This window comes from Schistocerca gregaria, chromosome 5 (genome assembly GCF_023897955.1).
Source record: "Schistocerca gregaria isolate iqSchGreg1 chromosome 5, iqSchGreg1.2, whole genome shotgun sequence".
In the NCBI taxonomy this organism is placed as follows: Eukaryota; Metazoa; Arthropoda; class Insecta; order Orthoptera; family Acrididae; genus Schistocerca; species Schistocerca gregaria.
The window spans coordinates 618,235,288-618,379,466 of record NC_064924.1 but is presented as its reverse complement, the minus strand read 5'-3'; the positions used below and the strand labels follow the sequence as shown (position 1 = coordinate 618,379,466).

Genomic DNA, 144,179 nt, shown 5'->3' with positions numbered 1-144,179 from the left:
CGTGTTATTGTGCCGAAAAACGTTGCGTACAAGACAATTGCCAAAGAAACGAGACTGATGCTCCAGATTTTGTAATTAGCAAATATACTGTGTAATAGACGTTTTGCACCAGCTGCACCTCTCTGTGCTCAGGTTCAAGTACAGCAGTGAATGGAGAAATTAGCCTTATGAAATTGAGAATACACAGTGTTTCCGTAAGAGCGTGCAAAAATGTAACAGGACATACAAAATGCTCCAGTGAACAATTTGAGGTAGGGAACTTAGGGGCGAAGAAGCCAGCTTAAGGATATATGGAAGTAAACTTGTCTACCGCTTTGTCTGGCATCATTGTTTTCCAGCTTATTTACAACTAACATGTGTACAAGTTTACGCGTACTATGCTATTTATTTACGTGTACATCCTCTATTTCCTGCAAGGAAACATGGATGACGAGCTTGATTATTAGGAAATACTTCCTGTTCGTTGGACTTGAAGGGGAGGCCCTATTCCATGGCCTGGAAGGTCTCCTGTCCTGAATCCCCTTGATTATTTCCTATGTCGATAACTGAAGTCCTCGTGTATCAGACAGCAGTGTATACGGAGTTGGAATTAGTTGCCAGAATTGTAGTCGCCTGTGATGTGATTCGATACATGCCAGGGATATTTATAAGGGTGCGTCAGAATCTTGTTCGCTGATGTCATGCTTGCATTGAGGTTGATGGCCATCAGTTTCAGCACATTTTGTAAGATATAGTGCAAATGGTATGTTCACAGTGTCAACGATGCTGTTTGCAGTTTACTAATGTAAATAAAAAAGTACACAGTACTGTGATTTTATTCCTATTATCTCCTTAAGCTGGCTTCTCAGACCACAGTTTCCTTAACTCATATTGTTCAGTGGAGCATCCTGTACGTCCTGTTAAATTTTTCACAGTCTTAAGTTTTTTAATTTAATCGCATGGCTAAGGCCTCCCGTCGGGCAGACCCTTCGCCGGGTGCCGATCTTTCAATTTGACGCCATTTCGGCAGCTGCAGTAGATGAGGATTATAGGATAATGATGAGGACAGCACAACACCATTCCCTGGGCGGAGAAAATTCCCCGACCCCGCCGGGGATCGAACCCGAGCCCAGAGGGTCGAAAATCCGCCACGCTGACCATTCAGCTACTAGGGGCGGAGACGATCTTAAGTAAATATCCAGTATAGAATGGGGCAAATAAAAGTGACCCGGAGAACAGAGTTCCAGGGTACAAAGACACACAGCAGAGGGAAGGAAACACAGTACTAACCTGACTATATGAGATGTTGAAACTGAGCAACATTCATCCCTTGGCATTTTATGCCCTTATCAGAAAGTTGCTGAAGGTAGATCAAAGCTAGATATCTGGATGCTGCAATCTGATCCGAAATGTTCTGCTGCAGTTCTTGAAGACTTTGTAGGTTGTTGCTATGTACCTTAGACTTGAGGGCTCCCCAGACAAGGCAATCTCATACTGATTGAGCAGGGACCTGGGTGGCCAGCTAGGCCAACGACCAGACCGACTTCCGCCAACAACTCTATCAGACATGAAGATTGTGAAAATGTGCTCCACGTTTTGGCCGGCTGTATGGGCAGTTGCTCTATTATATTGGAAGTAACTCTAGGTCTTTTCCTTCTCAGTTAATACTGCCAAAAATGTTTCAAAATGTTGACAATGTAACGCGCGGAACTGCGCATCTGACGAAAGAAGATAGAACAAATAATGCGGCGAGCAGACACTGCTCCAGGGTGTTTTCGTGGTTATGCTGTGGTACCCTTATTGCGCATAAGAAGCTAAGCTAAATGCGGAAGGGAATGGACACATTTTAAGGCACCGTGTAATTCGGACAATAGAGGTAGAGGAACAGTTTGGAAACGATTATTGTTTCCGCATGGCCAGTAAATCCTCAAGATTGGAGATCCTTTACATAAACTCGAAGTTTAGCCCGGATTTCAATGCTCGACGCTCATAACAGTTTCCACAACGAAACTTTGCCTCGAAACCTGGCAGAAAATCCAAAGAGATTCTGGTCGTATGTGAAGTATATTAGCGGCAAGAAACAATCAACGCCTTCTCTGCGCGATAACAATGGAGATTCATCGAAGATAGTGCTGCCAAAGCAGAGTTACCAAACACAGCCATCCGAAATGCCTTCACGAAAGAAGAAGAAGTAAATATTCCAGAATTCGAATCGATAACGGCTGCCAACATGAGTAACGTAGAAGTAAATATCCTCAGAGTAGTGAAGCAACTGAAATCACTTAATAAAAGCAAGTCTTCTGGTCCAGACTGTTTGCCAGTTACGTTCCTTTCTGAGTATGCTGATGCATTAGCTCCATACTTAACAAACATATACAACCGTTCGAAAGACGAAAGATCCGTACCCAAAGACTGTAAAGTTGCACAGGTCACACCAATATTCAAGAAAGATAGTAGGAGTGATCACTAAATTACAGGCCCATATCGATAACGTCGATATGCAGCAGGATTTAGAATATATATTGTGTTCGAACATTATGAATTACCTCGAATGACACACAGTCAACATGGATTTTGAAAACATCGTTCCTGTGAAACACAATTGGCTCTTTATTCACATGAAGTGCTGAGTGCTATTGACAAGGCATTTCAGATCGATGCCGTATTCCTGGATACATCACACAAGTAGCTCGTAGTGAAACTGCATGCTTATGCAACATCGTCTCAGTTATGTGACTGGATTTGTGATTTCCTGTCAGAGAAGTCACAGTTCGTAGTAACTGACGGAAAGTCATCGAGTAAAACAGAAGTGATTTCAGGCGTTCCTGAAGGTAGTGTTATAGGCCCTTTGCTGTTCCTTATCTATATAAACGATTTTGGAGGTAATCTGAGCAGCCGTCTTAGGTTTTTTGTAAATGGGTCAAATGGCTCTGAGCACTATGGGACTTAACATCTGTGGTCATGAGTCCCCTAGAACTTAGAACTACTTAAACCTAACTAACCTAAGGACATCGCACACATCCATGCCCGAGGCAGGATTCGAACCTGCGGCCGTAGCAGTGGTTGGTTTTGGGGAAGGAGACCAGACAACGTGGTCATCGGTCTCATCGGATTAGGGAAGGATGGGGAAGGAAGTCGGCCTTGCCCTTTCAGAGGAACCATCCCGGCATTTGCCTGGAGTGATTTAGGGAAATCACGGAAAACCTAAATCAGGATGGCCGGACGCGGGATTGAACCGTCGTCCTCCCGAATAGCACGGTTCCGGACTGAGCGCCTAGAACCGCTGTCGTTTATTGAGTAATAAAGTCATCTGAAGATCAAAACAAATTGCAAAACGATTTAGAAAAAATATATGAATGGTGCAAGAAGTGGCAGTTGGCCCTAAATAGCGAAAAGTGTGAGGTCATCCACATGAGTGCTAAAAGGATCTCGTTAAACTTCTGTTACACGATAAATTAGTCTAATCTAAAAGCCGTAAATTCAACTAAATACCTAGGTATTACAATAACTTAAATTGGAAAGAACACATAGAAAACGTTGTGGGGAAGGCTAACCAAAGGCTGCGTTTTATTGGCAGGACACTTAGAAAATCTAACAGACCTACTAAGGAGACTGCCTACACTACGTTTGTCCGTCCTCTTTTAGAATACTGCTGCGCGGTGTGGGATCCTTACCAGATAGGAATGACGGAGTATATCGAAAAAGTTCAAAGAAAGGCAGCACGTTTTGTATTATCGCGAAATATGGCAAAGAGTGTCACACAAATGATACAGGATTTGGGCTGGCAATCATTAAAAGAAAGGCGTGTTTCGTTGCGACGGAATCTTGTCACGAAACTCCAATCACCAACATTTCCTCCGAATGCGAAAATATTTTGTTGACACTGACCTACATAGGGAGGAACGATCACCACGATAAAATAAGGGAAATCAGAGCTCGTACGGAAAGATATAGGTGTTCATTCTTTCCGCGCGATATACGAGATTGGAATAATAGAGAATTGTGAAGGTGGTTCGATGAACCCTCTGCCAGGCACTTAAACGTGATTTGCAGAGTATCCATGTCGATGTAGATGTAGAACACGTCATAAAGGTGGAGTGGATACACCCCATATTAATGTCCTCTAATAGCTGTCCGGATACTTTTGATCAGATGGTGTACAATAAACTTTACGTGAAAGAAAAAGAAAACAATAAAGAAAATGAAGGGAGCTTTGCACTGTAAATTACATTTTGTAATAAAACTCATTACCACGATTTGTTTGAACGCTGTCTAGCGATCCGAGAAAATAGGTCTCCTAGACACCCCATTTTCGATGACTAGGCAAGATTTAACAGTGCATATAACGTAGCACTGCAACTTTTAGCTAGTTCCAGACACACTCAATAAGAGTCATGTTAAGAGACACAGCAGGTTGTCCCGTTCTGTTGATTCCCGCATCCTAGATGAAGAGACCTATGAGATAGGCACGGCGTGCTCATACAAAACAAAACTATTGCCAAATGTTTGACTACAGGTGCAATCAGTAGGCTAGGTTGGAGAATTCTGTTTCGATTCTGCACGGCCGTCAAATTACTCCCGAGAGACGTAAAATGCATCCGACAACCGTATATAATACACGTAAGTGAGACCTACGTTGGTACTTGGCTGCCTCTACAATGTAACTCGAGTGTACACTGTGGCAAAACGGACTGTTTCTTGAGAGTGATACCACAACAAACCACATCATATAAGCCAATGAACCTATAAGCAGCATTTCACTGTTTCGTTGCCCACCGCAAGGACCCCAAACCTTACCGCGATCGCAATCTGCACGCAAAATTTAAAAAATTTGTGAAGGGTAAGACACCTACAAATCAGTCCGTATCTCTCTGTAAGTGGGAGATACGGCAGCGGTTGGACGAGGATGTTTTGTAGCTCCATTCCATGTCAAGTCTTCGTGCTGATGCTGACCAAATGTGCAGTAGATGACTTGACTAACAGGATATTTGTCACTAATATGTGAAAATACAGGATAAGGTATGTAATTGGTATCACATAATCTTAATTAAATTTCCTTGGATAGGCCCTGCAGATCTACGAGTACATTACCACAGGGATAAAACTGTCACTTGGTCATCCGAATCCGGTTGAAGGGTGCCTGTCTATTATCTTACAGGGGCAACAGAAGTTTGATTTTCAGTATTTCATATAATTATTTAACAAATTTAAAAATTTATAAGGCTGTCATTATGGACTGTTTAAGAGGTACAATCTCAAGCTTAAGTTTTAACACAGTTAATCAAGTATTACTGTAAAGAAGAGAAGTTATTTGTTATGGTTGGCAGCAAGAGCCCGAATGGCAAGTTCAGTAGCTTTATTGGAACGTTATATGAATACGTGGTGTCTGTGATAAGTTATTTGTAAACTGTTGACGGAGGAGGGGAGAAAAGAAACGAATGACTGATATCAGCTTCATCAGGACACTGCACGGAATCAGCGGTGACGACTGAAACCGTGTACTGGACCGGTATTAGAACCTGGGATCTCCTGCTTACTGCGCTAACCACTGCGCCATCCGGGACACAGCGTTTTCGCAACGCCTCACAGCCAACCCACATTTTCACCGAGCTCCATCTGTCCGCAGTCCCCGTCCATTTCGTCCATGCTCGCTGCTCTGAGATTCACGCAAGAGGTTGGACTTACTTGTGCATCCACTGAAGAAAGTGGATCCATTGCCAACCTAGGCGAATCAGTTACACGAATTCGAGTGGCGTGCCTGGCGGTTACCTATCCAAACACTGGCCACGCACTCATTGCTTAACTTTTGGTGTTCTGACGGGAATATGTGTATTCAACAAGGCAAGTAGTTCACGTGTATATCTCCTGAAGCAGCGGTTTTTTTATTTTTCATTTTTTTATTGCGCTGAATCTGATCAACATCGTTGATTTTTACTTCTACAGGCAATGGAAAGGGTAAAAATTTTCCATTTATTTATTTATTAATGTAGGTTGATTCTAACAAAGAAGAAAACAGCAACCAGCCACTATTAGTACTGCTATTTATTTAAGTAAATAGCGCCGTAACCGGTTTCGAACTGAAAAGTTCATCTTCAGACGGCTGTTCACAATATTTATAAGACGCACTTTACATAATTATCAGTTTTTGATATTTATGCTTCCACTGCAACGAAATATTCTTCTTTCAGCTTTAGTTTGGGCACAGAGGGGTACTTTAACTCGCTGCTTTTGGTGTGTGTTTGAAAACAGTGTCTAGAAGTGTTATAGGACGTTATGTCCGTAAATTATGTATAATTACATAAGGATAACATTTACGGGGACTCAAATACTATCGCCTTCGGTACTTTATATTTGTGGTTGCGTGAGAGTTATACCGTACCTACTGTGGTGAGTTCTGGTGTACTGTCACGTACCATGTCCAGCTTCCGAAATAAGGTTCGTGCCTTCTCCTTGACCTTGTCTGAGAGGTAAGATTCGCTGAAGGCACGATGAATATCATGATTCCGTATCCACCACTGGGCTCCAATGATCCACCGTAGGCATCCTGATGCAGCGTAAATCACAGCGCGTAATTTACACAAATTACGCCTATCCAGTATTTGAGAATCAAAGTAGTTAGCGACTTCCAAAAACTTTACACATAATTTCAAAGCCTTTCGATGCTTTTTCTAACTGACAAAAAATAACAAAAGGAAGAAAGTTTACCGCTTATACAATTTTGCTTTCAGGTAAGAGGGGCAGCCGAAAGAAAACGAGACAGGTGGCAAAAGAAAGTAAACTGTTTACTTCAAACGCAATGGCCAAAAACGCTAATACTTTTATCCCACTACAGGGTGTAACAAAAAGGTACGGCCAAACTTTCAGCAAACATTCCTCACACACAAATAAAGAAAAGATGTTACGTGGACATGTGTCCGGAAACGACGCTTAATTTCCATGTTAGAGCTCATTTTAGTTTCGTTAGTATGTACTGTACTTCCTCGATTCACCGCCAGTTGGCTCAATTGAAGGAAGGTAATGTTGACTTCAGTGCTTGTGTTGACATGCGACTCATTGCTCTACAGTACTAGCATCAAGCACATCAGTACGTAGCATCAACAGGTTAATGTTTATCACGAACGTGGTTTTGCAGTCAGTACAATGTTTACAAATGCGGAGTTGGCAGATGCCCATTTGATGTATGGATTAGCACGAAATAATAGCCGTGGCGCGATACGTTTGTATCGAGACAGATTTCCAGAGCGAAGGTGTCCCGACAGGAAGATGTTCGAAGCAATTGATCGGCGTCTTAGGGAGCACGGAACATTCCAGCCTATGACTCGTGACTGAGAAAGACCGAGAACGACGAGGACACCTGCAATTACTTCACATAAACAATACAGCAGATATTTCATCGGACTGATGAAGGCACATGGGATCACACTGCCAAGTTCTTTGTAAATTTGACTCGAATCTTTAATCACTGAAATAATAACGCATACCCTCTAATCGCCTAAAGTGTCATTTAGTTTCCTCCTCCCATTATAAGTGCCTCACATTTTTGTCAGGCGATGTATGTTTTGTTCTGTGTGTCGCAAATAAGTTCTGAAAGTTTGTCAGTACACTACTGGCCATTAAAACTGCTACACCACGAAGATGACGTGCTACAGACGCGACATTTAACCGACAGGAAGAAGATGCTGTGATATGCAAATGATTAGCTTTTCAGAGCATTCACACAAGGTTGGCGCCGGTGGCGACACCTACAACGTGCTGACATGAGGAAAGTTTCCAACCGGTTTCTCATACACAAGCAGCAGTTGACCGGCGATGCCTGGTGAAACGTTGTTGTGATGCCTCGTGTAAGGAGGAGAAATGCGTACCATCACGTTTCCGACTTTGATAAAGGTCGGATTGTAGCCTATCGCGATGGCGGTTTATGGTATCCGGACACTGCTGCTCACGTTAGTCAAGATCCAATGACTGTTAGCAGAATATGGAATCGGTGATCTCAGGAGGGTAATAGGAACGCCATACTTGACCCCAACGGCCTCGTATCACTAGCATCGAGATGACAGGCACCTTATCCGTATGGCTGTAACGGATCGTGCAGCCACGTCACGATCCCTGAGTAAACAGATGAGGACGTTTGCAAGACAACAACCATCTGCACAAACAGTTCGACGACGTTTGCAGCAGCATGGACTATCAGCTCAGAGATCATAGCTGAGGTTACCCTTGACACTGCATCACAGGTAGGAGCGCCTTCGATGGTGTACCCAACGACGAACCTGGGTGCACGAATGGCAAAACGTCATTTTTTCGGATGAATCCAGGTTCTGGATACAGCATCATGATGGTCACATCCGTGTTTGGCAACATCTCGGTGAACGCACATTGGAAGCGTGTATTCGTCATCGCCATACTAGTGTATCACCCGGCGTGATGGTATGGGGTGCCATTGGTTACACGTCTCGGTCACCTCTTGTTCGAACTGAGGGCACTTTGAACAGTGGACTTTACATTTCAGCTGTGTTACGACCCGTGGCTCTACCCTTCATTCGATCCCTGCGAAACCCTTCATTTCAGCAGGACAATGCACGACCGTATGTTGCAGGTCCTGTACGGGGCTTTCTGGATACAGAAAATGTTTGACTGGTGCCCTGGCCAGCACGTTCTCCAGATCTCTCACCAATTGAAAAAGTCTGGTCAATGGTGTCCGAGCAACTGGCTCGTCACAATACGCCAGTCACTACCCCTGATGAACTGTGGTATCGTGTTGAAGCTGCATGGGCAGCTGTACCTGTACACACCATCCAAGCTCTCTCTGACTCAATGCCCAGACGTATCAAGGCTGTTATTACAGCCAGAGATGGTTGTTCTGGGTACTGATTTCTCAGGATCTATGCACTCAAACTGCGTGAAAATGTAATCACATGTCAGTTCTAGTATAATATATTTGTCCAATGAATACCCGTTTATCATCTGCATTTCTTCTTGGTGTAGCAATTTTAATGGCCAGTAGTGTACTCGTGTGCACTTGCATAATTTCCAGTTAAACCTGAGTTCCCCATGCGGATGCTATTTCATTTGTATGAAATATTGCTTTATCAAGTGCAGTGATTTTTCTACATCGGCGAAATGTTTAACTGTGGCCTACCTGCGCTGGCTGCGGACAGTTTTGTTTAAAATATGTTTTTCCTGGGACAGAAGATGTGTGCAAACTAGTGAAAGGAAATTCTCAGTATAAAACGTCGAAAGAGAAGGATTCAGACCACTATGATGATGAAGAAAACATTCAGATAAAATGAATTAAGTAAAAATGGAAAATAGGGTAGCCAATAGGGTTTCTTCAATCTCGGTTCCTCCCGTAAACCGTCCCTTTGCGAAAGCTGCGCGACACCACTGTGGCCTTGTGAAGGGCGACGTAAATCTACTGGATCACAAATACGTGATGAACGCCACTGGCCGGCCGTTGTGGCAGAACGGTTCTAGGCGCTTCAGTCTGGAACCGCGCGACCGCTACGGTCGCAGGTTCGAATCCTGCCTCGGGCATGGATGTGTGTGATGTCTTTAGGTTAGTTGGGTTTACGTAGTTCTACGTTCTAGGGGACTGATGACCTCAGATGTTAAGTCCCATAGTGGTCAGAGCCATTTGAACCATTTGAACGCCATTGTCAAAAACAACATCTTTGAGCTGCGTAAAAATTATTTGTTACCCCACCGGTGTTTGGAGACAGCCCGTTATCAGGAACTTACACTGGCACTATTCACACCAACTTTGGCATCATGTATACCGCCTATCAGCTGTCTAGGTGTTCTTGTCAGAGGGAAATCTTAAGTGGAGGTTTACTATCTTTGGCCTGAAAAAAGCATGTTATTTGAGAATTTTTCTCTGGATGATGTGTTATAGATATCAATGTCAAATTGGGTCAAAATGTTTATTGGTATTTCCTCTACAAACTAGAATTTTTTTGACCGTAAATGTCGAAGAGCAAAGGCGGTAGAGCCGTCGGAACGAAACAAAATTTCGATGTAGACCTCCAAGCGCGGTATGTCACAGGTTAGCCAGCTCGTCTGAAATCAAAATTCAGTTGACATTAGCGAAGTATATAATATTCTTTAGGAGTTGTACCTCGCTTAAGTTATTTGGACCATAGGAAACAAAATGGCGGCCATTTTTAAAATACTTTAGATTTTTTCATCGATTTTTCGACTTCGTCGGCCAAGTAAAAATATTTATGGTTGATTTATCGGAATAAAAGTGGTACAACTCCTAGACAATTTAGTTACCTTCGTCGGGAACAAAGAATCATGCCAATCGGTTCAGTAGATTTGAAATTACCATACCGCGCGGGAAAAACGCGTTTGAAGTTTTGACTACAAATAAATGCAATATTAAGCAACGTACGTTCAATCTGCTATTCCGGATCCATAAACTAGTCCTTCCTCTCCCTCATAGAGGGCGTTCTGTTCGATCTGGGCCATCCTGCGCTACTCCAGAGCCGCTCGTACGGTCGGTGACAAGCGCTTTTCGGCCGCTTGAATCCGGTGGTCGTCTGAATGCTTGGCGAACTGCGTCGAATAGAGTCCCAGGGTGATGTCCATCGTTGTCATGGTCTTCAGAATTGCTGAATACCCTTCGTTGAAGCTGCTCACTGCCATGAAAGTCGCAATCTCCACAGTCTTCGCACCAGAATGCAAATGCTTGGGGGCTAACTTCCAAACACACGCGTTCTAACTTCCATCTGAATTTCGTGTGTCTGCTCCCAAGCACCGGTACAATAACTATTCCTCCGAATGAAACAAACTGGTGCATGAAAAAGGCCGATTGCAGGCAGGTGCATTTTTATGTTCAACAGCGAATAACAAAAATTTCCGTTCCGTATTCGGAAAAACCTTTTCAGGGGTGGATTCTAAACACTTTTATGGATCCAAAAACGCAATTTTTTAAAAATCGATTTTTTTAACCAAAAGATAGTAAACCTCCCGTTAATAAATAAAACCATATGAATACTGGATGATTCAGCTGCCCTTACCACTGCCGTATTATGCTACGCTCAAGCTACACTGAAGCGCCAAAGAAACTTCTGGGCGCGCGTCCTGAAATACAGAGATACCAACACGTAAACAGGCAGAATACGGTGCTGCGGTCGGCAACGCCTATATAAGACAATGTGTCTGCGGCGCAGTCGTTAGATAGGATACTGCTGCTACGATTGCAGATTATCATGATTTAAGTGAGTTCGAACGTGGTATTATACTCGGTGCACGAACGACTGGACACAGTGTCTCCGAGGTAGCGATGAAGTGGGGATTATCCCGTACCCCCATTTCACGAGTATACCGTGAATATCAGGAATGTGGTAAAACATCAATTCTCCGACATCGCTGCTGCCGGAAAAAGATCGTGCAAGAACGCGACCGATGACGACATAAGAGAATTGTTCAGCGTGACAAAAGTGCAACCGTTCCGCAAATTGCTGCATAGTTCAATGCCGTTCCATCAGCAAGTGTCAGCGTGCGTACCATTCAACGAAACATCATCGATATAGGCTTTCGGAGCCGAAGGCCCACACGTGTATCGTTGACGACTCAACGACACAAAGCTTGACGCCTCGCCAGGGCCCGTCGACACGGTCATTGAACTGTTGATGACTGGAAACATGTTGACTGGTAGAACAAGTCTCGTTTCAAATTGTTTCGAGCGGATGGACGTGTACGGGTACCGCGACAACGTCATGAATCCATGGACGTTGCATGACAGCAGGGGACTGTTCGAGCTGGTGGATGCTCTGTAATGGTGTGGGGCGCGTGTAGTTGGAGTGATATGTGCTGATACGTCTAGATACGACTCTGGCAGGTGACACATGCGTAAGCATCCTGTCTGATCACCTGCATCTATTGATGTCCATTGTGCATTCCGACAGACTTGGGCAATTCCAGCAGGACAGTGCGACACCCCACACGTCCAGAATTTCTACAGAGTGGTTACACGAACGCTCTTCTGAGTTTAAACACTCCTGCTGGCTACGAAAGTCTCCAGACATGAAAATTATGAGCTTATCTGGGATGCCTGGCAACGTGCTGTTCGGAAGATATCTCCATTCCTCGTACTCTTACGGATTTATGGACAGCCCTGCAGCATTCATAGTGTCAGTTCCTTCCAACAACGCTTCAGACATTATTCCAGTGCATGCCACGTCGTGATAAGGCACTTTTGCGTGCTCCCGGGGGCCATACACGATACTAGGCCAGTGTACCAATTTGTTTGGCTCTTCCGTGTATTAGTCTTACAAAAAACACGAGGAGGACCTTTTTGTAGGGAATTTAATGTAGTTGAATTTGGTGGGATACGTTTTCGCTGAAGGCCACGGTTTTTGAGTTAATTAAAAAAAGGGTACAAAAGTGACCTCCAAACGCCCCTCCTCCCTCACACTAATACGTCAGCAGTCGGGATTTCTGGTATGTTGTTCGTGGCACTCCCTACTACCAGTGTAGAAAAATTTCCGACTACTCGAACTATTTCCGATACTGGACCTTGTTTTGGTCTCTATTTTTACGCTATTACGCCACCAGCATAGTCAGCTACTTCGTTAACATTATCAATTTAAAAATGCATGTGAGGCTAATGAAAGAAATACGACTTTTATAAACGTTACGCTAAAACTGATTACGTTGACAGTTCAATGCAAACTTAATCCTTGCAAGCATAGTACTTTCGTAGTCAGAGGGCCACACTTATACAGCGATGTAATTGTTTCTTTTATGCTGTTAAAATTCACGAAACTGTTAGGTGAAATTTACAGACACGCCTATTTTACAATTTGTAAGTGCTCGACAAAGCCAGAGACATAATAAGGCCACTCAGTGAAGACAAGGAAGTGTCGAATGTGGGAAATAGTTCTTCCAGCAGCAAATTTTTGGAAAGTCGTAGGAAGCAGCGTCATGAACAACATACTAGAAATCCTGACCGGTGGGGACTGCATTTGAAGGGACTTTTGTTCGTTTTTTTTTAGTAACTCCGAAACTACGGTCTCTAGCGAAAACAGTCTCACTACAAAATGTAACTACATTAAATTTCCTACAGAAAGGTATTGTTCATTTTTCTTTTGGTAGGATTAATAGATCGCGCGTAGCGAGCGTGAGAATATGAAAATTTTGCACGTGGTCTATGAAGGCCAGGTATAACATTACGGGTTACATAAAACGACGGCGGTAGGAGCAGCTGAATCACCGTCTATAAGTAGCTCGTGCTAGCTTCAGGTGAAGACGATGAATTCTGGTGCTCCACGATGAACGTTGATACAACTCCCGTGAAAAACTTGCTTTCATGCGTTTCGGCCGCACTGTAGGCATACGACGAAGACATGTTGGAACAAGTAATATGTAACCTGACTCTTCTTCGACTTTACGCCCTCTAAATTACAAATCTCCCTGTGATACACAGAGCCTCTCTTGTAGCGTCTGCCACAGGAGTTTGTTGAGCGTATCCGTAACGTACTCGTGCTCGCTATACCAGTCCGTGAAGAAAAGTGCAGCACTTCGTTGTATCTTCTCCATCTCTTCTGTTAATCCTACTTGGTAACGATCCCAGACTGATGTACTGTGCTCAAGAACCGATCGAACAACTTTTATGTCAGCCATTTCTTTCGTCGGTGAATTACATTTTCCAACCATTCTTCAGTGAATCTCAGCATGGTATCTGCTTTTCCTACAACTAAAGTTATGAGATTATTCCAATTTAGATGGCTCCAGACGCTTACTCCTAGGTATTTTATGGCTGACACTGTTTAGAGCGAGTTTTCGTCAACAGCGCAGTAGAACAGTGATGATGATGATGATGATGATGTTTGATTTGTGTGCCGCTCAACTGCGCGGTCATCAGTGCCCAGAAAAGTCACAATTTTTACTCATTCTACTTTCTTTCACAGTCCAGTCTAGCCACTGTCGCGAATGATGATGATGATGATGATGATGAAATGTTGAGGACAACACAAACACCCAGTCCCTGGGCACAGAAAATCCCCAACCCGGCCGGGAATGTAACCCGGGACTCCATGATCCAGAGGCAGCAACGCTAGCCACTAGACCACGAGCTTCAGACAGAGCAGTGATGTATCTCGTCGCCTATTAATGCTCAATATGGCACGTTTAGTGTCAACTGTCAGTCGCCAGACGACTCATGGATTCTCGGTAAGTTTTCTTATATTTCGCCAGAGGCTTCACCTTCTCGTAAACAACAGCATCGTCTGCAAAACGCCTCATGGAGTATCTGACGTTAGCCGCTAGATCTTTTATATATGAATTGCAAACAATAATGGCCCTATAACACTCCCATGGAGTACTCCAGTAATTACTTGTACAACTGAAACTTCATGGCAGATTAAAACAGCATATCGCGTGGGACTTGATCCTGGGACCTTTACTTTTCGCGGCTGAGTGCTTTACTGACCGAGCTATCCGACTACAACTCAAGAGCCGCCCTCACAGCTCTACTTCCGCTAGTGCCTCATTTCCTACCATCAAAACTTTAAAGTTCTACAGAGTACGTTGTGGGACCAGCACTCTTGGAAGAGAGGAACTTCTGTGAAGTTTGGAACGTAGGAGACGTGGTACTGGCGGAAGTAAAGCTGTGAAGGCCGCTCGTGAGGCGTGTTTGGATACCTCAGTCGGTAGAGCACTTGTCCACGAAAGGCAGAAGTCCCAGATTCGAGTCCCAGTCCGGCACACAGTTTCAATCCGCCATGAAGTTTCAAATCAGCGCACACTATGCTGCAGAGTATAAATTCATCCTGAGACATTTACATTTGTCGATTTCATTCCACTAAGAGAAACATATAGATTTCTCTCTCTTAGAAAGTCCTGAATCTAGTCACAAAATCTGGATCGATACTTGGAAAGCTTCTTTTTGTCATTAACCGGCAGTGCGCAATTGTATTGAATGCCTTCCGAAACTCTGAAACACTCCATTAAGCTGGTCGTCCTTGCCAACGACGCTCTTGATCTTGCTGACGAACAGAGAGAACTTTGGTTTGAAAGATTTTTGTCTGCTGAACCTATGTTGACTTTTATAGAAGAGATTTTCTTTCTCAACAAATGAAATAATATTTGTGCATAAAACATGTTACAAAATGCTACAACTGGCTGACGACAGATATATAGATTTATAATTGTATGCATATATCTATATCTGCATCTGCATAGATACTTTGTAAGCCACCGCACGGTACATGGCGCAGGGTACGCTGCACCACCATTAGTCATTTCCTTTCCTGTTCCACATAAGTCTATACGCCTCCGTATGAGCCCTGTTTTCTTGTATCTTATCTTCGCGTTCCTTACACGCAACGTATATTGGCGGCAGTAGAATCGTTCTGCTATCAGCTTCAGATTTCAAATACATGGTTCAAATGGGTCTGAGCACTATGAGACTTAGCATCTGAGGTCATCAGTCCCCTAGAACTTAGAACTACTTAAACCTAACTAACATAAGGACATCACACACGTCAATGGCCGAGGCAGGATTCGAACCTGCGACCGTAGCAGTCGCGCGATTCCGGACTGAAGTGCCTAGATCCGCTCGGTCGCCGCGGCCGGCGTTCAGATTTCGGTTCTCTAAATTTCCTCAACTTCCTGGCAGATTAAAACTGTGTGCCGGACCGAGACTCGAACTCGGGACCTTTGCCTTTCGCGGGCAAGTGCTCTGTGAGGACGGGCCGTGAGTCGTCCTTGGGTAGCTCAGATGTAGAGCACTTGCTCGCGAAAGGCAAAAGTCCCGAGTTCGAGTCTAGGTCCGGCACACAGTTTTAATCTATCAGGAAGTTTCATATCAGCGCACTCTCCGTTGCAGAGTGAAAATCTCATTCCTCAACAGTGTTTCTCGAAAAGAACGTCGCCTTCCCTCCGGGGATTTCCATTTGAGTTCCCAAAGCGTCTTTGTAACATTTACTTATTGTTCGAACCTAGCGGTAACAAATCTAGCAGCCCGCCTCTGAATTGCTTCGATGCCTTCCTTCAATCCGACGTGGTACGGATTCCAAACACTCGAACAGTAATCAAGAATAGGTCGCACCTACATCATATATGTGGTCTCCGTAGCCCACATCTCGTGGTCGTGCGGTAGCGTTCTCGCTTCCCACGCCCGGGTTCCCGGGTTCGATTCCCGGCGGGGTCAGGGATTTTCTCTGCCTCGTGATGGCTGAGTGTTGTGTGATGTCCTTAGGTTAGTTAGGTTTAAGTAGTTCTAAGTTCTAGGGGACTGATGGCCATAGATGTTAAGTCCCATAATGCTCAGAGCCATTTGAACCTTTTTTTTTTTTTTTTTTTTTTTGTGGTCTCCTTTTCACGTGAACCATTCTTTCCTAACATTTTCCCAGTAAACCGAAGTCGACCATTCGACTTCCCTATCACAGTTCTCACGTGCTCGTTCCGTTTCACATCGATCTGCAACGTTATGCCCAGATACTTAAACCATTTGACTATATCAAGCAGAACACTAGTAAAACCGAATCCAACCATTACAGGTTTTTTCTTCCTACTCATACGCATTAACTTAAATTTTTTCCACATTTAGAGCTAGCTGCCATTCATCAGACCAATTAGAAGTTTTGTCTAAGTCGTCCTGTAGCTTCCTAAAATCACTCAGCTTCGTCACCTTACCGAACACCGCAGCATCGTCGGCAATGTTCTTGATAATGGGAATGACCTGCGCTTTCTTCCAGTTGCTAGGTACCCTTCGTTGCTGCAGTAAACTACGAGAAACTGTTGCTAGAAAGAGAGCAAGTTCTCTCGCATAATCGTTGTAGAATCCTGACGCTTTTCCACTACTAAGCGATTGTAGTTATTTTTCTAATACGCGATCGGTTATTTCAATATCTGCCATTTCGATATTCGTACGAAGATTGAAAGGAAAGACGATGTTATGATCCTGGATAGTAAAACAATTGCGAAATCTGAATCCAGTCCTTCGGCATTCTTACTCTCACCTTCCGTTTCGGTACCATTATAGTCACTGAGAGACTGACCAGATGACTGCGGTCCACCTACTGCCCTAACGTCAAACTAATTAGGACTTTTAGTCGGATTGCTAGGCAAAATTTTTGCTGGACGGTTCTAGCGTTTCCTCATTAGCTCTTGTAAGCTTATTTCAGCTTTTGTTTGTCAACTAGGCTTCCACTTTGCTTGAATATGTGATGAAGCTGCCTTTGCTTTCGTAGCAACATTGAGACATGACTCTTGCACCATGTTTGGTCTTTGACGTCTCTCACAACATTGCTCGAACGGTACAGCGCCTCTGAATGTCTCCATTTTTGCCCTATGTCTCCGTCCTCAGAGCTGAATGTTTGATATCGAAGTCATTTTGTTTTCTATGACTCCTGGTAGTCAAAAATATTTATCTTTCTTCCTTAAAATGTCATATAACACATGTTTTGAGTAATGCTTTTGTAGCTTTATGATCACTGATGTCCTGCTATACATTACATGATTCATAAAGTTTGGGTCTATTAGTTACTAGGAGGCCTAAAACATTAACCTCGCCTTTCAGGGTTCTCTTACTACTTGCTCGAAGTAATTTTCAGAGAAGACATTCAGAAGAGTCTCACACGAATACCTGACTCTGTACCAGTTCTAATCGCACGACTCTCTGATTCTATAGCCCGGAAACTGAGAGCCTACCCCTGTTACTGTGACATGATCAGAAAACTTACTTTCGATCTTCTCTAAGTTGTCTCTCTCACTACTGTTTCTCAGAGAGGAAGGAGGCGCTGAACGGGGGGGGAGGGGCTTATAAAAGCAGCCGATTACCAAGTTTGACTCACCTTTGGTGCTTACCTTTACCTAGATTATTTCACATTCGGGTTCTCTCAAAACTTAATTAGATTCTTTATATCAATAAGCACGCCTTCACTACTGACTTGCCGGCCGGAGTGGCCGAGCGGTTCTAGGCGCAGGTTCGAATCCTGCCTCGGGCATGGATGTGTGTGATGTCCTTAAGTTTGTTAGGTTTAAGTAGTTCTACGTTCTAGGGGACTGATGACCTCAGATGTTAAGTCCCATAGCGCTCAGAGCCATTTTGAACTACTGACTTGTAGTATAGTCTTGCGGCAAACATTCCAATCTGAATTTTGAACGTGGGTGTTATTCACTTCTCGTTTCAACAGTTTTCCAGTTTTCTGCCCCTAATACAATGCTGGCTCTATTACCTTTAGTAAGTATTCTAATTTGGAGCCCTTACCATGGATACTCCTTCAGAAAATCATACTACCATTTTCTCTTTCCTACCGTAAAGACGAAAATTGACATCTGTATGTTATGTAGCTGATCTTTCTTCCTTCTCGGTTGGCACTTCATCACCGTCCCTAAGGAGTATACAAATGCTATGTATGGTCACAGGACACTTATTCCATCTTTTACCTGAGCCTCTGTATGTCGATAAAATTGGTTCTCAACTCAGACCGCCCTTAACGCGGAATTTGATCCCTTCATGACAATACAGCTCGGCTACAATTTGCTGTCTGTTCAAAACTGCATATTCCTCAACATCTCCACATATTGTGCGTGAATGGGTTCGAATCCTGGCCCGGCACTGAAGATTTCATTATGTATTATCAAGCTCTAGCATGAGAATATCTATATGCTGGCGGATAATAATTTTGATTTTTAATGTTTTTTCATTCGTTATCAACACTAACGACTGACGTTTTTGACTCTCAGTGAGACACAGAACTATTTGCGAGATCACTGTAAGTTCAAGATGTTATTCCGAGCTGCTCGTGGAGAAAAATTCGGTAGCTGACGTCTTCTTGTGTGTAGTCAACAACGATAAGTGTGGGGCTCGATTCCCAGTGAGCACTGAACTTTTCGTCATATTATTTGTAGTTCAAAATGCTCACATGTCGCTGCTGGTGTAACAAACCCATATTTAACGTTCGTTTTCTCTAGAATATAGCAGCGATAGGTGCCGTGTTGGAGTCCTAGGAAGGAAAAAAATTAATGTTTCGTCTCGTCATTTCAGTTAAAACTCCGACTTAAACACCCCACTGAGCAAATCAAACTAACTGTGCTGCCCGTGTAACCGCTTCCCTTTTGTAGCGCACACGTAAGTTATTGAGTGGGGCCCTACAGTTCACCATCCGATTGTGTAGGTCGAGAAATCTGCACCCGAGATCGATACAGAATCGTCTGAGCCTCTGAATTAGTTCTTCTTCTCGGCAACTAACCGAATGCCAGCTATCGTTTCTCGGTACGATGCTGCAAAGTAATAAGAGAGATCCATGTGTCCACGTCACAGCCGGCCGCGGTGGTCTAGCGGCTCAGGCGCACAGTCCGGAACCGCGGGACTGCTACGGTCGCAGGTTCGAATCCTGCCTCGGGCATGGATGTGTGTGATGTCCTTAGATTAGTTAGGTTTAAGTAGTTCTAAGTTCTAGGGGACTGATGACCACAGATGTTAAGTCCCATAGTGCTCAGGGCCATTTGAATCATCCACGTCACAAGCGAGGTCAGCTGCCCTCACTTGTTCAGCCAACTGTGCAAAGGGACCGAGGATGGCCTCAGAACCCAGGCGCTAAGCGTCATCCGCGCCGATATGAGCACACCCCCTGTGTTCAATAACTGCCGCCAGAGACCTCTCGGCAAGCATACCATGTGCACATTGGCCTTCTCCCTTGATCTGTCTGCTATTTCCTTGAAAGACTTCACTAACCGAATAACTTTCTAGTTCCCAATGACAAACGAACCCAACCCATGTGGTTGCCCGAACTTGGGAGGAAAATCGGTCAATAGCCAAACAGGCGATACACCCCGTGCTGGATATGATGCATTATCTCGACACTGAGTAGCTCCGCATACCTGTCGCCTGGGTGTTAAGAGAGCAGCCGCGCGGCCAGTCCCGACTTTCGCCCTCCACCCAGAGATACGCGAACCCACCACTGTCCGCCACTCACCCTCCGGTGGGGACAAATCGGTCATATGTTGCGCATCTGAAGACGCAGTGTCATCGCTGTAGCCAAAGTGTCGCAGTGTTTGCCAGTGGTGCCGCAAAGCTGCTGCAGCTTACGAGTAGAACACGGCAAGATAAGTGATCGTATCTCCCACAAACTTCTTTCAGTGAAAGAGTGGTCAGAATAAGCAAACACGTGTCTCTGCATAGCCGCGCGACTTCTTAATTTTGCGACCCTTGTCGAACCCCCGATTATTATTTATATTTTTGTTTTTCATTTGTACACTCGTGTTTGCAGAAGATTGCTACACGAATATTTTAACGCTGTCCTTATTCATCTACTAATTGTACGTCAGATGAATGGATTTAAAAAACGAGGAAAGTATTTGACATTGTTTTCTGTGTATCTTGATTCATAATCAGTTGTAAGCCCCAGTTTTCGCAAAAATGATCCGTTAAGCATTGTCTGCTGCGAAGTTATTGCCCACGCCCGAAATCTTTCCTTCCAGAGTAAGATTTATATGAAGAAATGTTCCTTTGGAAAACCTGCTTTCACGTGATGCTCGAGGTGTTCGGAATATCTGTGTTTGGAATGTTTCTATGATCGACATTATCCACTGGAATGCACCAAACCTTCATGAAGAAAAATATATGAATAAAATATTAGCATTAATATGAGAATGAAATACCAGATTTTGAGAATTTAAAAATATTGTAACACCTCAACGCACCAGAAACATGTACACTGATCAGCTGGAGCATTATGACCACCTACCTAACAACCTGTACGTCCACTTCTATCATGGATAATAGCGGGGACAGTTCTTGGCATGGAAGCAGTGAGGTCTTGGTAGGTCGCTGGAGGGAGTTGGCACCACCCCTACACACACAAATCACCTAATTCCCGTAATTTCCGAGAGGGGGGCGATAAGTTCTAATTCCACGTTCAGTCACACTCCAGATGTGTTCGATCGGGCTCAGATACGGTGAGTTGAAGGGCCAGCACAGCAACTGGAACTTGACAGTCTGTTTCTCGAACCACTCCCTCATTCTCCTGGCCTTGTGACACGGCGCATTATCTTGCTGAAAAATGCCACTGCCGTCGGGAAACATGATCGTCATGAAGGGATGTACGCGAGCTGCAACCACTGTACAATACTCCTTGGCCATCATGGTGCCTTGCACGAGCTCCATTGGACCCATGGATGCCCACGTGAATGTTTCCCAGAACGCAATGGAGCCGCCGCCAGCTAGTCTGCGTCCCGCAGTAGAGGTGTCAAGAAGTTGTTTCCCTGGAAGAGGAGGTATCAGTGCCCTCCCGTCGGCATGAAGAAGAAGGTATTGGGATTTATCAGAATGTGCTACGCTCTGCCACTGCGCCAACGTCAACTGCCGATGGTCACGTGCCCATTTCAGTCGTAGTTGCCGATGTCGTGGTTTTAAAGTTGGTACATGCATGGGTGTATTGTATACTGAAACAGGGACCTAGAAACGACGGAGAAGCTTCGTCCCATCGTAGCCCTCAGTAGTCCACAATCCCACAGTAGTCCACCCACTCCACCGCCGCCCCACACCGAACCCACGGTTATTGCGCGGTTCGGCCCCCAGTACACCCACCCCCTCCGGGAACGTCTATTACTAGAGGAGTGTAACCCCAAATGTTTCGGTGGTAGAGTAATTATGGTGTACGCGTTCGTGGAGACAGTATTTGCGCAGCAATGGCCGACAAAGTGTAACTGAGACGGAATATGGGGAACCAGCCTGCATTCGCCGAGGCAGATGGAAAACCGTCTTAAACACCATCCACAGGCTGGCCAGCACACCGGACCTCGACACAAATTCGCCGGGTGGATTGGTGCCGGGGACCGGCACACCTTTCCGCTTGGGAAGCAGCGCATTACATGCATCGGCAGCGTAGGCCCATCTTGGGGCGTGTTCGGTGCACTGTGTGTTCAGACACACTTGTACTCTTGCCAGCATTAAAGTCTGATGTTACTTCCACCACAGTCCGCCTAGCCTACGACGTCTGACGTCTGTAATCAGGAGTAGCTGCCCAACCTCAAGACGTCTGGACGTGGTTTCACCTGGGTTTCGCCATATGTTGATGACACTCACCACAGCGCTCCTCGAACACAGGACAAGTCGTCCAGTTTCCGAAAGGCTCGTGCCGTGCTTCCGGGTCGTCACAATCTTCCCTCGGTCAAACTCAGACAGATCGCGCGACGTCCCCATTCTACACACGGACAGCACCGTCACTGATGATGCATACACAGTGCACGTGTCTCTCAACCGTTCCTTGCCACGCGACCCTTCTTCTATCACCTGGACGGGTTTATGTCGATAGTTGGTCGGTGGTGATAATGTCCTGGTTGATCAGTTTATGTTATTTAATAAATGTGACACTTACTGTAAAATCCAGTTGCAATTTGACAAGTACAAAAACGTTCTTGCATCCCATAATTTGATAATAAACATCTGAGCAGTAACCTTCTACTAACTTGGGTAGATAAATGAAAACGATAAAAATAAAATAAAATAAATGAAAAAATAATCGGGTTTCGAATATGGGGCCAAAATTAAAAAGACGCGAAGCTAACAACAGAGCAGTCATTTAGTCTGATTTCACCGCGCTATAAAAGGCACGTCAGGTACCTCGAAAATTTTCACCGGTGTTTTCTCAGAAACGATTGAGTGTCTGCGGCTAAGCCTAGACCCGTTTCGCTTACTTCCACTTCTCTTTCACCGAGCGAAGTTCCCGGGAAACCGGGCGGTGGCAGTTGCCCTGTCCTCCTCGTTAAAGCGCCAGCCTCAAGCCCGTCGACCGTGAGCCATGCAGCTTATGGCTGTTTCTGGACAAAGGCCAATTCACCTTGTGTCCGCATACAACAGGCTCGGCCCCTAGCCATTTCTGATGGCCGAACAATAAAAATAAATAGTCCCTCCGGTGCCTTTTAGACGGTGCTGAAGGTCATACTACTAAAGAGTGGCGCGAAATGAATGCGCAAGGTGCTGTATGTGCACTAGCACACCGGAACACGACTGGACAGCTCAGTCGTTAAAGGAACGTGTTTTACGTACCGTATTCGGATTTGGATACAATGCTGCACTCGTCCCTGCTGCGAGTTACGAATCTTTTCAGTCACTTCCAAATCATTTCGCAAAGCCTGACAAGACTGAACAATTCGCTGCTCCATTTATTCGAACTTGATCGATGGAAGCGCTGTCTTCTCACTTATGAGACGATTCATGGACCGTATTCTCACGTTGAACTTGGTTCAAATGGCTCTGAGCACTATAGGGATTCTGAGTCATCAGTCCCCTAGAACTCAGAACTGCTTAAACCTAACTAACCTAAGGACATCACACACATCCATGCCCGAGGCAGGACTCGAACCTGCGACCGTAGCGGTCGCGCGGTTCCAGACTGTAGCGCCTAGAACCGCTCGGCCACTCCGGCCGGCAGTTGAACTGCGGCTCCCAAATTTACAATCATGCCAAGTAAAGGAGAATTTCATTTCTCTTTTAGGTAATCCAAACTGGATAGAAATTTATCGAAAAGTGAACATTGCAAATATGAACAGGCGGTAAAAATAGCAACTCAAGAAGGAATTGTGCGACATAAAATAAAGTTGGTAGGTGTGTTTCTACATCCGATTGATGATGCCTCTTCAGATTTCGCACCAGACGCAAAAGAGTGGCGCTAATAGCACCACAATGTGAATACAATTCAGGTTTTATTCAAACACACGTTGTAACGGTCGTGAGCGTTAGTTATCTTCGAGCTTGGACAGGGTGAGTTGATGTTAGTCAAGAATACCTTTAAGTTACAGAGATGCCATTATCAACACCTTTCTGAGTTTGAACAAGGTCGTTAATAGGGATATGAAAACCTGTATGTTCTTCATACGATACTGCAGAAAGACTTGGCAGGAATGTAGCAACTGTACATGATTGCTGACGGCGGTGGTCGCAGGAATGTACGGTAGCAAGAAGACCGGGCTCTGGACGATCAGTTGGCACTACCGAGAGGGAAGACCATCGTGTTCGGCGTAGGGCTCTGGCGCATCGTATTGCATCTGCAGAAGCCATCTGAGCAGCAGTTGGCACCACAGTGAAATCGGTTACTTCAAGGACAGCCCCGAGCCAGACGCCTGTAGCGTGCATTTCACTAAGCCCAAGCGAGAGCTCACTGGAGGGCAGGGTGGAAGTCTTTTGTGTTTTCTGATCATAGTTGGTTCTGTCCGAGTGCCAGATATGGCCGTGTGTTGGTTAGAAGGAGGACAGTTAAGGACCTACAATAAACCTGTCTGCATGATAGACACTCTGGACCTTCACCTGGTTTTGTGGTCTGGGGTGCGATTTCATATGACAGCAGGATTACTTTCGTGGTTATCCCACACACCCTGGCTGCAAATTTGTACGTCAGTCTGGTAATTCTACCTGTCGTGCCGTCATTCATCAACAGTATTCCATGGGGTGTTTTCCAACAAGATAACGGCCCCCCTCCCTACATACCGCTTTTGTAACCCAACATGCTCTACAGAGTGTCGACATGTTGCCTTGGCCTGCTCGATCACCAGGTCTACCTTCCATCAAGCACATATGGGACATCATCGGACGACAACTTCAGTGTCATCCAAAAACAGCATTAACCGTCCCTCTACCGTCCGACCCAATGCAACAGATGTGGAACTCCATCCCACAAACTGATATCTGGCGCCTGCACAACACACTGCATGCCGCGCGGGATTTGCCGAGTGGTCTGTGCGGTTGTTCCCGGCGGAGGTTCGAGTCCTCCCTCGGACATGAGTGTGTGTGTTTGTCCTTACGATGATTTAGGTTAAGTGGTGTGTAAGCTTAGGGGCTGATGACCTTAGCAGTTAAGTCCCATAAGATTTCACACGCATTTGAACATTCGAAACACAATGCACACACACTTGCATGCTTGTAATTAACATTCTGGTGGTTCAAAAGGCTTTGAGCACTATGGGACTTAACTGTTGAGGTCATCAGTCCCATAGAACTTAGAACTACTTAAACCTGACTAACCTAAGGACATCACACACATCCATGCCGCCCGAGGCAGGACTCGAACCTGCGACCGTAGCGGTCGCGCGGTTCCAGACTGTAGCGCCTAGAACCAATCGGCCACTCCGGCCGGCTTCTGGTGCTTACACCGGTTATTAAAGTATCCGTATTTAATACTTCCAGTTGCTTACCTTGCGCTTACATTAAACAGTTACGTTATGTACACAAATGTATTCTCGAAATTTCATTACTGAACATTAATGTTTTTGGTGCTGCGTTTTTTTTCCGTCAGTGTATTTATTGTAACTACGTTAGTATGCCAGACTAAAGGAAGTGGTGATTTGTGACCACAGTAATTTCACACAGGGCTTGTAACCGGATTCAAGTTCACTGTGACAATTTTGCTTCTACAATATCGTAAAGTTTCATCCATCTCAGTTCGCAATGTCAATTATCATACACCCTTCATACAGGGTCACCCAGGAGAAACGGTAAGTGCTCAGGAATTTAACAGGAACGATGATTCAAAGCCGAAAAGTCTAGTAAACGTGGGCTGTAAAATGTGTTCCTTAAGAGCTGTTCATCTTCAGTGCCGTGAAACAAATCTCTTCTACAGCAAGCTCTTTGCTTTTGACAATTTGAGAGGTGGCAGTACGGACAAAAACAAGAACAAAATGTCTAGTAAACATGGGTTCGAAAGTGCATACCTGAAGAGCTATGAACACTTGTTCATCTTCACTACCATGAAACACATTTCCTCTACGTAGCAAGTGCTCATAATGTGCACTTCATGAAGCCCATGTTTACTGGACATTATTCTCTAATTTCGGCACACACTATCTCTTGCCAGAGTAGGGAAAGCAAAGAACTTGCAGTAGATGTGATCTGCGATATTGCAGTGTCCGTGTTGTTAAGATGAGCGATGTAATATTCCTTCAGACGTACATGTATGCATGTCCGAAGGAACAGTAGACGTTTCTTCTTAACAACGCGGGCACTGCACTGTCATATTTATCCGCCGATATCAGGCAGCGACTTTCAATTAAAATGTCCTCCCTTGTACGGGAAATTAGATAATGTGTATGAGAGTGCAGGCTGTGACACAGGAACTAGGGCGTATGGAAGTTTGCGTGTGGCCGTGAGTCGTGCACGGATAGAAAAATGGTTCAAATGGCTCTGAGCACTATCGGACTTAACTTCTGAGGTCATCAGTCCCCTAGAACTTAGAACTACTTAAACCTAATTAATCTAGGGACATCACACATATCCATGCCCGAGGCAGGATTCGAACCCGCGACCATAGCGATCACGCGGCTCCAGACTGTAGCGCCTAGAACCGCTCGGCCACCCCGGCAGGCCGTGCACGGATAGCCGAAGCGGTTAAGGCGGCCACTAGCTTAAAGCGGAAATTTCGGTTTCGAGTCCCGGTCACTTACAAAATTTAATTGCCTTTCTCCCTTGCACAGTTGATGGTTTCATGTAATAGAAGACATTTGTTTCACAGCATCAAAGAAGATGTCCTCATAGCTATTGAAGGTATGGCCGGCCGGGGTGGCTGAGCGGTTCTAGGCGCTACAGCCTGGGACCGCGCGACCGCTGCGTCGGGCATGGATGTGTGTGATGTCCTTAGGTTAGTTAGGTTTAAGTCGTTCTAAGTTATAGGGGACTGATGACCTCAGAAGTTAAGTTCCGTAGTGCTCAGAGCCATTTTTAAAGGCATGACTACCGAGCGAGGTGGCGCAGTGGTTAGACACTGGACTCGCATTCGGGAGGAAGACGTTTCATTCCCGCGTCCGGCCGTCCTGATTTAGGTTTTCCGTGATTTCCTAAATCGCTCCAGGCAAATGCCGGGATGGTTCCTTTCAAAGGGCACGACCGACTTCCTTCCCCATCCTTCCCTAATCCGATGAGAACGATGAACTCGCTGTCTAGTCTCCTTCCTCAAACAACCCAAAGGCAAAGGTATACATTTTAGACCCCTTTTTACTAGACATCTTTGCTTCAAACGATCGTTGCTGTCATATCCCTGTGTTTGACATTCCTCCTGGGACATCCTATATACGTTTCTTATGGATTCATCCCTTAAATGGTTCAAATGGCTCTAAGCACTATGGGACTTAGCATCTGAGGTCATCAGTCCCCTAGACTTAGAAGTAATTAAACCTAGCTAACCTAACGACATCACACACATCCATGCGCGAGGCAGGATTCCAACCTCGTAGCAGCAGATCAGTTCCGGACTTAAGCGCCTAGAACCGCTCGGCCACAGCGGCCGGCGATTCATCTCTCGATTGATCTTGGTCATGCTACGTGTAATAAGACTTTTGATTTTAAAAGTAACTTGAAACATGTACCTACACCAACGATGTTGCTTCTTCACAACCAGTGACTATCCAAAAAACGCATACCAATAAATTCCAGATATACAGAAATTTTATCTCCTGGTAAGATCAGAGGATATCCGCAATTATCTTCGCTAGAACTCCCCTACGTCACCCGACAAGAGCCACAGATACCTGCTTAAAAAGAATTCAGCCGATATCTCTTCAGACGTTTGTACGGAAAGAGCAATTCCTTCGCATCTGTTATCTTCTCACAAACGGGGAATGCAAGCTACTAGTGCAGCAAAAGTGATGCAGCCCTACTGACGTTGGCATTCTGTGGGTGGACAACAGTGCTGTGATCCGTCCCATCGATATGCATGAGCCCCCTCTCGTGGCAAACAACAACAGGAATGAAAAAAAATCCAGGTGCCAGGAGGAGCGGCTGCAGGGAGAAGGAAGAGAGAGAGACTCGGCGACCCTGAGCGCGGCCTGGACTGTGCGCCCGCCGCGCCACGCCGCAGCCACCCACCAGTGCCCCGCCAGCCTTCCAGCATGCCGCTCTGCCGCCGCCACAGCGCCGCCGCCGCCGCCGCCGCCGCCGCCGCCGCCGCTTCCCTCGTCGTCGCCGGTAAGGCTGCCTCCTCGTCGCTAACTCGCTCTCCTCCGAGTACTTGCGCTACCGCTTCACCACCCTACCTCCGCACTGAAGACGATCGAGTGACATGGGCCAACGACAGAACAGAGGTAGTAACTGGTTGACAAGTATTGCACGGAGCGATGTGGGACAGTGGCTAAGACACTACATCTACATCTACATTTATACTCCGCAAGCCAACCGACGGTGTGTGGCGGAGGGCACTTTACGTGCCACTGTCATTACCTCCCTTTTCTGTTCCAGTCGCGTATGGTTCGCGGGAAGAACGACTTCTGAAAGCCTCCGTGCGCGCTCGAATCTCTCTGATTTTACATTCGTGATCTCCTCGGGAGGTATAAGTAGGGGGAAGCAATATATTCGATACCTCATCCAGAAACGCACCCTCTCGAAACCTGGCGAGCAAGCTACACCGCGATGCGGAGCGCCTCTTTTGCAGTCTGCCACTCCATAACGCTATCACGGTTACCAAATAACCCTGTGAGGAAACGCGCCGCTCTTCTTTGGGTCTTCTCTATCTCCTCCGTCAACCCGATCTGGTACGGATCCCACACTGATGAGCAATACTCGTCGAACGAGTGTTTTGTAAGCCACCTCCTTCGTTGATGGACTACAATTTCCAAGGACACTCCCAATTAATCTCAACCTGATACCCGCCTTACCAACAATTAATTTTATATGATCATTCCAGGCCGGCCGGTGTGGCCGAGCGGTCCTAGGCGCTTCAGTCTGGAACCGCGCGACCGCTACGGTCGCAGGTTCGAATCCTGCCTCGGGCATGGATGTGTGTGATGTCCTTAGGTTAGTTGGGTTTAAGTAGTTCTAAGTTCTAGGGGACTGATGACCTCAGATGTTAAGTCCCATAGTGCTCAGAGCCATTTGAAACATTTTTTTGATCATTCCACTTCAAATCGTTCCGCACGCATACTCCCAGATATTTTACAGAAGTAACTGCTACCAGTGTTTGTTCGGCTATTATATAATCATACAATAAAGCATCCTTCTTTTTATGTATTCGCAGCACATTACATTGGCTATGTTAAAGGTCAGTTGCCACTCCCTGCACCAAGTGCCTATCCGCTGCACATCTTCCTGCATTTCGCTACAATTTTCTAATGCTGCAACTTCTCTGTATACTACAGCATCATCCGCGAAAAGCCGCATGGAACTTCCGACACTATCTACTAGGCCATTTACATATATTGTCAAAAGCAATGGTCCCATAACACTCCCCTGTGGCACGCCAGAGGTTACTTTATCGTCTGTAGACGTCTCTCCATTGATAACAACATGCTGTGTTCTGTTTGCTAAAAACTCTTCAATCCAGCTACACAGCTGGTCTGATATTCCGTAGGCTCTTACTTTGTTTATCAGGCGATGGTGCGGAACTGTATCGAACGCCTTCCGGAAGTCAAGGAAAATAGCATCTACCTGGGAGCCTGTACATAATATTTTCTGGGTCTCATGAACAAATAAAGCGAGTTGGGTCTCACACGATCGCTGTTTCCGGAATCCATGTTGATTCCTACAGAGTAGATTCTGGGTTTCCAAAAACGACATGATACTCGAGCAAAAAACATGTTCTAAAATTCTACAACTACAGGGAGGAGAACTCCACCGGCAAATTTTCTAAGTGTGTTCCGTGATACTTCTGAGTATTTTGGTGTGCTGCACCCGTGCTCTCCAATAGCTTGTTACTCGAAATATCAGCAGATGTTGACGGAATGGGCTGCGCTTCTTGTCTGGACACAAACTCGTTCCATCCACTGACGGTATTTGCTGTTGACAGCGATAACACTCCACTCTTCGACTCAAAACCTGCATTCAGTAGTGCTCGCCTGTGTCAGGGTCTGTCTTCTCGGCAGTTTTACCTGTACGCTAACTGAGTTACACAGCAGTATTGATAAGTTTACTTATGAAGAGCTGTGGAAGTTGAAGATGCCATTGCTTCTGCAACAGCTCACCTCAGATGTTACACTTTTGCTGCACTCAGTGAACCCGTACAGAATATTGTAACCCGCCTGGAAGGCGGTGCGTGGGTCTGCTCCTGTAAACTGAAAGGTTGGCCGAATGAAGGAAGTGTGTAGGAGCAGGAAAAGGTAATACACGTCGGTACTGCAAGAAAGTAAAAGTGGTTTACTGGTTCATGAGTATATACAGGGCATAGATAACGTTGTAAGAAGAGCAAAGTATTTGAAGCGAAGCGAAGAGTCCCGGCCTTCTGCTCTTGATCAAAGTGGGGAATCTGGAGCGGAGCTCGTAGATCTGGACAGCGCCTGCTAGAGGGCGCTGTCGTCGGTGTCGGTGTCGTAGTGCCAACCTACTCCGTGGCATCGTAGCTATCGATACCACACAGAAGACGTATATCGGCCAACTCTTCACCATTAAAGCTATCCATACTACCATGTATCACTGTCAACATAGTCCATAACTCGCACTGCCCGAAAAACAAACCTAAGACAGAATCGTGTAGTACTGGAGGCAAGCGTGAGAGTCTAAGTGCAATGGAGGGATTACTGTTGTCAACAGCACGTAGCGTGGGAGAACAGAACGAGTTAATCTGTTTATCTGCAAACAAGACACAAATCGCAAACCGTCCACATTTCGTTTATTGTGCAAATATATTCAATGCAGTACTGGTTCAAAGCTAAACAGAGCTAAGAAATAAAACGAAATGCGCTTACACTGTAACCAGCCACGGGAAACCACGGGTCTGTTACACCAAGATACGCATCAAATATTCCTGAACAACCAACGAAATTTTGTCGGTGAAGTTCCGGTTCATCCTGTAGATTGGTATTTGAAGGAGTGGGGTTCATATCCTCTTTAGACCGTTTTTACTTTCGTGAACGTCCCTTAATCATTCTAGCTGATAGCCTAGGTGACTCCTTAGACGACCGATTTTCCAACTGCATTCTTTGATCAAAGCTAGTGTTCTGCGCCTTGATGTTGACAGGATTCTAACCCGTAGCTACCCTTCTTCGCTCCACTTGTTCACCCCATCTACGTCCGACATTAGCTCAAATCATTTCACGAACAGTTCCTCCTGCGCGATGGATTCCTTTTAGCAGAAGGTGGATTTTTTAAAAATTTTAATAAAATTCGCAAATGCGAAAAAGTGGCGACGGACGCTTCCTACCCCAACAAGATGGTCCTTCCCCGATAGTCCGCCATTTGGCATATTTCTTCGCCTCTGAGGAACTAGATCTCAACGAGACACTGAACGTCAGGCCCTGCGTGGCAAATACTCTTTCACTGCAGCTCCTGGTCTAGTTAGTTGAAAAAGAAAGAAAGTAGTTATCATCGTTGCCTCTAGATTAGATGAGGGGGGGGTTCCTGGGGTCGATTCCTGGCCACTAGATGAGGGATGTCCCGGGGTCGATTCCTAACCATGTTGAAGTTGGTGTTTTTTTTTTTTTTTTTTTTTTTTTGCTTGAGTACTCGGTGTTTGTGTTGTCCTAACACTCCCATCTCATCTTCATAACAAAGATGTGGAAGTCACCGAAGAGGCGTCAAATAGAAAGACTAGAGCAGATGTGGTCTGCTGGCCAATAATGCCATACGATCATTTCGATTTTTTCTCTTACGTAAAGTATGGAATATAAAGTGTGGGGAAATTACCCAAATAGCATTTCCTTAGAAGGCTGTATAATACAGCTAATATGGGGCATGGGGCATTTTCCTGAACACTAACTTCCTGGTAGGATTGAAAGTGTGTAGCAAGTAGCGAGCGGCAACTCATATGGAGAATCTAGCTCCGTTTCCTAATTAGTTAGCAGTTATAGGATCCTGTCTCGTAAGTGTCAACCGCTTTGCTAACGATTTGGCTGGTCTGATTCAATTGTTGTACCCATTACTGATCATAATAATGTGAAACATCCCACTACAGCGATTCAACGCTGGCTGTATCTCACCTGTCGATGGTGAATAAGATGTGAAACAGTGAAACATTATCGTGTGAATCACTATCGTGGGTGCTTGTGTAGTGCAGTGCCATGCCAGTGTGTTGCGGATGATTATGGAACTGAAAGGAATGAACAGGATGAAAATCAGTGGCAGAAGGAAGCCACCTCTTCCCGTACAGCGCCACTGATGTAAATGTCCACATCCGTCACATGGATCACGATTACCGTCATACTCTGCCACTGGGTGAGACATGGCAGAGAGGTGAGATATTAGTCAAGACGCTGTTGTACAGTTTTGTTGTTGTTGTTGTTGTGGTCTTCAGTCCTGAGACTGGTTTGATGCAGCTCTCCATGCTACTCTATCCTGTGCAAGCTTCTTCATCTCCCAGTACCTACTGCAACCTACATCCTTCTGAATCTGCTTAGTGTACTCATCTCTCGGTCTCCCTCTACGATTTTTACCCTCCACACTGCCCTCCAATGCTAAATTTGTGATCCCTTGATGCCTCAAAACATGTCCTACCAACCGATCCCTTCTTCTAGTCAAGTTGTGCCACAAACTTCTCTTCTCCCCAATCCTATTCAATACCTCCTCATTAGTTACGTGATCTATCCACCTTATCTTCAGTATTCTTCTGTAGCACCACATTTCGAAAGCTTCTATTCTCTTCTTGTCCAAACTAGTTATCGTCCATGTTTCACTTCCATACATGGCTACACTCCAAACAAATACTTTCAGAAACGACTTCCTGATACATAAATCTATATTCGATGTTAACAAACTTCTCTTCTTCAGAAACGCTTTCCTTGCCATTGCCAGTCTACATTTTATATCCTCTCTACTTCGACCATCATCAGTTATTTTACTTCCTAAATAGCAAAACTCCTTTACTACTTTAAGCGTCTCATTTCCCAATCTAATTCCCTCAGCATCACCCGATTTAATTGGACTACATTCCATTATCCTCGTTTTGCTTTTGTTGATGTTCATCTTATATCCTCCTTTCAAGACACTGTCCATTCCGTTCAACTGCTCTTCCAAGTCCTTTGCCGTCTGTGACAGAATTACAATGTCATCGGCGAACCTCAAAGTTTTTACTTCGTCTCCATGAATTTTAATACCTACTCCAAATTTTTCTTTTGTTTCCTTTACTGCTTGCTCAATATACAGATTGAATAACATCGGGGAGAGGCTACAACCCTGTCTCACTCCTTTCCCAACCACTGCTTCCCTTTCATGCCCCTCGACTCTTATTACTGCCATCTGGTTTCTGTACAAATTATAAATAGCCTTTCGCTCCCTGTATTTCACCCCTGCCACCTTTAGAATTTGAAAAAGAGTATTCCAGTCAACATTGTCAAAAGCTTTCTCTAAGTCTACAAATGCTAGAAACGTAGGTTTGCCTTTTCTTAATCTTTCTTCTAAGATAAGTCGTAAGGTCAGTATTGCCTCACGTGTTCCAACATTTCGACGGAATCCAAACTGATCCTCCCCGAGGTCCGCATCTATCAGTTTTTCCATTCGTCTGTAAAGAATTCGCGTTAGTATTTTGCAGCTGTGACTTATTAAACTGATAGTTCGGTAATTTTCACATCTGTCAGCACCAGCTTTCTTTGGGATTGGAATTATTATATTCTTCTTGAAGTCTGAGGGTATTTGGCCTGTCTCATACATCTTGCTCACCAGCTGGTAGAGTTTTGTCATGACTGGCTCTCCCAAGGCCGTCAGTAGTTCTAATGGAATGTTGTCTACTCCGGGGGCCTTGTTCCGACTCAGGTCTTTCAGTGCTCTGTCAAACTCTTCACGCAATATCGTATCACCCATTTCGTCTTCATCTACATCCTCTTCCATTTCCATAATATTGTCCTCAAGTACATCACCCTTGTATAAACCTTCTATATACTCCTTCCACCTTTCTGCCTTCCCTTCTTTGCTTAGAACTGGGTTGCCATCTGAGCTCTTGATATTCATACACGTGGTTCTCTTCTCTCCAAAGGTCTCTTTAATTTTCCTGTAGGCAGTATCTATCTTACCCCTAGTGAGATAAGTCTCTACATCCTTACATTTATCCTCTAGCCATCCCTGTTTAGCCATTTTGCACTTCCTCTCGATCTCATTTTTGAGACGTTTGTATTCCTTTTTGCCTGCTTCATTTACTGCATTTTTATATTTTCTCCTTTCATCAATTAAATTCAATATTTCTTCTGTTACCCAAGGATTTCTAGCAGCCCTCGTCTTTGTACCTACTTTATCCTCTGCTGCCTTCACTACTTCATCCCTCAGAGCTACCCATTCTTCTTCTACTGTATTTCTTTCCCCTATTCCTGTCAATTGTTCCCTTATGCTCTCCCTGAAACTCTGTACAACCTCTGGTTCTTTCAGTTTATCCAGGTCCCATCTCCTTAATTTCCCACATTTTTGCAGTTTCTTCAGTTTTAATCTACAGGTCATAACCAATAGATTGTGGTCAGAGTCCACATCTGCCCCTGGAAATGTCTTACAATTTAAAACCTGGTTTCTAAATCTCTGTCTTACCATTATATAATCTATCTGATACCTTTTAGTATCTCCAGGGTTCTTCCACGTATACAACCTTCTTTCATGATTCTTAAACCAAGTGTTACCTATGACTAAGTTGTGCTCTGTACAAAATTCTACTAGGCGGCTTCCTCTTTCATTTCTTAGCCCCAATCCATATTCACCTACTATGTTTCCTTCTCTCCCTTTTCCTACACTCGAATTCCAGTCACCCATTACTATTAAATTTTCGTCTCCCTTCACTATCTGAATAATTTCTTTTATTTCATCGTACATTTCTTCAATTTCTTCGTCATCTGCAGAGCTAGTTGGCATATAAACTTGTACTACTGTAGTAGGTGTGGGCTTCGTATCTATCTTGGCCACAATAATGCGTTCACTATGCTGTTTGTAGTAGCTTACCCGCATTCCTATTTTCCTATTCATTATTAAACCTACTCCTGCATTACCCCTATTTGATTTTGTGTTTATAACCCTGTAATCACCTGACCAGAAGTCTTGTTCCTCCTGCCACCGAACTTCACTAATTCCCACTATATCTAACTTTAACCTATTCATTTCCCTTTTTAAATTTTCTAACCTACCTGCCCGATTAAGGGATCTGACATTCCACGCTCCGATCCGTAGAACGCCAGTTTTCTTTCTCCTGATAACGACATCCTCCTGAGTAGTCCCCGCCCGGAGATCCGAATGGGGGACTATTTTACCTCCGGAATATTTTACCCAAGAGGATGCCATCATCATTTAATCATACAGTAAAGCTGCATGTCCTCGGGAAAAATTACGGCTGTAGTTTCCCCTTGCTTTCAGCCGTTCGCAGTACCAGCACAGCAACGCCGTTTTGGTTAATGTTGCAAGGCCAGATCAGTCAATCATCCAGACTGTTGCCCCTGCAACTACTGAAAAGGCTGCTGCCCCTCTTCAGGAACCACACGTTTGTCTGGCCTCTCAACAGATACCCCTCCGTTGTGGTTGCACCTACGGTACGGCCATCTGTATCGCTGAGGCACGCAAGCCTCCCCACCAACGGCAAGGTCCATGGTTCATGGGGGGGACAGTTTTGTTATCAGAAGCGATAACTTACTTTTTTCCCACTGGAGGGCGAAATACTAGTGCTGAAAACTTCTCCCATCCCCAGAATTCAAACAGCTACATCTGAAACTATCACTAGCATAGTATTATGCAATGTATTAGTTTCGTTTTCTTTCTCATACCCTGTTCTTCATAATATTTTCTCTGCTTCAGTTGTTAATGTTCTATGACATATTACTTTGTATCATGAGTGATATAGTCGTTATCCAGCAAAGTATCAGATACTACTCATGAAGTTGTCTTGCAGTCATGGTGTTTGTCAAATGTTTATAATGAAAATAAAACTCTAGAGAAATAAACTGTTGGGCGTAATTCCTGCGCGGCACAAAGATACTGGAAGTCGCCGAGCGGGATGGAGAAGTGGTTAAGATTGTGGACTTACAATGATGTATCAATGCATCATGACCACTGTCTACTGTGACATTGGATGACGTCAGGTGGAGTTGCAGGCGCGTGCCGCAATAAGAAAAGTGTGCAAACGGAGGAGGAACGAATAAGGAATTATTGCAGCTACGATACGGTCCGCAAGTGGGAAAATCCACATGACATGAGCAACTGTGACAAGGGCAGATTGTTATATCCCGGCGTCCGGGAAAGTGCATCTCGGAACCGATGAAGCTAATCTACGCTTCACAGGCCACTGATTATCTATGGAAAATGTTTGGAGAACGGTGGAGTCAAGAGTAGGCGGCAAAGTGTTGCACGCCACAGGCTCACTACACAATGTTGAGGTGGACGTTCGCCAGCTGTGTGAGTAATTCGAGGTCGGGGCTAGCGCTGCGCTGTTGCCACGTGCCGATCACTGATAGTGACGTTCATTGGCACTCACGATTTGAATGCTGTTCGAGAGTCGAGTAACGCTGTCTAATGACGTGCTAGAACACAACTGTTCTCAACCAGTTCTTTATGCAACGCTGAATAAATTAAATAGACGTTGTAAAAAAAGTTTTAAAGTGATTTTCGCTATTACTCGCCGGTGCTGATATATCTCATTAAGAGATCATCAGACGGAAAATGAAAATTGTAACACCTATCAATTTTATCCTTCCATATTTCTACATCTACATCTACATCCGTACTCCGCAAGCCACCTGACGGTGTGTGGCGGAGGGTGGCTACTTACACTGAGGTTACAGCAGTCGGGATAGGGATATGGACATATACAGATGGCGGTAGTGTTGCATACATAAGGTATAAAAGGGCAGTGCATTGGTGAAGCTGTCATTTGTACTCAGATGAGTCATTTGAAAAGGTTTCTAACGTTATTATGGCCGAACGGCAGGAATTAACAGACTGTGAACGCGGTATAGTTGTTGGACTTAGACACATGAGACATTCCATTTCGAAAATCGTTATGGAATTCGATATTCCAAGACCACAGTGTCAAGAGTGTGGCGAGAACACCAAATATCAGGCATTGCCTCTCTCCATGGACAACGCAGTGGCCGACGGCCTGTACTAAACGATTGAGAGCAGCGGCGTTTACGTTAAGTTGTCAGTGCTAACAGACGGGCAACACTGCGTGAAATAACTGCAGAACTAAGTGGGGCATACGACGAACGTATTAGTTACGACAGTGCGATGAAATCTGGCGTTAATGGGCAGTGGCAGCAGACGAACGACGCGAGTGCCTTTGCTGACAACACAAAATCGCCTGCAGCCTCTCTCCTGGGCTCGTCACCATATTGATTGGACCCTAGACGACTGGAAAACCGTGGCCTGGTCAGATGAGTCCCGATTTCAATGGGTAAGAGCTTATGGTAGGGTTCTAGTGTGGCGCAGACACACGAAGCCATGGACCCGTGTTGTCAATAAGACACTGTGCAAGCGGTGGCGGCTCAGTAATGCTGTGGGCTGTGGTTTCAAGGAATGGACTGGGTGTTCTGGTCCAACTGAACTACCTGGAGGCCATCTGCAGCCGTCCAGGGATTTCATGTTCCGAAACAACGAAGGGATTTTTATGGATGACAATGCGCCATGCCACTGGACCACAGCTGTTCGCGATTGGTTTGAAGAACTTTCTGGGCAATTAGAGCTAATTATTTGGTCACCCACATCGTCCGACATAAATCCCGCCGAACATTTATGGGACATAATCGAGAGGTCAGTTCGTGCACAAAATCCTGCACCGGCAACACTTTCACAGTTATGGACGGCAATATGGGTCAATATTCCTGCAGGGGATTTCCAGCGATTTGTTGAGTCCGTCCCACGTCGAGTTGCTGCTCAACACCAGGCAAAAAGAGGTCCCAGATGATATTAGCAGGTATCAAATGTTCAAATGTGTGTGAAATCTTATGGGACTTAACTGCTAAGGTCATCAGTCCCTAAGCTTACACACTACTTAACCTAAATTAGCCTACGGACAAACACACACACCCATGCCCGAGGGAGTACTCGAACCTCCGCCGGGACTAGCCGCACAGTCCATGGCTGTATCAGGTATCCCTCGACTTTCGTCGTCTCAGCGTAGAGTGAGACCACAAGTGGGAAGTTTAGCAGCAAAGACCACTGTTGAATAATGGAAGATACGAACTTTGCAGTACAGTAGCATTATAGGTTTTTTCGTGAAAGTAGTGAAACTACAACGAAGTTTTCATGCCCACTTTGTGCTTAACTCCCATGGTGCCTTCGATTACCACAGGTCCCCACGAAATCCCAAGCGAATTTCTGCTAACTTCGTACTTCCCCAGAAGTCTTGAGCCCGTGGCGCTGTGCAACTGGATGATGGCGTTTCCGGACAAGGCCACCAACGTGCTGTAAGAAGAGGCGATACTCAACCGACCAGGCGACACGTTTCCACTAATCCACGCTCCAGTCTCACATCCACTGCAATCGTAATTGGCAGTGTCATGACGTCACTATGAGAACACGTAGGTGCTGTTTGCTAAGGATCCCCGCATTCAGAAATGTGACCTGAAGGGTGTACTCCGAAAATAGTTGTACAAGTACTAGCATTTTACTATGCCGTCCGATCTGCTACAGATAGTCACTTATCCTACTTTACGTAGCGGGCAAGTTTCCAACCTCCCATGTTCGATGATGAGTCGTGAGCGTGGAACATCTTGTGACCTAGTCGTGGTTTCTCTATTGATCAACCACTTTCCCTACGTGTTCAGGGCAGCAGCACGTGAACAGTCGACGAACTTCGCTGTTACCGAGGAGCTCGTTCCAAATCGCCGCTTGTCACTGTCGCTGTGTCAGCGGATTTCCCCATTTGCTTCTCATATCTTCTCTATAATGATTCCCCATTAGTCGTTAACTCCGCTTATGTACCTTACTTACCGCGTCACGTAGCCGCAACGCGACGTGGTGACATTCTATCTCGCCGTGGGCAGTGGCCATAATGTTTCGGCTCGTCAGTCTGTATACTTTTTTACCACCAGGCATCACACGAGAAAAGTAAGAAAGGTAACAGTTGCCGAAGAGCTCATTAGACACGGAACTCGGTAACATAGTTTTTGTTTTTTAATGGAATTGTTTATTTCTTCGATAGAACCGCGCCCACGTTCACCTTAATCGTCATAGGAAACGCTGCTGCGAGAGAATCTGTCGGCCAAGTCTGTTAATACAATGAAAGACATTGCTACAGCTTAACAAAAAAATGGTTCAAATGGCTCTGAGCACTATGGGACTCAACTGCTGTGGTTATCAGTCCCCTAGAACTTAGAACTACTTAAATCTAACTAACCTAAGGACATCACACACATCCATGCCCGAGGCAGGATTCGAACCTGCGACCGTAGCATTCGCACGGTTCCGGACTGCGCGCCTAGAACCGCGAGACCACCGCGGCCGGCACAGCTTAACAGGTGTGCTCGATTTTCTGGAGGTGAACATGGTTTTGTATGCAATAGCTGCTAACCAGTTGTTGTTGTCCAGTGTCGAACTGGTGAGAGATTTTCTGTTGCCCATTTATCCGCTGTTATAACACGCTATAATCGACGGTAACCCCTAGAAGCAGCAAATTGTAGCCTTCGGCAGCTAACACTTAAAGTGGCATTTTTCTTCCCCCAGTCTTGGTACTCACAGTACACGCCACGCGTCGAGCATCTACGATCCGAGTCCTCTGCTCGTGGTCTAGCCGCTAGCATTACTGCGTCTCGATCACGGGGTCCCGGATTCGATTACTGGCCGGGTCGGGGATTTTCTCCGCCCGGGGACTGAGTGTTTGTGTTGTCCTCATTATCATTCGGGTAGTGGCGAGACTGGAAATGGAAAGACTGGACTCTGTACGGGCGCTGATAACTAAGTCGTTGAGCGTCCCATAAACCAACATCACCATCATCATCATCCACGATCCGACCATCACCACATGCGTTGATAGCGACTGTCACACCAAGGGCAAGCACAAGATCAGGTGACACTCGGGTCACTTGAGATACTGAACTACTCCGTTCGCTGTGATGTCCAGATCATTTACTCCCCTACAGACACAGCAGCAGTAGCTAATTGCTCATGTGTGTACGACGAAATACTCGCACAGTAAAAGTTATAAACACGGCACTGTCAAGGCTTTCGTGCAGAGTTCTATTCCTCCCTGGACTACTTCCTCCCCCCCCCCCCCCCAATCTCTCTCTCTCTCTCTCTCTCTCTACTTGACCCCCTCCCCCTTGCAGAGAATTTTTGTTAAGAGCCAGAACATCGGAAACCACAGTTACGACCAGGGGTGGGGCGCGCTAGTAACTGCTGTAATCGCCGACTACAGTTACTGATAAGACGCTTTTTTTTACATTTAAACATTCTTGGTAGACACTGATGACCCAAAATATTATGACCACCTACTTAAAAGCGTGGTTTTTCACCTCTGGAATGCAATTCAGCAGTGATTTTGCATGTCATTGATTCGACAAGTACTTGACAGGTTTCCAGAGATTTGTGGCACCAGATGGCTATGCGCAGATCACACTCTTCCCGTAACTCATGGGCGGTTGGTTTGTGGGCGCGCAGCTGGCGCCCCATAGCGTCCCAGTTGAGTTTCAGCGCTTGCAGATGACCCGAATTTGATGGCCAAGGCATTAATGAGAGTTCACTGTCACGCTCTTCAAACCATTGAAGCACGATTCTGGCCTTGTAACACGGACAGTTATCTTGCTGGGAGATGCCATCGGTGCGTGGGAAGACATCAAGCTTAAGGGGTAACCGGTGGTTCCCAATAATGTTCACGCAGTCCAAGCTGTCGTCGTGCCTTCGAGTACCACCACAGGTACCACGGAAGCCCAGTTGAATGTCCCCCATAACCTTCTGCAGCTCCCACTTACCTTCGTCCGAGGCGCACTGCATGTCTCGAGCAGTTGTTCGCCTGGATGACAGCGTATTTGCACAACGACCATCGACCTGGTTTAACAATAATCGGGATTCATCCGAACGGACAACAAGATTCCACTGATACGCGGTCCAACATCGGGGAACACGTTGGCATCCTCTGCTGCGGAACATCACGTTCAACACTGTGCGCTGGACGGTGAGCTCCTAAACACCTGTGCCTGCGCCAGCACTGTACTCTGATGTCATATCTGCCGCAAATCTCCGCCGATCCTGCCTTAGAGAGCGGAGCAGCCTCCGATACTTGAGTTCTTTGATGAGGTGTGGGCCTCCAACTTCTTGTTTCCTACTCTTGATTTCAGCATTTTTCAGCGACTTTCCAAGGATTCTGACGACAGTAGCACGCGAACAGCCGACCAGCTTCGCCGAGATGCTCGCTCCTAGGCAGTGGGCCGCAATGACTTGGCCTTTCTCAAAGTCGCCTAAGTCGGCGGATTTCCACGTTTGCGACACGTGTCGTCCCTAGAAAGATTCCCCATTCGTCTCTTCTCCACTCGTATACTTCTCTCATCGCGTCACGTGCCCCTAGCACCACCAGACAGCATAGAAACTCGAGATGGGCAGTGGTCATGTTTCGGCTCATCATTGTATATTTTATCTATAGTTTCGGTTGCATGCATGCTTCATACTTTCAAAATACATAGTTAACCCAGGGACATTTAAGACATTAACGGTCGTTAGTTTCACATGTGACAGTCTGAAAGGCCATAGAGACTGGTCGGCTACATGCTACGCTCCTATAACTTCCCAGCAACAGCGATTAATGGAACGGGCGCATCCCACTGCAAGGTCCATCTCCTCTCTCGCTTCCGCTCTAGAAAGAGAACGAAGACTGTGTTGGGTTGGCAGAAGAGGAGGTCGAAATGCACGTGTTTAGCTCACGCAGGCTGGCGTGAGGAGGGAAGGACTATACTGACGTGCGGTCTGGAACATGACAAGGCATTAGAATTCTGAAAGCGGACGTAATTAGTTTTATACTTAACTTTAATCTATTAATGATGAACGTCGCTCTTGACGGTACATGATCCACAATATCAATATCAATAGTAACTGAATATGGTGCCTTGCTAGGTCGTATCAAATGACGTAGCTGAAGGCTATGCTAAACTGTCGTCTCTGCAAATGAGAGCGTCTGTAGTCAGTGAACCATCGCTAGCAAAGTCGGCTGTCCAACTGGGACGAGTGCTAGGGAGTCTCTCTAGATCTGCGTGTGGCGGCGCTCGGTCTGCAGTCACTGATAGAGGCGACACACGGGTCCGACGTATACTAACGGACCGCGGCCGATTTAAAGGCTACCACCTAGAAAGTGTGGTGTTCGGCGGTGACACCACAGGCTGCACAGCTGTTGAGGGCAGCTGATAATCATGTAGCATCTACGATTCTCTAGCCGTGCTAAGGACACGCGTTTTATTCTTTCGCTCGCTAAAGCGCTCAAAGTGTTCAGTTATAAATCAAGGTACACGTTTTAATGTTTCATAGTGTTCTAGTACTTATTATTATTTATTCACTTTAGTTTGAGTCAACAGGTACATTTTAAATTAGTTTTTGGGCAAGTGTGATGTTGAGTTGCTGAAGCAATGTGGACGAAGTAGCGGGCACCGCAAAAGATACAGACATATCAGATTGTAAATGTGTGCTAGATAGTCTGTGGACACATTCATTTGGAGGACTTAGTTTGGAAAGGAGAAGTGACTTGATCAAAGGACAGCCTACATAAAATCTTATGCATTCAAATACAGTAACTAAAAATTATGTCAGACAGTTTCAAGAATCATCGCACTCCTCTCACAAATGGCTATGTGGTTGAAAAGAGACAAAAATCGTACTCTTGCCTTCGTATTTCGTATCTAGAGAAAGACAATATCTCACCTCCCATGATCTCAATCTATCAGTACCCGAAGCATCAAAACAAATGAAATTAATTTTAATCGTTCCTGCAGCCAGTGCTTCGACAGAAAGATCATTTTCGCGTTGAATAGAATCAAAATTTATCTTCGCAATACGCATCCGCAAACCAGATTTTCTCACCTTGCTTTGTTGTCCGTTGAAAAACGATTGGCCGGCTGGTGTGGCCGTGCGGTTCTAGGCGCTTCAGTCTGGAGCCGCGTGACCGCTGCGGTCGCAGGTTCGAATCCTGCCTCATGCGTGGATGTGTGTGATGTCCCTGGGTTAGTTAGGTTTAAGTAGTTCTAGGTTCTAGGGGACTTATGACCTCAGATGTTAGGCCCCATAGTGCTCAGAGCCATTTGAACCAAAAACCAAAAACCATTGCTCAAAACCGTGAAACAACAAGCGCCTTTCTACGACTCCGTGACTGGAGTTTTCGACTGACCTTAAATATTAATAAAATTTTGAGTACTAAAACTTTTAATATCATCCTTGTTCAAGTATATACAATAACTGGTATTTTCCGAGTATCCGGTATCGCTCATAAACATTAGGAGGTTTGGCCTTGTGCTTTAATTGACAACACACGGTATTACTTGGTGTAGTACTTGGGCGTGAAGCGACGCAGTAATGAATAACCGTAAACAATAATATAACAATAATTACACAACAATACTGTGACTTGGATAATCGTAAACAAAAACATCATAAAAATAACAATGACAATAATAATTATAATAATTAGAACAACAGTACTGTTATTTTTAACAATTTTTTAAAAGCGATTACAGTTACGAATACCTCACGCCTCGCCACTGCTTTATTACTAAGGACAGATACAACTTCCGGCCGTGATCTCGATTCCAAATTAACATCAGTTGTGGAGGATAATGGTATCACTCACTTTCGGCAGTGAAACGCAAGAAAAACCAGCGAAATACCCAGCCCCGACCGCAGACAGCACATGTGATGTACAGCATTTCATTCTGTTTGGCGCCTGGCCGTGCTACTTTACGGCCAGGTTGCGCAAAGATGAGAAAGAACAGCCACCCAACGAGGACAAGGAGACTGTACTTACGCTGCGGTTGGGTGTCAAGGTTCACAGGCTACACTCTCTCTCTCTCTCTCTCTCTCTCACTCCCACCTCTCTCCATCCCCCCCCCCCCCCCCTCTGTACCCCTTACCCTCACACTCTCTCCATCCCAGTCTCTGTGCTTGCCTTCCTGTTTGTGTTCCTCTTCACAGTGCCTATGTGAACATTTGAAAGCGGCACGATAGACGTGTTTACGAGAGAATTTTAATATTTTGTGCATACAGCGTAACTTAAGTAAATACGTGCCATATATCCTTGGCCTCAATCGCATATTTCACATTCAGAAATTGTTTAAACGTTGTCATAAACATACACAAATAGACTTCATTGCTCACACCAAGTGTCAGCAAAAGCGTCGTTATACTAGGCCTAAATCAAACATCTGTAAGGAAGTGCGACAATGTTTTCATCGGTTAACGGATAGTGATTAACTTTTACAAATGCTTTTACATCTCTTTCACTCCCCATTTGCATCCTTCTGTGCAGGGTCTACGCTCCAGTTTACCCATGCTTCGCAACTAAGACTTCTGTCTGTCGTTTGTTTCCGTATATTGTCAAATCTGTCGAGGCACATTCTACTTACGAGTCGCCATTGAGACTACCGAAATCATGTACTTGCTGTCATTATATTCGCTACAACGTCCGTAGTTCTTATTTCCTATCTTTAATTCAAGTTTAAGTAACTTAACAAAACGTTTAAATAACTGCAGTAGGATGTTTTCGCCCATGTAAAGTCTTTCCCTACAACTTGTCCACTTAATTGCTATTTATTCTTCCACATTGAATATTTACACTGCAGGATCATTTCCATGGAATTGTTACGTAATAACTGTAGTACTAGTGCCAGTCTTTTTTATTTGGTTTCTTGGAATGGTATTTAAAAATTGACCACAATATGTATTACTTTGCTCTTTTCCGCTAATGCTAATGAGATGGAAGATTTTCGTTCTGTTTTTACATTTATCTGTGAAATTTTTCATTTAATGATTAAAATTTTTCGGTGTGTTGCACGGCGTCATTGTATAAAACACTTAGAAATATAAACAGGCGTTTTGGCCGTATTGTAATGCCTTCCTCAGGGCAAGAGCTTGCCCTGAGGATGGTCTTTATAATGCGGCCGAAACGTCTGTTTAATGGTTTATATTTTTAAGTATTTTATACAATGACGCGGTACGACACCCAGAAATATTTTAACCATCTTGACACCTGCCGCGGAAGCCTTTAATGTTTACGTTATGGGAGTTACAATACTAATGACTTAGAGATTTGATTTACAATTTCAGTACATATTTTTACCAAAAATTCCTTTTTTTATCCGAAAATATAATTGATTTAACATTAAATGACTAATTTAAAATGCATTCCATTTTCCACCGAAATTACTTCTTCGTATTTATTTTGAATGTTGTATATGTAGGATGTCCTGCTTATCTTCACTGTCCGAAATAACTTTTTGTGCAGAAGCAAAATAAAAAGCATATGTCACGCAAATAACATTGAGCTACCATGTCTGCCTTTCTTGTAACTTTGTTCGTCACGAAGATATGAATAGTCCAATGGTGCGACCTCCCTCGTTAGGATAATTGCATAAGATCACCAGTACAGATTCGTGTAGTGTGACCAGCTTCCGTAATATAAGCCCCGTATATCTACATAGATCATAAGTTACCTGCGCCAGAAGATATTCAACATTGTAATCAAGTTCTTGGTTCTTCGCAGCTTAATCGGTGGCAATCAATGGTATATGGGTACCACAAAGATAAATTAGTCTTCAGTTTCAGTTTAGTTCGCTGCCGTACTAATATTATTTATCCTTGTTGCGATTGCTACCAGCGATCACTTTTAACTTACGTATCTAATATGACACACATTCACAACAAAAGCTAATACCTTTGCGTATCTTGAGTTAATCTCAAATTGTCTCTGGATGCAACTGAAGAAATAACTCATACCCTTTTTTAATTTGTAGGTACTAACGTGAGTGTGGGTCCTGAGATCTAGCTACAATATTTTAATCTCCGTCTGGAGTAAATTCACGTAGCAAGAATTCACCAGAGGTCTCATAGTTGATCGGTAATTCAGTGTGGTTGCTTCTCTGAGTCGTATTTTTGGTTTTCACACGGTATATTAAACTCTGTTCCAAAAGTCAATTTTTCACCTCGATATATTCAAATAAGTGCACACCTGAAGCTTAGTTGACTAGTTAAAAATTCAGCTCTTCATACTAGTTTAAGTTAATTCACACAAAATCACTCTCCCTTACCGTAGTTTTCTAAAACTTCCGTGAAATATTTTGGAGAACATTTGTAATCAACTGCTTGAAATTACACTTCACTTTTCATTCATATACTGAAGACTGAAGTTACTTATGCTCTTTCAGAAAGTTCAGATCCACACACTTCTACAAAAACATAACTCAGAATCTTCAGATAAATTTTAAAATACTTCACAGTATTTTATTTTTATCTTCTTGTACAGATGATTGTAACTTCAACGTGATAAGATAGCATTGAATGCAGCATACATGTAGTCCGACTGTACAGTTACAGGGGTGATACAGACTCATACAGATTGATCCTATACAAAGGAAATTTATAATTTATTAAGTCATTATTTATTTCTGAAAAATCGGCACAGCGAGAATTTGACGCTCTCGGCAAATTGTTCCGTCCTTATGGTCGTCGACCATGAGGCGAACACGTCCAGTGGCTGCAATGGCTAACTGGGAGGCCGAAGACTCCCACGGTCGCCAGCTCCTTTCTGCATCGCTCATGAAACAGAAAAAAATAATCGTCTATAGTTCACTAGTAAAGATACATTAAATAACAACAGAATTAATTAGCTGGAATATTCACGATCTTTACGAACCAGGCTGGGAGATGATCACCTCGCAAATCCTGTTTGTTCCATTTCGAGCAGCAGTAGACCTACATCTTTTTTATATAGCACCCAATATTTCTATTCTCCAATCCATTTCCACACCTCAAGACCTGTTCAAAACAGAATTCACGTAAACATGGTGTTATTAAAAGGGTAACACGAAACTGACTTTCAATCTCCTGTTCTAGCATACAGTACAAGTATTCGGGGTGATGTGAGTCGTTCACCTGCTGGAATTGCCAGTAAACAAATGTAAAAAAAAGGGAAAACGTACTACTTAGTCAGGGAATGGATCTCTTATTAGTGGCTGATGTTACACACTGGATTGGCTCAAATGGCTCTGAGCACTATGGGACTTAACTGCTGAGGTCATCATTGCCCTAGAACTTAGAACTACTTAAACCTAACTAACCTAATGACATCACACACATCCATGCCCAAGGCAGGATTCGAACCTGCGACAGTAGCGGCCGCGCGGTTCCGGACTGTAGCGCCTAGAACCGCTCGACCACTCCGGCCGGCTACACACTGGAACTCCACGGAGATTTCGACAGACATACTGTGTTAACTGGAAGTTCTTGCAGAACCAAATAAACATCGAAGTTCTGACACTGAAACTTCTGCTAATGTCACTTCGTTCCGAGATTTCTACACTCCACTATCAAGACTCAGCTGCTAGCCATTTCGACCATTGTGCAAACGAACGTACTGAACAGGGAGCCAAACACCGCTGCCTAGAAACTCAGTGGAAGGCCCAGAATACCTCATGCTATACTTGTCACTGTGTGTATTCCGAGCCGCGTACGTCGGCTGCTTTACAAACCCTTGCGAATGCGATATCCGTTCCCAGCCCCGGATCTACGATATTTCGAAATCGCGACAAAACCTTTTAGTGGCGCCCTCCGTCCCACAGGACGTCAAAAATTTAAAGAAAAAGCAATTATTCAAAAATATGTTCGTTTTGTACCGTACATCTCTGAAGAGTTTGATGCATAAAATATATACGTTCCAGGAAATGTAAGACATGTTTTCTGGTCTGAAGTGTGCCAAAGTACAGTGCCACGCCTCTCCACACAGCATTCTTCTACTGCTCGTCACGGTATTTTCGCTCTGTGGAATTCAAACGTGTATATTTTGTAACGGAAGCCATCACACCTATATTCAGAACAGTGGAAATTAAAATATCCTGTGTTGCCTCTCCTGCTCCCAGTCGGCAGGTTTGACATCCTACCTCCCTCAAAAAAGAACTCACAATTAATACTGGGTGGAATTATTTAGGACCGACAGAATAAGAACTCTACAGAAAATGTGCACTCTTTATTGCCTACTAGCTAAAAACTTCTCTTCTGTGTGACATAAAATTAAATACAGGAAACATAAAACCAGTAAATACAAGAGGGAAGCAAAACAGTACACATTTCTTTAATCCTTAGGTCTCAATTTTTTTCTCCCTAATCTTGCTACAGCTGTATGTGGCGTGCTTTCTTTTCTGCGGAAGAATCTATTACCTCATCAAAGTTCGTCATTCGTTGCCTAAGACTGAAAAAGTGTTAAAACGAATAGTACCCTAGACTGGCGTCGTTTCTCGATCTGATTACGTCTATTTTGTCACTGTCTGCTAGATAAAACGAAATGGGCCTTTCTAATATTCCAGCAGTCGTAACACACGCCAAATAAGCGAGACTGTTTTGGTTATTTTTTTATCTACCTCATATACGTAAATAACGCGACGGCATATAATTCACGAATTACCAATATCAAATGCCTATTGAGCCTATTGCAAGTCAAAAGTTTTACGTTAGGAAATAGTTTCACATTTCATTCATATATGAAACATATGAGACCGAAAAGTCATAGTACGAAATTTTTATATAAATTTGGAACCGTCCTATTCTTCCACATAATTTGCGCGATGTCCACGTTTCTTCTCCTTCCTCGTTCTAACAATAAACTTGTCATCACTAATTCTGTAACCAGTCCTGCTATTGTCAAAACTTCGGTTAGGCGTTATTACGTGTTCGTACAACGCGTTTTCCGCACTATTTGGAGACTAGAACTTCAGCGGCTGCTATGCTAACCGGGGATTGTAGAACTGTCCCTTAATAGTGCAGCGATCTGGCAAAAATTTTCTGTCCAAATTTCATTTTTTTTTTGATACACCGAAAAGATAATATGTAATCTTTCTCACCAGTTATTATTGTTAGTCAGTTATTTCCATGCAGGTAGTCTGAATCTATGGATTTCGCTAATAATTATAATAACATTTATCATTCGCATACCCTATCAATCACATAAACAAACAGCGATTGGCATTCACCTGGTCGGGTTTATTTCGGCTCAGATTATGTAGCCCTGCCCCCTTTCCCCTGGCAGGGGCATCACGAACACTAAGCACGCATTGAAAAATCAACTTATGATTCATTCAGAAATCAACTTAATCAACTTAAAATCTGTTCCAAAATGTTCAAAAACCACAAGGATGCGTTTCAAAATCACAATAATAATCGATAGACCGACATGCGCTGGATTCTAGGCGCTTTGTGGAAGAAGGGTTTTTTTTTTTTTCCAAGGATATGAATTTGGCAACTCCTGAAATTGCCGCCTGGGGCAGATGCCCCGGTTTGCCCCCCACCCCCTAGATCCGGGCCTGTCTGCTGCTACAGTCTCCTTTCTTGCAGTAAAAAGTCTCTCAGTGTTACAGTCACCAGAATAGCAATTCATCACTTAAATTTCCGAGGAAGACCTCCATCCCTTCCATCAGGAATAAAAGCACCATATCTGCTATATATGTTTTCTCAAGTAACCTCATAATCTTACAGGTATTGGCTGATGACGTCAGCATGCCATCACTGCCATTCTCAAAGCACACGACGATTCAAGAAAGGAGTGTTAACTTTCCGAAACGACTGCCGCACATTGGTTTAAATCCCTTACAATGAAGTGGGCGTAATTTTTTTCATGTCAGCCGTAATAATGGCCTCACGTGTAGTCGTTCAGGACTGGTGGGAGTACACTATTCGAGGAATAAAGAGGGCAGCAGTGATATCGAACGCACGCGGGCATACTAACGACGAACGAGTGATTGCCATTGTTCCCTTTCCACGAACTTTAAATGAGTTTCACAATACTTTGCGTAGACAATGGATGCAGATAACAATCGAGCACGGTCACTCCTTTATTAAACCTTATGTAGTGTTGTTGTGAGAGTTCTATTTCCGTTCTAAATGAGCATATGCGGTATTGCAGCTTCAGTGCAGGTTATTTGCTCTCTTTTTTTTTTGTATTGTTGTCATGGGGGGAAAGAGGGGAGACACATATCTGGAAATTTTACCGGCCACAAAGCATGCCATTGTTTTCAAGGATTGCCCATTTCTGCAATGAATAAACCATTTACATAGTAGTATTACATACTATGGTTTCATTTCTTGTTGATTTATTATTGAAAACGTAATTCATTTATTTTCCTAGTGCGACTAGGTCCGTCCATATCTAATTCTTCATGGAATTAGTGAAGGGATTTTTTTCCTCTTGTTCACCGTAGATATCTGGAGTTGAATTGTAATCTCAATGACTGGGAAACGTCACATGCTTTATGCTCTGCAAGAGGAAAACAGAAAATAACAGTTTTTCTCTATCTACGATGATGTGCTATCCCACAAAAACATGTAATAACAAGGTTGCTAGGTCTCGACAAAATACTAGACATTTGAAAAGTTGTGCAAGTATTTCGAAATACATGAGACTGTAAAGACGTGCAAATTATGGGACCTTAAAAACGTATTCTTTCCCTGAATAAACGATTAGTGAGTAATAACTGCAAGACAGAACGCGTTGGATTGCAAAAAATTCAGTAGTTTCAGTCGCGGGTAAGGCTGCGCTTCGTTGGTGGGGCACTGAGAAATGGCAATTGGTCAGTAAGAGAAATGCTTGTAAAACACTTGTATGACTCGTGTGGGAATGTAAGATCATCGAATGTGATGAACGTATCAGATTGGAATAACTAAACACATCGAGCACTGAAAGCTGTAGGAATCCCGTAGACGGATCATTTGTGCACAATACTCCAGAAGTGTAGCTAGCTGTGTTCAGAAAGCGCACAAGGTATTCAGCGATTCTACAGCCAGTTGTGGGAAACAGTGATACAGAAACCTCAAAATTCTCATTAACAAACCCAACGAAATGTTGTCAGCAGGGAACGAGTTAAGATATTAGTGATCAAATAAAGGAATATTAACTATGAACCACAATTTAAAAATTGTGGTTCATGTAATATTCTTCACCGAGAGTCGCCTGAAACCAGCCAATGATGAGCAATCAGACGAAGTGAAAATGGCAAAATAGTATGTCTCAAAGTGCACAGCATCAGCGTGTGAGTGGTTGGTTGGTTGTTTGGGGGAAGAGACCAAACAGCGAGGTTATCCATCTCATAGGACTAGGGAATGATGGGGAAGGAAGTCGGCCGTGCCCTTTCAAAAGAACCATCCCGGCATTTGCCTGGAGCGATTTAGGGAAATCACGGAAAACCTAAATCAGGAGAGCCGGACGCGAGTCCGTCCTTCCGAATGCGAGTCCAGTTTGCTAGCCACTGAACCACCTCGCTCGGTGTGTGAGTGGTACCAAAGGGGGCAAAATGATTGACCAACAGGAAATAAGTTTAACATGCCGTGATATTTTAGCTCCTACGGCGCATAATGCTGCAACGCAACCACTGGGTGGAAGCAAGCCGGCTCGTGTACAGAGGAAATTCGTTTGTTTGGACGGAATAGAACTGTAATCATCCGGATTATGGAATCTCTGGATAATCCAAAAATTCCGGTACTTTAATCTGAAGTCCACTTGGCTAGGATAATTAGATTTTGAATTCATTTACAAAATTTTGCTCAGCCACAGTATGCTGTGAAAGGTTTCCACCAGTTACTGACATCCGCCGTATTTTGTATCAGCCTTCACACCTTTGAAAGCAGTCCTGTTTGTTGTTAAGTTGGGTCCACCATTAGAAAACTTCTTGTTTAAAGTTACCAGTTTTTCCTACAGTCTTGGGCCTGAAGTCAGTATAGCACTTTCCCTCTCTGCAGTAAGCCATATAGAAAGTGCGTCACTTGGCAACTCATTCTTCGCTTTTTTTGATTTGACATCCGCCTCTCTAATCCGCCTTTTGTCATCATTTAGAAACAAACCAGCAAACCACAGATTCTTTATAGAGTCGATCTCTCGTGCAAAATACAGCTTCAAACGTCTGGTCTTTGTTACTTACCGACAATCGCGGAACCCGGGGCGCCGTACCCAGGACCATTTCCTGGTTGACTAATTTCAGCTTCCAGGGGCAACAAAAATTTGATTTTCAGTATTTCGCGTAATTACTTGCCAGATTAAAGTATTTTTAAAAAGGTTCAAATGGCTCTGAGCACTATGGGACTTAACAACTGAGGTCATCAGTCCCCTGGAACTTGGAACTACTTAAACCTAACTAACCTAAAGAAATCACACACACTCATGCCCGAGGCAGACTGAAGCGCCTAGAACCGCTCGGCCACTCCGGCCGGCAAAGTATTTTAAATGCTGTCATAATCTACTTATTAAGTGGTGTAATATTACGTTAAAACTCTGACATGAGAAGACAAGTTTTACAGTTGTAAAACTGTAATTTGTATCGAGGCAACGCTGACGGCGCGCTAATGCCAGGACTTAATTCATCCAGTATCTGAGAATGAGAGCACTTAGCCACTTCCAACGAACTTTACACATAATTTCAAAAATTTTCTAAACTATCTCTCACTGACACCCCCAGAAACCGATGAACAGAAAAAAAGTTTATCGCTCACTACATTTCGACTGCTCGTGCAGTAAAACGGCAGTATTATGCGTGCTACTCTATCCGCGACACAGTTTGCACACAGTATCCACATATACCACTGGGTGTGCCTGCACAATGATCCGATTTTACAGCTCATAGTTCAGGAGACATGACATTATAAAAATTTAGATAGTGAAAAACTAGGTTTTGCGTAAAATGGAGCGCACATTACGCAGACTATGTTTATCCAGTGTCTCATAATAAGAGCACTTAGTGACTTACAACAAACTTTAAGCACAACGTCAAACGTTCCCTTAACTTTTTCTAGTTACAGCATACATAATGTCAAATATTTAACACAATAACTGATTTGCAAATCAGACTTTTCAAGCTGTTTCTAGACAGGAATTCGATTCTTCAAATAAATGGGGGTTTACCACGTACTTTAGAAATGAGTTAGTGTGTTAAAAATTTGACTTTAACTGTACAAGCGAGAGAAAATATAGGTAACGTTTCCTTGTTGCAAATCGCTAAGTGCTCTCATTACGAACACTGAGTGAAATATAGTCTGGTTAACGCGAGCTCCATTTTAGGCAAAAACTAGTTTTTCGCGCATCTCAATATTTATGACATCATCTCTCCTGTACTATGTGTCATACAATGTAACCTAACCTAACCTAATTTTGAAGGTACATTCAGTGATATATGTTGTTAGATGACCAATGGATTGTCATCCCACAGAGAGTCAAATGAGACGTCAAAAGGACAGTACATTTGTTAACTGACATCTTTATTCCAGCCCTTAGCCGTAGTATGTCAGGAACAGTTTGGTGAAGGCGTCCAGTTGCCTCTCGTGCGAAACAATAGACGTCCGGCATTGTTGACAGCAAAAAGAGCAGGACCGAGCTTGGTGTTACTCGGACGCCCCTGTCAGTGATGTCTCCGTCTGCCTTATTTTATTACTAGGCATCTTCCACAATAATTTCCTTCTATCCCAAACTTACAAGCCAAAATGAATCAGTTACCCTTAATACTAGCCTCTTCTTCTGCTTTTATACTCTGGGTATCCAATCCACTGGAATCTGAATGACAGCTGTGCTTTGTCTCCTACGAAACAAAACAGTATGGTATGCCAGTAGTCAACGTTGTCTCTTTCCGGTAGTGATTCTCCTGATATAAATTTTGTATGTTGCAATAATGTTTCCAGGGAGACTCGTCCCTCCTGCTGGTTCAGAAGCATGTTTATAGACGGCATTAATCCCATCCCTAGAGTTTGATTTAAGACGGTTAGATCTGCAGCAGGCAGCACTTCCATGGGTTCCTCTGACCAATACAAATTTGGCTGCGAAGTATTCAGGCAAGTTATCGCTGAAACTGTAGTGGACAGATGGAAAGTAGGCCCCCTTGTCTCGCATACTGTTCCATGTAATGACCAACAACTCCTGTTTAAATCTAGCCTCATTGCTGACGTGAGTTTTCCATGCTTCAAACAACACACCATTACTACCATCTTGTCAAAGGTAGAGTACAACCATGGCACTTCAAACTGCTGAAAGTACAGCTCCAGCTCGACCACGTCTTTATTGCATTCTCTTCCCTCCATTTGTCCCATTAGCAATTTCACTGCACAGTAATCCCACCTCTCTCTTATTACCATACATGAACAGATTGTGATTTCCCTTCGGAATCATTTTTGTAACTGCTTCCTCCATTTCCACATATCTTCCCTTGTATTTTGCAATTAATATTAGTCACTGTGTTTTTACTCTTACAAATTTCTTCAATATTCCCCACTTGACAAGATACACATGAACTATGCAGCACTTGTAAAATGCTCATTTCCCTGCTACTGCTATAATTATGGAAATGTAAACTTTCATTTCATCAATTCTCACTGATACTGTGGCTGCCTTGAAATAAAAAGGTAAGTTTTTGTATTTAGGTTCTAAAACCAATCCCATCTCCCACAATATTTCCCTCTGCACTTTCCTCATAATCTCTAAATACAACTCTGGTGACAACAAGTTTAGCCCTAGCCAACCTCTCACAGCCTACTGCATAGGCTCCTACACTTCTGTTACTTTCCCTCATGCTTCCCAAACTCTATCTTCTACACACTGCAACCATTCTGTCATTACTACTTCCCTATCTATGACTTCTACTTTGGTTTGTAGTTCCCTGATAATCTGATTAAATGTCTGTTCTGCAGTTCTGGTACACCACATTACTTCTCCAGTTAGTAGTTGTAGCAGTTGTGTGTCATTCAGCATGCCTTTCTCTAAACTCACAATCTGCTTAGTGTGACAATCACTCACAGCTTTGTTCCCTATAGCCCAGATTAACCTCTTCTACGGTGTTGTTCACCGTTTGAATGTCTTCCTCATCAGCAGTGCAAAATATTGTTTTCATAAGCCAACCTCCAGCAGCAGTCCAACCCCTCTCCCTTCATGTATGTGGAATAACTCCCAATACCTGTATCATCTCACTCCTTAACTTCTCATACACTCAGTGTCCTCCCCCATGTACCCTGACACTTCCCTTGAGTATCCTGTGCCTTTCTGTTCCCTGGCGGAATTTGTTGAAAGCTTCTTCCAATCTTCTCACCTCGTTTTGCATCTCCCAAGCGTTGAATAACACCTCTATCACCCACCAATGTCTATTAATCACTACTTCTTCCTGCTTGGTGAGTGGCGCTCCCCGTTCTAGGGCTGGTTCTGTAACATTTCCACCCCGACGAAGATCACTAGTCCTGCTATGAACTGCATCATCTTGCCTTCTCTGTACCTCACCTATGGGCAGGAATACCTATTACTTTCTTCCCCCTTAAATTCGCTGCTGCTCCGCAGTTACTTACACTATTTAAACTAAATCTATACCTAATCTTAAAAAATGTTAAATGAGTATCTCCTAGGTCTTAAACCATTTGGGTTCCTCATTACCACTTCATTCATAATATCTTGTTTATCTTCTGATACCTTTCTCCTCACTCTCCCTTTCCAGTTGGCATCTTCTATCCCTGGACCTTGAAAAGGTTTCAACCATCCTAAATGACAGTTGTCATTCTCGTCAACAACTGAATTCTGACATTTAGTGGCAACATAGTCTCTACCACTTGGTCTGGCCCCTGGTACTTTGCAAAAAGTTTGTGTCTTTCTCTTCAGCATATACGTAGTCGATAGCATCACACACTGACCAACCTTATACTGTGGCATTGTAGCCGTGTGGCCCACTACTTCTTCCTGTTTCTCCAGTGCTTGTGTATTTGCCCTCTGTACTCTAATCCAGATTTCCTTAATCTCTGACAAATCCCTTAACAGACTCTCCACTCTCCTCTTTCTTCATTTTCAATGTGTCAAATGATGATGGCATTTTATGACCATATACTATTTCATATGGTGATAATCCTGTATTCGTATGCTGTTTTGAGTTGTAGGCAGAGACAACGTACTTCAAAAAATCATCCCAGTTGGTGTGATGTGAGTCAATGACATATCCAGGCATCTTCCCGATTGTCCTATGTACTCTTTCAGTTCTTCCATTGGCTTGTGGATTGAGAGGACTCATCCTTAACTTCCTCATGTTCAGTAACTTATACAAATCCTGGAATAGATCTGACATGAAGTTCATTCCCTGGTTTGTTATTATAGTTTCAGTCACTCCAAACTTCAGTATCCAATTATTCACGAGTGCTTGTGACAAAGTTGCTGCCTCCTGGTTTGGCATCATGACTATTTCTGTGCACCTAAATAAAATGATCTATGATTGTTAGTCATGCTTATTCCCTGCAGATGTTTTACTGAATGGACCTAAAACATCAATCCTCAGGAATTTGAATGGTACCAATGCTTCAGGTAACCTCTGCAAGCAAATACTGATTTATGTTTGTCTGCCTATTCCTAACCAATACCTTTCTGCTACTCTTCTGTGGTAGATCTGTGACCTCCATGTCCTGCTAATTTGCAGTCATGAGCTTCTTGTAGCACTCTATTCCTTAGCTTCACTGGTAACACTACCTGCAGTCCGAACTAGGTTTCTCTGCATAGCAACCCATCTTGCATACAAAATTATGACTGCTAAATATACCGCTCACATTTGTCATCCTGTTCCTGTGCAACTTGCCATTCCTTATGCTAATCACCCCCAGTAAGTAATACTGCTACTTTTTTACTTAAGCCATCCACATTTCCATGCTTCTGCCCTGGTTTATGCATGACTTTGAAATCAAATTCACTTAGTCTTACTGCCCATCGTGTCAACTTACTACAAGGATTCTTTAACCCCAACAACTATTTTAGTGCTGTATGAGCTACTACTGCTATTCCACATGATCTATTACTACTATGCTTCATTATCTGTTTTTACTCTAAACTTTTTACTGTACAGATAACATTTCAAATATGGGATTCCATAAATAAGGCTTAACAGTTTTTTTCTACAATGTGGAATAACTTCTTTCTGCAGAATTTAGTTGTCTTGTTAACTAAGCCACTAGATGTTCTACACCTTCTACCTCTAGTGACAACATGCAGCCAAGTGCATGGTTTGACGTATCACATGATAAAACAAATTCTATGTTAAAGTCCAGAAATACCAACATTGGACTAGATCATTTTATTTAGATGCACAGAAATAGTCATGATGCCAAACCAGGAGGCAGCAACTTTGTCACAAGCACTCGTGAATAATTGGATACTGAAGTTTGGAGTGACTGAAACTATAATAACAAACCAGGGAATGAACTTCATGTCAGATCTATTCCAGGATTTGTATAAGTTACTGAACATGAGGAAGTTAAGGATGAGTCCTCTCAATCCACAAGCCAATGGAAGAACTGAAAGAGTACATAGGACAATCGGGAAGATGCTTGGATATGTCATTGACTCACATCACACCAACTGGGATGTTTTTTTGTTCTTTTCACTCCTCAAAAGCATACCGGCACTTTTCTGGTCACACAAATTTAGTACCATTTTTTAACACTTGTGCCAATGGTCTGGCAATATCCACAAATCCTTTTACGAACTAGTGGTAATAGTTTGTGACTCCCAAGAATGACTGCAACTGATTGTGGTACTGGAAATTCACATACAGCTCTAATTAATCTTGGATTATCTTGGATTAATTTTCTGTACTCAGTGTTAACTTCACTGATTTTAACCTTGGAAATACTTCCCTTAATAGCTGCACCTGCTGTCCCGTATCACTCCCATAAATGATTAAGTCATCAAGATACTCTGAGCATTGCCGTGGTTTTGAACCTCTGCTAAAGGAAACTCCCCATCACACCCCTCTGATAAATAGCCTGTCAGACAATGAACACAGATCAAACACGGAACAGGAAGAAAGTGTACTGCATTGTGAAAAAAGAAGCAAAATCAAAATAGTGCACAGTCCAAGCTCAATATGTGCAACATTGAGTGAACTGAAAGAAATACGGTTTTGTGGTTGTGTGAGCACAGTGTTGGACTGTGAAGAGGGAGATCTGTGTTCAAAGGGCCCTTCAGATGTATGTACCTCCTATTTTCTACACTGACTCTTTCTTTCCATTTTGGAAGTTTTGACTCTTGAATTCCTTTGTTGTAACATAGTTCACACCTGTTTATTTCTTGTTTTCCATTTCTGTGAGAGGTCTATGCAGTATCTCACCCACTCTCACTATTGATCACATTTACTTGTGATGGTAACACATTATTGCTACATAACTCTCATATTGCTTAACCAATGTATGGTATCACAATTGCCAAGCTACGGAAGAAGAACAGTCATGTCAGTGGCTGGACAGTAAGTTCATAATTTTGTGAAAAAAAAAACTGGGCCCAGAGAGAGATTTGAAAATGTATTTTCTGCTTTGCAGTCCAACACCATGACTGCATAACCACAATGCCGTGATTCTTGCAGTTCACTTGATTTTACACATGTTGAGCTTGGACTGCTCACTGTTTCAATTTTGCTTTTTTCTACACAGTTCAGTACACTTTCTTCTTGTTTTCATGCTTGATTTGTGTTCAGTTTTTGACATGCTATTCATGGGCCATTTTTCCACTAAATCTGAGGGAGATGCAATGCGGAGTTTCCCTTGGTAGTACTCCATCCAACAATCTGTGAAATATTGCAGGTGTACCTCTTAATCTGAATGGTATTTTTCTGCATTGGTAGTGTTCCCAGGGTGCTAAAAATGATGTTTTATACTGATCGCGCAGTGCAACCTCTATCTGGTGACAACCACTCTTCAAATCCATTGTTGAAAAGTATTTGCATTGCCGTAAATGATCTAAGGTTTCTGTGATGTTTGGCAAAGGGTAGGTGTCTGTTATAGTTATTGCATTTAGATGTCTTTAAATTATGACAGTACCTATATTTTCATGTTCTGGCTGTTACTGCTCCCCATGCACTATTACTTTCGTCAATAATTCCATCTTTCAGTTGTTGATTGAGAAATTCCCCCAAAATTAACTGTAAGTATCTAAGTATTCTGTATGGTTTGTGGTAGACTGGTGATTCATTTTCTGTTGGTATGTGGTCTGTGTAATATGTGTAGCTGGTAATGGTGCTTTTGGAAAAAATAAGTTCTTAAATTCCAAAAGTAATTTCCCATCTACTTCCTATTACTTCGCTCTAGGTGCTTCATTTTTCCTCATAATGCATTTTTAATGGCATCTGGCAATTGTCTATAGCCGATGACCCTAATGCTATGTTCTTCTTCCTCCATGCCTCCATGATATCCATTAGCGATTACCAACCCCTTTATTTATCCTATGTCCTCTGCACTAAATTTATCTATAGAAACAGGTGCCACCTTTTCACCATTTATTTCTTGTATTCGTACAGTACCTCTTTTAACTAAGCAATTCATCTAATCTAATACTTCATTCTATTCTAATGGTTCCACCACACACAAAAATCCTAGTGGCAAGCTAGACCCAACACTGGCTAATAGTGATTTCCCAGTACCCTTGGGTACACAATCATGTGAATCGAGACTTAGTGTGATTATTTCCACTTTACAAGTTCCCCTTGCAACATTGTTGCACTGGCAATAGCTTCACCTAACTGAAAATGTTTTCCATCAAGTTCCACTCGATGCCGCCAAAAATTGATTATGGCACAATGCTGATATAAGAAATCTAATTCTAGAATCATATCATAGCCCTCACTCACAAGTCACACAATCTCTGTACATTGTTCAAATTGAACCATATCCAGGCAAAAGTCTATGTCCACTGATCCTATTGGTTTGACATCTTTAGCACCCACTCCACACAATCTGTACCGTGGTGGATCCTGTTGCTTTCGTTTCACCAGATCACTACTGGTGACTGACACATGTGCCCATGTCCAATAATATCCAGCAACTGTTTTTTCGTACTATTCCTCTTATCATACAATCCACCTCTGCACATGACTTTGTAGCATCCAATCTTACTGAGAATGACAGTAGGTGGATCTGGGGTTCCCACTGATATTTAATACCTTATTATTCCTCAGTTCTCTACTTATAAAACTATTAATTCCTCTTACTTTATTCACATCCTACTGCCTCCTCACATGCCCCGTTAGTCCACATCTGAAACATTATATACGTGCACAAATCTGTTGGACCCCCTGTCCAAGCACATCTTGACATTTCCACGTGCAACCATCTTAAAAAAGCATCAAGCACCATCTGCTCAGCTTCTTGCAAAATAACTTCATTGACTGCAGCAGCCTGTCCTAATTCATAGGTACATCCATTAATTTCTCTTAACTTATTTGCAAATTTCTTCACAGTTTCCATATTTCTCTTACTTATTAGCCCTAATTGTGCTCTATAGTGTCTGACACTAGTTTGTTTTGTATATCTCTAAATTAACCCTTTTTTAAACTCTTCAAATGTTGTGGCTCTCTTAAGAGCTTCTGCGTACCATATACAAGTTTTAGCTTCCCCTCTTAGTCTCCTTGTCAGGCAAACCTTCCATCTCAGCCAGTTTTCCAAGGTCTCCCACATAGGCCTGTACTTTCTTGGTTCCCCTACCAGAAAAATTAAACTTCTGACAGACTACTCTTCACCCCATTGTGGCAATCATGAGTCTACCAACCCATGCAGCTCTCCATTGTTATCCATTGTTGATTGTGCTACCCTTTCTAACAATATGCATACTGCTTCCATCTCTCATAAACATTGCATTTCTGGTTCTGTCAGAGCTTTGTTCTTGACAGTACTCATTTTGAGAACTGACACTCACAAGAGAAGAAAACAAAATACATTACCTTGATTATTACGTCTAATCACAAGCTATCTTGGCTCCTGTCATTGCCTAGCCATATGCCCCCAATGATTAAATGTAGAACATTTTACTGGAACTGATTCTGTACATGGAGCTGAGTGGCCATCAAAGTTACACTGTGCACAGCTAACAGGCACTAACCAATCATGACTTCCATTACATCCAAAAGTAGGCAAATCCACTGGTTCTCTACTCATCAATATGACTGATGCTGTCATCTTAATAGGGAAGGGAGGGTGTGAAACTGTTCATCCCAAAAATTCCAATTATTCCCAGAGATCTTTACCTCACCTTCTAGAAATAGCAGTTTCCCCTGCGAGCTGTGTTTTTGCTTACTATAAATAAGGCACAGGTGTGCAGCTGCACAAATTCATTTGGCAGCTGCAGGACCGAAGACATAACTGTGCAAATGATTAGTTACCTCATCGATCCACTACTCTCCAATTTGATGGGCATTTTTATCCATTTTCTGGCCTCTCATATCTTCCCAACAGCCTGGAAGCCAGTACTCATAAAGCCATCACCCAAGAAGGAATCTGCCAAACAACTCTCAGATTACAACTCCATTTGCAGTCCACTGGCATTACATGAGGTTTTAGACTACATAGCTCACAAATATCTTATTAATTACTTATGAATATAATAGAGGGAAACATTCCACATGGGAAAAATATATCTAAAAACAAAGTTGATGTGACTTACCAAACAAAAGCGCTGGCAGGTCGACAGATACACAAACATATACACAAAATTCAAGCTTTCGCAACTAACAGTTGCTTCTTCAGGAAAGAGGGAAGGAGAGAGAAAGACGAAAGGATGTGGGTTTTAAGGGAGAGGGCAAGGAGTCATTCCAATCCCGGGAGCGGAAAGACTTACCTTAAGGGGAAAAAAGGACACGTATACACTCGCACACACACACATATCCATCCGCACATACACAGACACAAGCAGACATTTGTAAAGGCAAACTCTTTGCCTTGCCTGTCAGACAAGAGACAACTATTTTATACTTTTTCGATTTCAGGAATGCTTTTGACTCTGTTGACATTCTACTTGTGAAACTCTTAAAAGTAATTTTTTCTTCAAATGCTGTACAATAGCCCCATTACTATCTTCACAAGCTGCCAACAGCATGTAATGATGAAAATAAAAGGTTCATAATGGAGCAGTGTAGTACCAGGGGTCCCACAATGATCAGTACTGGGCCCATTATCTTACTCATTACACAATGAAGTGCCAATTATTCTGTTATTCTCTCCTGTCTCAAATATAACTTATATGCTGATGACCTTCAGTTATACTTAAGTGCAAGTTCAACAAACCTATGCAGAACACTCCAGTATGTTTATGCTGATTTACTATCTTTATCAGAGTGGGTGCTCAATTTAGGTTTGAAACTTAGCTCATCTAAAATGCAAGCAATCTTTATCCACGAAAGATCATTACTCATCATTTCAGGGAACTCATGACCTGTAACCCATAACAAATTTAATAATCAGTGATCAATAATGATAATCAGACCAGTCAGTGATTGTCAGTAGTCATTGATGATGATCAGTGTTCAATGACAATCATTGGATTGTTCAAAGATGTGGCAGTGATCCAAGATCTTCTCTCATCATTGTCTTCTGCATTCCATTTAGCTTGATATGTCTTCCTTTTATTCTCCAAGCAACAAAACATGATGCACTAGGAAGGAATTATCCAAAGGGAATGGACGCTGATCTTATACTTAAGAAAACGAGTTTTACGAATTGAGCATGTTAGTAACATGCTGGTCTACTTCTAGCCATTTTGCAAGCATTTATTCAGCTTGGCATTGATTGACAGAGTTGTAGGGTGTCATCCTGTGGAATATAATGCCAAATCCTCTCCAATTGGCACGTTAGATAGTCAAAATCTGGTGATGGTTCGAGGGCCCTGCCCACAATGCTCCAAATGTTCTACGCTGTGCAGAGATCCAGTGACCTTGCTGGTAAGGTAGAGTTTGGCAAGCATGAAGACAAGCAGTAGAAACTCTTGCCTTGTTGGGCCATATGGGTTAAAGGGTTACAGGTTATGGCTTAGTTTTATAGGTTGTGGGTTATTAGTTATATAGTGCCAGTAAGCATGCTGCACGTATTTTTATAAGATACAGATAATTTAGATGTGGAAATATTGAATATAGATCCTTATAGTGCTTGCAAAGTGCATGAAATCTTATCGTGGGTTGTGAGTGTTATTAGTTAAACAGTGCCAATAAACAATTTGGATGTATTTTAATAAGTATAACAGAAAATTTAGATGTTGAAATATTTAATATAAAGCCTCAATGTACTTGCAGTGTGTTTAAAATCATAAATATTTCTAGAAACAATATAATGCTATTTTGACTGATTTTTATAGTGGCCTGTAATTGTTGTTGTTGTTGTTGTTGTTGTTGTTGTTGTGGTCTTCAGTCCTGAGACTTGTTTGATGCAGCTCTCCATGCTACTCCATCTTGTGCAAGCTTCTTCATCTCCCAGTACCTACTGCAACCTACATCCTTCTGAATCTGCTTAGTGTAGTCATCTCTTGTTTTCCCTCTACGATTTTTACCCTCCACGGTGCCCTCCAATACTAAATTGGTGATCCCTTGATGCCTCAGAACATGTCCTACGAACCGATCCCTTCTTCTGGTCACGTTGTGCCACAAACTTCTCTTCTCCCCAATCCTATTCAATACTTCCTCATTAGTTATGTGATCTACCCATCTGATCTTCAGCCTTCTTCTGTAGCTCCACATTTCGAAAGCTTCTTTTCTCTTCTTGTCCAAAATATTTATCGTCCATATTTCACTTCCATACATGGCTACACTCCATACAAATACTTTCAGAAATGACATCCTGACATTTCAATCTATACTCGGTGTTAATAAATTTCTCTTCTTCAGAAAAACTTTCCTAGCCTTTGCCAGTCTACATTTTATATCGTCTCTACTTCGACCATCATCAGTTATTTTGCTCCCCAAATAGCAAAACTCCTTTACTACTTTAAGTGTCTCATTTCCTAATCTAATTCCCTCAGCATCACCTGACTTAACTTGACTACATTCCATTATCCTCGTTTTGCTTTTGTTGATGTTCATCTTATATCCTCCTTTCAGGACACTATCCATTCTGTTCAACTGCTCTTCCAAGTCCTTTGCTGTCTCTGACAGAATTACGATGTCATTGGTGAACCTCAACATTTTTATTTCGTCTCCATGGATTTTAATACCTACTCTGAATTTATCTTTTATTTCCTTCACAGCTTGCTCAATATACAGATTGAATAACTTAGGGGAGCGACTACAACCCTGTCTCACTCCCTTCCCAACCACTGCTTCCCTTTCATGTCCCTCGACTCTTATAACTGCCATCTGGTTTCTGTACAAGTTGTAAATAGCCTTTAGCTCCCTGTATTTTACCCCTGCTATCTTCAGAATTTGAAAGAGAGTATTCCAATCAACATTGTCAAAAGCTTTCTCGAAGTCTACAAATGCTAGAAATGTAGGTTTGCCCTTCCTTAATCTAGCTACTAAGGTAACTCATAGGGACAGTATTGCCTCACATGTTCCAACATTTCTACGGAATCCAAACTGATCTTCCCCGAGGTCGGCTTCTACTAGTTTTTCCATTTGTCTGTAAAGAATTCACGTTATTTTTTTTTTTGCAGCTGTGACTTATTAAACTGATAGTTCGGTAATTTTCACATCTGTCAACACCTGCTTTCTTTGGGATTGGAATTATTATATTCTTTTTGAAGTCTGAGGGTATTTCGCCTGTCTCATACATGTTGCTCACCAGATGGTAGAGTTTTGTCAGGACTGGCTCTCCCAAGGCTGTCAGTAGTTCCAATGGAATGTTGTCTACTCCGGGGGGCCTTGTTCCGACTCAGGTCTTTCAGTGCTCTGTCAAACTCTTCACGCAGTATCGTATCTCCCATTTCATCTTCATCTACGTCCTCTTCCATTTTCGTAATATTGTCCTCAAGTACATTGCCCTTGTATAGATCCTTTATATACTCCTTCCACCTTTCTGCTTTCCCTTCTTTGCTTAGAACTGGGTTTCCATCTGAGCTCCTGATGTTCATACAAGTGGTTTTCTTATCTCCAAAGGTCTCTTTAATTTTCCTGTAGGCAGTATCTACCTTACCCCTAGTGAGATAAGCCTCTACATCCTTACATTTGTCCTCTAGCCATCCCTGCTTAGCCATTTTGCGCTTCCTGTCGATCTCATTTTTGAGACGTCTGTATTCCTTTTTGCCTGCTTCATTTACTGCATTTTTATATTTTCTCCTTTCATCAATTTAATTCAATATTTCTTCTGTTACCCAAGGGTTTCAACTAGCCCTCGTCTTTTTACCTATTTTATCCTCTGCTGTCTTCACTATTTCATCCCTCATAGCTACCCATTCTTCTTCTACTGTTTTTCCTTTCCCCATTCCTGTCAATTGTTCTCTTATGCTCTCCCTGGAACTCTGTACAACCTCTGGTTCTTTCAGTTTATCCAGGTCCCATCTCCTTAAGTTCCCTCCTTTTTCCAGCTTCTTCAGTTTTAATCTACAGTTCATAACCAATAGGTTGTGGTCAGAGTCCACATCTGTCCCTGGAAATGTCTTAGAATTTAAAACCTGGTTCCTAAATCTCTGTCTTACCATTATATAATCTATCTGAAACCTTTCAGTACCTCCAGGCTTCTTCCATGTATACAGCCTTCTTTTATGATTCTTGAACCAAGTGTTACCTGTGATTAAGTTGTGCTCTGTGCAAAATTCTACCAGGCGGCTTCCTCTTTCATTTCTTTGCCCCACTCCATATTCACCTACTATGTTTCCTTCTCTCCCTTTTCCTACTACTGAATTCCAGTCTCCCATGACTATTAAATTTTCGTCACCCTTCACTATCTGAATAATTTCTTTTATTTGATCAAACATTTCTTCAATTTCTTCGTCATCTGCCGAGCTAGTTGGCATATAAACTTGTACTACTGTAGTAGGTGTGGGCTTCGTATCTATCTTGGCCACAATAATGCGTTCACTATGCTGTTTGTAGTAGCTTACCTGCATTCCTATTTTCCTATTCATTATTAAACCTACTCCTGCATTACCCCTACTTGATTTTGTGTTTATAACCCTGTAGTCACCTGACCAAAAGTCTTGTTCCTCCTGCCACCGAATCTTCACTAATTCCCACTATATCTAACTTTAACCTATCCATTTCCCTTTTTAAATTTTCTAGCCTACCTGCCCGATTAAGGAATCTGACATTCCACGCTCCGATTCGTAGAACGCCAGTTTTCTTTCTCTTGATAACAACATCCTCTTGAGTAGTCCCCGCCCGGAGATCCGAATGGGGGACTATTTTACCTCCGGAATATTTTACCCAAGAGGACGTCATCATCATTTAATCATACAGTAAGGCCGCATGCCCTCGGGAAAAATTACGGCCTTAGTTTCCCCTTGCTTTCAGCCGTTCGCAGTACCAGCACAGCAAGGCCATTTTGGTTAGTGTTACAAGGCCAGATCAGTCAATCATCCAGACTGTTGCCCCTGCAACTACTGAAAAGGTTGCTGCCCCTCTTCAGGAACCACATGTTTGTCTGGCCTCTCAACAGATACCCCTCTGTTGTGGTTGTACCTATGGTACGGCTATCTGTATCACTGAGGCACGCAAGCCTCCCCACCAACGGCAAGGTCCATGGTTCATGGGGGGAGGGGTCTGTAATTCTGTGTGTGTGTGTGTGTGTGTGTGTGTGTGTGTGTGTTTAAATTTACTGCCCAATGCCATCTTTAATGTTTTTAAATATACAGCAAATTTCTCAAATTTCTTAGAATTTTAAATTTTCTTCTATATTGAAGATATCATCAAAAAAAGGGGTGTGGTTGTGATCTCACAATGATGACATCATACACAAGGGCATGTTCTCATGATGTCATCTCAAAGATTAATGACCTGCATCACACTATTTAAACAAAGTGAGCTAGAAGTTAAAGTGTAAAGAAAGTGCGTGAGAATCCCTATGTACTTCCCACTTATTTGGTGTGTGTTTATCCTGGTCAGGTGTAAGTGAGAGACTTAAGGCCCTATTCTGGTCAGGCTAAATAAGCAACAAATAAATAAATAAAGTTCAAGAGGGATATGAAAGATCCACCACAGTTTGACAGCCTTATTAGAAAGCTGGTATGAAAGCAAAGTAAGCATTACAGCAAATTTAAACACAACCAGAGCCTCGCCGTCAAACAAAAACTGAAAGAAATCAAAATTATCATAAGTCGAGCCATGAATAATGCATTTGAAACTAAAATTGTCTACCACATGACAGAAGATCTTGAAAGGATTAGATCTTATGATAAATAAGTAAATGGATCAAAGCCAACTGTCCAGACATTCTGGGACGATAGTGGCATCGAAATGGAGAATGTCAGTGAGAAGGCTGAAAAACTAAACATTTCTTTCCACAACTATTTCACTGATGAAGATGATATTGTGGTTCCTCATTTAAATCCTCACACAAACATCAAAATCACACAGGCCTATGTCAAAATAAATAACCATGGAATGAAAAATCAACTGAAATCATTTAACAGAGAAAGGCCACTGGACCTGATCGGACATAAATGTGATAGTACACTGATGCTGCAAAAGAATTGCACCTCATCTTACTTGAGTCTACTATAGGCTACTGCAGGAGCAAATAGTTCCTGGCCATTGGAAAAAGTGCAGGTCATTCCCACTTTCAAGAAGGGTCATCAAACAGACACATGAAACTATAGGCCTATGTCTCTTGATGTACGTCTGTTATAGAGTTTTGGAACAGGTTTCATGCTCACATATTATAACTTTTCCAGTGACCAAACATCTAGTACTGTGAATAAATAGGCAGGAATACTGTATCCATTCTTGTATGACTATACCAACGTGGAACAATCATTGGATCCACTCACATACATAAAAAACCAGGAGTATGCATACAGAGTGATTTAAACTGGAATGGCCACATGAAAGTAATCAAAGGTGCTGCAGATGTCAGCTGGAGATTCATTGGAAGAATCCTCAGAAAGTGTAGTCCATCCACAATGGCAGTAGCTTAAAAAATCTTCATTTGGCCAATAATTGTGTACTGCTCATCAGTCTGGTATATGTACCAGATGGGATTGGTAGGAGAAATAGAGAAGAAACATAGAAGAGCAGACTGTTTTGTTACAGGGTCATTTAGTAAGTGCGTCAACATCATGGAGATGCTCAGCCAACTCCAGTGGATGATAGCTGCAAGACAGGTGTTTTGCTTCATGGTGTAGTTTACTACTAAAACTCCAAGAGTGTACATTCCTAGAAGAGTCAATGCGTATATTGCTTCCTCCTATCTCCAAAGAAATTTTGAATGTCAAAGGAGAGGGATTAGAGCCCACACAGAGGCTTACCAACAATCATTCTTCCTGTCAGTCATTCATGACTACAAAGCAAAAGGGAGAAGTTACAGTAGTAAGCACAGTACCCTTTGCCACACACTTTAATGTAGATTGCAAAGTATAAATATAGATGTAGATTATTTCTTGCAGTACAATTCAATAGCACACACAAATGTGTCTATGACAGTGTTGCAAGTTGTTTTTGATGATAGGAACTATCTCACCCAGCAGACACAGACTGCAGTTGCAGTATTGGACTACTAGAAGCTCAGTTTCATTTGGATCACTGTCCCTGTCTGTTTAACACTTTCGCTGCGGCATCAGTGCAGGCGCGCAACTCTCCAGTGCGGCCCGGCAACGTGCAAGTACGGGCCGGTAACACTCCAAAACGGCAAGTCCCGCTCGTATCTGATGCTCCTAAGCACACCTGAGCTACAGGATGATGTCAAGACCTTGTAAGATCTGTAGGGTCATATTCTATGACACCTTAGATGCTTTACTTCAAATAAGCTTCGACTGTATTGTCGTCATGTTTTGAAGTCTGTTTGCTGTCTGACACCTATAGAGGTCACACAGGTGTCATTCAGATGTTCATTAGCTGCCATTACGAACAATATACATTCGATAACTGACCACACAAAACAAAAGTTTACACGATATGATGCTAGTTTAGACGCTGCAACTAGACTGAGTAATCAGACAGTGAGCGCGGACGCTTATAAGCATCAGCCGCACTGGCTCATGGCTTCTTGTGATGCTTATAAGCGTCAGCCGCAGCGAAAGTGTTAGTTCTTAATAATATTACTTTTCTTTTATTCTCGGAAGTGTTTTATTTTATTACCTTAACGCTTGTTTTTCATTTTCTCTGTAACAGACTTGAGGATTTTACTATAGCTGGTGGTAATGGAATTTCATCTTCTGACTGCAGCTTGTTCTCTGAATTGGGGAAGTAATTTTAATTGCAGGAGTTATCTGTCCCTTAACTTTACATCTAATTTCCTATTTACATCCCCATTATATAAATTTCTCTCCAGCATTTTCTCCACAATTTCTTCCTAAATTCCAAGGTAGAATTAGTATTCATGATTCAGTATAATTTAATTGTCAACATTTGACCATTATGGTCAGATGAATCAGACTATTGGTTTTACAGCTTAATCTCTGCAGACTATTTGATATTAAAACAAACTGTATATGAGGCCTCAGTTTTGATATATCATTTGATTTTTGCTGCAGTCTGTATGGTGACTGTGACATCAGCAGCACCTCAGAGATGTTCTTCCATAGCAGCAAATGACAAGAAATACACCACACGCTATGACAGCATCGATATTGACAGCATCCTGAAGAGCGACCGCCTGTTGAGGAGCTACATGGACTGCCTGATGGAACGTGGAGCCTGCACTCAAGAGGGCTGCCTCCTCAAAGGTAAGCTATTGTTAGTTTAGTTATTTGCATGTAACATGCATGCATTATATTCGTGACAGCATGATATGATGTGGAAAGCATCAGTGGGTTTCCAAATGTGTTACTGTTTCTCAATGAAAATTAGCCTACTTGAGACATGCATCCATTCCAAAAATTACCTATTGAGTAAAAATTGTTGTTGAACAGAAATGATTCAAGTTTGTTTTGAAAAATAATTTTCTGGTTCTGCCATTGCCTTTAATCAAAGTAATATGGTAAAATATTATGGCTACAAACTTCACTCCTTTCTACTCAAAATCAAGCTTAGCTTGTGGAGAGTCGTGGCCGTTTTCGTTCCTTGTCTTACATTCATGAATGAATGTGACTGTTATTTTTAAATTTTGATGTTTCCTTCACAACAGTTTCATAAGAAAGTAGATTTGCTGTGAGGCTATGTGTACCTAATGCTTCATGTCTTTGTGTAAAATCATTCTAGAAAATTATTCCCTATGACATTAATAAATGAATGTTTACCTCAGCTCAGTAAAGCCGATAGAAACACAAAAAACAACCGAAAATTTAAGTTCCTAGCTTTCGGAATAAATGTTCCTTCATCAGGGAGGAGAGAGGGGAAAGAAAGGGAAGAAGGGAAAGTGGATTTAGTTACTCACAACCCAGGTTATGAAGCAACAGGGAAAGGAAAACAGGGAAGGTAGCAAGGATGGAGGCATGGTTGTCAGAGGGAAGCCAAAGATATTCTACTGTAGGTACTGTGCCAGCTTCAAACCAAGGAGGATGCATAAGAAGTAAAGAGGTGTATAGTATAAAGATGTAGGATGAAAAGATGCAGGAATGGCTAAAGAGGAAAGGGGAAGAGGAGAAGACTGAAAAGTAAATGGGAGTGAGGTTGTTTAACGTGGGTTCAGTCCAGGGGGATGGCGGGATGAAAGGATGTGCTGGAGTGCAAGTTCCCATCTCCGCAGTTCAGAGGGACTGGTGTTGGGTGGGAGAAGCCAAATGGCACATACGGTGTAGCAGGTTCCTAGGTCCCTAGAATTATGCTGGAGGGCATGCTCCGCTACTGGGTATTGGACATCTCCTAGGCGGACAGTTCGTCTGTGTCGGTTCATGCGCTCAGCCAGTTTAGTTGTTGTCATACCAATGTAAAAGGCTGTGCAGTGCAGGCATATCAGCTGATAAATGACATGTGTAGTTTCACATGTGGCCCTGCCTTGAATTGTGTATGTTTTACCAGTAGTGGGGCTGGAGTAGGTGGTTGTGGGGGGATGCATGGGGCAGGTTTTGCAGCGGGGTCGGTTACAGGGGTAGGAACCGCTGGGTAGAGAAGGTAGCCTGGGAATATTGTAGGGTTTAACAAGGATGTTACGGAGGTTAGGGGGACGACGAAAGGCAACTCTGGGTGGTGTGGGGAGAATTTTGTCAAGGGATGATCTCACTTCAGGGGTTGACTTGAGAAAGTCATATCCCTGGCGGAGTAATTTATTGATGTATTCGAGGCCAGAATAATATTGGGTGACAAAGGGAGTGTTTCTGTGTGGTCTGAGGGTAGGAATATTGTTGTTGGACCGGGAGGAATGTATTGCTCGGGAGATCTGTTTGTGGACAAGGTCTGCAGGATAGTTGCGGGAGAGGAAAGACTTGTCAGGTTATTGGTGTATTTGTTGAGGGATTCGTCACTGGAGCAGATACGTTTGCCATGAATACCTAGGCTGCAGGGAAGGGAGCGTTTGATGTGGAATGGATGGCAGCTATCAAAGTGAAGGTACTGTTGTTTGTTGGTGGGTTTGATATGGACAGAGGTGTGGATGTGAGCTTCAACACGATGAAGATCAACATCCAGGAAGGTGGCTTGGGTTTTGGAGAAGGACCAGGTGAAATTCAGATTCGAAAAGGAGTTGAGGTTATGGAGGAAATTAAGGAGTGTTTCTTCACCATGAGTCCAGACCACAAAGATGTCATCTATAAACCTATACCAGGCCAGGGGAAGCAGCTGTTGGGTCTTCAGGAAAGCCTCCTCCATGCGGCCCATGAACAGGTTGGCATAGGACGGAGCCATCCTGGCTCCCATGGCAGTTCCCCTGATTTGTTTGTAGGTCTGGTCTTCAAAAGTGAAGTAATTATGGGTGAGGATGAAGTTGGTAAGTGTGATAAGGAACGAGGTTTTTGGAAGATCTTCGGATGGGCGTTGGGAGAGGTAGTGCTCAAGGGCAGAGAGACCATGGGTGTGTGGGATGTTTGTGTAAAGGGATGTAGCATCTATGGTGACAAGAAAGGTTTCAGGTGGGAGAGGAGTGGGAATGGATTTGAGGCGTTCTAGGAAGTGGTTTGTGTCCTTGATGTAGGATGGGAGTCTGCAGGTGATAGGTTGGAGGTGTTGGTCTACCAGAGCTGAGATACGTTCTGTTGGGGCTTTGAAGCCTGCTACAATGGGACGGCCAGGATGGTTCTCTTTGTGGATTTTGGGTAATAGGTAGAAGGTAGGGGTACGTGGCTCAGGTGGAGTGAGTAAGTCTATGGAAGCCGTTGTGAGGCCTTGTGAGGGACCTTGGATTTTTAGGATTTTCTGCAGCTCAGTCTGCATGGAGGGAATGGGATCCTGGGTAACAGCTTTGTAGGTTGAGGTGTCGGAGCGTTGACGCAGTCCTTCTGCCATATACTCCACATGGTCAAGTACCACAGTTGTGGAGCCTTTATCCACCAGAAGGATTACAATAGAGCGGTCTGTTTTCAGCTGCTTAATGGCACTGGATTCAGCTGGGGTGATGTTGGGGGTTGTTGGGATGTTCTTCAAGAAGGACTGGGAGGCAACACTGGATGTGAGGAATTCCTGAAATGTCTGCAAGGGATGGTTTTGGGGCAGGGGAGGAGGATCCCTTTGAGAAGGCAGTTAGAACTGTTCTAGACAAGGTTCAACACTGGGTCTAGTATTTGGGGGCTGTGTTTGGGTAGTGAAGTGATATTTCCAGTTAAGATTCCGGGTGAATGAGAGGAGATCTTTAACCAGGGCAGTGTGGTTGAATTTAGGTGTGGGGCTAAAGGTTAAGCCTTTTGATAGAACAGATGTCTCTGGAGGAGAGAGGGATCTGGATGAGAGATTTAGAACTGAATTGGGGTTGATGATATGTTGCATTTGACGGTGGTTATAGTTGAGATTTGGTCTGTGTGGGGTATGTGCTGGGATGGGGAGATTGAGTAAGGTGGCTAGGCTAGGTTTGTTGGCTATGAGGGGGGTTTGTTGACGGTTCTGTTGTGGTTGGTGTTTGTGAGGGATAGGGAGAGGGACCCCACTTCTTAGGTGTTGCACTAGCACTGTGGATAGTTTTTTCAGGTGGTGTGTGGCATGGGACTCAAGTTTGCGGCTGGCTTCTAGGATGATGTTCCTGAGTGTGTTCTCCAAGCAAGGGTTTGAAAGGTGGAGGACTTTGAAGAGAGATAGGAGCTGTTGGGAGTGGTGGTTACATGAAGTAGTGTAGAGATTCAGGACAAGTTGGGTAAGGGCTAAGGATTGAAGGTTCTGGAAGTACAGGAGAGATTGGTGGAGGGAGGAATTGCACCCAGACATGGGAACTTTTAAGGTAAGTCCTTTAGGGGTAATTCCAAAGGTTAAGCAGGAACGGAGGAAAAGTATGTGGGATTGCAGTTTGGCTACGGTAAATGCATGTTTCCGGAATGAATGTAAATAATGTGGTATAGGATTAGGGTACATAGTGGGTAACTGGTGGGTAGGGAAATTAAATAACTAAAGTTAAAATAGTAATCATAAGAAGGAATAAAACACGGAAGGAAGGGCGAGAAAGAAAGAAATTGTGTTAGTAATGTTAAATACCAAAGAAAGACCACCAAATAAGAAAAATACGGAAAAAGTTGACCAGACCAAGCAAGAATGTCCAGATCAGGGGAAAAAGAACACACGCTGCTCAAAAACAGAGATAGCGAGTAGCGAAAAAAAGATCGCGCGTGCCGCAAAAGAGATCGCGCGTGCGCAAAAAAGTTCGCGGGTGGCGCAGAAATGTTCCAAAAAATGTTTCCTGTGGCAGAGAAAGATAGGCAATGGCACAAAAATATCACCAGCAACACGTAATCGACGGAATTGGATGATACTGATAGGTGTGGAAGAGACTGCTGGCAGTGATTGTTGGCTGGAAAACAGCGAATAACGAACGTTAAAACTATGGAATGTTAAATAAATATATCAATAAATAGAAAAAGAGAAGTGGACTATAAACGGAACAAGACAATAGGAGGCAAATGAAAGTAGCACAGTTGGTGACGAATATATATATGGGTTTAGCGTTGTAGGGTTGCCGAATCCAATGATGCACGCTACACCACGTGTAATAAACACTATTTTTATTTCTCGTAAGCACACATATACAGTTGTTTACATTCTGAATTCTCGGTACACGTCCGTACACTTTCGCGCGCGACCACAGACTGGGGCAAAGAGCTTGCCAAAAACAAGGATATTACACGCGACTTGGTCGATAGTCGCCACATTAGCCCCCACCCCCCCACCCGCCCCTAGAGTGTGGAGCACAAACATACATATTGGGGCATACATGTAAAGGGAACACCCAGGGGGGAGGGAGAGGGTGTTTAATCAGAAACCATACCTTACATTACATTACATTAGTAATTGAAGTCTTCGAGCCAGCGAGGGGGGCGGATGGTCCTGCCTGACCGGGTGAATCCTTGTACAGCAGTTGAAGGATCTGGGGAGGGGATAGTGGGTTGTGAGGGGCCAGGATAGCGGATCTGAATGCCTGTGGCGGTACGTAGGACTTTGACCGTTGATGGGTCAGTACCAACAGGCAAGGGGACAGACTGGAGGAGATGAATGTGTGTTAAGTTGTCACTGGGGAAGCTGGCTTGTTCGTAGAAGATGTACACATTATCCGGCTGCATAACAAAAAACACATTAGAGCTGCAAATAAAATCTGTGTTGACATTCACTACCACTTCCTTATACGGGCTGACAGAATCTCCACACGAGTCGTCATCGGTGACATCACACGCTCTGAGGCTGGTCCCTGATACATCACTGAATCCTAACAGGGGAGAGGCGAGGGGCTGCCTGTAGGAGGGTAAGTCATCACACGCATCACTCTGCATAGGAATGTCACACACACCTGTAGCACTGTCACACGACTGGGAGTGGGGAACGTCACACGTGTGGGAATGGGCGTCGCTCATCCGTGGACTATCGGTAGATGCCTCATGCGAGGTGGGTGCAGCAGGGGATGGGGTCTGACTGGGTGGGGTATCGGGCAGTTCTCCCAGAGACCATGCAGGTTTGAGGGGGCAGACGGATAGCGTTTGAGGCGTGCCGTTAATGAGCACTTCGAACGTGTTGGTACGCCGTGATATGACTCTGTGCGGGCCCGTATATGGAGGTCTGAGTGCCGGTCGGACGGTGTCATCACGCACCATGACATGAGTGCATGACGCCAAGTCCTTATGCAGAAATACAGGAAGGGGTGTGTGTGGTGGAGAAGGAGAGGATGCGCCAAGGTCCTCTTTGTACGCGGCCCGAACGCCTAACATTACCCATGGTAAGGCATCGGCCCACTCACCTCCGTGGCACATCAGCGAAGCTTTAAGCGTTCGGTGCCAGCGTTCCACAAGCCCATTGCTCTGGGGGTGGTATGCTGTAGTCCTAAATCGTTTCACCCCACACAGTTGACAAAGCTGTCGGAAGAGGGCAGAGTCGAACTGGCGGCCCTGGTCAGTGGTGACAGAGACTGGGCAGCCGAAGCGCGAGATCCACATTAACAACAGGGCTCGGGCCACTGCATCGGCTGTGATAGTAGTGAGAGGAATTACCTCTACCCAGCGGGTAAACCTGTCAATTGCGGACAGTATGTAACGGAAGTGGCCTGAGGGGGGTAAGGGCCCGACGATATCGATGTATATGTGCTGGAATCTTCTTTTTGCCACATCGAACATACCCATGGGGGGATGTGCATGATGTCCTACTTTTGCGCGCTGACAAGCCACACATGCTCGTGCACAACTGCGACACTGTTTTATCACCCCGGGCCAAACAAAACATTCAGATACCAGACGTGCGGAGGCGCGAATGCCAGGTTGTGCCAAGTCGTGGATACTATTAAATATGTCCCGGCGGAGAGGTGCAGGAATCACCGGGTGTATGCGTCCTGTTGAAATGTCGTACCAGATGGGTGATGAAAATCCAGGAAGTGTCCGTAACTCTAGTTTGAGTCCTGTTTTGATATCGGAACGCAATGCTGCGAGTCCAGTATCCTCTGTCTGCAATTTAGGGAGTTCACTGAGGTCCAGTTGTGAAGATAAAACCAACACAAAAGACAGAAAATCAGCGACAACACTGTCTGCATCTCTGACGTAACATATGTCATTCATAAACTGACATATAACGTCCATATGCCTAAAACGTCTCGGGGATGAGTCCTTACCTGGGTTACGGAAAGCATAAACCAATGGCTCGTGGTCGGTAAATATCACGATATGGCGACCTTCGATATCGTCTTGGAAATATCTGATAGCAGCGTAAATAGCAAACAGTTCCCAGTCAAAGGTTGACCATTTACGTTGGGAAGCGGTCAGTTTGTGGGAGAAAAATATGAGCGGCTGTACAACAGAACCCACGGATTGCTGAATTACTGCCCCCACTGCTGTATCACTTGTGTCTGTAGTAAGCGAGATGGGAGCATCAGGAATGGGGTGAGCAAGCGTAACAGCCGTCTGTAAGGCTGACTTTAGATTATCAAATGCGCGACGCATATCTGGAGTCCACGTGACCGCCCGAGACCCTGATGTGTTTTTTCCTGCGAGGGCATCCGTCAGTGGGGCTTGTATGTCGGCAGCGCGGGGAATATGTTTACGGTAGTAATTTACCGTTCCAAGGAAGCGGCGGAGGCTCTGAAAATCTTTGGGCAAAGGCACCGTACTAATGGCCTCCACCCGTTCAGTTAGGGGGCGGATGCCGTCGCCAGAAACTCTGTGGCCCAGAAAAGTGACACTGGTGCGGCGGAGTTGTGACTTAGTATTGTTCACTGCGATACCGTTTGCTTTTAATAGTTGGAACACTGTATTTAAATGTTGTTCATGTTCCTCGAGGGAGGAAGAAAAAATTAACAAGTCGTCCAGGTACGCATATGCAAAGTCCAGTTTTCCAACCAGAGAGTCGATGAACCGTTGCCACGTCTGTGCAGCATTTTTAAGGCCGAATGGCATAAACAAATACTCGAACAACCCGAACGGGGTGATGATAGCGGTCTTTTCAACGTCCTCAGGTGCCATTGGCAGTTGGTGGTACGCCTTATGACAATCGACTACACTGAAAATTTGTGCCCCATGCAGCTGGGAAGCAAAGTCTTGAATATTTGGGACGGGATAATTATCTAAAATTGTTCTGGCATTAAGCGCCCGATAGTCACCGCAGAGGCGGAAAGTGTCATCTTTCTTGGGCACCAAATGAATGGGTGACGACCAACAACTAGAAGAAGGGCGGATAGTCTTATTATCTAAAAGTTCCTGAACAATAGCTTTAGCGTGTTTAAGTTTTTCCGGATTTAAACGCCTAGCCTTTGCACGTACCGGTGGGCCTTCTGTGGTATTTATTCTGTGGACAGTACCGTTATTGATCGCGAACACCAATGGGGATGCTGGACCAGCACCCGTTGCACTGTGACTAACCTGTAATGCACACGTGTGTGTGTCCAAGGCCGGCAGTTCAGCAGCAGTGGCGGTGATCCACTGGTAGTCCTTGTCGAAGAGCTCGGTGGGGTACCTGGTAACGTCGCGGGTACAGCTTCCGTCCGGCAGTAGAAATGTCACGCGGCGTCGGCTGCAGGTGCGAGGAAATGGTGCGGGGGTTGGGGGCGTGGCCGTGTGCGACAGCTGGGCGGTCTGCTTACGCGCGTCCGCGAGCTTGGCTTGCACAGCGGCGATGCGTAAGCGGAAGTCCCCATTGCTGTCCCGAACTTCGTCATTGTGTGATCTAAGAGAAAGCACTGCAACAGCAGTTTCTGCTACCTCACACAGCAGAATGGCGCTTTCGGATGAGAGGGCTAAGATATCTGAACCGGTGGTACGGTCTCCCGAGTTAAAGGTTAGTGTACCTTATTGTAGGTTGGGTGACAGTGCGTGGGCTAAGAGAAAATCTACCCCAAGCACGGGTTCATCCACATCCGCGATAACGAAAGTCCACTGTAAGGACGTATTAATGTCCTGCAGTTTAAGGCTTAAATTCGTTATTCCATGAGAGAGGATCAGGGAATTATTGGCGGCTCGAAGCGGGGGGCAAGACTGAAGCTCGAATTTAACACCTGCGGACAAGGGTATCACTCTAACCTCGGCCCCCGTGTCGACTAGAAATGAAAGGCAAGACACTGCATCTTTCACGTACAAGCGTCCTGGCGCGTGAGGAGAAGAAGTATTTAGTGATAGGCGTCTGTGCGGTGCAACGCGGCCCGTAGCGCCTGAATTGGGTCGCATTATTAGTTTGGGAACGCGCATGGAGAACGACATTTCTTAGCCGCATCGCCAAAGCGGGAGTGGAAATAACACCAAGCAGGGCGGCGCGTGGCGTCGCCCGTCGCGCTGGTTGAGGTCGAAGCGGCAGTGGAGGGGGACTTGTTTGTAGTTCCCTCCGATGGCGGCGCTGCAGTAGTGCTGGTAGGAGAGGAGTTACTGCGGCGGTTGCCAGGCGGCGTTGGCTCCGCGCGCATGCGTGGAGCGAGTCGTGCGCACTCTGTACTGCAGGATGGGAACTGCCGCGCAGGTGTGCCAACCCCTGAGGCCTGAGGGCACCCTGGGGGGGTAAGCGGGGGGGGGGGGGGGGGGGGCAGAATGTTGTAAACCTGGTCTGCGATCTTCAGTTTGGCATCTAGTGGGGCCGAAGTTACATGTAGAAGGTGAAGTTGAACTTGCGGGGGAAGTTTCAGCAACTAGATGGTCCAAAGTGTAATGTCCGGCATGTGATGCGTGTCAATCATAGCGCGGAGATGACGCCAGAGTTGCGACGGGGACCTGGATCCCAGCGATTCCTGACTGATGAGGCGGATAACTTCCTCTGTCGATGTGGATAGTCGCTCGAGGATGGTGCGTCGGGCGAACGCATATTTGTCCGTAGCGGGGGGCGAAGCCACAATGTCGCAGATCAGATCCAGTTCGTCATGGAGGTGACACAGTAAGCATAGGAACTTTGAATTGTCGTCGGCGACGCCGTGTAGCTGCAGGACGTGGTCGACCAAGGCAAACCATGTGCGTGGGTGATCCTTGCGGCCAACGGGTGGGAAAGTCTTGACATAAATGTTTATCAGAAACTGTCTCTCCCTGTCCATAGTTCTGCAACGTAATTGTCTCGGGTGCAGTAGCGGTGCACCAGCTTCTGCCACTGTCAGTTGCACGCGGCACGGTAGGCACGGCTGGCTCGACCTTGGTCGAGAAATCAACGAATCGAGCGGTCGACGGAGTAACGCCCACGGGCGTAGAATGGACCGGCGCGGTAGGGTCGACCGTAGTCGACCGATGTGCGGCGAACGACGGAATACAGTTTCCGGGCCCCTCCCCTACAGGTGCATTAAAATAGTTAAAATCACCTAATGTTTGTGGAACACACGCGGCAGGAACGGCGTGTGCCGTCGGAAACACTCGTAAAGCGGACGCTGGTGGTGTAGGGGGGGTTGGTGCAAAATCCGGAGTTCCGGCAGAAATATGAACTCTCCTGTCTTGAGCGTCCGGCTCGATTTGTACAGTCACTGATTCGGGTGGAAAATTCACACTTGCACTTGGGAAACCTGTAAACATAGTCACTGGGGTTTGAGCACATTGTGTCGGCTGTTGAGCACTCGGAACACGTGGAAAGTTCATATTGGACATAATACGTTCATATTCAAAGTTTTGTGCGCGGAAAACGTTCTGATGGTACGGAACACTGTCACACGACGGCTGACTCATGTACAGTAACGGAAAGTTATTGTTCGTACCTGATGACGGCACACGTGGCTGTGGAATTGTATAAACACTGTCCTGTTGAGTACAGCTGGTCGATGTGTTCGGAAACTGTGTAGAACTATTGCGGACGCCCGGTGGATAATTGTAAAACCATGCCGAAGCGTCCGTTGGAACACTTAGTTGGCACGTGTTCGGTGTAGCAGGCGGCAAGCGATCCATTGTGTACTGCTCGACGGTATAAGATTTCGTTGTAGCACTCGTGAACAAAATTCGGGGTCACCAGTATGGGTTTAGCGTTGTAGGGTTGCCGAATCCAATGATGCACGCTACACCACGTGTAATAAACACTATTTTTATTTCTCGTAAGCACACATATACAGATGTTTACATTCTGAATTCTCGGTACACGTCCGTACACTTTCGCGCGCGACCACAGACTGGGGCAAAGAGCTTGCCAAAAACAAAGATATTACACGCGACTTGGTCGATAGTCGCCACATTAGGCCCCCCCCCCCCCCCCCCCCCCCTAGAGTGTGGAGCACAAACATAAATATTGGGGCATACATCTATAGGGAACACCCAGGGGGGAGGGAGAGGGTGTTTAATCAGAAACCATACCTTACATTATATATATATATATATATATATATATATATATATATATATATATATATATATATATATATATATATATATATATATAACACTGAAGAAGAGAAAGTGTTTAGATGACAGATGTAAGTGATAGCTAACACAAGGGACAAAACAATGAAGAATGTGGACCATATAGGTGATCTAACTAATTAATGGAAAATCTCATATAAAGATGTGAAACAATTACTAACAAAGAGATAGAGGGGCTGGCCAGTACTTACCTCAGCTCAGTACAGCCGATAGAAACACAAAAAAGCTGGCACAGTACCTTTGGTTTGAAGCTGGCACAGTACCTACAGTAGAATATCTTTGGCTTCCCTCTGACAACCATGCCTCTATCCTTGCTACCTTCCCTGTTTTCCTTTCCCTGTTGCTTCATAACCTGGGCTGTGAGTAACTAAATCCACTTTCCCTTCTTCCCTTTCTTTCCCCCCTCTCCTCCCTGATGAAGGAACATTTATTCCGAAAGCTAGGAACTTAAATTTTCTGTTGTTTTTTGTGTTTCTATCTCTTTGTTAGTAATTGTTTCACATCTTTATATGAGATTTTCCATTAATTAGTTAATAAATGAATGTGTGCTAAGTAATCCAGCATTGTGATCCTTTCATGAACAGAATCATTAACCACATGCAAAGAAAGTGTTGCTGAACTGGAGAGTTCAAAAAGATCTATAATACACTCCTGGAAATGGAAAAAAGAACACATTGACACCGGTGTGTCAGACCCACCATACTTGCTCCAGACACTGCGAGAGGGCTGTACAAGCAATGATCACATGCACGGCACAGTGGACACACCAGGAACCGCGGTGTTGGCCGTTGAATGGCGCTAGCTGCGCAGCATTTGTGCACCGCCGCCGTCAGTGTCAGCCAGTTTGCCATGGCATACGGAGCTCCATCGCAGTCTTTAACACTGGTAGCATGCCTCGACAGCGTGGACGTGAACCGTATGTGCAGTTGACGGACTTTGAGCGAGGGCGTATAGTGGGCATGCGGGAGGCCGGGTGGACGTACCGCCGAATTGCTCAACACGTGGGGCGTGAGGTCTCCACAGTACATCGATGTTGTCGCCAGTGGTCGGCGGAAGGTGCACGTGCCCGGCGACCTGGGACCGGACCGCAGCGACGCACGGATGCACGCCAAGACCGTAGGATCCTACGCAGTGCCGTAGGGGACAGCACCGCCACTTCCCAGCAAATTAAGGACACTGTTGCTCCTGGGGTATCGGCGAGGACCATTCACAACCATCTCCATGAAGCTGGGCTACGGTCCCGCACGCCGTTAGGCCATCTTCTGCTCACGCCCCAACATCGTGCAGCCCACCTCCAGTGGTGTCGCGACAGGCGTGAATGGAGGGACGAATGGAGACGTGTCGTCTTCAGCAATGAGAGTCGCTTCTGCCTTGGTGCCAATGATGGTCGTATGTGTGTTTGGCTCCGTGCAGGTGAGCGCCACAATCAGGACTGCATACAACCGAGGCACACAGGGCCAACACCCGGCATCATGGTGTGGGGAGCGATCTCCTACACTGGCCGTACATCTCTGGTGATCGTCGAGGGGACACTGAATAGTGCACGCTACATCCAAACCGTCATCGAACGCATCGTTCTACCATTCCTAGACCGGCAAGGTAACTTGCTGTTCCAACAGGACAATGCACGTCCGCATGTATCCCGTGCCACCCAACGTGCTCTAGAAGGTGTAAGTCAACTACCCTGGCCAGCAAGATCTCCGGATCTGTCCCCCATTGAGCATGTTTGGGACTGGATGAAGCGTCGTCTCACGCGGTCTGCACGTCCAGTACGAACGCTGGTCCAACTGAGGCGCCAGGTGGAAATGGCATGGCAAGCTGTTCTACAGGACTACATCCAGCATCTCTACGATCGTCTCCATAGGAGAATAGCAGCCTGCATTGCTGCGAAAGGTGGATATACACTGTACTAGTGCCGACATTGTGCATGCTCTGTTGCCTGTGTCTATGTGCCTGTGGTTCTGTCAGTGTGATCATGTGATGTATCTGACCCCAGGAATGTGTCAATAAAGTTTCCCCTTCCTGGGACAATGAATTCACGGTGTTCTTATTTCAATTTCCAGGAGTGTACATAATTTCCAATTCAACTTCTGATCAAAACATACTATCAAGAATGTTTAACATTCATTTTTATATATTTCATTTCCCCTGTGCTTCACTGTTATTAATGACGATACATTCAGTCTTGTATAGAACTGAACAAACTGTTCTTTTAAGTTTGGTGATGGACCAGTTATTACGGGGTGTTTCAAAAATGACCGGTACATTTGAAATGGCAATAAAAACTAAACGAGCAGCGATAGAAATACACCATTTGTTGCAATATGCTTGGGACAACAGTACATTTTCAGGCGGACAAACTTTCGAAATTACAGTAATTACAATTTTCAACAACAGATGGCGCTGCAAGTGATGTGAAAGATATAGAAGACAACGCAGTCTGTGGGTGCGCCATTCTGTACGTCGTCTTTCTGCTGTAAGCGTGTGCTGTTCACAATGTGCAAGTGTGCTGTGGACAACATGGTTTATTCCTTAGAACAGAGGATTTTTCTTGTGTTGGAATTCCACCGCCTAGAACACAGTGTTGTTGCAACAAGACGAAGTTTTCAACGCAGGTTTAATGTAACCAAAGGACCGAAAAGCGATACAATAAAGGATCTGTTTGAAAAATTTCAACGGACTGGGAACGTGACGGATGAACGTACTGGAAAGGTAGGGCGACCGCGTACAGCAACCACAGAGGGCAACGCGCAGCTAGTGCAGCAGGTGATCCAACAGCGGCCTCGGGTTTCCGTTCGCCGCGTTGCAGCTGCGGTCCAAATGACGCCAACGTCCAAGTATCGTCTCATGCGCCAGAGTTTACACCTCTGTCCATACAAAATTCAAACGCGGCAACCCCTCAACGCCGCTACCATTGTTGCACGAGAGACATTCGCTAACAATATAGTGCACAGGATTGATGACGGCGATATGCATGTGGGCAGCATTTGGTTTACTGCCGAAGCTTATTTTTACCTGGACGGCTTCGTCAATAAACAGAACTGGCACATATGGGGAACCGAAAAGCCCCATGTTGCAGTCCCATCGTCCCTGCATCCTCAAAAAGTACTGGTCTGGGCCGCCATTTCTTCCAAAGGAATCATTGGCCCATTATTCAGATCCGAAACGATTACTGCATCATGCTATCTGGACATTCTTCGTGAATTTGTGGCGGTACAAACTGCCTTAGACGACACTGCGAACACCTCGTGGTTTATGCAAGATGGTGCCCGGCCACGTCGCACGGCCGACGTCTTTAATTTCCTGAATGAATATTTCGATGATCGTGTGATTGCTTTGGGCTATCCAAAACATACAGGAGGCGGCGTGGATTGGCCTCCCTATTTGCCAGACATGAACCCCTGTGACTTCTTTCTGTGGGGACACTTGAAAGACCAGGTGTGCCGCCAGAATCCAGAAACAGTTGAACAGCTGAAGCACTACATCTCATCTGCATGTGAAGCCATTCTGCCAGACACGTCGTCAAAGGTTTCGGGTAGTTTCATTCAGAGACTACGCCATATTATTGCTACGCATGGTGGATATGTGGAATATATCGTACTATAGAGTTTTCCAGACCGCAGCGCCATCTGTTGTTGACAATTGTAACTACTGTAATTTCAAAAGTTTGTCTGCCTGAAAATGTACTGTTGTCCCAAGCATATTGCAACAAACAGTGTATTTCTATCGCTCCTCGTTTAGTTTTTATTGCCGTTTCAAATATACCGGTCATTTTTGAAACACCCTTTATGAATTAATGAGTACTTTACCAAATCTTTCATTTATTTTTCTTTCTATTTTTATATCTCTTGTCTTGTATAGAATTGAAGAACTGTTCCTTTAAGTGAAGTAATAAACAAGTTACCATGAATGAATTGGTATTTTACCAAATCTTTCATTTATTATTTTTTCTATATGTTATATCTCTTGAGCATGATTATGATGCTTATGTCATCAGCGAAAGAACTATACATGCTTTACAGTGTAAGACTGAAGGCCATTCACGCATAGCAAAAACAAGCAGTCCCAGTACTGAATCTGTGCAGGGACGGAAATAATTACCACCTCTCAGTAAAATAATCTGCAGTCGTGTGTGAGAGTTGCGTTTGGGAGTGTGTGTGTGTGTGTGTGTGTGTGTGTGTGTGTGTGTGTGTGTGTGTGTGTGTCTATTGTTGACAAAGGCCTTAATGGCTGAAGGCTATAATTGCATGAATCTCTTTGTTGTGTCTACCTGCGACTCAGCATCTCCACTTTATGGTGAGTAGCAACTTTCCTTCTCTAATATTGTTACACATTTATTTATTTATTTATTCATCCTTATACCATTCAGTACAACAGTGTCTTACATGCCAGACAAAAACCACATGAGCTAACTAACATGACCCTTCCTTTTTTTATAAGTTAAATATTAAGTGAATCACTTGTGCATTGTACCTTGAAAAATCAGAAACTTTAAATTTCTCCAGTTGCGATTAGCACACTCAAAGGTCTTATGAAACTAACTTACAAAAAAAGTGATAACTGAATATAATAGGTGATATTCAAGGATGTTAAAAAGGTAAGTGAACATTAAGAGTATGAAATGAAAAGTTACTAGAAAGAAAACATGAAGAAAGAAATCTAAGGAAAATCTTAAGCAGAAGAAAGGATGGTTAATGGCACATATAGAGGTATGAAACTGAATGATCATATAGACTCAGACAGAGGTAAGATAGTTGGCAGACTTCAGCTTGTCAGCAGGATACTGGGAAGATGCAGTCAGACTACAAAGAAGACTGCAAACAAATCGTGTATCTGTCCCGTCATAGAATATTACTCAAGTGTGTGGACCTAATACCAAAAAGAACTAACAGGGGATATTGAATGTATACAGAGAAGGGCAGCATATGTGGTCACATACTTTTATGACTCCTGAGTGTCACAGAAAATTTTGAAAAACCGGAACTGGAAGACATTAAAAAGATAGATGCCAATTGTCTCACTAAAAGCTAGTTACAAAGCTTCAAGATTAGATGTACTTTCATTCCAATTGATCCATAGCAAGAAAAACCTCCAGGATGTAGAATGTGTCAGAAAACAATAAAACACAACAAATATTTATAAAAAAAGAGATCTGCTAATGTGCCATCCACAGATCCCAAGTGAAATTTTCATTTAAAAGGTATTAACACATGTCACAAAATAAGTAAGTATACAATGCACATAGGTGCATATGATAATTAATTCTCAGGCTATTGTAACAACACATCATCAGATAGAGAAATCATTTTCAATACTTAAGAACAGTGATTGCATTACTGCACTGAAGTTGTACACAAGTCAGATCGCATGTAATACTTGTATTCCTTGATGTTATTAACATATACACATCAGTTGGTTCTGCTAAGAAACTCACCAGTGGAGTAAAGTGTTTCCTGAAGGCTCCTATCAAGCTGACATTATTAGTATTTAAACTTTTCACGACTGTGAGCAAATTATTGCAAATGTGTGTTCCTGATTATTGGACTCATTTCGGGACCAAAATAAGTGACTCAAAATCTTCGTAAAAATTACTCTTATTTCTGGTATGGATTCCAAGAATTGAGATGTTGGTTTGGAAAAGAGAGATAATTTAAATTACAAATTTCATTAAGGAATAAATATATTGGGAAGCAGTACTTCATGTTTCCATTTCTTTAAAGATGTCTCTGCACTATGTCCAAGAGTTCGCACCACAATAATTTGTATTACATATTTTTTCAGACAATAACTTTAGTTTGGCTTTAATAAGTTACCTAAAAAGAGTCCTGTGTGACATTATCAAATGAAAGTATGCAAAATAGGCTGGATTTTTTATTTTTATATCACCTTTATCTGACAACATTTGTATTCTCAGTGGAGATCAGTTCAGGTGCTCCAGCAATTCTGTGGCATGCTCCTCCCGGTTGATTTATTACCAAGTTGTAATATCAAAAATTTTACACTCTCAACTTATTCTATCTGTTTGTTTTTTAGGCATAAAAGGATGACTTTTTACTACAACTCTAGGTATTGATCAATGAGAGGATATGGAACAAAAAAGATCTAATGAACTAATGTCCAGAAATACTAGAGATCCTTTACACTCTTTATTCAACCATACATTGTTACAGAGACTGCTTTCTAATATGTGATGTACCATGCAGCCACAGTTACAGTATGTATTGAATGTACTGACACCTGTATGTGTATGTGTCGTAGCATGTTCTGTCTCACAAGTTCATATCGGTCATGCTGCATCTGAACAGTGTCAAAGGCAGCATGAATATGCTGCTCCAGTGTCTCTGCATTTGTAATGGGCTCTGCATACATGATACTTCTGAGAAGGCCCCATAACCAATAATTGCACAGGTTGATATCCAGTGAATGAGCAGGCCATGCAACTAGAGCCCCTCGTCTGACTCATCAATCAGGGAAGAGATGACTGAGATGCATCCAGACATTAATGGCACCATCATGTAGCAGCCACATAACCCCCCGAATCATCAATTACCTTCCTCCAGCGAGGAAGCAAGGTCACTCACAAGAAATGCCAATAGTTCCGGTCTCTTAGACAACACGGAAGGAAGAGTGGTCTCAAAATACGTTGGTCAATTATCCCGGCCCACACATTCTGGCTCCACTGATGCTGATGATTCATTGTCACCATCCATGGATGTTCTGCATAACATCCCACAGATGACTGTAATGGAAGTTGAAGATACCACGCCACATATAGGTGGCCTCATCTGTGAATAGGATGGAGGACACAAATCCCAGAATTATACTCGCCTGGTGAAGAAACTAGTAACAAAACTGCTCCCTATGTGGCAAGTCTGTTGCTAGTAAGCCCTGAACACACTGTAAGCGATTAGAGTAGTAGCAGTTGTCATGAAGGATGTACTACACGGTCGTCTGGCTTACATGTACTGGCCAGCCAACTACCTGGTACTGACATGGTGGTCACCTTCCACAGTGTTAATCACACATTCCTCCAAGTCTAGTATCTCAATATTTCAGGTACATCCTTCATGATATCCAGCTTCCTGAAATGACCGTGTATCAGACAAATGGCAAAACACTGTAGCAAGCATTGAAAGCTGCAGTTGTTGTCAGTGGGTATAGGATCCCCCTGCCCACCACTCTTTGCCATTTGCCTTTCCATAAGGAAACACCACGTCAGCTAGCTCTAAATTCAAATACAGAACCATTGTGTACAATGACATAACAAAACAATTGATGCCACACTGTCACCACAATCATTGTTTTTAATTTTTTATTACATTGCTCAGTTAACCACCACCTGACCATCAGTAACAATTAACTATTAATTTTACCGGTAATTCCCGGCAGTCACGTGACTTGGCCAAAGCTGACAGGTGTATCCGCACCTGCAGTTGATCCGATTGATGCATCCTCATTTTTCTTCCTTTGTCCTCCTTTTTGAAACTGTTTATCCTCCTTTTTAAACAATTGCATCTGGTCACCCGAATCCTTTGCCTTCTGTCAGAGATACAGGATTTTTAACAATTCTGCAGGACAGTAATATTCTAATTTACGCAACAGAATACTGTGATTTACATAGTCAAATGCCTCTGACAGATCACAAAATTTACCAGTAGTTTGTAATTTATTGTCCAGTGAATTGAGTACATTCTTCTTATATATGTAGATAGCCATCTCAATATCAGAACCCTGTAGAAATCCAAATGGAGATTCTGACAATATATTATTTGTTGTCAGATGTTAAACAAACATGTGGTGTATTATCTTTCCTGTAATTAATGAGAATACTGGCAAAAGTTTAACTGAATGGAAAATTTTTGGTATTTCTTTATCTCCTTTCTTAAGCAAAGGTTTAACTTCAGCATATCACAAATCACTTAATGTGTTACTAAACTCAGAAGCACACTCTTTAATTAACTTTGTTGTTATATTATCATAATCACTAGAATTTTTTGTTTTTACAGATTTTTTGGCTGACATTACTACTACTGCAGGGTGTATATGTGGACAAGGGAATAAAATTCCCGGATTTCCCGGTTAAAAATACACTTTCTCCCGGGTGAAAATACGCCTTATCCATGTTAAGTGACAGTATACTCTTCCTCGGCACTGTAAAACTCATCAATCCTTTGTATGATTATGGTTTTATATACCGATGTAAAATTTCCCGGTACTTTAGAAAACGAAACTCAGGGGGGACAACCACGTTCTAAAAGACCTTTGATGTGCAACAACATGTACGCTGCATATTTTCGTATTACGAAGGTATAAATTTGAATTCCACCAAATACCACATCTCACTTTCTGAAGCATTGAAATCGAGATTGCTATGTCCATTTGTAAGCCAGCTACGATGACACAAGAAGCCCATATGTTCGTTCGTACATGTAAAATATTAAAAGACCTTACATTATGTCATAAAAGAAACAAGACAAAAGAGGATACTTCAAGAGCGTTGGAATTTCGTGAACCGTACCAAAATGCACAATTCACCTTAAAATGCACATTCGTATGTAAATTTTCTTGGAGTACTAGTACTGTATTATCTCATATTTGGTTCTTTATTATCGCACAATGCCATACGTGCACTTCAAATGGAGTGAACAGTTGAGACTAGCCAATAGTATGAAATTAAACACTTCGTTTCAAATAAATTGACTGCCTCAGCAGAAAAAAATTAATAAAAGCCTAATCTCATTAGCAAACCGGTAAAAATAACTTCATTGTTCTGTAAGACGATTAATGCTTGTCTGTCAGAAAGTGGAAATAAAATCTGAAACTAATGGCATATTTTAGCCTTCCATAACTGGGTGAATGTAATTTAATTCATTTGATAGCTCCTGGCCACAAAAATCCGTTTTGTTATTATTTAACGTGAGAGCAATAAACGAAGAGGAAACAACAAAATCACTGAACGTAAACACAGGTCACGTGGAGACGACCCACCTCCCCACTAAAACTCAGACTGCTCTGTGCATCAGCTCTAGATTTACTAATTTCCGAACCGGGACAATATTAAGTAGTGGCACCCAACTTCTGTAACCAGAAGCGGGAGAAGGTACTACCCATAAGCAACTCAACTGCAAATGCACAAGAGCCTGCCCGCAACTGCTCAAACAAATCTAATTTAGACAGTTGTCACGTCACGCTCACTGGAGGCAATTTGTCATTATAAAGCATCGCATAGTCTTTAGGAAGACTTTGACACTTTGCTGTTGGCAGATGCTTGTATGAACACTGTTTTGTTGTTGTATAAGGTGCATTTCCTTTGCAACTTAAGTTTTATTTTCGTTTTTTTTTTTTCTCTCGTTCATGTTTTGTTGATGCAGTATTATTCTGCAGTAGCAGAATACAGTAATATCCTTCATTAGAGTATTGGTTATTACCAGTCAAAATCACAAAAATTTAACTGAAAACTAAAACAATGAAAAATTCCCGGAATTCTAGACAATTCCCGGGTTTTTCCTGGTTTTCTCCCGGATGAAAATATTCATGGGTTTTTCCCTGATCTCCCGGTTGTCCCGGGTCATATACACCCTGTACTGGCGTAGTGAAGGCATATTCATATTACTGAAGTTACCTGTAATGGCTGGTCTGTTATTTCCATGGAAGCATCTACTGAACCCCGCAACAACATATTTTCAATAACAGTTATAAAATGCTCATTAAAATGTTTATTCTATTCCTTCACTAAATCCCATATTGTCTTTATTATGTTATCTGATGGGATTGTCTCTGTTAGTAATGCATTTGCTTTGCTGTCACTACTATTTTCTTTAATGTTTTGCAGCTTATTTTGTAATGAACTGTAGCATCAACATTAGAGCTGTTTGAGACTGACTGATAAAGAGTTTCCTTTTTGAGACAAACTGCCTGTTGGCTTTTGTCTCGGGTTCTTTGGCCAACATTCGTCTGAGGATTTTTCTGATATGTTGCCAGCATGAGTGGCTGGATCATCAAAGTTTCACCCTCCATTGCTGGTGGTAGACTTAGCCGAGTTCACGTCCGCATACTGTATGTACATGGCACGCCAATGTTCAAGGGTTTTTCCGTGGTCATTTCAGGTGTGGTTCTCCTCTTTCTACCCACAACAGACACCTGATACAGCATGGGGAGCCAGAATCAATTTATCTTGAGGCTTTCTTCTTTCTTGTTAAAGCTATTCTTGTGTTTGTGTATTTTTATAACTTCTCAACAAGCGGGTGTGACAGCTCTTCTCCACAGCCAGAACTTACGTGTCGGCAAATTTTACTATGTGGTTGGTCTCACACAGCACATGCTCTACCACGGCCGATTTCTCAACCTGCCCCAACTTACAATGTCATGTATGTTCTGTGATCCTGGTGCTGATTAATTGCACTGTCATTCCAACATAGGCTTTTCCACATGTGCGTGGTATGTGATATATTACTGACATTGCAATTGGATCCATTTTATCCTTTGCCAATGTGAGACCTTCTTTGTCCATTTATAAACAGTCTTTACACCATGTTTGTGCAATATACAGCCAATTCTGTCTGTCACTCTGGGAGTGTATGGCGTACCGTTTTCTGATGTATCACTTCACCAAGTGTTTGGCTCAGTTATACCTCTAACATAACTTGTGGAGTACCTGTTGCTTCTCAGAACACTTTCCAGATGTTGCATTTCACATTTGAGGTGCGGCAGCTCACATATTTGACTTGCTCGCATTATGAGTGTATAGAACATGTCTCTTTTCTGGATCAGGTGATGATCTGATAGCTTGTGTAGCTATTGGTCCTTGTGTGTCAGTTTTCTATCCACCTGTGTCTTGGGTTTTCACTATCCTTGTGACCAGCACATCTGGAAATGATAGTTTTTTTGTCCTTTTCTACTTCCATAGTAAATTTTATGTTGGCATGGAGGCTGTTCAGGTGTCTTAGGAAGTCACTCAGCTGTTCCTCGCCATGGCTCCAAACAACAAAGGTATCATCAATGTATATTTACCACATATTAGGTTTACAAGGTGCTAAGTCCAGTGCCTGTGCTTCGAAATGTTCCATGAAGAGGTGGGCCACCAATGGACTAAGAGAGCTACCCATAGTGATGCCTTCCAGCTGTTTGTAGAAGTTACCATTCCACGTGAAATAGCTTGTGGTGAGACATACTTGAAAGAGCTTTGCAAATGTCTTGTGGGAAAATGGAACCGATGCGCCCCAGAGAGTCACTGAGGGGCACTTTAATAAACAAACAAAACAACACCAAAACAATACAATTCTTCAGGCTTTCCAGGCAAGGCTTTGTCATGTTGAATAATTGGGTTTCTGCCAATTATTCGCATCTTTCCTGGATAATATTTCAATTGTGTGACTCACTGTCTTCTTCAGGTGCTGTCTGATACTGATTCTAGTATGGAATGAGTCGGTATTTATGCCTACGCTGAGCTAGGCAGTTCCCCCATGGTCCACGCTGCATCCAGCTTGCTGTCTGTAGTGTGCGCCGACCAATAGCAGCAGCTAAAGTGTTTTCTTCCAGCTGCAGCTGTTCTGAATGCTGTGCACGTACTTAGCAGTTATCTTCCTTGTCAATATTGCTGAATTAAGTTCTGTATGACATACAACCTGTGCTAGACTTTCTATCTTCCGACTTTCATCATTTAAATCCTTCTGTGATTTAGGGTGTTCTATTACTGTGGGGTGGCATGTTAGACACTCCGTCTGAAGACATCGTCTCCCAAAAGTGACTACAGTGTTATTTTCAGGCTGACAGTGTTCAAATTGCTGCTCACGACTCAGAAGAACATCCTTAGGTACTGAGTCTGTTGTCTGAAGTAACATTTCCTTTGTTAAATGTACTGGGCTGTCATCTCTAACTCCATCTTGATATTTTGTTCCTCAGGGTCTTGATGTTTCCACCTTTGCATTTTCAGAAGATAGAGTGCCGGGTTCCAAGCTGAGCTCAGCTGAAAATCAGTGTCCAGTTAATAAGATTCTCTGCAACTTTTATCTCAATAGATTCTTTAATAATGCTGTCACAGTATCTCAATGTTTGTGTTAAAATCTGGGCATCATTATATTTTATAGAATAGTTGCCTGTCTCAGTCTGGGGTGCCTTTGCTGCTCTTTGCACCTGATGTCAGTGGTCCTGGTTGTCTGCCTGATGTATGCAATACCACATTCACATGGTACGTGGTGAATGCCCAGCTTCTTGGATGCAGATCATCCTTCACGCACCCTGTCAGACGGTTAATCTTGGTGGGTGGGTGGAATATGCTTTTAATTTTATGTTCGAGGAAAAATGAAATTAAATGATCATATGGCATTTATTGGCCAGGATATCCCCTTTGCGGTTCAGCTGCCATACTGCAAGTCTTTTTAGTCACTTTGGTGACTTGTGTGTCAATGATGATGAAAATGATGATGAAGGGTACACAACACCCAGTCCCCTGACGGGAATTGAACCCAGGCCCCCTTGCATGGTAGGCAGTAATGCTACCACTGCACTATGTAGGAGGACTATGTTTGAGAAAAATTATACTGATTTTGGCAGAAATTGGCCCAACATATGGCAAATATGCAACCTTCTTGTACCTCTTCAGGAACCTCTGGTGGGGAAACAGGACACAGTGCCTTTTGAACATCTCAAGAAGCGTATCCATTTTTGTAGAACACAGATTGTAGATGTTCTGTCTCCATTGCCAAATTATCAGGATTTGACAGAGTTTGTGCGTGGTGAACCAGAGTTCTGAGTACACCACTTTTCTGTGCCAGGTGGTGGCAACTGTTGGCTTGCAGGTACAAGTCAGTGTGAGTGGGTTTTTGGTACACACTGTGACTGAAGGTACTATCTGCCTTCCTCTTCACTAATACACCTAGGAAAGGGATAGTCCATCTCCAGTTCCTTGGTGAATTTAATGTTAGGGTGATACAAGAAAGCATGGAGCTTTTCCTTCCCATGAGGCCATATGACAAAGGTGTCATTCACATACCTAAAACAGCATTTCAGTTGATCTGGAGCCGATGTAAGTGCCTCCTCCTCAAATCTTTCCATACTGAGATTGGCCACTATCAGTGAGAGAGGGCTGCCCATTGCCACCCCTTCTGTTTGCTCATAGAATTAACCCCCATAAAGGAAGTACATCGAGGTCAATATGTGCCTGAGTAAGTCCACAACAGCACCACTGAACTTTTCTCCTATCAGCTGAAGAGGGAAATGACATCTAAACTGACCATAATGTCAGAGTCTGTGATCTGTAGCTGCCTAAGGCTTTGTAGGAAATCCTCTGAGTTGCGAATGTGATGGGCACACATCTCCACATATGGCAAAAGCATCTTGTTATAATGTTGAGCAGTCAGTTAGGTGGCTGCATCAATATTGCTAATTATTGGATGCAGCGGAACCGCTTCCTTGAGCACACTAGACAGGCCATAAAGCCTGGGTGGTACTGGTGCTTTAGCCCTTAGTTGCTTATGGATCATTTCTGAATGCTGTTTGCTTTAGATGAGCCCTAGTCTTCTTGTCCACCTTGTCTGTGGGTCCCTTTCTACTGGTCTATATGCCAGGTCATCCAGAAGTTGTCACACCTTACTGTCTTAATCTGCCTTCTGTAGAACAACAGTAGCATTTACCTTATATGCTGGTAACATCACAATGCTGTCATATGGGTTTTTGAGGGCCAACCTCTCATCACCAGGTGTTTGATTTGGGCACCTTGGTTTTAGTGAGTGCCCACACGACTCTTGTTGGACTTCTTCAGCCTCACTGGCAGGAAATTTCAGGGCCACCTGCTCCACTGCACTGACAAAGGCCACAACAGGAACATTTCTGGAGATAACTGCAAAATTAATACCCTTTCTCAATACTTTTAAGGTGGTCATGTTGAATTCCTTCTCGCTCAGGTTGACAGCTGTACAAGCATTCTTGTTCTGCTGTGCCTTGTTGTTAATATGTTCAAACATGGCTAGTTGACAGGACACTGATTTCTTCCTTGTGCACTCCACTAGGGACCAGGACGTGCCATCAACTGGGTCCCAGTCTTGTCTGGTTAGATAATGTGCTTTAACAAGGGATCACATCAGCAACTCTCTGGATGTCAAATCAGTTGGTGGCACATGTCATGTACTCTCTCCCTGACCAATGCTAAGCTCGCTCAATGTTTAATTCTGTCGGCCACTCAGGAATTGATGTGATGTTTAATTCTAACAGATGCTGGAGCCATGTCCTCTTCTTGGCATCAAAGAGGAAAACAGAGAGAACTGAGCAGTCTCCCCTTCGTTTGTTGAAGCTTGTCCAGCTTTGTAATAATCCGATATATTTCCTCCCCATAGAGTCTTCTAATGTAATTCTTCAGGTTTTCCTGGCAAGGCATTGTCATGTTGCAGCTCATAGTAGCTAAATCTGTACATTGTATTAATAGCTACGCTGTGTAGTGCTATTTGTGCTAATTCAGCGAATTTAATAGACATCTTAACATATAATTGATTACACTGATGTTCTCAAAGAAAACAGTTACCCACAATTGTAATTACAGAGTCTCCTTTACATAATATTACTACTTATCATCCAGTTATGTTCTCACCATTTCACAGGTGTTATTGCTGCATGTCCTACATTCCAGTTTTCAAGTAATTTAAGAAAATTACACCTGAACAACAAAAAGAGTAGGGAAATGATGAGAGTAGTTGGAGTTTATGGAGGGGGTTGTTTGCTTGATGTTTTGGTATTAATTTCAGCCAACAGTATTACGGTGTAAACACCAACTGCACTATTGTAGCTCATGTAGCTCAGTAACATTTTCTGTCAAAAAAATAGTTTTCTCTCAGTGATCCAAAGTGAGTGCTGCTATATAACCTTTTAAAACCTTTGAAACAAGTTGGTTAACAAAAAGCTATGTCAACTTACCTCATAACTGATGTTGGTTACATTCTCATGTACAGCACTCCTCCAAAAACTGTGCTATTGCTGTAAATACATGCCTTGTGTTTTTATGAACTAATAAATCAATTACCCTTTGAAGCTATACATGTCCTTTCTTATTATTTTTCCAGCGGCGATTCCTGATGCCCTGCAAACTGAGTGCTCTAAATGTAGTGCTGTTCAGAAGAAACAAGCAGGCCGTGTCATGGCCTGGATACTTGAGAACAAGCGAAATTACTGGGATGAACTTATTGCCAAGTATGACCCAGAAGGCAACTTCCGCAAAAAATATGGTTATGATGAGGATGATGATGAAGAGAAGAAGTAATATAAATACAAGGGGTGAAAGAGGAAGGGAAACACTCCACTCCATCACAGTTTGAAGGTTCAAAAGGCATTTTGAAGTAACAGAAAATTCCTGTTCTTTTGTAACAACATTGATACTTACCATGTCAGGTGTATCAGTGCTTCTGATAAGAAGCAAGAAAGTGATGATGAATTGTGGCTAGTCTCCTGGAACTAAAAAAATCTAGTGTAATTTTGTCATGTAATGACATTCTTGGAGAGTTGTGGCAGTTATGTGATACATAATTTTTATAGCATACTATAGCTATCAGCCACAATTTGGATTTGGTTTACTTTATGGAAAAACACCATTACTAGTTCTGAATTTACACATTTATTCCCAAATGGCTTGGATCCATTTATGCTTTTATCAAAATACAACACACTACATTGTCTTTTATAAAGTGTAAATGACGAATGTATAAATTTGAAACTAGTAATAGTGCTCTTATAGTGTAAACAAAATTGAAACTGTGGCTCATTGCTGTGCTGTGTGCTGTAAATATTCTATAAGAAGGTTGTCTGATAATATAATGATGGCTCTGAATATAAAATGGTCTTTTGTGGAATATTACTGCATGACACTTACAGATCACAACACTATGCAGTTCTTTGTATTTTTTCTGTATTTACAAGATTAAAAGTTAATTAGGAATCTATGTAATTAGACATATCCCAATACAGTATATCAGTGACATAGCAAAAGAACATTCTTTGAAAAATATGATGAGGTTGTGTAAAAGCTATTTTGGTTTACAGTTAAGGGAAATGACAGTACTATGGTCATATTTGAAGAAACTAAAGATTAGCAACTAGTATCCTTATTACCCTGAAATGGAAATGCCAAGGTTCAAAGGAAAAGACCATAAATATACATAAATTTGAAAATCATGTTATTGTGGTAGTTCAGATGAAAAGAATGTATTCATGATTGGAATTTTTCTACAGTAAAAATATAAAATTCAGTTGATGTTTCTCAGCTTTACACAGTTATAATACTATCCAGAACTGAAAAATAATCTATCCAATTCCCTTACAACTAGTCTAAATCACTTGATTTACAGAGGAATTAAGTAGGTCAGGCACATATTACCATCATTTATCTATTAGAAAAGCATTTCATATTTAATACCTGTGAAGTGTTTAGATAGTTACATATTTAAAAAGAAATTAGACATTTGTTTCAATGTACTGGTACTGGTATTCTTCCTATTATCTTTTGTAACCCAGACTTTAAAAAATCCTACAAAGTTCCCTTTCAATCCAAAAGCATACACAAACTGCATCATCAGCTATCAAATCTTCACTTTCAAATATTTTGTACAGGCACCTACAGGTAAGAAACTCAACACTTTTACTTTCAGTTTTGGAGTGTTTGGTAAGTGATTTTAAAGATTTAGTGGTATTTACTGTTACAGATTAAAATAGTTTAAAATTTAATTATATGACATGACTAGGTGTTCATTACCCCTGCATTCCATTCCTCACACTGGCAGCACTTTATTAGTGCACACTGGCAGCACTTTATTAGTGCAGAGCTTACTGCTTTGCCTCTACATATACATAAATAATCCCCAAGCCACCGTGCAATCTCTGGCAGAGGGTACCATGTATGATTACTAGTTGTTTCCTTTCCTGTCTCACTCACAGCTAGTTCAAGGGAAAAAATGACTGTCTATATGCCTCCATATGAGCCCTACATTCTTGTAGCTTATCTTCGTGGTCATTATGTGAAATGTATGTTGGCAGCAGTAGGATCATTTTGTAATCAACTTCAAATGCCAGTCATCTAAATTTTCTCAATAGTGATAGTTTCAAGCACGAATTGCAGAAGTAAAGTAGCTCTTTCCTCATGTAGGGTCTCTGAAGCTCCTTCGTCAGCTTACAGCATTCAAGGAAGACACATATTATGTAAGACATCTGAATCAATAAATACAGAAACTGACTCACATATCTAACAAACTTTTCAAACTTAAAACTTGCCTTCATAGCTAAGGTCATTAATATACACTTGCTGAATATGTTAGAGTCTTAAGTAGCCAACTGGAATCATGGTGGCTCCACAAATTTTCGCCACTAATATTTACTCATAGCCATTAAAGTAGAGGTGGTGGCATAAAGTTCCTACCCACCAGACTTTCCACCAATGTTCTGCATTTAATTACAAACCTCTCCACAGAGTCTTATGGAGGGAGGCCATGTGACACCTTTCACGGTAATCCATGCATCAGATGAGGACACTGAGATTGGTGGCCCCCTTAGGGCTATTCAAGAGGAATACACAATGTGACAACATCTAGTTTCACACTCTCCTTTCTCTCACCACTATACAGCACCAACATAACAGCAGACCATACACACAATTATTACAGTTGCCTTTAGCCAATAATTACTCTTGAGATGTAACTCTCACATACCACAAGAAAAAAAAAGGTCATTGTAAGTAGAACCTTTCCCAATTAGACAGCTGAACCTACTCCTGGGAGTGTCCCAGCTAACTGTTTCATATGACTCATTCTTTTTCAGAATTAAAGAAATTCACAGTAAGTAGATGTTCTGTGGAGACATACCACTGAACAGTTGGAGTGATAACTGTGTCACACTCTTCCTTTTCAGCAACAGTTTTTGTCTCTTTGCAGGATGCAACAGCTCTCCACTTTTGGAAGTAGTGTCAATGATGATATGGCACTTTTGAAATTTTATACTGCTTTTTGTACAAGTAAGTGGGATAAAAACTCAGTTTTGCAAATAACTGTACAACACATTTACATGATATAATTAAATACAGAAGCTAGAACTGAAATGTCAGATACACTAATGAAGCCCTCTTGCTTGAGTAATTGTAGTAGTCTGACAAGGTGAAATTTTCTCGAGGCATTATGGAAATTACTCTCCAATTTTCATGATTTAAATCTGTGTCTCATGTTGTAAATAGGAGAATGTTTCCTACTGATCATTTCACCTTGCATCGCTGTTCACTGGTAGAACAACAAGAGCCAAAACATGTCTGAAAGTTCTTACAATTTCTTTTCTTCTGGTTTTAGTTTTCTTAACTAATTTGATTTCTCATGCTGAGTTCACTAGGTCCATGATACAGAACTTATTTTCTTTCAAATTAATGTCCTCAAGCATTACCACTAAATTTTCAAATATTTTGTCTTTACTTGCTGGAAACTGGATATCTGGGAACTCACGTTTCCAAATGCAGAACTGCATATCAGAATATGGTGGTGGTGGTGGTTAGTGTTTAACGTCCCGTCGACAACGAGGTCATTAGAGATGGAGCACAAGCTCAGGTTAGGGAAGGATTGGGAAGGAAATCGGCCATGCCCTTTTAAAGGAACCATCCCGGAAAACCTAAATCAGGTTGGCCGGAGATGGGATTGAACCATCGTCCTCCCGATTGCGAGTCCAGTGTGCTAACCACTGCGCCACCTCGCTCAGTCATATCAGAATATCCTCTGGGAGATACAGCAAACACCAGTCACAGTATTCATAACTTAACTGCAACAAATTAATATATTTTTGCTGACTAGAGACATACTATTTTATTACCACAAATATAATTTTTGCAGGGATGGATGTCATAAGTTACAAAATAGTGTAGATATGAATTAGTTTACAGATATGTTATTTGTGTGTCATATTGGGCAAAAAAATTGGGAGGAGAAGGAAGAACAGTGCTCTATGCAAGATTCAACATCTGAAGTGGAAGGGGAAGCTCTGATAAGTACATACTGGAGCACTGCTTAATGGTGAAAACAGGAGACACCTGCTTTCCCAATACCCTTCTTTGCTCTTTTATGCTCTTTGTAGCTAGAAACTTGACTTTGGAGGTGAACAACTGGATTTTGAAGAAGCCAAGCAGGTAAGAACTGACTGCTAGTTTCAGACATGACTATAAACATTGGCAGAACATTAATATAAACCACTAAATAATTATCGATCACAAATGCAGCTGAATTAAGAGTTCATTTCTCTTGTAAATCATACAACAAACCACCACTCACCGAAGTCCCTTCTCATATGATTTCGTTAATTTCTTGTGTAATTTTGTACAGTTCTGTTTTTTTCTAAAACAGTAAAGCAACAACAAAAAAACACTAAAGATTCCATAAGAATGAAACATCAACCTAATACAAGAAAGGCGACAAAAATGATGGCAATAGGTGACAAAAATTATGACAATAACCACAGAGGAATATTTCTCCTAACCATTGCTTGGAAAATATTTGCAAATATTCTATTGAACAGAAATTGAAAAATTTTTGACTGATAACCAAAGAAAGCTTTATAAAGGCAAGATCCTGCTCAGAATAGATATTTAATTTGAAATCTATTAACAATGACAGATTACTAAACTCAAAGACATATTGTAACATTTGCTGATAGAGAAACTCCATACAAATTAATCTGAGACTTCATTGTTGAAACTAAACTGGATAAATCACTCCTTCTCTGTACACCTCCACAATCTTTATTTTCATATATGAAAATCAAAACTCACTTGACAATTTTCATTTCAGCCACAAATACAGTACTCATCACAGACACAGCTTCAAACTTTCCTCTCATAATTTAAAACTTTATGCTCAAACACCATTGTACATGGGATTAAAAATTTACAATAAATTAAATAACACAAATCTGTTGAATATGGAGTTTGACCCACTAAAAAGATTGTTATTTAATATACTAGTGGAAAAATGTTATTATTCAATTGAAGAATTCGTGCAGGACAGTTTGGCAATTTGAAAAGAAAAGAAACAATAAAGATATGTATAGTATAATAAATTGTTAATATATTGCATAAATTTGTATTTCAAGCTGCAAAACGATCATAAGTGCTATATAAGTTCTTGTTAAATTGTTCATGTATAAAAATGCAGAAATGCCTGCTGAAATATGTTAATTATAATAACCTTATTTTTTAAAAGTAATATGACGTCTGTCCAGTACAAAAATCTTTGATTTGTAACTGTATGTTATGAGATGAATAAACTTCATTCTACACGTGGAACATCTAGTCCATTAAACGTTAACAGACAGCCTCGCAAGTGAAGTCCATGGTTGAAATTTTTAAGTCCTTTAAAATAAGTACAAGTATAAGACAAGGTGATGGCTTATTTCCAGTCCTCTTCGACTGTGCATTAGAAAAAAGTACTATAGTAAGAATTTGCAATGAAAAATAAAAGACAAACAAGTATAGCCAATGAAACTGAGAAAATATGAATAGTATATTCAAATTAACTGCCTTGTACTTGCAGACAATTTTGCTGTATTATCTGAAAATCTAGTAGCTGCATAAATATCTCAGTTTCATGGGACACATAGTCAGTAGAAAAGGTTTGTAAGAACTAAATTTACTACTAGCATAAAACTGCACCAAAATGTTTACAGACAGGCACTGGTTAAATACAAAATGTTAAATAGTTCAAGTATCTACAAGAGATAATTCAAGAAAATAGGTTAGAAACCTGCACAAAATGGATGAGCATATGGGAAAAAATACAAACAGCATACTGAAAAATGCAAAAATAATGCATTATGGAATGGCAATGAAATCAGAATGCCTCCATGTAGGTGACTGTACAGTACTGTATTATAAATTAGACAAACTAGAAATATTAGAGAGAAGAATCATGTTGGAAATATTGGGACCAATAATAAGCAAAGAAGCTTAGAAATTAAGAAGCAGTGATTAAATATATCAAAATACTGAAAAATAATAGAAACTTTAAGGAAAAGCAGACTAATATTTTTGAACATTTATGTAGGATGAATGACAGTAGGTTTACAAACCAGTTCTACAAGTAACTCTGGGAGAGGTAATTAACATAAAGCTGGCTCCTAAAGGTTAAAAATTTAGAAATACAGAATATAAAAGTGGAAGAAGCAGCAGATAGAAATATTTCCAGAAGTAAAGTGTTAAATATAGAAGGATTCCAAGACAAGCACTGAGAGAATAGATGCAAAGTTGGTCTGATGAAAGAAAAAATAGAGACTTGGTGAAAAGAATTTATTTATTTTTTTATTTAGCATCCACTAGATCACACATGTGATATAGGATTTGTCATTTGATTACACGTAACACATAACAACACATACACATAATAAATTGATGAACATATACAAACAGCAAACAAATTACATACACATAGTACAAAAGTAATGTACAAGAACTTATTACCCAAAAAACAAAAGTACGTGCTCATGATAAACAATTTTAGATCATGAACTATGCCTTATACACAAAACGTATTACCGATATACAAAAAATGTATTGCGGATATTTAACAGATTTTTCCTAAGTATCATAATTACAAAGTTGAAAACATCATTAAATTAGTTTGAATTTTTAAAAAAATAAGTAGACTACAGATTTCAGTCCACAGTCTGACACAGGTATTCATTTACACTGTAGTAGCATTCTTCCAACAAGTATTTTTTTACTTCATGCTTGAAATTATTTTTGCCTTTCAATTCTTTAATTTGAGATGGTAGTAGAATGAGAAGCTTTATTCCTAAGTGGCTAACATGTTTCTGACTTCTAGTTTTTGCTACATAGGGAATTTGGAAGTCTTTACAATGCCTTGTATTGTGATCATGGTAGCTTGAGTTGGTTTGGAGATCACAGTTATTTTTACTTATAATTTCCAGGCTTTTAAAAATATATATTGATGGTATTGTAAGTATCTTTAGTTGTCTGAATAAGGGTCTACAGTGAGTTTGTGGTGAGCTGTGTGTCATGATACAAATAGCTCTTTTTTGCATAATAAAAATGTCATTTAGTCTTGACCTGGTTTTTCCCCAAAAACTTATGCCATAGCTTGCAACTGATTGGAAATAACTGAAATACACTGCTCTAATTCATTCTTTGCTGCATACCTTGGATATTATTCTTAAGGCAAAACATGCTGAGCTAAGTTTCTGAGTAAGATATACACTGTGTTCATTCCAGTTTAAATCTTGGTCAATTCACATTCCCAGAAATTTGGTGAAAAGAAGAAAAGAATGTTTTGAAAAAAGAGAAAATGAGAAGGAATTCATATTGTCATGTGGTCCACAGCTGACCAAAAATGGAAGGGAAAAAAAGGAAGCTAGATGGCATACAGAAATATATATTGTTGTTGTTGTTGTTGTCTTCAGTCCTGAGACTGGTTTGATGCAGCTCTCCATGCTACTCTATCTTGTGCAAGCTGCTTCATCTCCCAGTACCTACTGCAACCTACATCCTTCTGAATCTGCTTAGTGTACTCATCTCTCGGTCTCCCTCTACGATTTTTACCCTCCACGCTGCCCTCCAATGCTAAATTTGTGATCCCTTGATGCCTCAAAACATGTCCTACCAACCGATCCCTTCTTCTAGTCAAGTTGTGCCACAAACTTCTCTTCTCCCCCAATCCTATTCAATACCTCCTCATTAGTTACGTGCTCTATCCACCTTATCTTCAGTATTTTTCTGTAGCACCACATTTCGAAAGCTTCTATTCTCTTCTTGTCCAAACTAGTTATTGTCCATGTTTCACTTCCATACATGGCTACACTCCAAACAAATACTTTCAGAAACGACTTCCTGATACATAAATCTATATTCGATGTTAACAAATTTATCTTCTTCAGAAACGCTTTCCTTGCCATTGCCAGTCTACATTTTATATCCTCTCTACTTTGACCATCATCAGTTATTTTACTTCCTAAATAGCAAAACTCCTTTACTACTTTAAGTGTCCAATTTCCTAATCTAATTCCCTCAGCATCAGCCGATTTTATTTGACTACATTATCCTTGTTTTGCTTTTGTTGATGTTCATCTTATATCCTCCTTTCATGACACTGTCCATTCCGTTCAACTGCTCTTCCAAGTCCTTTGCCGTCTCTGACAGAATTACAATGTCATCAGCGAACCTCAAAGTTTTTACTTCGTCTCCATGAATTTTAATACCTACTCCAAATTTTTCTTTTGTTTCCTTTACTGCTTGCTCAATATACAGATTGAATAACATCGGGGAGAGGCTACAACCCTGTCTCACTCCTTTCCCAACCACTGCTTCCCTTTCATGCCCCTCGACTCTTATGACTGCCATCTGGTTTCTGTACAAATTATAAATAGCCTTTCGCTCCCTGTATCTTACCCCTGCCACCTTTAGAATTTGAAAAAGAGTATTCCAGTCAACATTGTCAAAAGCTTTCTCTAAGTCTACAAATGCTAGAAACATAGGTTTGCCTTTTCTTAATCTTTCTTCTAAGATAAGTCGTAAGGTCAGTATTGCCTCACGTGTTCCAACATTTCGACGGAATCCAAACTGATCCTCCCCGAGGTCTGCATCTACCAGTTTTTCCATTCGTCTGTAAAGAATTCGCGTTAGTATTTTGCAGCCGTGGCTTATTAAACTGATAGTTCGGTAATTTTCACATCTGTCAGCACCTGCTTTCTTTGGGATTGGAATTATTATATTCTTCTTGAAGTCTGAGGGTATTTCGCCTGTCTCATACATCTTGCTCACCAGCTGGTAGAGTTTTGTCAGGACTGGTTGTCCCAAGGCTGTCAGTAGTTCTAATGGAATGTTGTCTACTCCGGGGGCCTTGTTTCGACTCAGGTCTTTCAGTGCTCTGTCAAACTCTTCACGCAGTATCGTATCTCCCATTTCGTCTTCATCTACATCCTCTTCCATTTCCATAATATTGTCCTCAAGTACATCGCCCTTGTATAAACCTTCTATATACTCCTTCCACCTTTCTGCCTTCCCTTCTTTGCTTAGAACTGGGCTGCCATCTGAGCTCTTGATATTCATACACGTGGTTCTCTTCTCTCCAAAGGTCTCTTTAATTTTCCTGTAGGCAGTATCTATCTTACCCCTAGTGAAATAAGCTTCTACATCCTTACATTTGTCCTCTAGCCATCCCTGTTTAGCCATTTTGCACTTCCTGTCGATCTCATTTTTGAGGCGTTTGTATTCCTTTTTGCCTGCTTCATTTACTGCATTTTTATATTTTCTCCTTTCATCAATTAAATTCAATATTTCTTCTGTTACCCAAGGATTTCTAGCAGCCCTCGTCTTTGTACCTACTTTATCCTCTGCTGCCTTCACTACTACATCCCTCAGAGCTACCCATTCTTCTTCTACTGTATTTCTTTCCCCTACTCCTGTCAATTGTTCCCTTATGCTCTCCCTGAAACTCTGTACATCCTCTGGTTCTTTCAGTTTATCCAGGTCCCATCGCCTTAATTTCCCACATTTTTGCAGTTTCTTCAGTTTTAATCTACAGGTCATAACCAATAGATTGTGGTCGGAGTCCACATCTGCCCCTGGAAATGTCTTACAACTTAAAACCTGGTTCCTAAATCTCTGTCTTACCATTATATAATCTATCTGATACCTTTTGGTATCTCCAGGGTTCTTCCACGTATACAACCTTCTTTCATGATTCTTAAACCAAGTGTTAGCTATGATTAAGTTGTGCTCTGTGCAAAATTCTACTAGGCGGCTTCCTCTTTCATTTCTTAGCCCCAATCCATATTCACCTACTATGTTTCCTTCTCTCCCTTTTCCTACACTCGAATTCCAGTCACCCATTACTATTAAATTTTCGTCTCCCTTCACTATCTGAATAATTTCTTTTATTTCATCATACATTTCTTCAATTTCTTCATCATCTGCAGAGCTAGTTGGCATATAAACTTGTACTACTGTAGTAGGTGTGGGCTTCATATCTATCTTGGCCACAATAATGCGTTCACTATGCTGTTTGTAGTAGCTTACCCGCATTCCTATTTTCCTATTCATTATTAAACCTACTCCTGCATTACCCCTATTTGATTTTGTGTTTATAACCCTGTAGTCACCTGACCAGAAGTCTTGTTCCTCCTGCCACCGAACTTCACTAATTCCCACTATATCTAACTTTAACCTATCCATTTCCCTTTTTAAATTTTCTAACCTACCTGCCCGATTAAGGGATCTGACATTCCACGCTCCGATCCGTAGAACGCCAGTTTTCTTTCTCCTGATAACGACATCCTCCTGAGTAGTCCCCGCCCGGAGATCCTAATGGGGGACTATTCTACCTCCGGAATATTTTACCCAAGAGGATGCCATCATCATTTAATCATACAGTAAAGTTGCATGTCCTCGGGAAAAATTACGGCTGTAGTTTCCCCTTGCTTTCAGCCGTTCGCAGTACCAGCACAGCAAGGCCGTTTTGGTTAATGTTGCAAGGCCAGATCAGTCAATCATCCAGACTGTTGCCCCTGCAACTACTGAAAAGGCTGCTGCCCCTCTTCAGGAACCACACGTTTGTCTGGCCTCTCAACAGATACCCCTCCGTTGTGGTTGCACCTACGGTACGGCCATCTGTATCGCTGAGGCACGCAAGCCTCCCCACCAACGGCAAGGTCCATGGTTCATGGGGGGAGGAAATATATATTACGTTTATTAAAAGACAATGGTACTCAGGTGGAAAAAAAGTGTCCTTTTCTGAAATGAAATAGAATACACACTGAAACAGTAATGAAAAGTTCTTGTTGAAATATAAATAATTTAAGGAGTGTATGTTACAACTCATCCAATAGCAGAGGTGCTGAGTAGCCAATAGGCCTCTAATGATTATTCAAACCAGCTTCCAGGCAAATCCTTTTCGGGGGGTTGTAGGTTATAAATACACACACACATATCTGTGCAGCTACGTTATCTCAGCTGAACTAATTGTATAGTGACGTGATGAGAAGGTGACAGTCACATCAACAAGATTGAAAATGTTTGTTTCCTAGCAGATAGTGTCCTTCCGCAGGACTGATGACCTCAGCAGTTAAGTCCCATGGTGCTCAGAGCCATTTGAACCATCCTTCCGTGGAGCTAAACATTGCAAAATGTACACACAAACATTGTCACAGTTGGCTTAAATGACCCAGTCTTCAGAATAAACATTCATATGGTGTAGAGTAGGTTACAGGAGAAAGGAGATTGAGGAGGAGAGAGAGGGGTGGATGGATGAGTACTGATGGCTAGGAGGGAGAGAAAGCACAGGGATATGACAAGAATGTAGCACCTGTGAGCTACCCTGGTGCAGGTAGGGAAAGTTGTGTCTACCATGTGATGAAAAAGAGGAGTGCATTGGAAGCAGTAGGAGACAAAACAGAGGACAAAGAGAATCAAAAGAGGAAAATTTGAGTATATATTGATAGAGTGAAGTGGGAGGCATGAGGACAGGGCTGGAGGTTGGTGTGAGAAATGGGAATTGAAGTAGATGTTGCAAAGACAAATCCTGTGTATGTAATTCTGATAAGCTACTATTTGTGAAGAGGATACAGATGACAATGCTTGTGAAACAGCAATTTAAGTTGTGCTCAGCAGAATGTTCTGCCACTGAAAGGTCAACTCTGCTCTTGGCAACAGTTTGTTGGTGATCATTCATTCCAGTGGACAACTGGTTGGTTGTCATGGTCACAGAAAATGCAGTTCAAAAGCTACACCAGAGCTGTTACATGCATGATGATTTCACATGTGACTCTGCCTCTGATAGGAGCATACCTGTGATGAGTACAGGATGTAGAGTAGGTGTATAGGACAGGTCCTGCAGCTGAGTCTTCCACAGAGACAAGACTCACTTAAACAGGGTTTTGGGAGTAGATGTGACTTGAGGGTGGACCACAATACTTTCTAGATGGAGGTTATGTTGGATTTCTGGGGTACGGTCACTAAGGATGGGCATGTAGGCTGAAGAGTGAGACAGTTGGCAGATGTCTTCTGTCAAATAACCACTCTGATTCATCACAACAGTGGGGCAGCTTGTGTCTGCTGGAGGGGTGATCACATTGGATTACATTATGTGCTGCACACGTCAACTATCATAAAACAAGTACACAGGCAATAAGGCAAATTATTAAAAATGGTAGGTATAGAAAGGATATGACACATAACTTTACCTGAACTATCATGAAATAAATTAAACAATGGAAAATATGGCATGGTATGTAACAACACTATGACAAGGATAGTCGCTACTCACCACATATCAGGGATGCTGAGTCACACATAGGCACAACGAAAAGACTGTCACAAAATGAGCTTTGAGCCAACAGTGCCTTTATCCAAAAAAGAAGACACCAAAACACACACACGCGCGCTCATACAAATGCAACTCACTAATCTAATCTAATCTAATCTAATCATGTGACCAGTCTCTGGCATCTGAAGGCAGACTAGTTTTGCTTCAGGTGCCAGAGGCTGTGGTTGTGTGTGTGAGTTGCATTTGCGTGTGCACGTGTTTGTGTGTGTGTGTGTGTGTGTGTGTGTGTGTATTGTATTTTTTGAGAAAGGCATTATTGGCTGAAAGCTCATTTTATGGCAGTCTTTTTGTTGTGCCTCTATGCTACATGGTACTACATGGTGAGTAGCAACTATCCTTTTCATAATATTATAAAATAAATTAAGAAACTTTCAGACAATAAAATCTTATAATCAGCTGTATAACAGAGATTGGTGTGTTCTTCAGAACACTAAGTAATACTGACTCAAAAGAAATACTGAATGGACAGTATTAAACTAGTCAGCTCCAAAATTGTGATTTCAGCTTACAACTTAAAAAATTTATTAAGAAATCTAAAGGCATTTTCTCTAAAGCCTGAGTACAAGGGCAAGGAAGGTCATGACCTAGAGTAAACACACACCTGTGCAGCATCACTCTGCCAGCTGATACATTTCGAGGACTGCTGATTGTCAGGTAGGCAGGGATGAGGGATTCTGTCAGGCGGGATGGGTAGAGGGAGAAAGGGGCAGGAGGTGAGTGGAGAGGTTGGGGAGTGGTAGCTGGCAATTCATAGGAAGGCAACTGGTGTGCAGGATAGGAATGGAGGAGGGACAGGCAACAGGTGCACGAGTTAGGGATGCAGCACAAGCTCACCAGAGAGATTGTGTGATGCACAACGACAATGATGTGTAGATATGGACAGGAAGAAGGTGAAAGAGTACAGAGAAAGATGAGACTGCTGGCTACAGGATTTGGATGCAAGGGGCTACCAGAGATTGAGGCCAGGATGATTATCCGAGCAAAGGATTTGTCACAGGGTCATCTCCCATCTGCATAGTTCAGGAAGGCTTGTGCTGGGGGAAGGATCCAGATGGCATAGTTTGTGAAGCAGTTATTCTAGTTGAGCTTGTTGTGCTTATCAGTGCGTTCCACCACTGAGTGGTCAATTCTGCCATTGGCCACAGTTTGCCAGTGGCCATTCATTCTGGTGGACAGCTGGCTTGTGGCCACACCTGCATAAAATACTGCACAGAAGTTGGAGTAGAGCTGGTATATGACATGGCCACTTTAACAGATGGCCCTGCCTCTAATGGGGCTGGGTAAGCAACCCACAACAGGACCAGAGTAGGATGTGCTGTGTGGGTGAACTGGGCATGTCTTGCACCTGATTCTTTCAGAGGAATATGACCCCTGTGCCAATGGGTTAGGACTGGGAGTGGCACCAAAATGTAGCAGGATGCTGTGCAGGTAGTGGAATACCACTTTAGGAGGGGTGGGAAGGACCATGAGTAAGGTGCCCCTCATTTCTAGACATGATGATAGTTGAAACCATGGTGGAGGACATAGCTCAGTTGCTCCAGTCTGCGGGTACTTGGGGCTGATGGGAGGATTAGAAGTGCATGAGGATACGGCATGAGAATTGTGTTTGTGGACTAGGTATGGGGAATAGTGGCTGTCTGTGAGGAACGCATGGGAATTCTCCTCACTGCAGAAATGTCATCCAGAGATAGTCAGGTTAAATGCGAACACTTTTTGGTGTAAAAGGGAGGATAGCTGCCAAAATGGGTGGGTAGTTGGCCTGATATGGGCATAGATATGGATGGAGCCTTCAGAGAAGTGGAGTCAGTGTCCTGTAAGGAGGCATGTTGGACTGGGGAGGACTAGGTGAAAGAGATGGGTGAGATATGCTGAGGCTGTGGAGGAATGAAAGCAAGGTGTCTTGGTCCTGGATCCAAACCATAAGGGTACATAAACAAATCCACAGCACAGCAATGGGCACCCACATGGCACCCCCCTATGCCAAACTGTTTATGGGCCAGCTATAGGAAACCTCCTTAGCCCATCAAAAATCCATACAACTTGTCTGTTTTATATAAATTTGATATGCAATTGAATTTACCATAGAATTGCTTTTTCACACCTTTTTCTGCCTAGAATTATGTCGAAATCAAACAATGGAAAATCCAGGATGGAATACTGATAATATGAAAAGGATAGATTGCTACTCAGCATATAGAGGAGATACTGAGTTGCAGACAGGCACAACAAAAGAACTGCTAAATGTGTTAGCTTTTGGCCAAAATGCCTTCTTTTAAGGTAGACAAAACACACATTCACATAAGCATAACTCACACACATGACCACCATCTCTGGCCACTGAGGTTGGACTGTGACCAACTGTGCATGATGGGAGTAGCAATCTGAGTGGTGGAGATAAGGAGGAAGCTAGGGCAGGGAGGGGGAGGGATAGGAGGGTAGAAGTGTGGGATGGTAAAAATCTGTTTGTGGGAATATTCAGGAACATGGAGAGGACAGGGTATGGCAGCTAGGTGCAGTCGGAATGTTAGACAGTGGGGTGAGGGAGAGGAAGGGGAGTGGAAAGGGAGAGAAACAGAAGAGGGAATGAAAGACTGTGGGTGCACTTGCAGAATAGGTGGTCGTGTAGTCCATAGTGGGAACCTGGAGAGGGATAAGTGGGTTACATATCTGCAACAACAAGCACATGTGTTGGCACAACATTACTTTCCATGCTTTTTGTGAAATAGCGCTGAATGATATTATATTATTATCAGTTCCCATGGGACACCCAATGGCCATACCTGCTTCCCAGCTGCTACATTAGTTAAAGTTTCCTTCAGATTGTCTCTCTTTTTTTGAATAATTTCTACCTCCCCTTTTAACTTTTCATTACCAATTTTAATTACTGACTCTAGTTCACCATTTGTCTGGAGTTCAAATTTACTGTTACTACTTCTCCTGTGCTTCAATTCACCGCCCAAGTTCAGATTCTGCAGTCTCCACTGTGGTTTCTAGCTCCTTTTCTATGTTATCACTTTATTTGCTGATCCATTAGACAGTTTTAGATGAGTTTCTAGTTTGCTTTCAATTTTTTTTTTCAAATCTGACCTCCAACAGCACAAATCTTTGATTCAGTGCGTTTATCTTATTACAAAATTCAGTTTTTAAACGCCTAGTTTCAGCTATTACACTTCCATCATTTTAGATTTTACATTTTCCAGCTTTCAGTCTAAACTAGCAACTAATATCTCACTCAGTTTGTTCAATAATTGAGTGAGTTCTCTTCCTGGCACCCAACCACACTCTTTTGGACACTGTGGCTACAACATTCACTCATAACCTCCTCTGATCTGCACTGACTTAGGGTCTACTACATGCCCTGAAATGAGATCCATGCTGTCTGAAATTTTGCCCACCACAACTAGAATAGCTTTCCGTCGCCCTCCCAATCTCTGCAATATTCTTGTTAGACTCTATGCTCCTTCTGCACCCATCTCCCTACCCTATGGCTCCAACCGCTGTGACTGTCTCTGTTGCAAGAGTTGCCCTATGCACCCTCCTACCCCCGCACCTGTAACTGGCAAAACATATACTATCAAAGGGAGAGCCACCTGCAAAATGATACATGTCATGTACCAACTATTATGTAAACACCATTCTGCCTTCTACATCAGCATGACTACCACCAAATTATCAATTAAGATGAATGGACATAGGCAGAGGGTGTATACTGGCAACTTGCAATATCCTGTTGCAGAAAATGCACTGCAACCTGAGCTTGCCACCTGTTCCACCACACACACCATCTAGTTTTTTCCCCAGAGACAGCAGTTTCTCAGAACTCCGCAGATGGGAACTAGCACTACAACATGTCCTTGGTTCTCGCCACCCACCTGGCCTTAATTTACATTAATCTCTTCTGTCTCAGCATTTCGTCACTGTAACTACTCTTTGCTTCACTCCGTTTTAGTTTTCTACAGCTTTAATTGTCTTTCACATCTATTCTTCACCCCCCTCCCCTCTCCCACCTCTGTTACATTCATGCACTTAGCTTTTCACTCTTATTAACCCATGCATGATGTTTAAGCAGCAATCTCTTCTGCATATTATCCTGTCTTCCACCTTTAAGCTCTCAGATTCTCAAAACTTGTCTGATGCTTTCTGCAGCAATCAGTCTTTCTTTCTCATCCCTTGCATTAAGTCTCCCCTTACTCCCAGTTCTGGGTGACTTTCCCAAAATCTACCCTTTTTTCTAGACCTCTCCAGCCCTTTTCCTTCATCCTTCTTTCTTCCCCTTCAACCCTTCTGCCAGAAGAAGGAACCACTGGCTCCAAATGCTTGCCAATTACAACCATCTTTTATGTGCGTGTTCTACCACTGCTTTGGTACATTTCTTATCTATTCAATTACATAATTTTGTCAATAATTGATTGTTTTCATTGTCACATCCACCTAGAGGATTGATAAGGAACACAGACAAGGAGAAAAACAAGGTGCAGAATTTCAAATGAGGCAGACGGAAAACTAGGCAGAGCCTCACTTAAGGTATGCAGAGGGTAGGACTTAGGCAGTGAAAAGGATCAGAGAAGGATACAACAGACCTGTAGAGAGGGAATGTAGGGAGTTGACTATATGCCAAATTGATGCTGTACTGGGTAACACTGTTATCTGGGAAGGTTTTATGAAATTTAATATGAGAAGTAAAGATAAAAAGGGGAGAAGTAGCAGTGATGTGAGTGACAGTGGACCATATTACCCAAGGGAGTTATTTGATAGAGATGAGATGGTGGAGCACTGATAAAATGAGAATAGCATTGGTTTGGCTACATTTTAAGATACAATGGGACTGGAAATTATAGCTGTGACTGTTAGAAATCTAATAAGAGAAAGTACTGCTGACAGTGTTGTAGGAGTAGGTCTCAAGAGTTCTTCGCATATTGTAAATCAGTTTGACACAGAGGGGGCAATGGTCCACTAGGTGTGAAAGAAGTGAATGTGCAAGTGCCGAAGGTAGTACAACATGATATCAGTAGTATTAACCCCTCAAGCCGGGGGCCCAAGTACGTACTCACATGCTGCGAATGTCCGCACTGGAGGCATCCCGACCATGTACTCGCCAGTTGTAGACTCGGAGATAAAACTGCATTGCTCTGTCATTTGTTGACGACAGCCAATACTACTTCGTCAGCTAAATACAGACATATCTGTGCTGCTCTGCTTCGAAGATCTTTGTCACAAAGTGAGGCAGTTGGGAGAAATAACGTGGTGTATCTTACAGTCGGAGTGACACTCTCGAACGCAAACTGAGGGAGCCAAACACTTCGTGCGGACTTACTTCAGAGCAAATTCTTGCAATTCTCAATGAACTGATGAATGGCTTAGATAGTATAAATGATAGCGGGATTGATCTAGATGTTGACGATGAAAGTGATTTTGAGTATTTGGAAGAAACACTCAAAAAAAGTGAAGAAGAAATGGCAGACAGTGATGATGACATCAAACAAGGTTCACCAGTGAAACGTGCACAGAATGAAGGAGACTGGAAATGGCCAGAAGTTGACAGCAATTATGTCTCTCTGAAAACACCATTCGTTGGTAAATGTGGACCTGTGATACAGGTAAATTCTGCAGCTGAAGCATCCAAGCTGTATTTCGGTGAAACCATCATAGAAACAATCATGTGTGAAACTAACAATCTTGCTGTAGATTGTATACAAAAACAGAATGTTCTACAACCTCATTCTAGGCTACATAACTGGGTAGATACTGACAAAGATGGGCTTTATTGTTTTTTGCAGATGTTGATGGGAATTATTCAGAAGCCATCCAAAATGTGGTATTTCAGCAATCATCCACTTTTGAACATGACGATTTTTTACTAGAGTATGCAACAAGACAGGTTTGAGCTACTTTGCGGATTCCTTCACTTTGTAAACAATGAAGAACTGAATATATTTGAAGGCAGTAAGAGATTGTTCAAGTTGGGTTCCGGTTCTGTCATTCAGCACTTGAATGATACATTTAGAAATACATACAACATGGGAGAAAACATTTCTGTTGATGAATCACTTACATTATGGAAAGGAAGGCTGGCAATAAAAACCTGTCTACCTCTAAAATCAGCAAAGTTTGGTAAAAATTCCTATGAGATCTGTGAATCTTCCACAGATTATTTGTGGCAATTTATCATTTATGCAGGAAGTTCTACAGAAATAAAAACAAAATTTCTTTCTGCAGATACCCCAAAAACCAGTCAAATTGCAGTGAAGCTTGTTGAGCCTCTTTTCAACTTAGGCCACACGCTCTGGATGGACAATTATTATAACAGCGTCGTTTTGTGCCACTTTTTGAAAGAAAGAGGTATGAATGTAGCTGGCACACTTTGACTGAATAGGAAGAATGTACCTGATGTCTTGAGACATGCAAAACTGAAGAAAGGTTAACGCGTAGCATCACATGGTGTAATAGTACTGAAATGGATGGATAAAAAGCAGGTTGCCCTTATTTCTACATTTCATAATGATGCAGTTGTTACAGAAACCAAAAGGGGCAACAAGGTAAAAAAGCCTCAGTGCATAAAAGAGTACAATAGTTTTATGGGCGGTGTAGATTTGAAGGATCAGAAACTACAACCTTTTCTCATGGAAAGGAAGGAAGGTGTAAAGTGGTATATGAAAATGTTTATAAGGCTGATGAATGTTGCAGTGCACAATGCTTTTATTGTTTACAATGCTAGCAAAAAACAGCAGAAGAAATGCAAATAGATTTCAGGCTTCTGCTCATGACACAATTGCTGGAAATTCACGGGAAGAATGTAACTTCACCTCGATGGGAGCAACCTTCAAAAACTCCTGTGCCTGAATGGCTCACAGCAAGGCATTTTATTGAGAAGATCCCACCCACAGAGAAGAAGAGTAAGCCTACAAAGAGATGTGCAGTCTGCTGCAAGAAGATGGGGAAATGTAAGGAAACATTGTTCTGGTGCAAGGACTGTGGTGTAGGACTTTGTTTCGAAGATTGTTTCAAAATATACCACACTCAAAATTCATTTTAAGTGACAATGTATGTTTTAATCGTAATAAATATGTATTGATACAAGTTCCTGAAATTTTCATAGCACGTGAACAAGTAATTCCCATCCTAGAGCAATTTCACTGAAACTCTGCATTCTGGGGCCAGCCAGCCATGTGAACTACAACCAGTAGGCTAGGCTTGCACCCGGAAGCTACTGGCCTGAAGGGTTAGCAATGAAATGGAAAAGGAAGGATGTAGTGAAGCAGATATTTGGTGTGATAAGATTTGCTCAATAAATGAAGTGAAATCATTTGCATTCAGGGAAGATGGAAATCATGTGGTGATATTAACACTAGGGGATGGGTAAGGATGGGCATGAGTATAACATAAATGATTGGGTGTCACACACAAATGTGCATCAGGTGTTGGTACCAGAGGAATAGGAGATATTAAAATTCAGAGATGGTAGAAAATACAATGTAATTTTATAGGTAAAAGAATCTCACCATGCAGTGGAAAGATAACACACATATAAAAGATATTAAATGTTGCAAGCTTTTGAAGCCAGTGGCTCCTTCTTCTGGCAGAAGGGCTGAAGGGGAAAGAAGAGGGGTGCAGGAAAAGGACTGGTAAGATTTAGGAGAAGGTGTAGAGTTTGGAAGTTAGCTGGAACTCAGTGTCATAGCAGACTTACTGGACAGGATCAGAAAAGAAGACTGATGTTAGGAACTGTACCAGACAAAATTTGAAAACCTGAGAGCTTAAAGGTGGAAGATTTGGTGAGACACATGACAGAGATTGCTAACACATTGCTTACAAAGTTAAGTGTATCATATTTGATAGAGGGACAGACAGGTCAAAAAATGAAAGATGTAGAAAAATAAAAGAGAGTAAAGGAAGGAATAGTTACTGTGAAGAAATGCTGAGACCAAAAAATTAACCTAACTTAAAACCAGGTGTGTGGCAAGAACTAAGGACATGCAGTAGTGCCATTTCCCACCTGCAGTGTTCTGAGAAAGTGGTATCTGGGGGAAGAATCCAGATAGTAAGTGTGGTAAAACAGGCACTGAGATGATGACTGTCATGTTGTTCAGCATCCTCTGCAACAGGATACTGTGTGTTGCCAATATGCACCTTCTGCCTATCCCCACTCATCCTAACTGATAACTTGGTGGTAGTCACGCTTATGTAAAAGGCCAAACAGTGTTTACATGACAGCTTTTATATGACATGTTGTTTCACAAGTGACTCTCCCTTTGATAGTATACAGTGTGTTGTGCCAGTTACAGGGCTGGTATAGGTGGTGACAGGAGGACACATAGAGCAAGTCTTACAGTGGGGATGGTCACAGGGGTAGGAGCCATAGGGTAGGGAGATGGGTGCTCAAGGAACATAGGATCTGACAAGGATACTGCAGAGATTGGGATGGTGATGGGAAGTTACTCTAGGTGTGATGGGGATAATGTTGGACAGTATGGACATTATTTCAAGGCATGGTTTTAGGAAGTCATAGACATGTCAAAGTAACTGATTAATAATGAAAGAGTTCACGGGCGAGTAGCCAGGTGTTAGTGTTCAAGGGCACAATGTTTCAGTAAGTGACCACATTCCCCTCATCACTTGCACTGATGAACTGACCACTGAGGTGCCAGCGCCTGGCTTTTGTCTCCTCCCCTGCTCCAGGTGTTCCAAACACGGTCTGCACACAGAGCCTCTAGCATCTGTTCTGTTGGCAGTCAGAGCCCAGGGGCACATACTGGTGGCACCTTCTTAATATCTGCTTGTTCTTGAACTGTTTGTGGTAGGATGTCTTCTGTCTCCTTGTAATCAGATTCCAAGTAGGTTCCCAGGTCTTACTAGGGATGTAACCAGTACCTTGATTGATCATCAGTTCCTGTACTTGAATTTCGATAGATACTTTAATGACACAGTCCCAGTATTTGGACATCTATGTCAGAACCTTGGTCTGGTCATAATTCATTCTGTGTGATTGTGAGAGGTATGTTCAGCAACCACTGACTTGTTAGGCTGCTGTCGTCCAGTATGCTGTTGATGTTCTCAGCAACAATCTTCAGTAGTAAGCACCATTTGCCATACTAAGTCATGCCACATTTCCAGGAGATCTGGTAGACTCTGGATTTCCATAGTACTAGATCATCCTTGACATTAGCAAGCAGTGCCTGCGTCTTAATTGATGGGCAAACAACAGTCTTCACTTGATGTTTTGAAGAATTCGACCTATATTTCCCAATAAGGTGTCACAGAACAGAATAAATGCTATGCCCCCATCCTGTTTAGGTTCCTCCTCTGTTTCTCCAATTGTACAGTCAGTGTGAGACGTAGTGCTCTTCGAATCTGCTTCTCTGTGTCACCATTTTTTGCAGAAAACCAAGCTCAGATGTTGAAGTTCTTGGTTAAGGCTCTCATTGTCAGACAGGCTAGGGGCCCTGTGAACCATTGATTTGAGGACACTGTTCCTCTGCTGGATGAAGGCAAATGCTTGCATGTAAGTAAAGGTCAGTGTCCATCTTCTTACGGTACATGCTGTGGCCCACTGTGCCATCTGCTCTTCTTTTAACCAGGACATCCAGAAAGGGGAGCACTCCATCCATTTCGATTTTCATGGTAAACTTGATGCTCTGGTGTATGGAATTGAGATGTATGAGGAAACCATCCAGCTTGTCTCTACTATGTGGCCATATGACAAACGTGTCATAAAAATAGCAGAAGAAACAGATAGGTTTCCACTGGGCTGAAGTCAGGGCTTCCTCCTCGAAATGTTCCATGAACAAGTTTGTGATGACAAGCAAAAGTAGACTCCCCATAGTACTTCTGTCTGTTCTTAGTATCCTCTGTCACGGAGAAAGTATGTTGATGTCAGGATGTGCCTAAAACAGTTGATCATCTCTTTGTCAAATTTCTGACTAATAAGTTCCAAGGATTCATGCAAAGGCACCCTTGTGAAGAGAGAGACAACATGGAAATTTACAAGGATGTCTGAATCACAAAGTCTGAAGTTGCTAAGATGCCCGACAAAATCCACTGAGTTGTGAATATGATGTGGGCATTTTCGAACGTAAGGGCTAAAAAGTATATCCTTCCAGAATCTACCAGATCCCCTGCGGCATGTCTTGCATAGGTCAAATGGTGTGTACTATCAAAGATCGTTGCCAAGAACATCAATGGCACGCTAGGCTGCAGCAACCTAACAAGTTGATTGTTGCTGAACATTGCCTCTCGAAATTACACAGAATGAATTACGACCAGACTAAGGTTCTGCCACAGATGTCCAAATACTGGGATTGTGTCATTACAGAATCTATCAAGATTTGAGTACAGGAACTGTTGATCAATCAAGATAGTGGTTACATCTTTGGGAAGGCCTGGGAACCCTCTTGGAATCTGATTAAAAGGAGAAAGAAGACATCCCACCATGAACTGACTTCAAGAACAGGCAGAGATACTAAGAAGCTGCCACCGGCACAGGCCCCTGGGTGCAGAGAGTGAATGGAACAGATGCTAGACACTCCGCACCTGGGCATGGACTACGTTCAGAATGCCTGGAGGAGGGGAGGAGATGAAATACAGTGCCGATACTTTGGCAGTTAGTTCGTCAGTGCACTTGATGATGGCAACGTGGTTGCTTTGCCAAAATATTGTGCCTGTTGGACACTATCATCTGGCTGTTCACCCATGAATGCTTTCATGATGAAGTATGCTGGGAGAAATTGAAGAACTACAACTGATTAATACATTCAAGACCAAGATAACACTACGTGACAAGTGGCGAACTCCTACGTTGTTATTTGTTGGATCAATACTACCATAATTGTGTGAGATGGCACAGAAAATCTGTTTTTGAACTAGCCTGGTGGGGTAATCACATACAGAGAATACTGAGGTGAAAACTGTGATGCATTGCTCTAAGGAGTCAACCTCTGAACAAATACATTTGCCTCAAATTCCAAGGCTATACGAGAGGTAATGTTTGTCATGGAAAGGATAGCAACTGTCAAAATGTAAGTACTGCTGTTTGTTAGTAGGTTTAATGTCAACGGAACTGCATAGCTGACCTTTGGTGAGTATGTGATCAACATCAAGGAAAGTGACATGGGATTCAGAAGAGGACCCATACGAAATTTAACTGGGAGAATGTCTTTAGAGATTCCAAGAATTTTAATGGTCAGCCTCACTATGAGTCCATATCAGAAAGATGTCTTCAATATAACAATGTATGTCATCAAATCAGGGGCTCAAGGCTTATGGATCCCAGGAAAGCACCCTCCAAGAGACCTAAGAAAACATTGGCACAGGAAGGAGCCATTCTGGTTCTCATGGCTGTTTAAGACGTTTAACCTCACATTTTTGTAAGTATAAATTCATTCAGTATGTACCACAGTAGTTGCTCATCTGTTTTGTTTTGAAGACAAGTGTCCATTCATTTAGTAAGCCAGTCAATCAGGCCCCAGATCTCGGTTTATACATGTCTCCAAAGTGGCAAGTTAAGTGTTGTCCTCATAGCACATTTTTAAATTTTGTGGATGTTTTTCTGTGCAAGATGTTTAATCTTAATCTTGCATTTTTGTAAGCGTAAATTCATTCAATCTGTAATGTAGTTTTCATTTCTTCTGAATAGCTAGTTACATAGCTCATTAATGCACCAGCATCGATTGATGACACAGGTGGGTAGAAAGTTGTATATCTAAGAGTCTGTCTGCTTTTACACTACTTCTTCAGTTAGACTTGCTAGGATGGGCACTTGCTGTGTGCAGATGCAAGAGGAACTGGCCACAGTTCACGAACAACTGAATGTGCTTTTGGCTATGGGCAGTAACCTTAAAGCTGCTGCTTTGGGGCTTAGTGGTGGTAGAGAATCTGGCACCTCACATGGTACTCCTGAGGTTTTGCTTGTTTCACCCATGGTCTCTGCTGCCAAGGCATTTCCCAGTGTACCCAACATGGTGGATACACTCTCACAGCAGGTTGACTGATGGGTGGTAACATGTTTGCATTGCTCGAGGCGGAGAGCCAAAGCGGAGACTGGCTGTCTGGCTTCGCTCATTCACCCTGTGAGTGGAGATGGGGTCCCTGCTTCTGCGGGCTATGAGCAGGCACTTGAGGGGAGAGATTTAACAGTTATCAGGAGCTCCAACATTAAGAGTGTTTTGGAGACCCTTAGGGCTAGAAAGAAAGTGAAAGTGCACTCGGTATATCTGCCAGAGGGGGGGAGGGGGGGGGGGGGGAGGCATCATCTAAGATGTGGAAGTGGCCCTGCCTACAGCTGAAAAGCATGCAGAGTGCAGTTGTCTATAAGTTATGGCTCATGTTGGCACCAATGTCATATGGATTCTGAGCCATCCTCAACTCATACACATGGCCAGCGGAAGTGGTGAAGGCTGCTGGACTCATGCATGGGATGCAAGCAGAGCTCACAATTTGCAGCATTGTTCCCAGAGTCAATCAGGATCTTTTGGTTTGGAGCCGAGTGGAGGGTTCATCAACTCTGTGATGGTACTGGTTGCATATTTCTAGATTTACATTATTGGCTGTGGATTTACAGGACTCCCCTTGAGAGGTGAGGGGTGTACTACACAAAGGAAGCAGCTACGCATGTAGCAGGGTACTTGTGGAGCACACATGAGGTTTTTTAGATTAGGCTGTAGTTTGAAGCACTCCAACGATCAAATCATCTGTTGATATACAGCAAGGGAAGTCAGAACATGCTCAGAGTTAAGAGACTGTGACTGTCAAAAATTAGGAGTTAATTGTTGAAGTATTCATAAAAAGGTTCCCAAATTTACTGCACTCCAAGAAATTTCCCACACACTCAACTTTTTCTTGGGACCATGAGCTGGCTGGAACCCAAAGTTCAAAGCTCTGAGATCTGAGACATTTGGCAAGTTATGGAATGTATATCAGAAAGGCAGATTAAAGGCCATAGGAGAGAGAGTGTTCACAGCAGTTGACAAAAATATTGTTTCTACTGAGGTCAAAGTTGAGTGTGACACTGAAGTTATCTGGTCGCATATCACAGGTGCGAGCGAAACCAAGTTAATGGTTGGATGTTTTTACCAGCCACTAGATTCTACTGTGACAGTTCTAGAGTCATCCAAAGGAAGTCTACAGTCAGTAGCGTGTAAATACCCAGATTATGCAATAATTGTTGCAGGAGACTTTAACCTACCAAGCATGGACCGAGATAGTTATGGATTCACTGTGTGTGTGTGTGTGTGTGTGTGTGTGTGTGTGTGTGTGTGTGTGTGTGTGTGTGTGGAGAGGGGGGGGGGTAATTTAAGACAGACCATTCTGCAATGTACTTCTGAACATGTTTTCTGGAAATTATATTGAGCAGCTAGTTCAGCAGCTGACATGCAATAAGACATTGTAGCTACTAATAGGATGGACTTTATCAACAAAAACCAATAGAAACAAGGATTAGCAATCATTATCTCATTATAGAAACTATGTGTACCAAATTCAGTAAATCAGTTGAGAAGGCTAGGAGGATATTTCTGCTTAAAAGAGAAGATAAGCAGTTGTTAGCATCTCACTTAGATAGTGAACTGACATTACTTAGTTCTGTAAGGGGGATGTAGAGGAATTATAGGCAAAGTTTAAGTAGATTGCAAATCATGGTCTGGAGAGTTATGTGCCTAGTAAGTGGATTAAGGATGAATAAGAGTCATCATGGTTTAACAGCGAAATTTCGAAAATGCTCAGGAAGCAGTGGATGCAGCACTCTCAGTTCAAAAGAGAACACACAAATGATGACAAGCGACAAGCGACAAGCAAAGGTTGCATCTGTGAAAAGATTTATGTGTGAAGCATACAACTACTACCACCATCACACCTCAGCAAAAGATCCAGCAGAGAACCCGAGAAAATTCTGGTCCTATCTAAAATTGCTAAGTGGATCTAAGGCATCCATTCAGTCCCTTGTTGACCAGTCTGGTGTGGGAGTTGAAGACAGCAAACTAAAAGCCAAAGTTTTAAATTTCATTCATGGAGGAGAATCAAACATACCCTCATCTGACCACCAGACAGATTCCCGCATGGATGACATTGTAATAAGATTCCCAGGCGTAGAGGAACTACTGAAAGACTTGAAAGCAAATAAGTTACCAGGTCCAGACTGAGTCCCAATTTGGTTTAACAAAGAATACTTTATGGAATTGACCCTCACCTAGCTTGCATTTATCATGAATCTCTCGCCCAGCATAAAGTCCCAAGCAAATGGAAAAAAAGCACAGGTGACGCCTGTACATAAGAAGGGTAAAAGAACGAACCTGCAAAATTACATACCACTATCCCTACTATTTGTTTGCTGCAGAATCCTTGAACATATTCTCAGTTGGAATATAATATATTTTCTTGAGGCCCAGAAGCTTATGTGCATGAACCAGCATGGTTTTAGAAAGCATCACTTGTGCGAAAATCAACTTGCCCTTTTCTCATATGATATATTGCAAACTATGGATGAAGGGCAACACATCCATTCCATGTTTCCAAATTTCCAGAATGCAGTTGACACTGTGCCCCATTGCAGGGTGGTAATGAAGGAGCGAGCATATGGAGTAAATTCACAGATATACAAGTGGTTCAAAGGTTTTTTAAGTTGTAGAACCCATTGTGCTGTCCTTAAGGTGAATGTTCATCTGAGAGAAAGGGATCATCAGAAAAGCTCCAGGAAAGTGTGATAAACTGCTATTATTCTCTATAGACACAAATGTTTGGTGGACAGAGTGGACAGCAATCTGCAGTTGTTTTCTGATGATGCTGTGATGTATGGTAAGATGTCAAAGTATATTGGCTGTAGGAGGATACAAGATGACTTAGAAAATTTCTTGTTGGTGTGATGAATAGCAGTTAGTGCTAAACATATAAAAATGAAAGTAAATGTGAATGAGTAGGAAAAACAAACCCATAATGTTTGGGTATGGCATTAGTATTGTCCTGTTTGACAGAGTTACATTGTTTAAATAACTGGGTGCAATGTTTCAAAGTAAAATTAAATGGAACAAGCATGTGAGGACTGTAGTAGGGAAGGCAAATGGTTGACTTCAGTTGATTGGAAGAATTTTAGGTAAGTATGGTTCATCTGTAAAGAAAATTGCATTGTCAGTGTGACCTACTCTTGAGTACTCCCCAAATGTCTGGGATCTGAACCAGGTTGTATTAAAGGAAGACATCAAAGAAATTCAGAGAGTGGCTGCTCAATTTGTTACCTTTAGGTTTGAGGTGGATGCTCGTGTGAGATGCACCAAGTAACACCTTATACCTAGTAGTTCATTTATTTACCTCTTCACACAAGTAAGGCTTACAGAGAACTGTCAGAACTACACAAAGATAATGTTTTGCTAGGTTCAAAGATGATGTTCAGATCAATACTGGTGTCAATCTCATTGGCGCCACAGGCTCAAACAACATGTAAGTTTTGTGGAGATGCTTCGAGATCTCACAAGGTGCCACATAACTCCCCCCCCCCCCCCCCCCCACCCAAAATACGGAGTACTCCTGAGAGGCCGGGGGGAGGGGGGGGGGGGTTGCGGGAGCTGAACCACAGTCAGCTTGACAGTGTCGTCGGGGAGCTGTGATGGTAGATGACATGAAGGAAGGTCCGGCCACTGAACCTGGAAGTCGTTGAAGCACGCTGGGCATCATACTGGGTGTGCTGGTTGTGCGGTGACAGGTAGGCCGGTGGTTTGCTGGAGGAATGGAGCGACGACGATGACATCTCCAGTGGGCGTGGCAAACACACAAAGCATGTCCAGGTCGACGTCGGGCGAGAGGGGAACACATTTCACCAGGTGGCAGAGAATGGCGGAGGTTGTGTTATGAGCACCAGATGAAGGGAAACATACGACAAACAGTGTGTCAACGCGTAGTATTATACAGATGTCATGGATTGTGTCCGAGGGGACAGGCACAAACACCTTGAGCAAGGGCACGTGCAGAAGGGGAAGGGCCTCCGTCCAAAGAGAGTTGTGGTATCAAAGAGTCGCCTCGAAAGTCCGGTGCCAGCGCTCAACTAGCCCGTTACTTTGCGGATGATATGCTGTGGTATGGATGCGCCGGATGCCGCAAATGTTACAAATCTCGTTGAACAGAGCCGACTCAAATTGTCTGCCCTGATCAGTCGTGATGATAGCTGGACATTCCAAGCACGATACCCATGACTCGACGAAAGCTCGAGCAACTGCTGTGATATTGGGGAGGCGGACAGCCTTGCCCAGCGAGTTGTCACTCAATAGACAAGATAACGTAAAGAAAGTCTTTAGAGGGTGGGAGAATGTAAATCTACATCTACATCTACATCCATACTCCGCAAGCCACCTGACGGTGTGTGGCGGAGGGTAAAATATGCTGGAAACGCCCAGAAGGGATTGAAAGGCGCCGAGCGGGTGTGAAGTGTGCTTGAGTACTTTGCAGCGTTGGCACGGGACGCAGGAGCGTGCCCATCGCTGGCAGTCCTTGTTGACATTTCTCCACACAAAGCACTCTGCTACGAGGCGGACGAATGCATGAACACCAGGGTGGGCTAAATTATGCATTGCGTTGAAGACAGCTTGACAGAGTGTGGTTGGGATGAGGGGGCGTAACATGCCCGTACTGTTGTCGCATCAGAGCTCACCAGAAATGGCAGGGAAGGAGGTGTGGACGAAGTGTAGTGAAGAGGTAGAGTCTGAAATCAGGTTTTGTGTGTCCTCGTCAGTGGCGTGGAGGTTAGGCAGCTCAGAGAGGTCTCACAGTGAATGAACGGCATCGACTTGTGAAAGGAAATCAGCAACAGTGTTGTCAGCACCCTTTATGTGTTTGACATCAGTGGTGAACTGAGATATGAAGTCCGTGTATCTGAAACGGCGAGTAGGCGGGTCAGCTGGCGGGTTGAAATGGCCGCAGCCAAGGGTTTGTGGTCTGTTGAAACATAGAAATGGCATCCCTCAACGTTGGTCTTAAAATGTTTGATCGCTTCGTAGACCGCGAGCAACTCCCTCTCAAATGCAGAATATTTCCGTCGTGCATTGGTGAGCTTGCGCGAGAAGAACTGCAGAGGCGAAGTTTGGCCGTCGACTGTCTGGCTAAGGACAGCACCGATGGCAGTATCGCTCGCATCTGTGGTGATGAAAAGCTGCGCATTGCGATGAGGATGCACGATGGTGCAGGCCTCGGCAAGAAGATTTTTGAGGGCAGTGAAAGAGACAGTCATAGCAGGGGTTCACGGAATGGGCCAAGATCCAGAAGTATTGGTGCCTGCCAAGGTGTCCGTCAGTGAGGCCTGAATCTCCACAGCCCAAGGTAGATGACGGTGATAATAATTAACCGTCTCCAGAAAGCACAGGAGCTCTTTGAATGACGAAGGTCTGGGTAGGTTTAGTATTGATTGTATTTTGTCAGGGGGTGGTGAAATGCCATCGGCAGAGACCCAAAAACCAAGAAAGGTGACAGTAGGTTGATGTAGCTGCAATTTGTCCTGGTTGGTCTCGATGCCAGCTGCCGCGAGAGTGTCCATAACAGTTTGCACATGTCGAATGTTGTTCTCAATGGAGGAGCTGTACACAAGAATGTCATCAAGATATCCAAAGCAGAATTTTAGGCCGAATAGCACTTTGTTGATGAAGCATTGCCAGGTCGGGGTTGCATTTTTTAGCCCGAAGGGCATGAATCAAACCTTAAATAACCCAATTGCGGTGGTGATTGCCGTATTCTTGATGTCTTCAGGAGTCGTGGGGATCTGGTGGTAGGCCCGTTTGCAATCAACGACAGAGAACGTGGTTGCACCTGTGAGGGAACTGGTAAAGTCGGCAATTTTGGGAATGGGGTAGGTGTCCATAATTGTTCGTGCATTTAGTCGATGGTAGTCTGTGCACATGCACCAGGACCCGTCTTTCTTGGGTGTGATATGAATGGGTGTAGACCAGCTGCTGGCAGAGGGTTCGATGACGCTGGTGCTTAGAAGTTCAGAAATCTGCTTTTTAAGGTCGGAGAGGCGTTCGGGACAAAGTCGACATGGTTTACTGGAGATCGGGGGAGGCCTGGCGTGAGGCAAAGCTTGTGAACCGTGCCATTGGTGATGACAGAAATGTTGCCGACAGCCCAGGAGGCAGTTTGTTTACAATGTGAGGCGGGCGGGGTAGGCGAGGCCAGGTCATGGTGTTCGGAGTCACTCGGCAGATCCAACGGGAGCCAAGGCAGAGAAGTATCTCAGGAGTCAATGTGATAAGATGGCCGCCGGCCTGAAGCAGTGGCACCATGGTCGGGTGAGCTCCGTAGAGCTTGTGAAGCGTTAGTGAGTCCATTGTCTGAGGGTGTGGCCATTGGCAGCACAGTTGCGGACAAAGCGCTAGGCGCGAGTGCACTGTTTGCGTTGTCAGTGGCGGTTGCACGGCGGTGCGCAGGAGCCGAAGTTGCATAGTTTGAGGTGCTGCCTGTGAGGGGAGGGGTAGGAGCTGTCAGTAAGGTAACACATGACGCTTGGCGCGCATGTGCACTTGTGTCCGGCCGAGTGTCAAGTGCTGCCATGTTAGGGGGGTGTGGTCCAGTGGAACTGTCAGTACATGTTATGGTAGACTTGATAGCACAGTTGCGAGGGGTAGTGGGAGGTAAGCACATGGAGACTCGATTGCTGGGACTACAAGCAGATTCGGCACCTTAGTGACCTTGCTTTGTCCTTGCTCCAGTGTCTGTTATTCCTTTGCTGCGTCGGATAGCTAGAGCTGAGTTTCATGGAGCTGGAGGGAGAGCTCAAAGTTTTCCTAGCGTAGGCGAGCGACATTTTCAAGCTCCACAAGGCACTTGTGCATTGTTTCTTGTAATGTCGTCGACAGAGCTGTGCATGCATGGATGAGATGAGCCCGGACTGTCGTGTCACAAGGGGGTTTGCTCGACGGAGCACAGGGGAAGTGAGTTTTGGACAGGTGATGAAAAACGGTGTTTCACACTAGGTCTGGTGAAAGCTTGTGGTGTTGCAAGAAGTCAATGCCTAGTATATGTTCCTCGATATTGCACACTAAAAAAGTCCACTCAAGTTTGCAGTTTGCGCACAGAGAGACAATGTGGAAGGTTGAACCTGAGCATTGTAGTTTAACAGAATTCACAGCTTGCAGTGAAGTATGATGAGGGCAGATGTTTGACAACACTAAGGTCGTAGGCAGCAGCGAAACATCGGCGCCTGTGTCCACTATGAAAAAGTATCCCAACGAAATGGCTTTAATATAAAATCGTCCGTAATTACCTGATTGTTCCTGTACAAAATGGAGCACTGGGAGGAGCCTGTCATGTTGTGCACAGGAGGCGGCACCCGGACCTACCTGTGATTTGCATTTGGGAAGCAGCAGGGTGGTCTGCAGTTCCGTGCCACTTCACCAAACCGTGTGGGGAAGTAACAGTATGGCTACTGAGGCTGTATTTCCTGCAGAAAGTTCATTGCCAGAGGCGGTGGCCGAGGTTCGGTAGCCACAGCAGGCTCAGTTGCAGGAGGGGACGTGACCATGGGCGGAGATGGTGATGTCCCAGTAGCTTGTTCACTGCTTCCAGGAGCGAGCAGAACGGTCGGCACAGTGCGGCCCTGGCCGCAGGATGATGAGCCTGAACCTGAGACTTGTCAGGTAGGCAGTGGCTGGCGAAATAGAGCAGTGATGCACCGTGTAGCTTGTCAGCAATTGTCATTTGTTCCTCGACAGGTTCGGGAGACCTCTGAGCCAGAGCAAAGTGGTGTGGGGAGGTAGTTTATCTGTCCAGATGGCAAGGAGAGCTGTGTCAGAGATAGATCGTCGCTGACCAGGGTCCGTAGCCGTCTCCAAAGTTGTGAAGGGTTGTTGTTTTGCTGTCTCAGTTGAGTGTGCAAGGCGACGTAGAACTGTCTTTTTGGCTAGAGTGTACCAGGTAGATGAGTCCAGGGCGTCGACCAGGTCAGCAATCAAGTCCTCCCAGTCGTGCAGGTGGGTGATAAGGCACAGAAATCTGGATGATTCGTCGAGTTTGAAATGGTCGAACACTTCATCCACAATATTGAACCAGGTTGTCGCCCTGTCGAGATTGAATGGCAGCAGCATCAGTAAGCTTTGTAGAATGTTCGGAAGACCAGGGTGAGTTGAATTCGTCAGGGCACTGCCTGAAACGAGCTGTTGTTGCTGCAGTATTCGAGGAGAGTGTGTCTCCGGGGTATGTGGCAACGATGGCTAGTTGGGTGGCAGTGTGAAGGTGATGTGTTGTGGTTGAGCGCGATCCGTCACAACTCGGAAGGATGACGCTGGTGAGACACCGTAATGTGTCAATTGTGGTTGCGGAAGTTCGACTGTAGCCGGCGCAGGGGTGACAGGTGAGAAAAAGTTCGAAGCTTGAAAACGTGTGCCAGTCCGTGGAAAACTTGACGTGTGATCCGGGCTTGGAGCCACTTGTGTTGCAGGGAGGCTGTGGAGGTGCGGGCTGTCCAAAAGCACAGCAAGGAAAATGATGTCAAACGTTGGGCAAAATGTGTGAATTTTCACTGTTCATAGTCACTTCACTCAAAATGGTGTGCAGAAAAGGTGAATGTCGTGGCACAAAACACTGAGGCATAGCAGTAGGACAGAGATGGAGGTCAGATAACAAGCCATTGTTCCAGATTCAGGCTGAGGTATTGAAGCAGGAAGGCATGCATGCTGAACCGAGGCAGGTGCGGGCAAGGTTGGATGCTGAGGAGGTAGACCTGTAAACAAAGCAGTTCCAGCCATGTGGCAGGAATCCACATGGTACTGCACAGATTGCGGTGTGGCAAACCTTTGTGCTGGCGGTGGTAGGATATCCAAAGGAGCATTTGCAGAAATTGGCACTGATACCACACTGCACGGAGATCCATAAGAGGTAACTGCACCGTCGATGAGGGAGGGCACATGTGGCGGGAACAAAGGTGTCTGATAGCCGGAGTCATGTTCACTCCTAACATCACTTATTGTTGCAGGCACAAAAACGTCCAGCGAAATCGGCGTAATCGACGAGTGAGATGCATCATGTTGCAGTCCTGGTGGGTGTACATCACCTGCAACACGATGCATGTCGATCACAAAATCCGGCGTTAGGCGTTGGGCCAAAGCCATTGTTCAAATGTTGTGTTGACATAATACGCGTGAAAATAACCAACACAGAGGCCGCGGACAAAGTAAAATCGCGAAAACAGAACACGTTACAACTCGGGGTCACCAGTGAGGTGGATGCTCGGGTGAGATACACTAAACAACACCTTATAGTCAGAAGTTCTTCACACAAGTAAGGCTTACAGAGAACTGTATGGCGGAAGATAATGTTTTGCTAGGTTCAAAGATGATGCTCTGATCAATACTGGTGTCAATCTCGGCGCCACAGGCTCAAACAACATGTAAGTTTTGTGGAGGTGCTTCGAGATCTCACAAGGTGATTGTGAAGGAAAGGCAACATACTTTTCAAGGAATGCTATTTAGAAGATTTGAAGAATTGGCATTGAAGCTGACTGCCAAATCACTCTACTGCCACCAACATACATTGCGTGTAAGGACCATGAAGATAAGATAAAAGAAATTAGGTCTCATACATAGCCAAACAGACAATCGTTTCTCCCTGTCCTAGTTGTGAATGGAACAGTAAAGGAAATAACTAGTAGTTGTACAAGCTACCCTCCACCACATGCAGAACAGTGGCTTGCGGATTATCTACATAGATGTAGATGTACATGTAGAGCTGTGCCTCTTACCTTTTTAGATGTCTGCCACTCAAAGGTAAAGTGGTTGTTAGTACGTATGAAATTGATTAAGGTGAGGTAAGATAAACGAACTGTGCAAAAAATATCCTTATGTGAATCTAATAGATGTCAGTACATTAAACAGAGACATGCATACCAGTCACGGCCTACATTTGAATTACTATGGTAAACAGTGCTTGGATGAAGAAATCTGTCGTCTTGTAAACAAGAGTGACAAGAAGCACAAAAAGATTGCAGGTCAGAGTACCTTGGAGAAATGGATCACTAGGGAAGCCTCATCTCGCCCAACTAGAAGAAACATCAGGCAGCCACCTGATCTGAATGATTTTTTACTGCCAAAAGCAGTAGCTACAAATTGCACAAACAAGAAACATTTAAACTGAAGGTAGGTGGTACTGTAGATTTTCCCACAAATTCTGTAATAAAGATCTTTCACCAAAATGTTCAGTCCCTAAGCAATAAAGTAGAAGAACTAAATATTTTATTAATGCATGAACTAGAGGATATTTCCGTAATGTGTCTTTCAGAACACTGGCTTGATGAGAACTTAATTAAATCTGTCTGCCTACACAATTTAACTCTGGCTGAGCACTGTTGTAGACCTAGTGGTTGCTGTGGAGGTGTAGCCATATATGTAAAAGATAATATAGAGTTTACTAAAATAGATAATGTCACCTCCCTAAGTTGTGAAAAAGACTTTGAGATGACAGTGATAAAAATTCCAAAATCAGGTTTGATAATAGCTACAGTGTACTGCTCTCCAATGGGAGAGTTTGAGGTATTCTTAGAAAAAATGGAAATTTTCTTAAATAAGCTGCATAAAACAAGGTGTGATGTTGTAGTATGTGGTGACTTTGGCATAGATTTTCTTAGTAAATGTAAACAGAAAACCGCCCTTGGCAATCTCATTAAAACACACAAACTTACAGCCACAGTTAAAGTTGCAACGAGAATAACACCAACCAGTCAGACAGGTTTAGATCAAATCCTGATTGATAGGGAGAAATTGGAGTGGTCAGTAAAAGTGTTTAACACAGGATACAGTGACCACAAAGCTCAAATACTTACCACCACAAAGGAAGGAAGACCGGTTAAGAATAACTTACTAAAGGTCAAGAGAAGGTTCTACAGGCAGAAAAGCATTGACTACTTTAACTCACTATTGCTTACTGAAGACTGGTCTGATGTCTATGAAAAGCAAAATCTGAATTCGAAATTCAATATTTTTCTAGAAAAAATGGTAAAGCATTTTGATACAGCCTTCCCTCAAAAAATGGTAAATATGAGAGAGAAGACCAGAGGAAAGGATTGGATTACGAAGGGAATCAGAACTTCTTGCCAGAAAAAAAGGGAGCTCCACATAATCTGCAAAGAAAATTATCCCACTGAGGAAATGCATACTCACTACAAAACATACACTAAAATCTTACAAAAGGTCATTAAACAGGCAAAAAATGTACAATGATTCCTACTTAAATAATTCTACAAATAAAGTGAAAGCTGTGTGGGACATCATTAAAAAAGAAACTGGCAAAAATAAGAGAACTGGGCAAAAATAAGAGAACTGAGGAGAACTTTGTCTTGATACACAACAATAAAAAGATTTTACAGCCTACAGCAACAGCAAACATATTCAACAAATACTTCACTGGGATAGCTGAAAATTTAATAAAAACTAATTTTAGTTCAACTCAGCATCAAGTGGTAAACAAGTGCAACAGTAATAAATTTTCAATGTTTGTGGACCAAGTAAGCACGGAGTAGACATTGAAGGCTGTCAGAGAACTAAAGACAACATACTCAGCAGGAATTGATGGTATACCGAACAGAATCCTAAAACCCTGTATCCAAAATATAATTGACCCCCTTACTCACTTATGCAACTGTTCCCTAGAGTCAGGCATCTTTCCAGATCAACTAAAAACATCAAAAGTCAACCCTATTTTCAAAGCTGGTGACAAAGATGAAGTAATAAACTATCATCCCATTACATTAACATCCTGTTTCTCAAAAGTAATAGAAAAAATTATGTGTAGTAAGTTGTTAAAGTTTATAAACAAAAATAGTGTGCTATCTAATACTCAACATGGCTTTAGAGGCAAGAAATCAACGGAGACACCAATCTATGAATGCATATCTACTGTATTCAAAACAATAGATGAAAAACAACAAACAACAGGTATATTTTTGGATCTAACCAAAGCCTTTGATATGGTAAACCACAAAACTCTATTGAAGAAGCTAGAGCACTATGGAATTAGGCGGTTGGCAAATGATTGGATTCATTCATTTCTCAGTGACCGTAAACAAAAAGTATCTATCAGACATATAAATGATAAAGCATGAATAATCACAGAATATGTATCATCAGAAAACCCAATCACTTACGGGGTGTTATATATCAATGATTTGGATATACATATTGATTCCCATAAAGTAATACTGTTTGCTGACGACACAACAATACTGGTAAAAGCAGCAAAAAATGAAGATATACAAGAAGTAAACACAGTTACAAAACATCTAAGTAACTGGGCAGTAGAAAATCAGTTGATAATAAACTACAACAAAACAGTAGCCTAAAATGTCCATAACCACCAAAACACCACATTGATATATCCAGAAATAAAAACCAATCAACACCCTATTGCAAATGATGAGGCTACAAAATTTCTCAGCATCTGGATACAAAGAGACTTAAAATGGGACAAACACATAGAACAAATTAATGCCAAGCTGAGCACGGGCTGTTATCTTCTTAGGGTTCTCGAACGATGCATAAATGAACAGGCACTATTGTGTGCCTATTATGCGTACTTCAATGCCCATCTCAAGTATGGACTCATATTCTGGGGAAATTCCCCAGCAGCTCAAGGGACTTTCAGAATACAAAAAAGAGCCATTAGGATTATGACAGGGAGTGGTGCTCGACAGTCCTGCAAACCAATATTTAAAGCACTGAATATACTACCACTACCGTGTATGTTTATTGTTGACACACTAATGTATGTAAAAAAGTATATGTAAATAAAACAGAAAGAAACTTCCACATGGGAAAAATATATTAAAAATAAAGATTCCAAGACTTACCAAGCGGGAAAGCGCCGGCAGACAGGCACATGAACAAAACACACAAACACACACACAGAATTACGAGCTTTCGCAACTGGCAGTTGCTTCGTCAGGACGAAGCAACTGCCAGTTGCGAAAGCTCGTAATTCTGTGTGTGTGTTTGTGTGTTTTGTTCATGTGCCTGTCTGCCGGCGCTTTCCCGCTTGGTAAGTCTTGGAATCTTTATTTTTAATATAAAAAAGTATATGATTGGAAATGGTGATAATACTTTAAAAACAAAGATATACATGATATAAATATAACTTGCATGTACCCCCAGCCAATACCAGTTTGTATCAGGAAGGTACATGCTATCTGGGTATTAAACTCTATAATAGACTATCAAATAGTATAAAATGTTTACAAAATATTAGTGCTTTTGAAAGATCTGTCAGAGAATATCTACAGTACCACTGTTTCTACTCAGTAAAGGAATACTTGGACCAAAATAACTGTTAAGAACTAAAGCTACGGTAATTTGTAACATTGTATCATTGTAAGAACTACAACTATTGAAATTGGTAGCATGTTGAAAAATGATTATTTAAATATGTACCATTTTGAACTTCGTAATAAGTCCAATATCATCCTGTACACTGTACTACATATGATCAAAGGACTCAATAAATAAATAAATAAATAAATAAACTAGGATATCAAAGGTTTGGAATCAGGTGGGCACTGATTGAAGAAATATTTAGCAGAAGATAGACCATGTACATAGGATTTGTTGGTATATATGGGGGTGGCATCGGTGGTGCCAAGCAAGCTGTGTGGTTAGAGTGGGAAGAGCACAGATGTCAAACAATCTAGAAAATGATTGGTTTCTTTAATACAAGAGAAGGGTGATTGGATTTGTGTATCTTGGAAAGAGGTAAAAGTTGAAGATGCATTGTTCAGTTGGTGTAAGAAGTTCTATGGACTGAGGTGTTAGTCCTCACGAGAGCCCTAAGATTTTAAGGAGGGACTGCAGCTCAGTTTAAATCACTGGGATGGGATCTTGATGGGAGATGCAGTACATAGAGGTGTCAGACAGCTGGCATGGACCTTCACTTGCATACTCCCATCAATCCATCAATCAAATAACACAGTAGTAGATCCCTTGTCTTCTGGGAGGTTAATGATGGAGACATCAGCTTTTTGGGAATGAAGAACCTGGAATTCTCCAGAGGACATGTTAGGGTCATGTTGTAGAGACCTGAGGAACGGTTGTGAAGCAGCGCTGGATGTAAGGAATTCTTGGAAGTTGGAATCACAGTCAGAATTGCTAGAGACAGAGTTCAAGGTCAAGTTTGCTGTTGCAATGCTTCTGAGATTGGGTTTCAAAGTGATATTTCCAGTTGGCGTTATCTGTGAAGGAAAGTGGGGACTTCACTAATGCAAGATGATTAAATGCAGGTTCACGGCTGAAAGAGAGACTCTTGAATAATACAGGTACTTCAGGAGCGGAGAGTGCTTTAGATGAGAGGTTGAAAACATTGTACTGTTGTGACTGATTCTTGTGATCATGAGTTATCACTGGTCTGGTAGGCAGTGGTGAAGGCTGAGAGATGTGAAGGAGGTTGCTCAAGCTAGGTTTGTATGAAGGGACTAGTGGCAGATGGTGTGGCTGTTTACGGAGCCGTAGAGGGACACGAAGGGAAACACACTGTTGAGGTAGTTTGGAAAAAGGTGGGATAACTTTTTGAGGTGAAGTGTGGCATGTTGTTACAGTTTGTAGTTCGGCTTAGTGGATAATACATACCAAGGAAATATGTGGAGCAGATACCTGAAGGATTTTGTACAAGAAGAGAAGTCTGGTGGAATGGAAATTGGCAGATGAGGTATACAGGACAAGAAATTGCTGTATTTGAAACTGTAAAAGAGGCTGGGGAAAAGTAGGATTACATTAAAAAGCAGGGGCTTTTAGTTTTAGGTCTTTGGGAATAACTACCAGGGAAAAGTAGGTTTCAAGAAACAGAATGTGGGGCCTTAGGTTTGATAGTGGAAAAGCATATTTTCAAAAGTAACTGGTGTAACATATGATGAGGTTCATCATGACGAGAGGAGAGTTTGGAGTCTTACGGATAATGGGAGTGGCAAAAAAAGAGGAGCAGAGGGTGGAAAAAGAAAGAAAAATGGAAAAAAGGCAAGGAAAAGGATTCATACAAAAAGTGTGAGAACACACAAGGATTAAAAAGAGGTAATGAGTGGGTGAGAATTTCGTGCAAGAGAAATAACCTATATAATACGAAAAAATCATGACTGGAAAAGAAATTCAACTGGGAAAGTCATGAAAAAAGACAAAAATCTTAAAAACTGGACAAACAGGAAGAGAAAATATAATTCATTGTCTTTGTCAAATAAAGTAATGTAGTAGATGACAGTAAAATGCGATCAGAGCAGTTTCACGAAAAACAAACACACAAAAACATGAAAGAATTATGTATAAGCAAGTTAAGTGGAGGGTGGAGAAGATAATAGCTATCAAATTTACAAATAAATTGGCAAAAGATGATTGGGTGAACCCCTACACTCTAGTGAACCATGAACAAATTGTTATATGCAAATTTGTAAATAACAGTTGTCTCACTAAACACACAGAAATCAGTACTAGAAAAGATGCAGTAATATAGTTGATACAGATAAATAAACGAGTGGACTAGTACCCATGGTAGAAAACAAATGACAGTTTGAACAAGACAGAAGACAAAAAAGCCTGACAAGAGGGTTGCATAAGAAGGAATGATGGACACATGGGCTAACATATCAATGAAAATAAACAATTTTTGGAATATAATTGGATAGATAAAAAAAGCTACTCAACCAAGTGGTGGCAGAAGAAGACACATATGAAAGATATTATTAAAGCCAGCAAGATTTTAGAGCCAGTGACTACTTTTTCGGGCTGAAGGTGAAGAGGGATGAAGGAAAAGGACTAATGAGGATTAGGAAAAAGGGGTAACGTTCTGAAAAGCCATACAGAACTCTAGATCATGGGAGATTTATTGTATATGTTTAAAAATTGCAGATAGAATAATATACAAGACAGAGATTACTGCCAAAACATTGTGCACAAGTTCCCTGGACATAATTACCTAAACAGCCTAGTTCAAAAGGATATTTCCCAGACCATCACATCCAGTCGTGATACCATTTATCACTACAAAAAACAACTAAGGAGTACATCACTTCCTATTCAGTATTGTCCAGGTCTTGAATGTATTAATCAGCTTCTTTGACAAGGCAAAGACTTCTTAAAATCATGCCCTAAAATGAGATCCATTCTGTCTGGCAAATTTCCCCACCATACCTATGTAGAATAGCTATTGTCACCCTCCAAATCTCTGCAATATCCTTGTCAGACACTATGTTCCTTCTACATCCATCCCCCTACCCTAAGGCTCTTACCTCTGTGCTCACCCCCACTATAAGACTTGGCCTATGCACTTTCCTGCCATCACCTATACCAGCCCTGTAACTGACAAAACATACTGTATACTATCAAAGGGAGAGCCACCTGTGAAAAGACACACATTGCGCATCAGTTGTTATGTAGTCAAACAATGGAAAATCCAGGATGGAATATAATAATATTATGAAAATAATAGTCACTACTCACTATATAGCAGAGATGCTTAGTCACAGACAGGCACAACACAAGAAGACTGTCACAAAATAAGCTTTTGGCCAATAAGGCCTTTGTCAAAAATAGACAAAACACACACGGGGAACAGTAATGTGCTTCTGGGGAGCCTGCAGGGTGGATTTTAGCTAAACCCCCCTCTCCCACATCTCCCCTTCCCATCGTCTAACCTCCCGACTGCACCTGATCTACTCTCTCTCCACCTTGTCTCTGCATGCTCCCCAGCAGCACAGCACCATCCCTCACCCTTACCCTGCTATCCCTCCCCTCCCTATCCTAGCCTCCTCCTTACCCCCACCCAGTTGCCTCTCCCATCATGTACTGCTGCTGCTGCTGCTCGCAGTGCAACTTCAGCTGCCAGAGATTGCAGTCATGTTGTGACGATGCTTGCCAGTTTTGTCTCTTCGTTTGTTGATTGCCCTCCATATCAATGTACTGGCTGAAAAATGGCTTGTGGGAGTGTTACTACTGTCTACTGTAAATGATGTGCCAACACATTCACATTTGCATTTCACAGTCTTTTACTTTCACTGTTCATAACTCCCCAATATTACACAGTTATATGGCCAGTGCACTATTGTTTAACTTTCAATAAGCCTCATTAATAGGCTGCAGGTGAACATCTACATACTGCTACAATAATTTACTATTGAACACCAATGAGCAGTAAAAACCTAACCACACAGTTCTTGAAGAATAATAAGATATGTATGGAGCAGACACTATCATTGGTTTAACACATGCCCTATTGGTGTAACACTTCTTTCACTGTTAAGTTGATGCACTGTTGTCATTATAATCAACACAAGAGTCTCGTCTGAAACTCAGCTGTGGACTGACTGTCTCGTGACCAAAAATCGGGCCCTTATATATCACAATAATAGGTACTGAAACTACACATTGTTTGAAGTTAAATTTACATAAATTACAATTAAAACTTAACTCATTAAATTAACTGAATACATCGGCAAATTTTTTCTTTTAACAGTTTCTTCTACTACGAGGGTTAAGCCAAATTATTTGTTTAAATGATGAAAGTAACATGTATAGTTAAGCAAACAATACTTTTGACGAAACTGGAAATTACTTTGGAATCAATTAAGGGCTGGCTTTGCTAACATGTTTTTGAATAGAGCCAAGTAAATACTTTAAGAATACTATTAGTTCCAGAATGAGATTTTCACTCTGCAGCGCAGTGTGCGCTGATATGAAACTTCCTGGCAGATTAAAACTGTGCCAGATCAAGACTCCAACACGGGACCTTTGCCTTTTGTGGGCAAGTGCGGCAGGAGAGCTCCTGTAAAGTTTGGAAGGTAGCAGACAAGGTATTGGCAGAAGTAAAGCTGTGAGGAGGGGGCATGAATTGTGCTGGGTAGCTCAGATGATAGAGCACTTTCCCACGAAAGGCAAAGGTCCTGCGTTGGAGTCTCGGTCCGGCACACAGTTTTAATCTGTCAGGAAGTTTCATTTTAATACTACTAGTTGTTCCTCCAAATGTTTATAACTAGTACAGAATTTATATTTGTTTGTAAGTCAACAATAGAATTTAAGTTACAAAACAATCACTGATCTCACCCTGTAATAACAAATACTAACAAGTAATAGTCGAAATAAATTAGAAAATTAATTACATATTTAAAACTAAGCACAAAATGAGATCTGGTGATATATTCTTTAAAACTGGGGGCCAACCTTTTTCTTTTATGAAAATGTGGGCTATATTCATGTATGTTAATGGTAATTAGTTAAAAGTGAAAAATGAATTTTAAGGAGGCAGATGGCAAAACAAGAAGGAAAGTAAAAACATCCCAGCTTGCTTCATCACAATATGTGTGTGAGTTGTATTTGTGTGACTGTGTGTGAGTGTCTGTGTCTATTTTTGACAAAGGCCTTGTTCCACAGATCATGAATATGACACTTCGTAATAATGTGGAACATGTCGGGTTAATAAAAGGTGTCTATACTTGATATTACATTAGACAAAATATTACATGACACTCAAAATTTTTTTGAGGTTGGGAAATTACTTACTTACTATATCCAAAAATTCATCTAATGAGTAGAAATTCTTTTATTTTCCTTTTAAATGCTATGTGGCTATCTGTCAGACTTTTGATTCTATTAGGTAAGTGACCAAACACTTTTGTGGCAGCATAATTTACCCCTTCTGAGCCAAAGTTAGATTTAACCTTGAGTAGTGAAGATCATCCTTTCTCCTAGTGTTGTAGCCATGTACACTGCTATTACTTTTGAATTCACTGGGATTGATAATAACAAATTTCATAAGTGAATATATATATATATTGTGAGGCTACAGTGACGATTTCTAGCTCTTTAAATAAGTGTCTGCAGGATGATCTTGGATGAGCTCCAGCAATTATTCTGATTACACGCTTTTGTGCAATGAACAGTCTTTTACTCAATGATGAGTTACCCCAGAATATGATGCCATACGAAAGCAGAGAATGAAAATAGGCGTGGTAAGCTAATTTACTCAGATGTATACCACCAAAATTTGCAATGACCCTAATAGCATAAGGAGCTGAACTCAAATGTTTCAGCAGATCCTCAGCGTGTTTTTTCCAGTTCAACTCCTCATCAATGCATACACCTAGAAATTTTGAATATTCTACCTTAGCTACCGATTTCTGATCGAAGTCTATATTTATTAATGGGGTCATTCCATTTACTATGTGGAACTGTATACTCTGTGTTTTGTCAAAGTTTAATGAGAGCCCATTTGCAGAGAACCACTTAATGATTTTCTGAAAAACATCATTTACAATTTCACCAGTTAATTCTTGTCTGTCGGGTGTGATGGCTATACTTGTATCATGAGCAAAAAGTACCAACTTTGCATCTTCATGAATATAGAATGACGAGTCATTAATATATATTAAGAACAGCAGAGGACCCAAGACGTTCCCTGTCCGAGAAATCGCCAGTTTTTGCATATTATGTGAACTGTTTATTTCAACTTTCTGCACTCTTCCAGTTAGGTATGATTTAAACCATTTGAGCACTGTCCCATTTGTACCACAATACTTGAGCTTATCTAGAAGTATTCCATGATTTACACAATCAAAAGCCTTTGACAGATCACAAAAAATCCCAGCGGGTGGCTTCCAGTTACTCAGAGCGTTTAATATTTCTTTAGTGAAAGTATATATAGCATTTTCCGTTGAAAAAACCCTTCTGGAAACCAAAGTGAAAGTATATATAGCATTTTCCGTTGAAAAAACCCCTCTGGAAACCAAACTGACATTTTGTTAAAACTTTATTTTTACAAAGGTGTGAAGCTACTCTACAATACATTACTTTTTCAAGAATTTTGGATAAGGTAGTCAGAAGAGAGATTGGGCGGTAGTTGTTAACATCAGGCGTATCCCCTTTTTTATGCAGTGGTATAACAATGGCATACTTCAGCCTATCTGGGAAAATATCCTGCTTCAGAGAGCTATTACATATGTGCCTAAGAATCCCACTTATTTCTTGGGAACAAGCTTTTATTATCCTTCTGGAAATGCCATCAATCCCATGTGAGCTTTTATTCTTGAGAGAGTTTATTATCTTCCTAATTTCAGATGGAGAGGTGGGTGGAATTTCAATTTATCAAATGGTGTGGGTAAGGCCTCTTCCATAAACTGCATTGCTTCTTCTAATGAACATTTAGATCCTATTTTCTCTACAACATTTAAAAAATGATTATTCAAAATGTTTTCGACTTCCGGCTTGTTTATCAAGTTTTCATTCGCTTTGATGGTGATGCCGTCATCATGTACTCTTGGTTGTCCTGTCTCCCTTGTAATAATATTCCAAATTGTTTTGATTTTGTTATCAGAGGTATTAATCTCAGACATGATGCACATGCTTCTGGACTTTTTAATAACCTTTCTTAATGTAGCACAGTAGTTTTTATAATATTTGGCTGTTTCTGGATCATTACTCTTTCCTGTTGTTAGATAAAGTTCCCTTTTGTGGTTACAAGATATTTTTATTCCTTTAGTAAGCCAAGGCTTTTTGCATAGTTTCTTATAATTAGATTTAACTACTTTCTTGGGGAAACAGTTTTCAAATTCTCTTACAAGTGTATCATGAAATAACTTATATTTTAAATTAGCATCAGGTTCCTTGTACACCTCATCCCAGTCTAACTGCTGAAGATTTTCTATGAAGTTTCTAATTGTTGAGTCATTCATTGAACGCACAACTTTGGAGGGTAGTTTTGAATTACTGAATGGAGCATACTGTAACTAGCTGAGCATCATGATCAGAAAGCCCATTCTCAACAGGACAAGAATTTATGTTTTTAAACCTATCTTTGTCTATAAAAGTGTTATCTATCAATGTGCAGCTGTTCTTTACTAGCCGAGTAGGAAAATTAATGATAGATGTCAAACTGAAAGAACCGAGAAAGACTTCCAGGTCATTCTTCCTATTACACTCTTTCAATGAATCAACATTGAAGTCCCCACAAATAATAATTTGCTTTCCCCTATCTGACAGATAGCACAACAAGGTATCCAAGTTTTCCAGGAATAAATGAAAGTTTCCTGAATGGGGCCTATACACTGTTACAATTATAAAAGAGCCCTCCTTCAGTTTAAGTTGACAGGCACATGCTTCTATATGTTGCTCTAGACAAAACTTTTTTGTATCTAAGCTTTCTACACAGTGATAACTTTTGACATATGTGGTAATTGCTCCTCCCACCTTATTCTCTCTCCTCATATGTGCAGAGTTTATAACCACTGATATTTTCCTTTTCCATATCAGACACAATGTGTTGCTCAAACAGGCATAGTATATCTATTACATTATTAGATTCAATGTCATCTAAACAAACCAGGAGCTAATCTACTTTATTCTTCAATCCCGGAATATTTTGGTGAAAAATGGTAACATAATTTTTTACTTTACTTTTCTGAGAATCTACTTTTTTCTTTAATCCACCAATGTTTTGGTTAAACATGGTAACATTATTATTTACTTTCCTGTTGTGAGAATTTTGTGAGTTTTTGACCTCTTTAGCACCTGCCTGCCTGAACTTCACACTGGACACAGATATTAGCCTAAAAAAGAGGTACATCCATGAGTACTAGTGTCCCCCCTTATGGATTTCACTAAAAACTCTGCCAGTTTATCCTTCCCTTTCCTATTGAGATGTAGACAATGCCTTGCGAAACTCCCCTATCGATAGCCTCGACAGGAACCAATCCAATGTCTGAGAGAGTGGCCGCCCTACGCAACTGATCCAACTCCATATTTACCCTCCTGACAGAGCGGCTCAACTGGGGCTGATCATGCCTCACTAAAGCAGGCACCAGCCCAACATTGGTATGGGTCATTGCTGAGGCTATTTTCACCAGGTCACACACAATGTTGTAGCCCTGATCCCTATCAATACTGTCCCCCACTCCACCCACTACCATCACATGACCCTGCTTTGTGAATCCCTTGCACAAGGAACCTATATCCTCTACCACCTGGCTAAGACTTGCACTTGGCTTGAAAAAGTTTGTGACCTGGTACCTGTCACCTAATTCTTCCTGCAAAATCTGGCCCACACCTCTTCCATGGCAGCCACCTAGCAACATAACTTTCCTCTTACTTTCTACTTTTTTTTGAAACAGTTGGTTTCCTAATGAAATTCTGTTGCATCTTAACTACATCTACTTCTACTGGAGCCTCTTCCTTACTTAACTGTGGTAGCAAGGCAAATCTATCGGTTGTGCCAATTGGGAAACTGTCAGACACTGTCCTCTTTCTGTGGCCCCTGTTCCCAGCTACCACTTCCCACCATCCCCCCCCCCCCTCCCCTAACCTCTTCAGTTCCTGCCTCGCTCTGTCCAAATCAGCCTGAAGGGCTCTAATTTTCTCCTCCAGTTCATCTATAATCCTATCTCTTGAGCAAACCCTGCAAGAGAATGGAAGAGCCTCGTTTGCTTCCGCAATTCCCACGCCGCTACAATTTCCCCAATGAAACCACCTGTCACAACAGCTGCACAAAACCCCTGAACTAACTTCCTACTGTGGCTCACATGCTTAGTATCCATGGTAGTTCGGAAATTAGTTAAAGAGATTTACTAAGTGATAACGATAATATATTAAATACAGATGCAAAAGGACACTAAATATGTTTTGGAAACTAATATGTAATTAAGCTATTACCAAATGCACTTAAATTTGTGGTATAACACTAAATATGCACGATCAAAAATTAAGCCTAAACAGCCGAATGTAACCAAAACGAACTTTTTGCAATAAGTGGAAGAATACGTAAATAAAAGAAAAACCTTTAATGGCAAGCTTGAAGAGAACACTAATGAATGTATTTAATTAGTTAATCTATACCAAATGCACTTAAGATTGCAGTATAACGTTGAGTATTCACACTCGGAAAGTAAGGCAAAGCTGCGAAATACAAACAAAATGAACTTTTCACGATTACTGGAACAATATGCAAATAAAAGAAAAACCTTTAATGGTGAGCTTGAAAGGCACCCTAATGAATGTATTTAATCAGTTAAACTACAGCAAATGCACTTCCAATTGCGGAATAACGCAAAATATGCACACTCGAAAAATTAGGTCTAAGCAGCAGTAAGTAAAGCTTATTTTTGACAGTCTTTTTGTTGTGCCTATCTGCGACTCAGCATCTCCACTATATAGTGAGTTGCTATGTAAATAACCAAGTTATCAGTTAAAATGTACAGGTACGGGCAGATGTTGTATACAGGCAACACACAATATTCGGTTGCAGAGCATGCTCTACAACATGACTGTCATGACCTCAGTGTCTGTTTCACCACACGTGCCATCTGGATTCTTCCTCCAGACAATAGTTTCTCAGAACTCCGCAGATGGGAACTAGTGCTACAGCATGTCCTCAGTTTTTGCCAACACCTGGCCTCTTAATTTACATTAATTTCTTCAGTCTCAGCACTTCTTCACATTAACTATTCCTTTCTTCACTCAGTTTTAGTTTTCTACATCTTTCATTTTCTGATTTGTCTATTTTTTGTTGTCTCCTTCCACCTCTATCAGATACAATGCACTTAGCTTTTTGTTCTTATTAGCTTATACACAATGTTTTGACAGTAATCTCTGTCTTGTGTATTGCCCTATTTTCCATCTTTATGCTCTCAGGTTTTCAAATCTCATCCCATACAGTCTCGAACAATCAGTCTTTCATTCTCATCCCATCTGGTAAGTCTCCCCTGATCTGTGGTTCTGGGCAACTTTTCGGAACTCTATCCCTTTTCCTAACTTCATCAGGCCTTTTCCTTTACCCCGCTTCCTTCCCCATCAACTCTTCTGCCAGAAGATGCAACCATGGGCTCTAGAAGCTTGGAAACTATAATACAAAACTTCCTGGAAGATTAAAACTGTGTGCCGGACCGAGACTCGAACTCAGGACCTTTGCCTTTCGCAAGCAAGTGCTCTAGCAAACTGAGCTACCCAAGCACTACTCACGCCCCGTCCTAACAGCTTCACTTCTGCCAGGACATCGTCTCCTACCTTTCAAACTTTACAGAAGCTCTCCTGTGAAACCTTGCAGAACTAACACTCCTGAAAGACAGGATATCGCGCCAACATAGCTTAGCCACAGCCTAGGGGATGTTTCCAGAATGAGATGTTCACTCTGAAGCAGAGAGCTTCTGCAAAGTTTGGAAGGTAGGAGATGAGGTACTGGCAGAAGTAAAGCTGTGGGGACGGGGCGTGAGTCGTGCTTGGGTAGCTCAGTTGGTAGAGCACTTGCCGCGAAAGGCAAAGGTCCCGAGTTTAAGTCTCGATCTGGCACACAGTTTTAATCTTCCAGGAAGTTTCATATCAGCGCACACTCCACTGCAGAGTGAAAATCTCATTCTGGAACTATAATATATTTTATATGTGTGTTCCCTTGCCACCTTTTTATCTATCCAAGCACATTATATCTTCAAAAATTGATTATTTTCATTGATAAAGTTGCTAGAAAGGTAGAGGAACTGAATGGTGGGAATGTGAGTAAAATGTTCAATGATTTACTTAAAGGGGATATGGAAACTTATTATGGGAATAGGTGTCGGGATGTCTGTATGATGGATAAAGAGAGTAGGTAGCACACTGAGGTCAATTTAATGGAGGAAACTGAGTAAAAAGCAGTAGAAGTACAGAAGCAACCTATTGTTGAGGTGATAATGGGGAATGTTGAAAGTGAAGCACTGTTGGATACTGCCTCAAATATATCAGCTGTGTCCGAATCCATTTGGCAACAA

The 144,179-nt window shown here is 42.6% G+C and overlaps 1 protein-coding gene across 1 annotated transcript; it reads left to right on the top strand.

The window, feature by feature from the left end:
• The first annotated feature begins 27,586 nt into the window (after positions 1 to 27,586).
• On the top strand, positions 27,587 to 96,376 carry LOC126272040 (ejaculatory bulb-specific protein 3-like). Its single transcript, XM_049974554.1, has 3 exons — positions 27,587 to 27,883; positions 69,333 to 69,524; positions 95,198 to 96,376. The coding sequence occupies exons 1-3, from the start codon at positions 27,808 to 27,810 to the stop codon at positions 95,392 to 95,394; spliced, it is 465 nt and encodes a 154-aa protein (XP_049830511.1). The 5' UTR covers positions 27,587 to 27,807; the 3' UTR covers positions 95,395 to 96,376.
• Positions 96,377 to 144,179: the final 47,803 nt, after the last annotated feature.

Bases quoted from the DNA above. Each gene is read 5' to 3' on its own strand.
- LOC126272040 (XM_049974554.1), top strand. From the start codon at position 27,808: ATGCCGCTCTGCCGCCGCCACAGCGCCGCCGCCGCCGCCGCCGCCGCC. The intron at 27,884-69,332 runs GTAAGGCTGCCT...TTTTTGCTGCAG, and splicing joins CGCTTCCCTCGTCGTCGCCG to TCTGTATGGTGACTGTGACA. The intron at 69,525-95,197 runs GTAAGCTATTGT...TTATTTTTCCAG, and splicing joins AGAGGGCTGCCTCCTCAAAG to CGGCGATTCCTGATGCCCTG.